The 121918-nt window shown below is 40.8% G+C and overlaps 3 protein-coding genes across 9 annotated transcripts; all 3 read left to right on the forward strand.

Annotated features, from left to right (window-relative positions):
• The first annotated feature begins 617 nt into the window (after positions 1 to 617).
• LOC114708897 (E3 SUMO-protein ligase RanBP2) lies at positions 618 to 38771 on the forward strand. 2 transcript variants are annotated; one of them, XM_028892453.2, is made up of 24 exons: positions 618 to 1053; positions 3416 to 3503; positions 5076 to 5285; positions 7202 to 7383; positions 7466 to 7641; positions 7799 to 7922; positions 9318 to 9479; positions 9698 to 9835; positions 9916 to 10062; positions 11306 to 11485; positions 11582 to 11665; positions 14186 to 14321; positions 16596 to 16690; positions 17506 to 22282; positions 22777 to 22854; positions 24532 to 24702; positions 25595 to 25687; positions 25976 to 26154; positions 29646 to 29847; positions 32310 to 32411; positions 33789 to 33934; positions 36094 to 36367; positions 36618 to 36952; positions 37321 to 38771. In XM_028892453.2, exons 1-24 carry the CDS (start codon positions 952 to 954, stop codon positions 37624 to 37626), a joined length of 8487 nt encoding a protein of 2828 aa, XP_028748286.1. In that variant the 5' UTR covers positions 618 to 951; the 3' UTR covers positions 37627 to 38771. The 2 variants fall into 2 exon arrangements, with proteins under 2 accessions (XP_028748286.1, XP_028748287.1); XM_028892454.2 differs by lacking the exon at positions 22777 to 22854 and having other exon boundaries at positions 622 to 1053.
• Positions 38772 to 40413: 1642 nt separating this feature from the next.
• Positions 40414 to 109243, forward strand: Ccdc138 (coiled-coil domain containing 138). Of its 6 annotated transcripts, none has more exons than XM_028892455.2 (16): positions 40415 to 40586; positions 41668 to 41712; positions 41867 to 41924; positions 49354 to 49474; positions 52785 to 52912; positions 56802 to 56983; positions 61354 to 61512; positions 63514 to 63633; positions 70828 to 70905; positions 71438 to 71545; positions 80011 to 80172; positions 83048 to 83164; positions 88938 to 89130; positions 100416 to 100592; positions 106621 to 106759; positions 108699 to 109243. In XM_028892455.2, the coding sequence occupies exons 1-16, from the start codon at positions 40494 to 40496 to the stop codon at positions 108862 to 108864; spliced, it is 2046 nt and encodes a 681-aa protein (XP_028748288.1). In that variant the 5' UTR covers positions 40415 to 40493; the 3' UTR covers positions 108865 to 109243. The 6 variants fall into 6 exon arrangements, with proteins under 6 accessions (XP_037055716.1, XP_037055717.1, XP_028748288.1 ...); XM_037199819.1 differs by lacking the exon at positions 40415 to 40586 and adding an exon at positions 40737 to 40893; XM_037199820.1 differs by lacking the exon at positions 40415 to 40586 and adding an exon at positions 40916 to 41158.
• On the forward strand, positions 76454 to 78535 carry LOC114708900 (protein AATF-like; the record flags this gene model as incomplete). The annotated part of the gene is given in 2 exon segments (XM_037200060.1): positions 76454 to 76745; positions 76748 to 78535. Coding segments are annotated over 2 exon segments (1695 nt in total), but the record flags the coding sequence as incomplete, so codon positions are not given.
• Positions 109244 to 121918: the final 12675 nt, after the last annotated feature.

Below are 121918 nucleotides of genomic sequence, written 5' to 3' on the forward strand. Positions count from 1 at the left end.
CCCTGTCTTGAAAAGCGCCCCCACCAAAAAAAAAAAAAACAACTTAACAAAAACAAAAATAAACTGAAAGTAAAGGGTTGTTGAAAAATAATTAATGAAAGCAGATAAGCTCATAACAATAACATTGTTTATGAAAAATAAGAGTTTTTTAAGCAACAGAGCTTGAGAAAATGAGGTATTGGTTTACATTTTTGTAATCTTAATTGAACACAACTAGATTCTCAACTATGTCATTCTGTATGTTTCGTATGTTGAAGTCTCTGAAAAAATTCATTTATGCATGTGTGAGAAAATGAGTATAAAGGGCAAAGCGTTTCTTGTTTCTTAATATTACTACAAAAATAGGTTTAAGCTTAGGGATACCCCAAGAGGTCTTGAGAATCCATAGAAATCCTCAGACATATTTGCCAGGAAATCTGTTGCTCTGATTTCTTTGATAAGCTGCTTTAGAGTAATCCTTTACACAATGGTAGGCTTCTAGAGATTAATCATTAGATTTCAAAATGTTAATTAGAATATAAAGTGAAAATAATTTATGAACTGGGTTTTGTCCTCATTTACTGTTAAATATTCATATTTTATCAGTGTTCATTTGAATTGTGTCTTTTGTGATCAATAGCTATTTTGGAGTAGGATATCATTTAAGATTGAAGTATTGTAACTGCTGGATGAAAATTCCCACTAGTGTTTGATCTGTGATTAACCTCTAGGCTGCTTCATCTATGAAGGGTAATAGGAGTGTGAATGTGGAGGGTGAAGTTTAAAATAAGCCTTAGTAATTTGTTTCGAATTCAGTTATAAAACTGATTAGTCATAGTGTAGTAAGTGTAGAGTACCTGTTTATGCTTTTAATCTTACAGTTTTGATAGTGCTCTTCTGTCTGTGAAATCTTCTGTTGGTGGAAATGATGAGCTGTCAGCTACTTTCCTAGAAACTAAAGGCCATTTCTACATGCATGTTGGCTCTCTGCTTCTGAAGATGGGTCAGCACAGCGACATCCAATGGCGAGCTCTCTCTGAGCTGGCTGCATTGTGCTATCTCATAGCATTTCAGGTAAGCCTTTCCAGTTTTTGGGGCACCTATCATTTCAGAAAGACTTTCTTGTGTTTCTCATAGAGGTATGACGCCACAGTTGATAATAAAAGTATGTGAGTAAACATTGTGTTAAAATTAAGATAAAAGTCAGTCTGATGAATAACTGTAACAAGGTAAACAGACTGTTTAGGCTGGTGAAGCTGGGGTGTTGATGCAGCCTATATTGGGCTTACTTATTTGGAGACCATTTTGAGGAGTTTGATCTATAAGCTTGGCCATATCCAGGAACATAGTATTAAAGATGAAGTTTTATTTATATTACTCTATTAATGATTTATTTTTTATTTCATGTGCACTGGTGTTTTGCTTACATGTATGTCTGTATGAGGGTGTCGAATCCCTTGGAACTCGAGTTACAGACAGTTGAGAGCTGTCATGTGGGTGCTGGAAATTGAATCCAGATCCTCAAGAAGAACAGCCAGTGCTCTGAACCACTGAATCATCTCTCCAGCCCCTAAAGATGAAATTTTAAATGTGGGTCAAGGTTGATTTAAAAAGTTACCATGGCCAGATATCCTCCTTCCCTCTTCTTCTCACTTCTCTTCTTCCCTCCTTCCCTTCCTCTTCGTTTCCACCTCCCTCTTCCTCATATCCACCCCTGCTCCTTGCTCCTATCTTCACTTTCTGTCCTCTTTCTCCCTCCTCCCCCTCTCCATCTCTGTTTCTTTTGACAGTCTTTTTTCTTTTATTGAAAATATTTTTCATGCAATATATTCTGATTACACTTCCCCTCCCTACTCTTCCCAGGTCCTCCCTATCTTCCTTCCCATCTTGATCCACACACTTTCTGTCTTTATTAGAAAGCAAACAGGCATCCAAGGAATAATAGTAAGATAAAACAAAAACATTGGAATATGATAAAACCAAGTGAAAAAGAGCCAAAGAAAAAGCATAAGAAACATGTATAAATGTGGAGACACACATTTGCACACTTAGGAATCCCCAGCTGGAAGCCATAATATATATATGCAAAGGACCTATAAGGTAGAAAAAGAAACAAAAAACTGCTCTGACTTACTATTACGAGATAAAGATCCTCCAAAGGTGCTCTGGGGTTTCTCTAGTGCCTACTGTCGGGCATGGGGCCTACCCTTAACAGCAGTTTGTTTTGCTCAGTGGTGGTAGCCTTTAATCCCAGCACTTAGGAGGTAGATCTGAGTTTGAGGACAGCCAGGGCTACACAGAGAAACCCTGTCTTGGAAAGGGGGAAAAGTAGTTTGTTTCTCCAGTGAGATTCCCTTGGAGGAAACTAATTTTTCATTTGCAAATAAGTGAGTCAATTGAAGATAGCTTCTGGCTCAGGAATGGGGTGTTTGCCCACTCTCGGATCTAGGATCCTATGTGGTGCAGACCCATGCAGGCCCGTGCATGTATCACAGTCTCTGAGTTAATATGTGCACCAATCCTGTTGTGTCTAGAAGGCCTTAATTCCTTTGTCACATCTGGCTCTTATATTCTTTTTGACTCCTCTTCCAAAGAGTTCCCTGAGTCCTGAGGGAAGAGATTTGATGGAGACATCTCTTTTGTTCCTAGGTCTTTGACTCACTGTATGTTGTCTGGCTGTGGGTCTCTGTGTTTGTTCCTATCTGCTGTAGGAGACGGCTTCTCTGTTAGTAGAGCCATGCAAGGAAAGATCTATGAGTATAGCAAAATGTTAGGAGTCATTTTATTGCACTATTTCTTTAGCAGAACAGTAGGATTTGTTTTTTTCCTAGGTCATTGGCCTATTTAATCTCAGGTTTTTGGCTACCCAAGCAGCATTGGGCATGGGTCCAACTCATGGAGTGGGATTAAGTCACATCAGGTATTGGCTGGTCACTCCCCCCAGCTTTGAGCCACTGCTGCACCAGTGCATCCTGCAGGCAGGCAGGTCACCACCGTAGATGGAAGGGTTTGCGGCTGCGATGGTGCTTACTGTTGTCCTTAGGTAGTGTGAAGAGTATCTTCCAGTACCGTGAATATCAGTCCATAGGGTGAAGGCTCTAGTTAGGCACCAGCTCGCCGTCTCCATGTTCAATGGGTTGTAGGTGTTTGACAAGATCTTGTATAGCCCTGATGTCCTTGGAAGTCCATGTGTAGCCCAGGCAGGCTTTGAACTCACAGCAGGTTCTTCAGCTGTATCTACTGTACACTAATAAAAATAATCTTTGTACTGTTTTTTTTTTAAAATAGATTATATGAATCTCTTGCTTGACAACTGTTTTCCAATTAAATTTAATCATTAAGTGGCCAATGTTTAAAAATAGTATGGAAATGAACATCTGACTGTTAGAAATATGACTGTCATTGAATTATATTATTTTTATTTTAAAATTATCAGATTCCAAGACCAAAGGTTAAATTAATAAAAGGAGAAGCTGGACAAAATCTATTGGAAATGATGGCCCATGATCGACTTAGCCAGTCAGGTAACAATAATATTTTAACTGATTATATCCTAAAATGGTCAAAACTTAAAAACATTTGTTATGTGTTTTATTCGTGTGTGTGTGTATGAGTTGTGTGTGTACTCACTCATAGTGCGCCCATACTGTAATCACTTGGGAGTTGATTCTTCTACCATGTGGGCTCTGGGGATTGAATTTAGGTCCTCAGGCTTGGTGGCAAGTGCCCTTAACTGAACAGCTGAGCCATCTTGCCATTCCAAGATCTGAACTTTTATTAGGCTTCTTAGGTTAAAGCCTTCCTAGTATCCAGAGGTAATCTTTCATAATTACTTGTTATTTTTGCCATATTAGATAAAGGTAGTAGGCATGACAGGGATTAGGAAAAAAAAAAACATTATATGGGGGAGTGGTGAGGACTGAACCTGGTAGGCAAGCACTCTACCACTGAGTTAAACCCAATCCCCATTGCATCCTTTAAATAAAAACCTACTTAACTTAGCTTCCCAGTGGAGATAACCCCTCTCTCTAGGTGCTAGAACATTCATCTTGAGTATGTAAACACAATGACCATTTAACACCACTGCTTGTAAACAACTGCTGTATAGGGATGGAGTCTTCAATTGCCTAAATGGAATTACTTAAACTGTGGGGTTTTTTTGTGAATATGTATTTCCCAAAGTATGTTTTTAAAGGTTCATCATTCATGGTGTAGTATATAATAGTACTTAATGCAAGCAGTGGCATGAAGCAAATCCTTTTTTTATTTAAATTAATTTATTTATTTTATGTGTATTAGTGTTTTATTTTCATGTTTGCCTATGTGTCAGAAGAGGGCATCAGATCCCATCCTGTGGTTGCTGGTAATTGAACTGAGGGCCCATGGAAGAGCAGCCAGTTCTCTCTCTCTCTTTTGTTTTCTTTTCTTTTCTTTCTTTTTTTTCTGTGAGACAGGGTTTCTCTGTGTAGAGCCTGTCCTGGAACTTGCTCTGTAGACCAGGCTGGCCTTGAACTCTCAGAGATCTGCCTGGCTCTGCCTCTCAAGTGCTGGGATTAAAGGCGTGTGCCACCACTGCTGGGCCTGGCAGCTAGTGCTCTTAACCACCGAGACATCTATCTTTCCAGCCCTTGAAACAAATCATTACTCCAAACTTATGGAATAAATAATTTCTATCAGTCGAGCCTGGAAATAGGTACTTCCTTAAAACTGCTTAAAAACAGCGAGACTCTGAAAAGCCAGTTTTACCCATCATTGAGTCAGATCAGAGTATTAGGGCACGGTCTTGCTGTTCTCTGAGGGGCACTTAAATCCTATACTTCTCTAAAACACTAATTCCTTCAGCATTTTTTATGCATTTTGTCTCCTCCCTTTTGTTTTACTTTATGTAGACACAGATACTGTGAAACCTGAGTTTTGTTTGTTTTCTATATAAAATACCATCTTTGTTGACCATCTGTGATTCAGGGGCTAGAAAATGAAGTTTGAGATAACCATGTTGTTTCCTTCCTGGGTGTTTCAATGCAATGATTAAGAGACAACGGGGTAAATAAAGTTGGTGTTTCATCATAAGATGATGGAAATATTTTGTTTTTCAGGGCACATGTTGCTAAATTTAAGTCGTGGCAAGCAAGACTTTTTAAAGGAGGTTGTGGAATCTTTCGCTAATAAAAGTGGCCAGTCTGCTCTCTGTGATGCTCTGTTTTCTAGCCCATCATCCAAGGATAGATCTTTCCTTGGTAATGATGATATTGGAAACCTTGATGGACAAGTACCAGACCCTGAAGACTTGGCTAGATATGATACTGGTAAGTTGTTGTCTTTTCCAAAGGAAATATTCTTCATTATAATTCATTTATACCAGGAAGGCACAGTCTCAATATTTTATTGAATTCTTCCCAGGTTTGTTTTGTCAGGAGATGAAAGTTAAAGAGTATGAGTGTAGATGACACATATCTTTTCTTTGAAATTGTTATTTATATTATATAATGTCTTGCTTCTTTTGTGAATTTTCTATCCTATAGTATGTATGTATCTATCCTTACATATGTATGTATTTTTATTTGGTACTTTGTATTATTCAGCTTCCAATTTGTTGACAGTTTTGATTTTTTTTTTTTTGGTACTATTAATACAATAATGTTGAGACCTTTTTATTTAAACAGGATCTTTTTGTTTTGTTTTGAGACACAGTCTCACTATGTAGTCTTGCTTGGTCTGGCCTGGCCTAGAATTAGCTATGTAGACAAAATGGCCTTGAACTCATAGAGATTCATCTGCCTCTGCCTCTCAAGTGCTGAGATTAAAGGTGTTCTCCACCACACCGGCCTCATTTCGCCAGGTTTTAATGAAAGTGGTATGCATGTAAGGTTCTGTTCCTGCATCTTCCCGATTGTTTTCTTCCTTGTATTTGCCATTGTCTTTCTACTTGGTGAGATTTGGCTTAATGTTGTAGGATTTTTTGTGATCTTTGTCCAGCTTCAGCGCAGTGACAGCCACCTTGCTGGAGTGAATGCGCATGTGAACAGTTGTACCATTAGCCTTTTGTCACTGTACCCAGTCACTGTAGATGACCTATTCCTGCTGGTCTTTTTAGTGTCCTTGTACAGCCTGAAGTACTTCATCTTTACAGATATGCAGTGACTATCCCAAAAGGGAAAAGTGTGAGAGAACTTCATTAATAGATAGTATATATTTTAAAATTAATTCCTAACTAAATTACTGAGTCAGAGAAGTACTTACTAGCTTTGTCTCTTGCAGATTGCCAAAATGCTAGCATTTCCAGAAAACTTGGATTTTCTTTACTTCCAGAAGCCCATATGATTTTCAATATTAAATTTCTTATAGAAGAAAAAAATGCTTTTTGCAATGCTCATGAGTTAATATAATGGTGTTCCATTGTTACTTAATGACTCCTTATTGGAAGGAAAATCTTATCAAAATTTTTATAAAGAAGACATTATTGTTCTGTCAGATTTGTTTTATTGTTTTTTTAAAATGATTGATTGATTGATCTTATTTTTTCAGATGGCCTGGAAAGAACTTTCTCATTTACACATTTTCTTATTAAAATTTATAAAGTGTATCTGGGCGTGGTGGCACATTCCTTTAATCCCAGCACTCAGGAGGCAGAGGCAGGTTTATTTCTTGAGTTCAAGGTCACAGAGCAAGTTCCAGGACAGCTGGGGATAAACCCAAACAAGCTGGACATTGGTGGCATACACTTTTAGGATCTCTGTGAGTTCAAGGCCAGCCTGGTCTACAAAGTGAGCTCCAGGACTGTTACCTTGCCTTGTTGAGGGGGGGAAGGGGGAGGGGGAGAAGAAGAAAGAAAAACCCAAACAAACCAAAACAAACAAAATTTATAAAGTGTGAATGTATTCAATAAAAATGTGAAATTTTTGCTATTCTATTTCTCGGTTTTGAAACAAAAGCAGTTTGTAATTAAATTTATTATTTATTTATTTATTTTTTGAGACAGAGTTTCTCTGTGTAGTTTTGGTGCCTGTCCTGGATCTGGTCTCACTCTGTAGACCAGACTGGCCTCGAATTCACAGAGATCCGCCTGGCTCTGCCTCCCAAGTTCTGGGATTAAAGGTGTGTGCCACCTCCGCCCCACCACCCCCCAATTAAATTTAATGTTACCTTAATTGTTTAAGTTTTGGTAAACTAAAGACCCAAAGAAAATGTACTGTAGATGGTCAGTGTTTCCCCTTTGTTTCAGGTGCCGTTCGAGCACATAATGGGAGTCTTCAGCACCTCACCTGGCTTGGCTTACAGTGGAATTCACTTCCTACCTTACCAGCAATTCGAAAATGGCTAAAACAGCTCTTTCATCATTTGCCTCAGGAAACCTCAAGGCTTGAAACAAATGCACCTGAATCAATATGTATTTTAGATCTTGAAGTAAGCAATGATTATAATTAATTAAATATTCTGAGTCCTTTTAATTTGTTTTTCTAACTCACTGTTTTTAAAAATAAAACAGGTATTCTTACTTGGAGTTATATATACCAGCCACTTACAGTTAAAGGAGAAGTGTAATTCTCATCACACTTCCTATCAACCACTGTGTTTGCCACTTCCTGTCTGCAGACAACTTTGTACAGAAAGACAGAAATCCTGGTGGGATGCAGTTTGTACTCTGATTCACAGAAAGGCAGTGTAAGTACAACAATAATCCTTTAACTTATGGCCTGTGTTTTACTAGAGATTTAATTAAATTCTCATGTGAAGTTTTCATTTGTCATGTGACAGTTAGCATGTATGTTAAGTGTTGTTGAACTGCATTTCTTAAAGTAGTTCTATTCAACTGTTTTAGACCTGGAACGTCAGCAAAATTGCGACTTCTAGTTCAGCATGAAATAAACACTCTGAGAGGCCAGGAAAAGCATGGCCTTCACCCTGCTCTACTTGTGCACTGGGCACAGTGTCTTCAGAAAACAGTGAGTTCATGGAAGAGTGGTTTTCTCTCCTTTCTTTTTCTCTCTTTCTCTTTCTCTCTCTGTCTCTCTCTTTCTCTGTCTCTCTTTCCTTTTTCTTTCTTTCAGAACATTGGCTTACCTTGGGAGGCAGAGGCAGGCAGATCTCTGTGAGTTCAAGGCCAGTCTGGTCTATGAAGTGAGTTCTAGGAGAAACACCATTTGGGGGGTGGGGGAGAGAACATTGCCTTAAACCAAAGTGTTTTTGCATAATAAAGTTAATGCATTTACACATAAGCAATTAGCAGTGTACTTCCTAGTACTTAGTATGTGCTATGTATTAGAATATATATAGATGTTTAGCTTTTTGAACAAGTGTTACTTCCAGGGGCAGATTTTGGTTATCTGAAAATGGCAGGTTTTGTTTTAGGGGGATTAACTATAGATGGAATGTGATAGAGGGTTTCATGTAGCCTTGAAATTAAAATAAGGCCAAGAAAGACCTTGAACTACTAATCTGATTACCTCTGCATCCCAAGTACCAAGATTACAGTTTTGTGTCAACATGCCCACTTTAAAAATGGCAGCTCGCAAAAATAAATTGGGCCAACTCATTAGTGGATGTGCCAGGCTTTTTCTTTTGGACCACCAACTAGCTCTCAAATCATGACAAGGAGACTTATTATTAGTTTTGAATGTTCTGCTTAGCTTAGGCTCATTTCTGGCTAGTTTTTTAAATTAACCTGTTTCTCTTTATCTACATTTTTGTCTTGGGGCCTTTTACCCTTTCTTTTTGGTTTTTCAAGACAGGGTTTCTCTGTGTAGTTTTGGTGCCTGTCCTGGATCTTGCTCTGTAGACCAGGCTGGCCTCGAACTCACAGAGATTCCGCCTGCCTCTGCCTCCCGAGTGCCACCACCGCCCGGCTTACCTTTTCTTGTATAACTTACTTTCACTACTTCTCGTGTGGCTGCCTGTCTTCTGGCCCTAGGTGTATCCCACATTCTCTCCTCCCTCTCATGTTCCTCTTGAGCCTAGACTTCTCCTATTTCTTCTCTCTGTCCACCAGCCTCATCTGTTCTTTCTCTGCCTAGCTATTGGCCATTCAGCTCTTTATCAGACCAATCAGGTGTCTTAGGCAGGCAAGGTGAAACAAATGCAACACATCTTTACATAGTTAAACAATTACAGCATAAAAAAAGGAACACATCTTTACATTGTTAACAAAGGCAGAAACAAGTGTAACATACCTTCACATAGTTAAAGTAATATTCTGCAGCATAATCAAATGCCTAGTTAAAATAATACTTCACAACAAGTAGAGGCAGTAACTTTTGATATTCCATTTAATTTTGATTTGAAATTTTTATTATTTCTCTAAGCTATTTATGAAGTTTCGGACTTTTCACTTTCTATTTTAGGGCAGCAGTCTTAATTCTTTTTATGATCAACGGGAATACATAGGCAGAAGTGTTCATTATTGGAGGAAAGTTTTACCATTGTTGAAGATGATCAGAAAGAAGAATAGTATTCCTGAACCTATCGATCCTCTGTTTAAACATTTCCATAGTGTGGATATTCAGGTAATAATGAACCCTAATGAGTTAATTGCATATGTAATTTATACACATATAGATAGCTACTTAAGCAAAATGCCTTGCTGTTTAGTGATGGTGTTGCTTTCTAAATGATGTAGTTGACAAAATTTATGACTAATGAAATGTTAATTTTGTTTAGATAAAATCTTTGGAAATCATTTGAGCTTGAAGCAGTTTAACTAACAGTCACTAAATGTATTTAGGCATCTGAAATTGGAGACTATGAAGAAGACGCACACATAACTTTTGCTATATTGGATGCTGTTAATGGAAATATAGAAGATGCCATGACTGCTTTTGAATCTATTAAAAACGTAGTTTCTTATTGGAATCTTGCATTGGTAAGTGATACAGGAATTGAATTGAGGTTTGTTTGTTTGATTGTTTGCTTGCTTTGAAAATCTAATTCTATTTTGTGTAGATTTTTCACAGGAAAGCTGAAGACATTGAAAATGATGCCCTGTCTCCTGAAGAACAAGAAGAATGCAAAAATTATCTGAGAAAGACTAGGGACTACCTGATAAAGATTTTAGATGACAGTGATTCAAATATTTCTGTGGTTCAGAAAGTAAGTTGTTGGTTGTTGTCTGTAGTTTAGTGGTATTGATTGATAACTGCCCGGGTTTTATAACCTTTTTTTTTTGGTTTTTCGAGACAGGGTTTTTCTGTTGTAGCTTTGGATTTTGCTTTGTAGACCAGGCTGGCCTCGGAACTCAAAGAGATCCGCCTGGCTCTGACTCCCCAGTGCTGGGATTAAAGGCATTCACCACTACCGCCTGACTTTTGATGACTCTTAAATCTTTCAGTATCCCTTATTAGATATATCAGGGCTTGTGTGTAGTGTGAATGTTTTGTTTACTTTCTCATCTTAGGTTTGGCATCTCTTAAAAATCACCACTAACAAAAACTTGTCAGTTGATGTACAAGCATGAGGGTCCAAAATTGGCTACCCAGCACTCAAGCAAATTCCAAGTGCTCATGACCACCCACCTATGATTCCCATTCTCAGGAGGTCATGATAGGCAATCCCTTGAGTAAGCTTTCTAGTTAGACTAGCTGAAGCTGCAGGTTCAATGAGAGACCATGCTTTGGTATACAAGGTTGGGAGTAATCAAAGAAAATATTTGATATCAATCTCTAGCTTCCACATGTGCATATGTGCACACATTCCTGCACATGTACATGTGAATATTAATAACACCCCCCCAAAAAAAAACCCCATAAAACTTAACTAAAAAATATAAAAAAAACAAAGCTTAGGTATCTAGATACATAGTGGTTTCTAATATAGACAGTAATTTTGTCATTTTAGCATGTAATCAAAATGAATATGATAACTAGTTCTTAATGAATTTTGGTGAAGTGAATCAGTATTTTTTGTTTGCTGTGAACTAGCTGTCAGCAGTTCACACTCATACTGATTTTATGTTTAGCTTTCCTTCTGAGTATTTTGTTTATTAACTTTATTGCTGCTCTTAGATTAGGGTTTATATTGTATGGTACATTTCAGCATCTATATTTCACTCTACTCAAAATATCTTAGAAGGATTGGTAACTTTGTCCAAATAGAAAAGCTTCCTAAGTACACTTTTATTACTGTGACTTACAGAGGTAATAGAAACCACTTTAGATTCTGCAATGCATTTGTATATATAACTTAAGATGTATTAAAATGCTTGTTAAAATGTCTGTGGTGTACATATGTAGTCTTCACAAATAAAGTGAGGAAAAAGTGAACTGTGTAATAAAATAGAATATTTGTTAAGGTCTTATTTGGAATATTTTTGCAAACTAAAGCCTTTCGTTTTTAGTTGCCTGTTCCCCTTGAGTCTGTAAAAGAGATGCTGAACTCAGTTATGCAGGAACTTGAAGACTACAGTGAAGGAGGTACTCTTTATAAAAATGGTTGCTTGCGAAGTGCAGATTCAGAGATAAAACATTCTACACCGTCTCCTACCAAATATTCTCTATCACCAAGTAAAAGTTACAAGGCAAGTAGGAAAGAAACAAATCATTGTATCATGATGTTCTTTTCTAAATGTTGTAAACACTCTGAACATTATTTTTGTGTATGTTTGTATGTTTAGTATTCTCCAAAAACCCCACCTCGATGGGCAGAAGATCAAAATTCTTTACTGAAGATGATTTGCCAGCAAGTAGAGGCCATTAAGGTAATCACTTAATTTGACTAAATAAAACTCCTATGTGGAGATTCTTTCTCTAATCATTTCCTTATTTCCCCCACCCCCCCGCCACTGACAGGGTTTCTCTGTGCATCCCTACTGTCCAGGAACTCTGTAGACCAGGCTGGTCTCGACTCAGAGATTTGCCTGCCTCTGCCTTACTGGGATTAAAGGCATGTGCCACTGTCCGGCCCATGCCCAGTTTTTTTTAACATTTTTTCTTCTTTTTTCTTTTTTCATTTCATTTACTTACCTTCTTACAGTTAATAAAAATGTGCCCTTGCTATACTCCATAGAAATCAGTTATATATTGTGTCTTACATATTTCTTGACTCTTAACCATATTTTCTAAATTATTCACACATCTATTTCCATATGAGATGTGCATCTTTGAAGATAAACCTTTTATCTAAAGCTTAGTATGATCCTATCATCTCCCACGATGGACTTGTACTACTGTGCACCATCTTACCTTTTTCTCTTGATTCATTTTTCAGTGTGGCTGTTGTTAAGTTTATTATTAAGAATTGAGAAAATGTCTGAACTTAATGGTTTTTCTGTCTAAATGCTTTAAATGAATGCTTAATTATAATGTAGCATTTAAGGCGACTTCATTTTAGAATTTTAAATACAGATTTTTTTTCTCCCCATACTTTTTGGTTAAAAACTAAATTATTTACTAAGGATATTTTGCTATGTGATGATTATTATAGTATGTATAATCAGCAGTGTTTGGCTTTGATAACTGGTTAAATACCAAAGTTTTGAATTTGTACCATTATTTTTGTGTTACATGAACCATGATAACACATTAGAGTTTTTTCAGTGTACAAGTTTTAGTCATTCACTATTATATTCTGTGGAAATCTAGTAGAGCACTAGTTGGTGAGCCTGGAAGACTGGGTACCACACAGAACTCTGACTCTAGTTAATGTTATTGAACAATTTGATTTCTTACCCTTTTTTTAGATATATAATTTATGTACATTGGTGTTTTGCCTGCATTTATGTCAGTGTGAGGGTGTTAGATACCCTGGAACTGGAGTTATAGACAGTTGTGAGCTGCCATGTAGGTGCTGGGATTGAACCTGGGACTTCTGGAAGAGCAGTCAGTAGTCTCAACCACTGAGCCATCTCTCCAGCCCCTGATTTTTTACTTTTGTCTGTTTTACGTTTTGTAACGCTTGAGAATTGTTGAAACATTCTCAAAGTTGTCATCACATCTCCTGGTTCTTTAAAAAAAAGTGTGTGTGTGTGTGTGTGTGTGTGTGTGTGTGTGTGTGTGTGTGTGTGTCGGTGTGTGTGTCGGTGTGTCCATATGGAGACCACAGAGGCAGACTTCTGTTGTCTTCTGTTGATTCCCCCGTGTGTATTCTCATTGAATGTGGAATTACCAGTTGCCGGTGAGCTCTGGGGAATCCCCTGTGTTCCCCCTCTAGTGCCAAAGTTCTGGTTCACACAAGCAGGCCCGACTTTTATGTGGGCACTGAAGTCTGAACTCAGATCTTCACGCTTGTGCATCAGGCACTTCACAGACTGAGTCATTGCCCCGGTTTCCTGAGTTCTTTTAATATCAACAGTTAGGATTATATTGTAGATCAAGTTCAGAAGTATGGGCCAGATACCATTTGTTTGCTGCAGGTTTTTTTTTTGTGTGTGTGTGGATGTGCAGCATCTAGACAGAGTCAAGTAGGAAGATGAGTGGGGACTATTTTTAAGTTGAAAACAGGTAAGGAAATATTTGAAACACTTGTATTTATTTGTTTATGTGTTCGAGACGTTGGCTATAGGGTAGGAAGGTCTCAACTTGTAGTTTTTCTGCTCGCTTTCCCTTGTGTTGGGATTATATTATATATGTGAACTACTACGTTTTTTTCTGATCTGATACCAGTTCTGTCTTTTCCTGCCTCTGTCTAGTCTATGTCTATTTGCAGTATGAGTCATATTGTTTACTAATGACATGGTCTGACTAAGAATGTATACATGATAAAGTTTGAGCATACAGTGATTTCAGTTGCTGTGAGTAATTTGTCATTGTCAACCTCCCATGTGGTTAGGTACTGAGAGGTGACCTTCAGTGCTGACTAGTCCAGATGATGAGAATAGAGAGAGTAGAGTGTGAAGACCTTAGAAGCTGAGTAGGTGGCTCGAAGGGCTTGAGGACAGTAATTATCAGAAAAGGAAGTTTATCTGTAGGTCTTAAGTTTTTTGAGTAGGAAAGTGTTTTGGCTGGACTAAATTTTATGAAGATTAATGTAAGTCAAGTATGGAATGAGATTTAGGAAATTAGTTCTTTGAGCTAGAGTTAAAGTGAATGATTAGAGTAGACAAATTTCAGCAAGTTAAGGAATCATGTTTTCAGTACCCAGATTCCACTGGAAAGTATATTCTAAAAGGTATCACCAAGTATTTAACTTTAAAATATTTGCTAAGTGTTCATCCACCTAGACTGTTTCTGGCATTATATAATTAAATGTTTAACCTTCCTTCCTTTTGTTTCTTAAATAGAAAGAAATGCAAGAGTTGAAGCTAAATAGCAACAACTCTGCGTCCCCTCACCGCTGGCCTGCAGAGCACTATGGACAAGACCCAGCTCCTGATGGCTACCAGGGCTCACAGACTTTTCACGGGGCTCCCCTAACAGGTAAGCTGGCAGCTGAACAACCCTCAGATCCCAGTAAAATATTACCCTGCTTTTTAAAATTTCCCCCTTTTGGGGGCTGGAGAGATGGCTCAGAGGTTAAGAGCACTGGCTGCTCTTCCAAAGGTTCTGAGTTCAATTCCCAGCAACCACATGGTGGCTCACTACCATCTGTAATGAGATCTGGTGCCCTCTTCTGGCCTGCAGGGATGTGTGCAGGCAGAACATTGTATACATAATAAGTAAATAAATAAATCTTTAAAAAAAAATTTCCCCCTTTTTTGTAGTACTGAGACTTAAACTTGGAGCCTGTACTTGCTAGATAGATGTTCTATCTCTGAGTTGTACCCCAACTCAGTCTGCCCCCAACATTTAAATATGTAGCTTGTGAATTTAACTTGTCTGTGGTTTTGTACATTCTAGTGTATCTCTGCTTCCATGTTTGCCAAGACTGTAATTAGTATACTGAAGTGTTTTTTGTTTTTTTTTTTTTTTTGGTTTTTCGAGACAGGGTTTCTCTGTGTAGCTTTGCGCCTTTCCTGGAGCTCACTTGGTAGCCCAGGCTGGCCTCGAACTCACAGAGATCCGCCTGGCTCTGCCTCCCGAGTGCTGGGATTAAAGGCGTGCGCCACCAACGCCCGGCCATTATACTGAAGTTTTATAAATCCAGTGAGAAACAAAACAAGTCTTACCTAACTCCATATATATTAAAGCTCAAGGAATGTTTTAAAATCCTTTATTTATATATATATATATATCTCATAGCTAAACTGTGAAATGTTTCATAAATTGAAACATGTTGACCAATGTAGTTATGTAGTAAGAGGTGCCTAGTAAATAAGAGCTTAAACCTCTTGAGAGTTATTTTGATGATGTTTAGAGAGACAGGAAGTTAATTTATTTTGATGGTGAGCCTAGCCTTTTATGGCCAAGTCATCTCTCTAGCCCTTTTTTGAAACATGATTATTCATAGGAAAGCCCATAATAAGTGTTCTCTTGCTATTTATTTATTTACTATTCCATCCACCCCCCCTCTCTATCTACCCATCATTCTATCTATCTATCTATCTATCTATCTATCTATCTATTGAATGAGCAATCTATTGATCAGTCGAGATAGGATTTTATTATAAAGCTCTGCATGGCTTGGAACTCACTGTGTAGACCAGACTGGCCTCAAACTCAAGAGATTGATTGACCTGCATTTTCCACCGAAGTGCGAAGAATATAGGCATGCATCCCCTACAGCTGGCTCCATAATAAGTTTTTGTTTAAGTTTTTCTTTTTTACATTTTAATCATATAATTTAACTCCTAAAATGTGGAGATGATACTTGTTTCCCATAATTACTATGAGCATTTGTGAATGTGCAGGTAGGTATGGGAATGTCATTTTTTTACTATGTAAGAAAACACTAATGAGCCAGTAGTGTTTATTGTGGGTTGGCTATGTACAAAAGTACATTTTGTATATAATTTGTCATAGTCCCAGGGTATAAATACCATTGGTAATCTCAGTTTTATAGATGAGGAAATGATTTTAGAAGGATTAGTTAGTTTATCCACTATTGCTTACTATACAGCTAGTTACTGTGATAGATCTGGTATTGTCATCCCTAACTTGGAAGCAACTTGCCAGTATTGTACAGTGCCCCCAGGTGCTCAGCAATAATAATAAAAATAGATCTTTTACCTGACAGATACCTCAAATGGTATTTCTATTCTGAAATCTGAAATTCTTTTAAACTTGAGGCCATCAGATACATTTTGGTTACTAAATCCTTTGTGACTGCTCTATTTCTAGTGTTGATCACTTCTGTGTGTTTCCATCCTGCTGGTCTTAGATGGACCATTTGCTTTCTTCTTGGTTTTCTTTTGAGAGAAGACCTCTCCCTCTGGAGCTTTGACTGAACCTCATGAGAATCCACCTGCCTCTCTGAGTGCAGGCACAAGTAGCGCTCTTGTTCCTCCGCTTGTGCCCTGCTGTAGGGTGCCCGCGGAGCCTTGTTCCTGTTGACAGGAGCAGTGTTCTTTTTACTTTTTGTGTCATTTGATAGGGCCTTTTTACTTTATTTTTAGTTTTTCATTTATTGATTGCTTTATGGGTTACTTTAATGTGTAGAAATGTAAAGATTGGAATAAAACTTTCTTTGATTCCTATTTTGTATTTATAATTCTTGTCTAGATAGTATTTTGAACTGTAGAATAGACTTTTAACATTGTTTTCTTTTTCTTTTCTTTCTTTTCTTTTTCTTTCTTTCTTTTTTTTTTTCTTTAGTTGCAACTACTGGCCCTTCAGTGTATTATAGTCAGTCACCAGCATATAATTCCCAGTATCTCCTCAGACCAGCAGCTAATGTTACTCCCACAAAGGTAACAAAGGAAAAACTTTACATTTATAACTATTTACATTTTAAATGTTTAGGTTTCTTTTAAGGAAATTGAAAGGAGTAATAGTTCAGTATTGGAAATTATGTGACCTTCACAATACAGGCATTTCTTAGTTATCTTGTTTTCGTGTTTTAACAGTAAATTGAAACATTTGGAACATTTTAAATATAGGAGGACTGATAGTTTTAGCCCTTGTATCCTTTTATTTTGGTAAGAATAGGGCTAATAGATTTCTGCTTCGCTAGCCTGGTGTATTGCCATCCCTTTGACTCAAACCAGATCTCACAACAGTAATGGAAAATGAAGACTTTAAGGACATAGAGCGGGGATGCATTTAGACCCTTCTTTTTCTGCTTATTGCGACTTGGGCAATTTTTTTTAACCTCTGTACCTCTTAGGCCATCTCATTTAAAATGAGACTAATATTACAGTTAATACAGTTTTTGAGGATCCTAAAATGAGTTAAAATGTTTAGAACAGTGCCCAGTTGATACATTAATAAATGCTCAGTGAATGTTAGTCATAATCATGACTGTTAATTAGCATCGTTTAGTGAATGAAGAAGGTATTTTTTTCTAGTCATTGTAAGTATAGATTTTCAAGGAGCTGTCTTATCAGTACATGCCAAGTAAACATGCAGGTGTCTTTGTAGCATCATTGGTGTCTCCTGATGTTCTGTGTACATTGGTTCTTTCTGCTGAAAAATACTCTAATTTAAGGTTTGTGAGAGTTGATTTGTATGTAGCTCTTTATAGTTTTATGGTTAATCTATAAGATATTTTGATTTTTTCTTTTAGGGGCCAGTTTATGGCATGAATAGGCTCCCACCCCAGCAGCATATTTATGCCTATTCACAACAGATGCACACACCACCAGTGCAAAGTTCATCTGCTTGTATGTTCTCCCAGGAGATGTATGGTCCTCCCCTGCGGTTTGAGTCTCCTGCAACAGGAATTCTGTCACCCAGGGGTGATGATTACTTTAATTACAATGTTCAACAGACAAGCACAAATCCACCTTTGCCAGAACCAGGGTATTTCACAAAGCCTCCACTTGTAGCTCATGCTTCAAGGTCAGCAGAATCAAAAGTTATGGAATTTGGAAAAACCAATTTTGTTCAGCCCATGCCGGGTGAAGTTATAAGGCCACCTTTGACAACACCAGCACATGCAACACAGCCAACTCCCTTTAAATTTAACTCAAATTTCAAATCAAATGATGGTGACTTTACATTTTCATCACCCCAGGTTGTGACACAGCCTCCTTCAGCACCTTACAGTAATAGTGAAAGTCTTTTGGGTCTTCTCACTTCAGATAAACCTTTGCAAGGAGATGGCTATAGTGGCCCAAAACCAATGTCTGGTCAGACTGTTGGGTCTCGGAATACATTCAATTTTGGAAGCAAAAATGTGTCTGGAATTACACTTACAGAAAACATGGGCCCAAACCAGCAGAAGAATTCTGGTTTTCGGCGAAGTGATGATATGTTTACTTTTCATGGTCCAGGAAAGTCTATATTTTCAACGCCTGCTTCAGAGTTGGCAAATAAGAGTCATGAAACAGATGGAGGAAGTGCTCATGGGGATGAGGATGATGATGGCCCTCACTTTGAGCCCGTGGTACCTCTTCCTGACAAGATAGAAGTAAAAACTGGTGAGGAAGATGAAGAAGAATTCTTTTGCAATCGTGCAAAGTTGTTCCGTTTTGACGGTGAATCCAAAGAATGGAAGGAACGTGGGATAGGCAATGTAAAGATACTCAGGCATAGAACATCTGGTAAAATTCGCCTTCTGATGAGACGAGAGCAGGTATTAAAGATCTGTGCAAATCATTACATTAGCCCAGATATGAAACTCACACCAAATGCCGGCTCAGATAGATCTTTTGTATGGCATGCCCTTGATTATGCAGATGAGTTGCCAAAACCAGAACAGCTTGCCATTAGATTCAAAACTTCAGAGGAAGCAACACTGTTTAAGTGTAAATTTGAAGAGGCCCAGAACATTTTAAAAGCCTCAGGAACAAATGTGTCTACTGCACCAAATCATACTCTCAGAATTGTAAAAGAACCCACAACTCTTGATAACAAGGATATTTGCAAATCGGATGGGGGAAACTTGAATTTTGAATTCCAAATTGTAAAGAAGGAAGGGTCTTGGTGGCATTGTAGCAGCTGCTCATTTAGGAATGCTGCAGCTGCTAAGAAATGTGTATCATGCCAAAATGTAAACCCAGCCAGCAGTAAAGAGCTCTTAGGACCACCATTCATTAGTGAAAATGGCTTTACTCCTAAAACTGGCCCAGAAAATGCTCAAGATGGATTTGCGTTGATGACTCCAAATAAGGAAGGTCATTGGGATTGCAGTGTTTGTTTAGTAAGAAATGAACCCACTGTATCTAGGTGCATTGCATGTCAGAACACAAAGTCTGCTAACAAAAATGGATCTTCTTTTGTTCAAACTTCTTTCAAATTTGGGCAGGGAAATCTTCCTAAGTCTGTTGACAGTGATTTCAGATCAGTTTTTTCTAAAAAAGAAGGCCAGTGGGATTGCGATATATGCCTGGTCCGAAATGAAGGAAGCTCTACAAAATGTGTTGCCTGTCAGAACCCAGGAAAACAGGCTCTGTCGTCTGTTTCATCACCTGCCTCTTTTAAGGCCAGTACTTCAGATACCAGTAAAACTCCAAAGGGTGGCTTTGAAGACATGTTTGCTAAGAAAGAAGGACAATGGGATTGTAGTTCATGCTCAGTGAGAAATGAAGCAAATGCTGTAAAATGTGTTGCTTGTCAGAATCCTGTTAAACCGAGTCCATCTAGCACCTCTTTCAAGTTTGGTACTTCAGAGATGAGTAAGGCTCCCAGGAGTGGATTTGAGGGTATGTTCGCCAAGAAGGAAGGACAGTGGGATTGCAGCCAGTGTTTAGTCCGAAATGAAGCAAGTGCTACTCAATGTATTGCTTGTCAGAATCCAAATAAACAAAATCAACCTACAACTGCTGCGCCAGCTTCTGCCTCTTCAGAGACAAGCAAATCTCCAAAGAGTGGATTTGAAGGATTGTTTGCCAAAAAGGAAGGACAGTGGGAGTGTAATGTTTGTTCTGTACAAAATGAGAGCTCTTCTCTAAAATGTGTGGCTTGTGTTGCCTCCAAGCCAACTCAGAAGTCTACTGTAGAAGCTCCTTCAACGTTCACAGTGGGCTCAAAATCACAGTTAAATGAATCTGCAGGAAGTCAAGTGGGAACAGAATTTAAAAGTAACTTTCCAGAAAAAAATTTTAAATTTGGCATTACAGAGCAGAAATTTAAATTTGGGCATGTGGATCAAGAAAAAACACCTTCCTTTGCCTTTCAGAGTTCTTCTAATACAGAATTTAAGTCAATCAAGGATGGATTTAGTTTTTCCATTCCTGTATCTGCTGATGGTTTTAAATTCGGCATTCAGGAGAGGGGCAGTCAAGAGAAGAAGAGTGAAAAGCCTGGTGAACATGATGCTGGTGTCCACGCACACGATGCTGGTGCTCAGAAGAATGGTAGTGGCGTGGTCTTTGGTCAGACAAGCAGCACTTTCACCTTTGCAGACCTTGCAAAGTCAAATTCAGGGGAAGGATTTCAGTTTGGCAAGAAAGACCCGAATTTCAAGGGATTTTCAGGTGCAGGAGAAAAATTATTCTCATCACAAAGTGGCAAAGTGGCTGAGAAAGCAAATACGTCTTCTGATCTTGAGAAAGATGATGATGCCTATAAGACTGAGGACAGTGATGACATCCATTTTGAGCCAGTGGTGCAGATGCCTGAAAAAGTAGAGCTTGTAACAGGAGAAGAAGATGAAAAAGTTTTGTATTCACAGAGGGTGAAGTTGTTTAGATTTGATGCTGAGATAAGTCAGTGGAAAGAAAGGGGCTTGGGGAACTTAAAAATTCTCAAGAACGAGGTCAATGGTAAACTCAGAATGCTGATGCGGAGAGAACAAGTACTCAAAGTCTGTGCCAATCATTGGATAACCACTACAATGAACCTAAAGCCGCTCTCAGGATCAGATAGAGCGTGGATGTGGCTAGCTAGTGACTTTTCAGATGGTGATGCCAAACTAGAACAGCTGGCTGCAAAGTTTAAAACACCAGAGCTAGCTGAAGAATTCAAGCAGAAATTTGAGGAGTGTCAGCGACTTCTCTTAGACATTCCACTTCAGACACCCCATAAACTTGTAGATACTGGCAGGGCTGCTAAGTTAATACAGAGAGCTGAGGAGATGAAGAGTGGACTGAAAGATTTCAAAACGTTTTTGACAAACGATCAAGTAAAGGTTACTGATGAAGAGAACACAAGTTCAGGTGCGGATGCTTCCAGTGCTTTAGACCCACCAGTGAAGCAGAATCCTGAAAACACGGGGCCTACCTTAGAATGGGATAACTATGACTTACGGGAGGATGCCTTGGATGACAGCGTCAGCAGCAGCTCAGTTCATGCCTCTCCATTGGCAAGCAGCCCTGTGCGGAAAAACCTCTTCCGCTTTGGTGAGTCAACTACAGGATTTAACTTCAGTTTTAAATCTGCTTTGAGTCCATCTAAGTCTCCTGCCAAATTGAACCAGAGTGGAACTTCAGTTGGCACTGATGAAGAATCTGATGTTACTCAAGAAGAAGAGAGAGATGGACAGTACTTTGAACCTGTTGTACCCTTACCTGATCTAGTTGAAGTATCCAGTGGTGAGGAAAATGAACAAGTTGTTTTCAGTCACAGAGCAAAACTTTATAGGTATGATAAAGATGTTGGTCAGTGGAAAGAAAGAGGCATTGGTGATATAAAGATTTTACAGAATTATGATAATAAGCAAGTTCGCATAGTGATGAGAAGGGACCAAGTATTAAAACTCTGTGCCAATCACAGAATAACTCCAGATATGACTTTGCAAAATATGAAAGGGACGGAAAGAGTGTGGGTATGGACTGCATGTGATTTTGCAGATGGAGAAAGAAAAATAGAACTTTTAGCTGTTCGTTTTAAACTACAGGATGTTGCAGATTCATTTAAGAAAATTTTTGATGAAGCAAAAACAGCTCAAGAAAAAGATTCTTTGATAACACCTCATGTTCCTCATCCGAGCACTCCTAGAGAGTCACCATGTGGTAAAATTGCTGTAGCTGTTTTAGAAGAAACCACAAAAGAAAGGACAGATTTAACTCAGGGAGAGGAGGTAATAGATGCCACTTCGGAACCTGGAGAAACATCTAGCACTTCTGAAACCCCACCAAAAGCAGTGGTTTCTCCTCCCAAGTTTGTCTTTGGCTCAGAGTCTGTTAAAAGCATCTTTAGTAGCGAAAAATCAAAGCCATTTGCATTTGGCAATAGTTCAGCCACTGGATCTTTGTTTGGATTTAGTTTTAATGCACCTTTGAAAAATAGCAATAGTGAAGTTACTTCAGTAGTTCAGAGTGGATCTGAAGGAAATGTGGAACCTGACAAGTGTGAGCCACAGACTGACATCAGACAATCTTCAGATGGCAAAGTCAGAAATGTTGCCTGTCCACAGGAGGAGTCTTCACCTAGTTACACATTTAAAGCACCAGAAAAGGGTAAGTACTCAGTCTTTAGAGTTAAGTGTGTGTCTTTGACTCTTTAGAAAACTAATGTTTCAGTCAAAGTTGTCTCAGAAACACTAGTTAGTGAACATTCAAAAGTATTGGAACAGACAAGTTTAACCCCTAAAGAAGTTTACTTGTTAAGTATTCAGACTTAACAGATTGTAAGACGTGTATCATAAAGCAGAGCCAAAGAACCTAGTATAGTAAGTACAAAGACTCATGCACTTGAGTCTTTTAAATGTTGATTCTTCAGTGTTTCGTTTTAAAATCACTTGAAACATGTGTTATTGAGATGTTACATGTATGTTATATGAGTTAGTATTGCCATCTCTTATTAAATTAGCAAAGAAAGACCTTGGGGATAAATGAATATGTAAGACAACCAGCTTGGTATAAATTGAGGGTTCTGGCTTCTTATATATTAAGAGTCATTCATTTTGTTTCATTAAGACGTTAAAAAAATGAAATATTCTTTATTTTCCTAGGGTTTAATTTTAGCCTTTTTAAATCTAATCCAATGGCCTTTTGGACCAGCCTCCCTCCCTCACAACCTGAGAGCAAAGGTATAGAGCTAGCAGTCTCGGTGTGAGGTGACTAGCAGCTGGTAGTCCTTAGCTGAGTAGTTGTGGCCGTCTGAGTTGAAGTACCTAACACTGCAGTGTGCATGCTAGAGAGTGCCATTTTACAGAGCATCCCTTTGAGTAGTGGTGTAATAAACAGCTTTTAATGTTAGTTTTAAAATGTACCTGGGTGCGCTCCGTGTGCTGTTGTCAGCTCTTTGCCTCATTTTCAACTCTGCTTAATGTCTGTCTGTCTGTCTATCTGCTTCACTGAACTTTATCCTTCTCAACTCTGCTAATGGAGCCCTGGTTTCCTAATCTTTGGCTTTAGCCACTACTGTCTGCCAGTGTCCAGATAGGAGGGCAGTAGACTATAGAAAACATGTCTCTTTAGGGGTAGAAACTGTGTTTGAAAGTAGACCTCACTTTTACAGCTTACATTCTAGAACTTGTGTTCCTTATGTAGTGCCCATCATTTCTAGATATGTGTTGCTTCTTGACTAGAACGTTTAGTATTTAGAATTTACAGAAGCCCCATTAAGAGCAAGTGAGGGAAATGTGTCCAGTAATGCATCTTGACCTTGCAGAAGGGTAGGTACCAGTTCTCTATAGTGATACCATCCAGTAGAAATAAAGTGTGATCTGTGTGTCTAAATTTGTCTGTGAGCAACATAGAAAATGAAACACTAAAAGAAATCGGTGGCATAAAAGAAAATCAGTTTTAATGATCTATTCAATTTACTATATATGTACAAAATATATATATAATAAACTTTTAATCAGGATTTAAAAAAAGTGAAGGTATTTTACATTCTTTTTTTATGACAAGGCATTAGAATCTAGTGTGCACGTCCATACTTCCAACACATCTTAGTTTAGTTTACCTTTCAAGTGTTAGGAAGTCACCTGTGGGTAGGCTCCCATATTGGACATGGTGGCTTTAGAGAATGTTTCCCTCTTATAGCCAGTACATGCATATTTCATGACTGCTTTAAGGCACTGGTTTATCAGTTCTTACAAGCTAGAGAATTTTAATATATCAGAATAGACTTCTTGTATAGGGTTCTTTTTTTTTTTTCCTCTCTAAATTTTTGTCCTTTCTCTTGGTGGGAGTGGATAGGGGTGTTTTTAGCCACAGAAATTGTCTTGATACATAAAATATGACTATAGATTGATTGCTTAATTTTATCTAGTTCCACACTTGGAAATATGAAAAAAAAAAAAATGGATACAGTGCTATCACCTGCCATCCTTTGCAGTTAAAAGTTCTTTGCTTTCTTTGTAGAAACTAATGAAGGTTAGCTCTGGGTCCACTAATTTTATGTTAGATAATCCTGAAGATAATAATTTTTTTCAGTTGTAAATGCATGGATACTTTTCTGAAGTACTGTTTAGTGTATGGAGTGTGATTATAGCAATACTTTTTATATTACAGAAATTAATAATTTCCAATGACTAGTAAAAGGATTTAAAAAAACTTTTCTATTTTTTAAGAGTCTTTAATAGAACACTAAACCAGGCTCCTAATTCTAATTCATGTTCATTATAGTACTTGGTTTGTTCCAAAGTATGTGTTCTTATTTTATCAATGTGCTGCTGTTTTAACCTATAGATAAGGTTCCTGTTCTCTGTTTGTAGTCTGGTTACCTTGTCTGATCAGCTGTTTTGACTTGTTTACAGCACAAGAGAAGAATAAACCTGAAGATCTCACTCCAGATACTGATGTTCTCATTGTGTATGAACTCACTCCCACTCCTGAGCAGAAAGCCCTTGCAGACAAACTGCTGCTTCCTCCAACTTTCTTTTGTTATAAGAATAGGCCAGATTATGTTAGTGAAGAAGAGGAGGATGGTAAGTCTTTTGTTAACTGAAAATTACTCCTGGTAATCTTAGTAATTGGGAGTATAGTTTAATTATTTAAAGTTTGACTTTTTGTTAGACATGGCAGTGCCTGTAACACTTGATAGGCTCAGGTAGGATGGCTGAGTTTGTATTCATGGAGAATTTCAGGCAAGTATAGGGTCGCACTTCCTTTCTAAAAAATAAACAAGGGCTGGAGAGGTGGCTCAGGGGTTAAGAGCACTGCCTACTCTTCCAGAGGCCCTGAGTTCAATTCCCAGCAACCACATGGTGGCTCACAACCATCTGTAATGAGATCTGGTGCCCTCTTCTGGCCTGCAGGAATACATGCAGGCAGAACACGGTATACATAATAAATAAATCTTAAAAAAAGAAAATCTAACTAGACTTTTAGAACATAGACTAATATCTTTAGAGGTAGGTGTTTACCCTGCATATATAAAATACTCAGTGGATGTAATAATCAGAAGAATGGCATTCATTAAAGAAGCCCTTTGAAAAGTTAGTTATTGTATGCCAGACAGATTTTTTGAGGAAATTGGAAATAATCATAATTTCAGAAGTATTCAAAGTCAAAGAGGGAGAAAGGTAACACCCTCAGAGTCCCAGTAAGGTCATTTGGGCAGTGGTAGAAAGTTGGTTGTCCGACCTGGTGACCGGGGACTGGAGCTGTGCTGAAGTAACAGAATGTTCAAAGGTGGGGGTGGGGGGGGGTGGAGCCCAGTGGAACCTAACCGGGAGCAGGTCAAGGTCTGTGATGGGCAGAACTGAGTACCTCGTGGAGATAGAGGGAAAGAAAGTGAAGATCATTTCTAGGTTTGTGGCTAGGAAACCCTTGTTCTACTAAAATTCTCTTATTCAATATAATGAATTACATTTGAAGATGAAGATTTTGAAATGGCTGTCAAGAAGCTTAATGGAAAACTCTATCTGGATGATTTGGAAAAATACAGACCATTGGAAGAAAATCTGGCAGGTATGTTTATACAATTTTGATGTCCTCTTTTAAAGGTACTTCTGAGTCTGATAAGATCTGTAATTGCCAGTTTTATCTATGTGTTAAATCAGTGTTCATTTAAAACATTTTAAAAAATAGCACTAGCTGAAAAACACTGATTAATTTTGGTGGCGGTGGGCTGGCTTCCTGAGCATTCATAGTCCTTGTTTTGGAGGTCTATAAATTGCATTGAAAACCTCAGACTGGCAGTCGTGGAATGGTTGGATTTCTGACTGTGTCTTTGCTTGTGTTATGTGCCTTTTTCAGATAATGACAAAGAGTGTGTCATTGTTTGGGAAAAGAAGCCAACAGTTGAAGAGAGAGCAAAAGCAGATACTTTAAAGCTCCCACCTACGTTCTTCTGTGGAGTCTGCAGCGACACAGATGAGGACAATGGAAATGGGGAGGACTTCCAGTCAGAGCTTCAAAAAGTGCATGAAGCGCAGGTCAGACTGGCTCCGTGTCTCCTTTCGGTTCTCTTGCCTCTGTGATGGAGTACATTTGAAAATCTTACTACCGAATGATAATAATTGGCCTTGGCAAGCAGCTGGGTTGGGTTACATAAACAGAGAGCACTCAGTCATTAGGGTATCAAACCCCAGATTAAACTATAACACTTAAAACACCACCAAGATTCTTTGTAGATATAAACCGATTAGTTTAAAATTTAACAGCTGGGCAGTGGCGGCGGCTCATGCCTTTAATCCCAGCACTCGGGAGGCAGAGGCAGGCGGATCTCTGTGAGTTTGAGGCCAGCCTGGGCTACAGAGTGAGTTCTAGGACAGGCTCTACACAGAGAAACCCTGTCCCGAAAAACCAAAAATAAATAAATAAATTTTAACGGTTAAATTATAGCTGATACAATTTTTCTCGTCTTTGATTGAAAATAATTTTTTTTTCCTCACATAATATATCCTGGTTACCATTTTCCCTCCTTCTGCCATCCCCCTAGTTCCTCCCCACTCACTTCCTATCTGGATCTACTCCTTTTCTGTCTCTCGTTAGAAAACAAACAGGCTTCTAAGGTATAGTAATACAATAAAATCTAATACGAGAAAACAAAAACTTAATACATCAGAATTGGACAAAAACAAAGAAAAGGAAAAGAGCTCAGGAGAAGGCACAAGCAGCAGAGACCCACTTGTTCAACTCAGGAATCCCATTAAAGCACCAAACTGGAAGCCGTAATAGAGATGCGAGAGAGCCTAGTGCAGACCCCTGCAGGCCCTGGGCATGCTGTCTCAGTCTCTGAGGTCATAAGTGGGTTGATCGTGTTCCTTTAGAAGGCCTTGTTTTCTTGGTGTCCTCCACTCCTCTGGCTCATAGGCTTTTTCTGCCTCCTTTTCTGCAGCATTCCCTGAGCCCTGAGAGAAGGAATTTTATAGACACCCTATTTAGGGCTGAGTGTTCCAGAGTCTCTGAGTAAGAGTTTTTAACCCTAAGTGAATAATGAATGGTGCGCCATCTTTCTGTCTGTCTTTGCTGAAGTGATACAGATCTTTTCATTCAGTTTGTGCATGGTTCTGACATTCCTATGAAAGACTTCATTTGGTTATGGTATAGAACAGTTTTGTATCATTTAGTTTCTATTTGTGTAAATTTTGTTGCTGCTTTTAAAATGAATGTTCACAGGTAATAAATACTGTTGGAGTAGTTTCGGTATTAACTTTAGCTTCCATATAAAAATTAGTATCAGGGCTGGATAGACAGAGTTCAGTCAAAGCACCCATCCACGCCAGTCAGCCTACACAACACTACCAGGGGGCTCAGTACCCTCTTCAGGCCTCTGTGGGTATCTGAACTCACTTGTGCATAATCTCTCACACACAGTGCAAGTAAAAATTAAAACTTAATACTGGACTGGGAGTGGTGATCCACACCTTTAATTCTAGGTAGAAGTAGGTGGAGCTCTGAATTCCAGGCCAGTCAGGGCAACATAATGAATCTCACCTTTAAAAAGAAAGTTAATGGTATATAGTAAATAGGTTGGGAAGTACTTTTCTGTGCAACTATTTTCTAAAAGAATTTTTTGTCTGATTGATGTTGTTTCCTTTTAAGTGTTTGATAGTTCTAACTAAAGGAACCATACTAGGACTGGGGTTTTCTTAAGACCTTGAAAATGAATAAATGGAAGGTTCTGTGTGGAATGTCTGGTTAGGTTATTTGTCTCTTTGTTACTGAATGAGTTCTGATTATGTCTTTGAAGGAATTCTCAAATTGAAATTTGTAGACTTGTAGACTAAACTTTGGCTTATGAATTTTGGTATTGGAGACAGGACCTCACATTGTAGTACAGACTGGCTTTGACCTTCCTGGCACCTTCTCATCTCATCTTTAGAGGGCTGGCAGTGCAGGTGTTGGCGAGCACCACCCAGCTCCATCGTCAGTCTCTTAATGCTGGAAGGTTCAATATTGAACTACCTTACCTTCTTTGCTGTTTCTTTATTGATCTAGTAGAGAGTGCATCAGTTTCATGAATTTGTCTTGTTTTCTGTTCTGTTCTGTTGCTCTCTTCCCATTCCTGCTCTTTATCTTTTCTGTGGCTCTTGACCTCCCCCCCCCCCAGTATAAATAGACTTTGGCTTCATTTCTCCCCCTTGCTGAATTCCAGTGATTTCTACTCTTTATTATTTCTTTCTTGCTTTGGGTTTACTTTCCTCTTTTTCTTTTTCTCTGATGTGGAAGCATGAGTACATATTTCAGAGAATGTTCATTGTTTATACAAATGATCTTGTCCCGTAAGCACTAGTTAGGTGTATTGTTGTTATTTCTATTCAGGTCAGAATACTTGCAATTAGTTTTGACCTATGCATTAGACAGTTGTATGCCATTTAAAAATGGTGACTTTGTACATAGCATTCTCTTAGTGATTCATAGCTTAATTCAATTATAGTCTATGAGTGTATATATATAGTTTATATAATTACATTTGCTCCATGTGCTTTTTTATGAATTATTACAAATATCTAATGATTAATATCTTACAGAATGATTTAATTGCTTTAAAAACCTTCATGTTCTGTCAGTCAGCCCCTTTCCTCTGTCATGCCCAAATGCTTGGCAAACATCGTCTTTTCATGCTTGTCTGGCTCTTGGTTGATAAACTACTACAGACCTGAGATGAGGGGGTTGGGTGGACAGAAAAGGGAGCAAGAGTAGGCCAGTGCTACAAAAGCAGGCCTTCCCTTAACTCCCGGTCAGAGTTGGATGACAGCTCCTTGGATTGTTGTGGTTCTTTGGTTAATTCCCAAAGTTGATGAAAGTTCATTTTGGTCATCTTTCTCTGTGTTTTCATGGAGAAAAATATTTGAGACAGTTCTTACCCTGCCATTCTAGGAGGGTAAATTGATCTTTCATCTTGATCACTTTTTTTATTTTGAAATCTTCCTGAAATCTGCTTTGTTTGATAAAGATACAGCCTTCTTTTTGTGTATGCGTGTGATATATTACCTTTTTTAACCTTTTATTTGTGTTTATTGTTATGCCTCCAATCCCTCCAACTTCCTAGCCTCCTCCTAAACCCTGAGCATCATCCTGTTAATGTCCTGTGTATGTTCCTTTTCCATGGACCCAAACCCAGGGCACTGCAGTTGCTCTGCAAACACTCTGCTAGCGACATAAATCCCCAACCCCTGGTGGGTTTTGTATTAAAAACAAAACAATCCTGATTGAAGAATCTTTTCACTAGTGCTCAGACCATTTGACAGTCATTTAACCAGTGAGGTGATTGGGTCAAAGTTTACTGATTACTTTTAGTTTCCCTGTCCCTTCCTAGTTTTCATGACTGTTAATTTTCCTCCTTTTCAGTGATTACTGGAAAGATTAAAAACACACACCAAACTTTATAGAAGTACTTACTAATTTTCTGTTTGTGTTTCTTTTGTGGGGAGGAGGGGATGGTTTAATGGTATAGCGTTTTATTCTTTCCTCTGTGCAGAAATCCCAGAGTGAGAAAGTAACTGGTGTAGTCGGTGGTGAGTCTGCAGGTGAGACTGGCGTGACAAGCTCTTTTGTCTGTAAGTCTGAAGAACCTGATTCTAACACCAAATCGGGGAGCTCATCCCCCGTTTCTGGGACTGTGGACAAGCCCGTAGATTTGTGTACTAGAAAAGAAACTGACACGGAATTCCCAAGCCAAGGTAAGAGTTGGTCATGTGCAATATATTTATATTGTGCAATATATAAGATACTGCCTGTATGTTTGAGGAAATAGACTTTTAAAGATAGGTTTGATTCTAAGAACTTAGCTGAAGATGTTTAAGGTATATATAGGGGCATAATGTATTTGTCACAGTAATCAAGTCATTGCCTTCTCAATAAATAAAACACTAAGTAATAACATTTTTATCATTTGGTTTATTTATTTCATTATTATTATTTGTTTTGAAAGACAGGGTCTCTGTATAGCCCTGGATGGTCTGGAACTCACTATGCAGACCAGAAATCCATTTGCCTTTACTTTCCAAGTGCTAGGATTAAAGGTGTGCACTGCCACACCCAGCCTATCATTTGATTTTAAGCTATTAGGGAATACAAAGCATTATGATTGACCTGTCTGCATAAAAGAGAATAATTTGCTTGCATGGTCATTTTCTTGGTGTTATATAATATTTTAAATTGACTTGTTGAGTTATATTAGTATTACTCATATTCACAGTGCTTTAGTTATGAATCATTATAGTAGGAACTTAATATTTTTATGATATTAAAATACGTACAAGCCTCAAAACTTACTAATTTGTCAATTACAGTAATTAACTATTTGTATTACTATGAGTCTCAGTTTTTCTAAGTTGGATGAAGTGTCTTTGTGAATTGTATTTCTTTTTTTTTCCCTGTTATTTTTTTGGTGATAGTGTGTGTGTACTTCTCCTCCTCCTCTTCTTCTTCTTTTATTATTTTCTTTTTTCTTTTCTTTTCTTTTTTGCTGAATGTCATTTATTGAAGGAGGGAAGAGGTCTTAAATACAGGCTTACAGCACAATGGGAGAACCCCAGAGGGCAGAAGTTCGCTACCAATGTTTTACAATCTTGCATCTAAGCTGTTAATGCCCATTATGCAGGATACACAGACAAGGAACTTCTCTTAAGCATTCAGGAGGGTGGAACCCAGCAGGGAATTAGCATAAGGAGGATATCAAGGTTAGCAAGCAAGGCAACAGTTACCCAAAAAGGGGGGTCAGGGACCTACATGTCCCCCTTGTACTAAAAAATGAGCTTCTGACTTAGGTTGCGTGGGACATCAGCAGGTCACCTTACCCAACATGGAGACAGACACCTGCCCAGGCCACACAGGTGCTCTGTCTTAGGTTGGTGAGTGCCCCCCAGGCATTACCCGTCTCTGAATACTCATTATCATACAGGCTCAATCATGTGTGGGCTGCAGAGTTAACTGCTGCCAAAGATCTCAAAGTGGTGCTGGGTTTGCAATCTGTGTGTTTGACACACAAAAGACCAACAGAAGTCCTAACCCACCCATAGCCAGTAGGCTAAAGGCAACTGAGCCATTCCCTTCCTTAACGAGCCTTATGGCAAATTGGAGTCCTTGTAAGCTGGTATCCCAAAAGCAAATGGATCTTGAGTTTATAAATTCGTAATTTTCAAAGCCAATCGAACTGTATGTGAATTGTATTTCTTTATATGTGGACCATATCTATACTACCTGTTTATGTTTGTTTGTTTTTTTTTTTTCCAGAAGTAGTCCCAACTTAGGTCACCAATAGTACATTTATGGGCACCTAAGAATCTTAATATACTGGGACAAAAAAGTAATTTCACAACCAAAACCTCTACATTTTCAGATAAAATTAAGTAGGCCAAAACAATTTCAGAGATCATGAAACTGCATTGGTGGAGTTCAGAGAAGGCCTCCAAACCTCAATGAGCAAATCTGTGGGCATATTTATAGTAAAAAAAAAAAAAACACAAAAACTTAGTACAAGTGCCTACTGCTCTTACAGAGAACTTGAGTTCAGTTCCCAGCACCCATGGTAGGCGTCTATACCTCCAGGCCAGCCGATTCAGTACCCTCACTCTGGCTTTTTCGGGAGCCTGCACTGATGAACATCTACCCCCCCACAGGCACACATAAACATGCAATTAACAATAATCAATCTTTAAACAATGTTTGGTACAGATTTCTTCGAAGACCTTGCCTTTGCTTGTTTGAGAATAGAAGAACTTGTCAAAGCAGAAACTATTTAGTCCCGTTACGTAGCTTAGTGTGGGCAGCTATGCAGTTCGGTGGTAGCTCAGTGTGGGCAGCTCTGCAGTGCAGTGGTTTTTGAGGGGAATTTGGTTTAGAATTCCTGTTGATTGTGAATAGAATCTGTAAGTTCAATGTTACTAAACAAGTTTAGAATTGAATGTATTTTGTAACTTAAAATGTAGTTTGTAAAAAAAAAAAAAACCAACCAAAAATTTGTCTTGGAATTTGAAGGCATTTTAGAAGAATAAATACTAAATTTTAAAAATGTAGTTTATAACATCCCTTCACTTGGAGTACAGAGAGTCCTTTTACTTTTGGGTCTTAGGTAAGGTTTTGATGTATATCTTAAAGTCTATCTTAACTTAAATAGGAAATGTTTTTTTCCTTTTTGCAGGGGAAAGTAAGACTGTTTTGTTTGGATTTGGAAGTGGTACAGGGCTGTCATTTGCAGATTTGGCTTCAAGCAATTCTGGGGACTTTGCTTTTGGTACTAAAGGTAAGATCAAGAGGAAAAATATTAATGATCATGTCAGCCAAGTGTAACTGAAAAAGGCAGTCCTTTTCATGGTGTGACTGAGGGTAGTGGCCCTGTCCTTGGTTTGCTTAGTGTTTCAGTAATTAGACTTACACAGTCGATTACTGATGATAATAGCTATAAAGATTTTCTATTAACTTAAGTCCATACTGTTAGCCCTTCCTTTCCTCATATACAGGTATGTTTTCCAGTTTTGGAATAACCCCAACTTAGCACTGAATCTTTAAATGTTTGTGTTCTTAAATTTGATTTGTTAATATTTCAGGATTTGTGAGTGTATTTTTTTAAGACAAGTTGGATCTCTGTATTAGGTTGTGCAAATTGTGCTAGAGTAAGTTACTAATTAGTATTCTTTTTCATTTATCAGTGGTGTTTATTTTTTTTAAGATTTATTTATTTGCTGGACTGGTGGTGCACTCCTTTAATCCCAGCACTTGGGAGGTAGAGGCAGGTGGATCTCTGTGAATTCAAGACCAGCCTGGTCTACAGAGCTAGTTCCAGGACAGCCAGGGCAGTCACACAGAGAAACCCTGCCTCAAAAAAAGAACCAAAAAAGATTTGTGTGTGTGTGTGTGTGTGTGTGTGTGTGTGTTTTGCTTGCATGTATGTATGTATGTATTTTCACCATATGCATGCAGTGCCTTTGGCGGGCAAATCCTCTAGAATCGGAGTTAAGTACATACAGATAGTTGTGAGCTGCCATGTGGGTGCTATTTGTTTCAAGTGTTATTAGCATTAGACTTCATTATATTTACTCATAAGAGCTTTCATATTGTGAATATAGCACCATTTAAATGATTGTATAAGATGTTTGGAGAAGAAAAGTTGTTGAAGAATACTAAAATAGTACAATTTAAAATTTAGTTCATGTATTTATATATTTTACAGGTCATGCTACTTATAGAAACGCTTTAAACTTCTAGAAATGATTGATAGGATTTTACATTAGAATTTATAGTTTTACTTATGCCGAGTAATTGTCTTTTGAAACAGGTTCTTATATTGTCCTTCGCTGGCTAAAACTCCTATGTGCTAGGCTGGCCTTGAACTTACAAAGACCCACCTGCCTCTGCTTCCTGAGTGCTGGGATTAAAGTGTGCACCACTATGCCTGGTTGTACTTTCTTAAATTAGTATTTTATCCTGTAAATCTGCTGCAATCAGTTGTGTTCCATAGTTGTTGAAATTGTCAGAATATTATTATCTTAAACATCTCAAATAGGTATGTTTAAGACATTGTTGAAAACTTGATGTGCCTATGAAATAATTGGAAAGTAATCTACAAAATGTAAAACAAAAATTAAAGTTCACAGTTTAAATAGCCTAATTTATTTATCAGATAAAAATTTCCAGTGGGCAAATACTGGAGCAGCTGTGTTCGGCACACAGTCAACAAGTAAAGGTGGTGAAGATGAGGACGGCAGCGATGAGGAAGTGGTTCACAGTGAAGATATTCATTTTGAACCCATAGTCTCCCTGCCAGAGGTGAGTGGAGCCTAAGTGTACACATTTGCCCTAAGTTGATTCTTCTTTTTGATACTGCTACCTACATTTCTTCCCAGAACAGTTAAACATGAGATTTTCAGAATTTTTAAAAATTACTATTTATTTTATGTGTATGCGCCTTTTGTGAGCATGCATGTCTGTGTGCCATGTGTGCCTATTGTCTGCAGAGGCCATATCCCCTTGAACTGGAGTTACATACAGATGGAGTTACAGATAGTTTGAACTTCCATATGGGTGCTGGGAATTGAACCCAGGTCCTCTGGAAGAGCAGCCAATGCTACTAACTGCTGAGTTACATCTCTAGCCCAGGTTTCTAGACTTTAAGTAGAAATTGTTTTGAATTTTTTCATGTGTAGTACTGGGGATTTAATCCATTGCTTGCTCATGTTAGCAAACACCACTCAAGTGTGCACTCAACTTTGCCCTGGAGTTTTTATGTAAATGATGCTTGGTGTAAGTTGTTTATGCACTTGTTAGAAATATTTTTGTTTTTTCTTTTTAGTTTTTTATTTTGTGTGTGTCTATATGTGTATATGTTTAGATAGTGGGGCGGGAGTGAGGAAGAAAGGAAGTAGGTGTGCACATCACAGTGAGTATGAGAGAATACAAGCAGGTATGTATATGCCACGGTGCTATGTGGAGGTCAGGATAGCTTTCCAGGGTTTGAACTCAGGTTGTCAGGATTTCAAGTATGTATACAGGTTGCAAGTACTAGCTGGCCATCCTGCTGAGCCATAAGCATTTTTATTATGCCATTAGGAGATCATGTTTATCTTCATAAAATAATTTTAGGGACAGAATAGAGAAGAGTGTGGTTTTAGGAAAATTATCATGTCCATTTTCAATCTCAGTAGTTACTATTACACTTTAAGAATCATCATTGCTGTGGCTGCAGAGATCTGCTTAGGGGTAGAGAGTGTGTACTGTTCTTGTTGGTTCCCAGCACCCATGCCATGCAGCTCACAGTTTTCAGTGGAGGCCAATGCCTTTGGCCTCTGTAGGCACCTGTATTCATGCACACATAACCCCACGCCCCCTCCCCACACAGAATTAAAAATAAATACATCTTTAAAGAAATAATAAAAGGATTGGAGAGATGGCTCAATGGTTAATTCCCAGTACCTACACAGTAGCTAACAATTGCCTATAACTCTGCTTCCAAGGGATCTGATACCCTCCTCTGGCTTCAGGGGCAATGGATACATGCAGTGCATAGATACACATGCAGGCAAAACAGCCATACACATAAAATAAAAATAAATGGTATAAAAACAGAAAGAACTGGCCTTTTCTTGAGACAGCATGTTGTTACATAGCACTAGCTGGCCTGTGTAGCCCAGGTTGGCCTCCAACTTGTAGTCATCTTCCTGCTTCTCAGCTCTGGAGTGCTAGGATTGCTGCACATGATGCAAAGAACCACATTTCCTCTGGTCTCATATAGCACAGGCTTGGCTTGAACTTCTAATCCTCTTGCTTCCATACCCACATGTTGGGATTATTGGTGTATACTGCCATGCTTGGTAAGAGCCAGCACTATTTTTTTTTTTGTTTGTTTTTTTGAGACAGGGTTTCTCTGTGTAGTTTTTGGTGCCTGTCTTGGGATCTCGTGCTTTGGATCAGTCTGGCCTTGAACTCACAGAGATCCGCCTGGCTTTGCCTCTCAAGTGCTGGGATTAAAGGCGTGTACCACTGCCGCCCTGCAAGAACCAGCACTTTTGAAACCTCTTCTGACCTTTAAAGGCATTTTATTTTCACAAAAAGTAAGGTATTATATAATAGAAAAATATTTAATGATAAATCACATCTTTACAAGCCGGGCGGTGGTGGCGCACGCCTTTAATCCCAGCACTCGGGAGGCAGAGCCAGGCGGATCTCTGTGAGTTCGAGGCCAGCCTGGGCTACCAAGTGAGTTCCAGGAAAGGCGCAAAGCTACACAGAGAAACCCTGTCTCGAAAAACCAAAAAAAAAAAAAAAAAAAAAAAAAAAAAATCACATCTTTACTGCTTAACCAAGTCAGATATATTACTAGTCTAGGGTGTTGTTAGTTACCATGATACTGTAAAACCTGTTGGCATTGGTTAATGGAATTTGTTATAAACAGCTGTTTATATAATAGCTGTTTTCATTTGTTTTCATAGGTAGAAGTGAAGTCTGGAGAAGAAGACGAAGAAATTCTGTTCAAAGAAAGAGCCAAACTTTATAGATGGGATAGAGATGTCAGTCAGTGGAAGGAGAGAGGTATTGGAGATATAAAGATTCTTTGGCATACAATGAAGAATTATTATCGGATCCTAATGAGAAGAGACCAAGTTTTTAAAGTGTGTGCAAACCATGTTATTACCAAAGCCATGGAGTTAAAACCTTTAAATGTTTCAAATAATGCTTTAGTGTGGACTGCTTCAGATTATGCTGGTGAGTTACTACCTTCAAATGTCTTTTAATTTCATTGACTGTGGTGATAATGTGTTCCCCAATATATTGTGCATCCTAATAAACTTATCTGGGGAGCATTCACCCCAATACCTGGCTCCAGGTTTGTTTTCATTAATAAGACCTTTTAAGATTGTGCTACAATTGACTTTTCTGAAATCTATAAAATATACATGCTTTGTGAGTTACTTTATATTAAGGTCTCTCTCCTTCTCCCCACCCCCCCCCATAGACGGAGAAGCAAAGGTAGAACAGCTGGCAGTGAGATTTAAAACAAAGGAAATGACTGAGTGTTTTAAGAAAAAATTTGAAGAATGTCAACAAAATATATTGAAACTCCAAAATGGACAAGTATCCCTTGCGGCAGAATTATCAAAGGAGACCAATCCTGTGGTGTTCTTTGATGTTTGTGCGGATGGTGAACCTCTAGGACGGATAGTCATGGAGTTATTTTCAGATATCGTTCCTCAAACTGCAGAGAACTTCAGAGCATTATGCACTGGAGAGAAGGGCTTTGGTTTCAAGAACTCTATTTTCCACCGAGTAGTTCCAGATTTTGTTTGCCAAGTAAGTATCACTATACATCCATCATAGTTACATCTGCTCAGACTAGACCACACCAACTCAGGAAGGCTTTCTTCTTGCCCCCATTCTCATCTTGGGAATTTTCAGCTTCCCACACCGTAGTTGGCATTGAACTTGACACTCGATTCCTTTTCAAACATTTAGACTGACAGGCTCCAGATTTCTAATGTTTGGTACATGCTAGAAACAGAATGAGGGAAAAACCTTTTCCCCTCAAAACATGTATTTCTTAGTTTTCAAAATGTATTTTTAAAGAAATAGGGCATTTGGAATTTACTGTCATGATTTCTGTGTATTTTAATGTTTTAGTCAGTATTAATGGAAAGATTTTTTTTTTTTTTTGTTTACAGGGGGGAGATATCACCAAACATGATGGAACAGGAGGACAGTCCATTTATGGAGATAAATTTGAAGATGAAAACTTTAATGTGAAACACACTGGTCCTGGCTTACTATCCATGGCCAATAGGGGCCGGGATACCAACAATTCTCAATTTTTTATAACACTGAAGAAAGCAGAACATTTGGACTTTAAGCATGTAGTGTTTGGATTTGTTAAGGATGGCATGGATACTGTGAGAAAGATTGAATCGTTTGGTTCTCCTAAAGGGTCTGTTAGCCGAAGAATTAGTATCACAGAATGTGGACAGCTATAAAATAATTTTCATAGTGAATTTAATCTATATAAACAGTTGAATTGATGCTTGTTACAGGCAATATGGTAATTATGTTCACCTTTTGAAAACAGACGTTTCCAATGTATAAATGTAAAATTGTAGCTTATAGCTGTTGTCACTTTTTAATGTGTGATAATTGATCTTGCATGGTATGAAATAAAAGTTTAAACACTGGTGTATTTCAGGTGTACTTGTGTTTATGTACTCCTGACATATCTGTATTAGAATGGCTAATACTAATTTTGTTAAAAGCAATAGAGCTTCCCAGACTATTGAAGGAATATGATATATGCAATCTTATTTTAATTCCTGTTAAGATATTTGGATTTCCTGCATGGTACTTACCATTGAATAAGGGGACCACAACTCAGATAATTTTATTTTAGAATTGAAATATATATATGGTAATCTTAACTATCCGTGTGCTCATTTATGTATAGACTCATTTCTGAATGGATAGAGCCACAGAAGATAGGAGTTAACCAAAGTGCTCTTCTGTCATTTTTATGCTCCTGTATAGTTAACAGTTAGCTTTGAAGTAGAATACTGTCTTTTCTTAAGATATGTAGTTCCCTTTGGAAGACATTAATTTTTACATTTTAAATAAGTTGATAATTTCCTTAGTTAGCTCCCCTCCCCCCATCCTCCCATCTTCCCTTCCTTTTTTCTTCCTTCTTTCCATTCGCTTTTCTGTTACCTGTCTCTACTACCTCAGAAACTTCAGCTTGGTCCTGATGATAGAATTGAATTTTTCTCTAGTTCTTGTGATAAAGTATGAATATTTTTAAAAGATCTATACCATGTTCTTTGGTTAAAGATTTGCTTTATATTAGATTGTTGCAGTACCTTTTTCTGGTGAATTTTGTAGCAGAAATAAAGTGATAATTGGTAACAGCCATGACATTTAAAACATTCATTCCTTGTGCATCTAAGTTGTCTGTTCGTTCTGTGACTAGATGGAAAATGAGATCTGTTAAAGGCCAACACTGATAAACCTGAAAATGTACTTGGACGTGGTTTGTGTCAAATAGGCAGACTGTTAAAGGAACAGCATGTTCTCACGGCCTACTCGGTACAGAACTATGGAATCTAGTTAGATATAAAAGTCTCTGTTTTCCAAGTGAGTCTGGAGTCCTTTCTATTTTCTTGTGTTCAACTATTAAAAGAGAGCAAGGAAGGTTATGGCTTGTGTAATGAATTATGGAATATCATCACTAAAAAATGCTCATTCCACAGCCAGGTATATGAAATAAACCTACCTCAAGTTGGCCTTGTAAAGAAAACCATGCACATTTAGTGACTTCTTTGGAAACCTGTGTAATATAAACTCATGTAAAAGTATTGAAACTTTTCAGCTGAGAAGTTGACAACATCATTTTAATCTAAGTAAAATGGAAATGTCTTCTTAAAAAGTCATCTCCTATAGCCCAGGATTACCTTGAGCTTGCTTTGTAGCTGAGGCTGGATTTGCAGCTCTTCTTGATCTCACTACCTCTACTGGGATTACAGGCATGTACTTAGAGTGCATGGTAGCAAATGCTTTTTAAGAGATACTTTACACTTACCTTGCTTTTTCAAACCATTAGGATTATTAAAGATCTTTCAAAAACTTGACAAAATGGTGTGTTAAACTAACTTTTCCAGGATTGGCATTAATAACGGAGATGTTTCCAACCTGTTGAGTTACAAAAGGTTTATGAGGCACTATTTTGGATGCTGGGAATGGAACCCAAGTCCTCTGGAAGATCAGTCAGTGCTCTCAGTGGCTGAGCTATCCAGTTCCAACAAAGAAGTTTAAAAGAAACTTCAGTTATTTTATAAGATATTTGATACATTTCAGAACAGTTTGATTTGTTATGTTACAAACCCACATTGATAGGTTTTTCTTTTCCAACTGGCTAGATTTGCTGTGCTCATTAAAATCTGCCTCCACACCCCCAGAATAAAACAATTTAGATGGTATTTTATAGCAAAAAGTATTCTTTAAGTAACTTTTTTTTAAACAGTAAGTTTGCTGTCTACTTGCTAAAGTATCAGCTTTGGAAAGTTAAAAGTAAGCTAGAGAATTTAGTGGTTGGTACCCACATGTGCACTTACTAGAATATCTCAGTGTAAAAGTACAAGCTTGTATCACAGTAAGGTGGAACACAGCGCTGTGTGCTGCTGTGGGGCTAGGGAAAGAGGTTTTTGTTTTAAACCAAACTACATGTTTACAGGGAGTTTTTTAGACTTCATGAGGTAGGTCTCCTTATGTAGCTGAGGCAGCTGTCCAACTGATAATGACCATGTAGCCCAGGTCGTCCTCCTGCCTCCACCTTCCATGACTATCCCAAATTTATTTTAGTGCCCTATTGTACCACCTATGGAAATAGGCAAAGGAATTGAAAGGTAATTTGCTGCCGTTTATGTGCCTAGCGTTCAGACATGTCCTGGTTTTTCCGTGATAGTGAACCACTTTTGATGATGAGACGTGTGTTTGGGCAAGTTCTATGCACAGTAAATGTAGCCTATGTTCCACATGGCCCCAGGCCCTGGGGAGCACGCTGGCCCTCACTCAGGTGTGCCGGGCGGGCCTGTGCTCGCAGGAGAAGGTGGAATGCCGCTTTTCCCTCCTCACATCACTCACTGCGGGGGTGTGGGGTGTGTGTGTGGGTGTCTGGGAGTCTTGGAACCATAGGACAAGACACTGAACGAGACAAAGAGGAACCGGGCTGCCGCGCGCCTTCACACCCCTCTTCCTATTGGCTCCCGGCGTCCCCGGGGGCGGGGCCGGGCGTCGTGACGTATGCCCTCCCTGACGCGGCCGGGAGCGCGGTTCCCCGGGCGACCGCGGTCAGCCACCCACCATGGATCGCAGGGTGGTCAAGCCACCCGGACAGGACATGGTCGTGGAGCGTCTCAAAAGCCGCTACGGCCTGGCGGGAAGCTGCCCTGTGGAGGTGAGGGGAGCGGAGTCCGCGGCGTGCTCCGCTGGGCGGCTGCGGGCGGGCGGGCGGGGGGCTCCGGCCTGCCTTCCTCTGGGCGGCTCGCCCGACCACGCCCTCCGTCGGGGAAACCGCCGGGACGGGCGGGGCGTGGCTTTGGTCCTGCTGGCGGGGACCCGAGTGCAGCAGGCGGAGAAGACAGTGTAGTTCTTTCCGGAAATCCTCTTGCTCCCAAGTCATTGCAAACTTAGAGAAAAGTGTGGCAGCGTGCATTCTTGTAGTCCTCTCTTGAATGCGCCACTCACCAGGGCCGTCTTGCCAGGTTTGCTGCGGGACCCCCTCTGAGGCAGTTTGCTAATGTCAGTCTGTGTGAGGCTGGCTAGATCGAACCTCCCATGGATGCTGGAAGAACTGAAGCGGGAAACCAATTGCAGCCCTGCAGTTTCCACGAGACTCGTTTTTTATTATCACACCTCCCTTGATAACAGAGTTAGGAGTTTACATTTAAGTTGAGAAACTACTTCACAGCCTAGCAAATTCAAGGCTTTATAAAGCACAACAGTGTTGTCTTCAGAAAAACATCTGAGGTATTTACCCTATTCTCCAGAAGTTGAGGAAGGTCGCAGGCCTTCCTGAGTTCCTTTCCACATTTGCTGGCTTTCCAAAATCCCTTCTTGAGAAATATCAGTATATCTGTGTTCCCACGCCCGTGTCACAAATTCATTCCATCCTCACGTAACCTTAATTCAGACGCAACACTTAACTCCTCTAGTTTGGTTTTCCTGTGAAGCACGTTCTGAAAAATTTAAAGCCTCATTGATATTCTCCAGGAAATTTAGTATTGCTACAATAATACAGGATAATGTATAGCTCATACAAGGATTTCACTAATTACCTCAATTATTGAAAGTGCTTCCTGGTGCAGATACCACCCCAGTCTGAACATTACACATGGTTGTGTCTTGCCTTTAATCTACATCAGATGCCCACACTTAGTTTCTTATATTAATGCTTTCACAAGGTCGAAAGACTGTTGTGTTTGAGTGTGTCTGATGGATACTGGTTTGATTTGATTCTGGTTTTGTATTTTTGGCAGGAATATGACATGAGTGGTGTGTGGGCCGCACTGATGAATCAACAGGTACATGATGTTTACTTGTCTAATTAGTGATGCTGATGTTGGTTAGGGCGTGGCCCCTAGGTTTTTCCATGCTTACCTTGTAATTGTAATCTGTGGAAAGATATTTTAAGGGACTATTTCTTAGTGTTTAAGTGTGTCTTTTTTATTCTCCTAGCGTGAGCTTTCAAATTTTGATCAGACTAAATATAAAAGAAGAATTCCAACCTCCCCAGGTAAGCCAATAGAATATTTTGTATATTTGAGTATTTTTAACAAGTTTAATCTGAGAGAGATTTTTGTAAATGTATAGACTGTAGGGTTAGTGTTACTTATTTTTTATTTAGAAAAATTTTTCAATTGGTAATCACCTAATAATAATTGAATTTAGGGATGAGTGTGTGAGAGGCCTCTAAAAATTAACTTGAATGAGGGTTTTTGGGGTGTGTGTGTGTATGTGTGTGTGTTTATAGTCTGTGCACCTTCCTTTATTTTCACTCCCGGGGTGCTGGGAGTCAGAACCAGACCCTTGGTCAGTGCTGAGAAGTGCTTGGCCACTAAGCTCTCTCCCCAGCTGATAGGTTTGCTTTTGACGATGTTAACAGTTGAGCAGACTCGATTGGGTGAAGAACACTAGTTGGTATCTTTACGCAGAAAGAGTCTCTAGGATAGAAACTAAAGGAAAAATTTATGAAGTGAATGTACTTGGAAAACATAATTATCCTGGGGGTTGTGATGTTTTTGATAAGTTGCAAACTTTTTTTTGCAGTAATAAGTATTAGCCATTAATCTATTAGTTTGTTAATGCTTCAGTGCTATACTTATTAATTAAGCATAATAATCATTAAACTTGGTAATTGCAGCACCAGTAGTGTCTTTAATTTCATCAATATGTGTGAGCTGGGTCTGAGGAGTAGCTGGTGGATTGGAGAGCTGTATTGATCTGATTTGTGATTTAGATAAGTCTGGAGGCTCAGATCTGATTTCCGAAGTATGTTACATAATGGTAGGGGACAAGTTGCTCTCTTGATAAAAGCATAAATTAATTTGGTAATAAGTTAAAAAAAAAAAAAAAACACTTGGTGAAATACCCTGTCTGCAAGGATTCTAATATAGCACTTTCAGAAAAGTTATGTCTAAAATTAAAGGAAGAATGGTTAATGTTTCTGGAATATCAAAATTAGTTTGAGATCATTAAAAAAAAAAAAAGATAAGCAGGTAAAGTTGATGGCTGAGTAGTCAAAAAGGACTAGCAACACATATCCTGGATCTTAAGAACATATTAGAAGAAAGGGATTATTTCCACTGCCGACAAAGCCAATCAAGAGAGGTTGAAAGGCTTTAGAGGTCAACAGACTTTTTAAAAAAGATTGGCTTGGACTAGAAATGAGAAGGTTATCTGGTAATAAAAGTGCAGTTTATAGTCACTAGCGGTGACCGTAAGCATCCCTTGAGACTATTTGTGTTTCTACTGAGTCTCAGTGCCTCAATGTGCAGTGAGGAAGAGTGCTTCTCATCTTGAGTTCATGTCAGAGTTTCAGGAGAATGCAAGGAGCACCAGCGACTTTCAACTTTTCAGAGTCTGGATAGCTTTAACCCTGTGGTCTACAATTGACAAATGTCATTTGGAAACTCTTTGTTTCTGTTGAGAAACTTTTTGCAGCAGAATTGTCACCTGCCGTCTACCTGTAATTCTTCTGCACTTTGTGATGTTTCTGTGTTGTGTGAAGAAAGCTGGAATGCCACACTCCCAGTATGCCTCTTTGATGTAAACGCTATAATTAAGAAGAAGCAGAGCAGGAAAGCTCCATGATGGGGGAGGAGATGGCTCAGTTGGCAAAGTGTTCGCTGCCGAAGATAAAGACCCAAATTTGGATCTCCAGCCCATGTACAAGTCAGATTTGGCAGTACGTTCCTGTAACCCTGTTGCTAGGAGTGTGGAGCCAGGTGGACCCCTGGGGCTTGCTGGCCAGTGCCTTGTCAGTTCTTTAAAAACCTACTCTTGGTTGGGCGATGGTAGTGCATGCACTTGGGAGGCAGAGGCAGGAGGATCCCTGAGTTTGAGGCCAGCCTGGTCTACAGAGTGAGTTCCAGGACAGCCAGTGCTTACACAGAGAGACCCTGTCTTGAGAAACCAAAACCATAAAACAAACAAACAAATAAATAATAAAAAACCTCTAATCTTTGTTGAAGATGCCGTGTACACCAGAGGTCTAAGCTATGATTTGAATAGCCTTTCGTTGAGACTTCTCCTGTGTGATTGTACTGTATGCTTTAATAAACTTGATTTGCTTTTCTCTTGTTAACTTGTCTGTGTTTCTCCCAGCTATACATTTATAAGGGTTGAAGAGAAATTGTGTTTGCTCCCTGATAAATATATTTCTTTAAATTTTTTAGATTAAAATTTTAGGGGAGAGTTGATTTAAACATGTACCCTTTATAAAATGAACAGTGGGGTCATACTACAGCCAGTGTTGCAGGAACCCCATCTTTCACCTTACCTTTATTTCTTGAGGACTCTGGCTCTTGGTGCTGGTTTGTAATGAGTCTAACTGTCCTGCCAGCCAGCTCCCAAATAATGACATGGACTTCTTATTAATTATGAAAGCTTGGCCTATAGCTTAAACTTGTTCCTAACTAGCTCTTATAACATAAATTAGCCTATATTTTTAATCTACATTCTACCATGTAGCTTTTACTTCTCTCCATTCTGTGTGTCCTACTTGTTCTGTGTCTGGCTGGCTTCTCTGCCTCTCCTCTTCCCAGAGTCTTCCTGCCTACCTATTGGCTATTTAACTCTATTAAACCAATCAGAGGCACCTTGGTAAAGACACATTGTCACAGTGTACAAAAAGGTTATTCCATAATACTGGTCCAGGGTATTCTTAGATCTCCCATCTGACCCTCAGCTGGGTGGGTATTCCCTGGGGACTCCACCTCTTGGTGTGGCCTCAGGGTCCCCTTAGATCTTTGCCACTGACCTTCTCAGCCTTCCCTTCTAGCTCGGCTCCATTCCTTTGTGCCACCCTCAATCTGTAGAAGCACTCTCTACTATACTAGCCTAGGATCCAGAGTGGACAACAACAACTAAAGAATGGAATACCCACCCAGCAAAGACAAGACTATGTATCTACACTAAGCAATACCTCAAACACCAAAACTCTAGATGCCTAGATCCCAGCACAAAAACACAAACATCAACAACCAAGACACTGTGCCTTCCTCAGAAGCCAGCATCTCTATCTAATGCACTAGGTCTTGAGGTACACTTTAGCTGAAGCATGAGAAAGACTTCAAAATAGCAATTTTTAAAATGCTCAAGAACCTTAAAGAGGATATGAATAAATGCCTCAAATGAAAATAGAAAGCACAATTGAATGAAAAAATGAAAACAGGCCAAGACATAAAAGTAGAAATAGAATCGCTAAAGAAAACCCAACTGAAATAAAAATGAAGTGAAAATTTTAAGAGATCAAAATCCTCAGAGGTAAGCCTTCTCAACAGATTAGAAGACACAGAAGAGAGAATTTCAGGTCTTGAAGACAAAGTAGAGGAAGTAGATAGCTCTCTGTCAAAGAAAATGTTAAATCAAAAAGAAAAAAAATCCAAGCACAAAACATCCAAGAAATCTGGGAGACTATGAAAAGACGAAACTTAAAATAATAGGCATAAAGAAGGAGAAGAAACACAGGTTAAAGACACAGGAAAAAAAAATTGTGTTTTTGTTTTTTGGCTTATTGAGACAGGGTTTCTCTGTGTGGCCTTGACCATCCTGTAACTCTGTAGACAGGGCTGGTCTTGATCTCTAGAGATCTGCTTGCCTTGGCTTCCTAAGTACTGGGATTAAAAGCATGTGTTACCACACTCCGATAACAGAAAATGTTTTAAATTACAGAACATTTTCCCAAGCTAAAGAAAGAGATGCTTATCAACCTGTAAGAAGCATCCAGAACACCAAATAGAACCAGAAAAGAAACTCTGCATGACATATGATAATCAAAGCACTTAATGTACAGAACCAAGGACATTAAAAGCTGCAAGGGAAAAAGACTAAATCACTTATAAAGGCAGGCCCATTAGAATAACACCTCAATGGAGACTCCGAAAGCCAGAAGGGCTTAAAATTCTAAGAGATCACAGATGCCAGCCCAGACTACTATACCCAGCAAAACTATCAGTGACAATTAATGGAGAAAGAAAAACATTCCACTTTCTAAATTTAAGTAATTTTTATCTGCCAATCCACTTGAAGGAAAACTTCAGTCTAAAGAGGTTAATTACTTCAGGGCAGACCCCATGCTCAGGAGTAGTTGGCAAACACGAAACAAGCTCAATGGTATTTTTGTGGACTTTGTGTTTCCATTTTGCTTTGGACATTTTTTGCCTTATTTATCTTTTGATTTTTGGGTTTTTCTGTTTTGGTTTTTTTGAGACTGGGTTTGTCTGTGTAGTCTTGGTGCCTTTCCTGGATCTCGCTCTGTAGACCAGGGTGGCCTCAAACTCACAGAGATCCACCTGGCTCTGCCTCCCGAGTGTTGGGATTAAAGGTGAGCACCACCACTGTGGGAGCCTGTTTGCAGGTTCCTCATGGCTTTACCCAGCAGGTCCACATAGAGGATGATCAGGACCACAGGCCTGAGTGCAGGGGTCTGAGATGGTCTGCACTTGGCTGTGCTGGGGGGAGGAGGTCTTTTGCTCCACCCCTTGGCATCTCTATAAATACCCTGGGGCAGAGACAGTCAGGGCCTGTTGGAAAAGGTTCCAGGCCCTCTTGAGGCTGTCCTTTATTTTCTGTCTGTTTATCTCTGCAATATAAATCCTTCTATCTAATATTTCCTGCTGCTCACACTCAAGAAAACTCTGGGGAGCTGTGGAGTTGGTGGGTAAATGCCCCCCACACAACTGCCTGGCTTTGATTTTTGGTTTTTTTTATTTTGTGTGTGTGTGTGTGTTTCTTGTGGGTTTTTTTTTTTTAACTTTGTTTTTATTTCTTGGCTTTTTTTTAAGGAAAAAAAACAAAGTTTAGTGGGTTGAGAGATGGGGAAGATCTGGGAGGAATTTCATACAATCAAAATATATTGTATGAAAAAGAATTTTTTTTAGTTAAAGAAATGAATGACGGGCTATAGAGATGGTTCAGTGGTTAAGAGTGCACACCAGATGCTAGAGAGTTTGTTCAATGCCCTGGCTGCTCCTTGCACGCACATGGCAGCTCCAGACCTTCTATAACTCCAGATCTAGGGGATCTGATACTCTTTTCTGGCCTCTGCCAGGCACTATGGTGCACATGCAGGCAAAACACTCATTCACATAAAATTGAGAAAACAAAAAGAGAATGCACACTGCTTTCCAAAGGACCTATGGTTTGTTCCCAGCACCCTTGTCAGGTTCACAACCACCTTTAACTTTAGCTCTAGGGGAAAGAGGACCTGATACCCTGTGCTGGCCTCTGTGGACACCCACACACATGTGGTATTCACACACACACACACACACACACACACACACACACACACATAAAATGAAAAGTAAAGATAAATCCATAGGCCGGGCAGTGGTGGCGCACGCCTTTAATCCCAGCACTTGGGAGGCAGAGCCAGGTGGATCTCTGTGAGCTTGAGGCCAGCCTGGGCTACAGAGCGAGATCCAGGAGAGGCACCAAAATTACACAGAGAAACCCTGTCTCAAAAAACAAAACAAAATAAAAAGATAAATCCATAGAAATGAATAACGGTAAGTCATATCTTTTAAAATTTCTGTTCAGATGTGGGGTTATGACTAGCACCGAGAATGGAAATTTGTATGACTTGCACTGTACCTCACTTGTCTCTAAGCTTCTGTACCCCAACTTCTGAAGGTCTTAACTCTTGATATTAAAACATCAAATATTTGAGTTTGTTTCTTTTTAAAGTTCATCAAATGGTTTACTAGGTTATTTTATGTTTTTCTAAGCTTTGTACATCTTGAAATTTTATCAGCCTAAAACATTGAAACGGGCGTGTTATGTAGCCTAGAGTCCTTGTTTACTTTGTGTTGCTGTGATAAAAACACCGTTACCAAAATCAACTTGGGGAGGCGTTGGTTTACTTCAGTTTACAGTCTGTCAGTGTCTAAGGAAGCCAGGACAGGAACTCAAGCAGGATCCTGGAGGCAAGAACTGAAGAAGAGACCTTGGAAGAATGCTGCTTCCTGGCTTGCTTCCTAGCTTCTGTTCATTTAGCTTCTTGTGTAGCCCAGGATTCCCTGCCTAGGGCTGGCACCATCCACGGATATATCAGTTAGCAATGAAGAAATGCCCAAGGTCTAATCTGATGAAGACAGTCCTCCAAGTGTTTCTCCCAGATAACTGTGCTGTGTCAAATTGAAGCAAACAGGGAGACCCAGGCTGTCCTCTAACTTCCTGTTAGTTTTCTTGTCCCAGTGATGTAATTATGGTATGCACCACAAGGCCTAGCTGTTTTGAATTTTTTTGAAATGTAAATAACGTATGGACGCTTCCTTTGGCAGATTATACCAGCTGAGTCAGTAATTGTGACTTGATTTGAATAAAATGACCCCTGTAGGCACATAGGGAGTGGCACTATTAGGTGGTGAGGCCTTATTGGAGTAAGTGTGGCCTTATTGGAGGAAATTTGTCACTAGGGGGTGGGCTTTGAGGTCTTAGAAGCTCAAGCCAGGCCTAGTGGCTCATTGTCTCTTCCTGGTGCCTATGGACCCAGATATAGTACTCTCAGTTCTCTCCCAAGCACCCTGTCTACCTGCACGCCATCATGTCCCGTCATGATGATAATAGACTAACTCTATGAAACTGTAAGCCAGCCGCAATTAAATGTTTTCCTTTATAAGAATGTCTTGGTGTCTCTTCACAGCCATAGAAACCCTGACTAACTAAGACAGTAATCTTTTTTTTTTTTTTTTTTTTTTTTTGGTTTTTCGAGACAGGGTTTCTCTGTGTAGCTTTGCGCCTTTCCTGGAACTCACTTGGTAGCCCAGGCTGGCCTCGAACTCACAGAGATCCGCCTGCCTCTGCCTCCCAAGTGCTGGGATTAAAGGCGTGTGCCACCACCGCCCGGCGACAGTAATCTTTTTTATCTGAAGTGAGTGTTTTCCTTTTCACTGGGTTTAGACATAGGCTTACAGTTGTTAAAAACAAATGCTTGAGGACCAAACAAGGAGGAAAGAAGGCTGTATTCTGATTTCCAGGTAACACCTGGTTCATGTCAGCTTTCTGGTCTGTAGGGTCCTAATGTGCAGTAGACTTATGTTAAAGGCAGCTATTCACACTTCACAGAGCCATCGCCTGGGTCAAATAAGAATGGAAAGCACTGTGTAATCAGTAAGGCACAATATCAATATGACATTCAGTGTGGATTCTCTAAACTCACGAGAGACAGATAAATCAGTCAGTGATTTTGGTGTCTTTTTTTTTTTTGGTTTTTCAAGACAGGGTTTCTCTGTGTAGCTTTGCGCCTTTCCTGGAACTCGCTTTGGAGACCAGGCTGGCCTCGAACTCGCAGAGATCCACCTGCCTCTGCCTCCTGAGTGCTGGGATTAGAGGCATGTGCCGCCGCCACCACCGCCCGGCGATTTTGGTGTCTTACTGTTAGGAGGCCAGAATGAAATCGTCAGTATCTGATGTCATTGTGTAATGTTTTTTATTGACAGACAATTTGGACACTTACTGCTCTGGAGATAAAGTTGTTTCTACATCAAGATGTTACTCTGATGAAAGGAAGCATCCCACAACACCTTTTTGCAGTTCCTTCAAACACTTAAATGTGAACTGGTAAGGCATTCAGAATAGATATTGTTACTGTCTTGTCTGGTCACAACTCGAGAAACAACAGTAGAAAAGAGGTGTGTGTGTGTGTGTGTGTGTGTGTGTGTCGCACATGCTTCCTTGAGAGGAAGTAAAAGCAGTCTTGATCCTGATGTGCTCACATGTATGTCAATGCACCACTTGTGTGCCTGACTCCCGAAGAGGCCAGGAGAGGGTATCTAACCCCCTGAAACTGGAGAACTGAGTCCAGCTCCTCTGGAAGAGCAGCCAGTTCTCTTAGCCACTAAGTCATCATTCTATCCCTATTTATTTTTTATTACGTTTATTTATTTATTTATTTATTTATTTATTTATTTATTTATTTATTATTTATTTATTGTCTGTAGATGGGGCATGGCGCGGGCATGTGCCAAGGCACGTGTCGAGGCCAGAGCACAATTTGTAGGTGTTAGTTCTCTCCTTCTACTGTTTGGGTCCTGGGTATCAAACTTGGCAGCAAGTGCCCTTGCCTGTTAAGCCATCCCACCTGCTCTAAGTTATTAAGTAGTAAAAAAATTTAAAATATTTATTCATTTTGTTTTATGTGTATGACTGTTTTGCCTGCATGTAAGTATGTGTACTGTAGGTATGTGTACTGCGTGCATGTCTGGTGCCCCAGGAGGTCAGAAGAGGTCATCAGATTTCCCGGAATTGGAATTATAGGTGTTGTAAGCCACCCTATATGGATCTGGGAACTGAACCCAGGTCCTCTGCAAGAGCAACAAATGCTCTTAACTGTTGCGCCATTTCTTCAGCCCCCCCCTTTAAAATTTTTTAAAAGATTTAGTTATTTTACTTTATGCATATGAATGTTTTGCATGCATGAGTGTTTGCGTACCATGTACATACTTGTTGGATTCCCTGGAACTGGGGTTATGGAACCATCTGGGTGCTGGGACTCAAACCCAAGTTTTCTGCAAGAGTAACAAGTGCTCTTAACTTCTAAGCTAGTGGTTCTCAACCTGTGTATCGTGACCATTGTGAGGAAGGGTCAAACAACCCTTTCCCTGGGGTCACCTAAGACCATCAGAAAACTCAGATTTACATTACGTTTCATAACAGTAGCAAAATTACAGTTATTAAATAGCAACGAAAATAATTTTGTGGTTGAGGGTCACAACAACATGAGGAACTGTATTAAAGTGTTACAGAATTAGGAAGGTTGAGAAACATTGAACTATATAGTTCTGTCCATGCAACACATTTGTGCATTGCCTGAGATGACCAGAAGGGGGCATCATATCCCCTGATACTGAAGTTACAAATGGTTCTTTTTTTTTTTTTTTTGGTTTTTTTTTTTTGGTTTTTCGAGACAGGGTTTCTCTGTAGCTTTGGTGCCTGTCCTGGATCTCACTCTGTAGCCCAGGCTGTCCTCAAACTCACAGAGATCCACCTGACTCTGCTTCCTGAGTGCTGGGATTAAAGGTGTGCGCCACCACCGCCTGGCTACAAATGGTTCTTAACAGCCATGTCAGTGCTGGGTATCGAACCTGAATCCTCTGGGAGAGCAATCAGTGCTCTTAACCACTGAGCCATCTTTCCAATTCCTATTTATATGTTTTTGTTTTTTGCTTTTGTGTGTGTGTGTGTGTGTGTGTGTGTGTGAGAGAGAGAGAGAGGGGGGGGGGGAGAGAGAGAGACTTACTGTGTAGCCCTGGCTATCCTGGAACTGGCTCTGTAGACTAGACTGGCCTCGCATTCACAGAGATCCTCTTGCCTCTGCTTCTTGAATGTTAGGATTATAGGTGTGTACCACCGTGCCCACCCCACTTTTTTTGGATTTATTTATTTTATTTTACGTGTATGTTTTCCCTGTATTTTAGATTTGTGCACCACACGTGTGCCTGGTCAGAGAGGGTGCTAGATTTCCTGGAACTGGTGTTATAGATGATTGTGAGCTACACCGTGTGGGTGCTGGAAACTGAACCTTGGTCCTCTGCAAGAGTAATAAGTGCTCTTAACAGCTGAGCCATCTCTCTAGCCCCAAACTATTTTATTTTTTAATCACCTCACCAAGTGTTAGCTTTCCCTATGTTTTTTCATGCATTCGTAGTTCTGGGTGTCACCCTTCCTAGCTTTCTCCTTTTGCCTCTGCTCCTACTCCCCACCTCAACCCCTCTGCCTTCCTCCACCACCACCGTCTTTATAAATCTGAGTATAATTCCAAAGTGCAATCTGAAGGTTTTAGACTCTGAAGATCTTTAGACCATTGGCCTTTTTTTTTTCCAGTCCTTAATCATAATCTAGTCTAGAAGTATGCTGACCTACCAGTAGATATAGGTCACAGATAGCTATTTAGTACTTGAAAAAGGGCTTGTCTGAGAATAGATATGCTGTAAATATAAAATACACCCAGGAGTGTCAAAGACATCGGATGGTCAAGATAATGTAAAACCCTTTTCTGTTAGTCTGTTTTTCATAAACAAAAGAAGAGGGTCTGTTTCGGCGCCTGGTTTCAGATTGCTGTTGCCGCATTTCTAGGCCTGTGGTGATGCAGAGCGTCGTGGTGGAGGGAGTGGTAGAGATGGGTGCACACTTGATGGCAGCTGGGGAGCAGAGACAGATGACAGATGCGTCTTCGAAAAGCGCGTCCTTCGCGACCCCAGCAGTTCATTTAGTATGATGGGATAGTTAGTGGGTGAGCCCGTTAATGAAATTAGCACACTTGTAAACCAGCCATTCAGGGATGTCAACAGTGGAGCCCTTAAGGGTACTTTATACACAACCATAACAACCTTCGTGTCTTACGTTCATTCTGGGGTGAAGTGACATTTTATATGTACTGTGATAATGAAAAATACGGTGAAAGTCTTGCCTCTTTTTAATGTCTTTAGTGTACTACCGGAAGAATGACCGAATGTGCCTGTAACTTATATTACGTTCCTTGTGAGCAGTGCTACCCTGAGGTGACCTCAGAACATGAGGTCCTGGTTCTGGCTTGTACAGGAACTGTTAACCATCCTAATCAAACTGTAGATAACAATGCCTGTTGTATCGGAATTACTGGGATTCAGAAGAGTTTGGCAGCCACAGACTGTTATACATCTTTTAAACTGTTTTAAATTACGTCTGTTTAATGTGCAGAAAAGGTTGGCAGACACTTGCAGTGGGCTTTCAAGATTTTCGCTTAGTTTGTACTTTTCATATGTGTATTTTTCGTATTTAAAATGATTTTTACATTGTCCTCATTTGTCGTGATATCGCCCTCTGAAAAGCAGCTCTTTTCTTGTCAGTTGTTATAGTGAACTTCTGGATTCTGATATATATATTGTTAAAGCCTAGATGATGAACTGGATTCTTTTCATAATTTAAAAAAATGGGAAACAGAAAAAGAATTAATTGAAGACGATGATAGAGATGGTGCCTCCAAAATAACAAAGCAGTCATTCAGAGAAATAGAAAAAGGTAAGAGAAATACTCATAAATAGGAATTTGTCATATAGAGTAAACCATGCTTACCTCATAGTAGTAACTGCTCCTCAGGAATCTGTATATTGCTGTGTTCTGAAGTTTTATAAACCTTAAGATACTTGCTGTGCTTAGTATTAAGGAGAAGAGAAAGAAACACCATTTTCTGGTTGTGTTCTTCCATTCTCAAAACTTATCCAAATAAGTTCATAATTAACTGAACTTTTATGCCATCTAAGTTCCTTTTCATGTTTCCTTTGTGGAAAGGGCTTCCGAGGATTTGAGCGGCGCTGATGCTTTGACAAAGTTCTGTAGATTGCTTCGGCTGGCTTCCCTGTCTGCCCGAGTGCATCCCATAGTTTCCTCAGGATTTCAAGGGCAGTGGACACGGGAGGTGGTACCTGTTGCCCTTGGGCTGCAGGGTTTGGAGCACACTGTTGCTCCGCTGAAGCACTGGGCACGTTCCGCCTACACTCCTTTGCCCCCTCATCCCCTTTGTTACGTTGGCCTCAGTGTTTGAAGATGATGTGACCTGATTCAGCCTGGACTTGTGTTTCCCATTCAGTGACCAATTTTTCTCCTGAAAATGCAAGAGAAATTTAGTTTTAAGAGTCGAATGTACTTGAAAGTTGACAAAAAAATCTAAGGAGTGCTGACTGTGCCTGTTGGAGACAGGAGGTCGCACTGTTGCCCTAACAAGTCAAGAACTTGTAGCCCATGTTCATAGCAGTATGACTATGTAAAGCAGCCAGAAGATGGAAGCATCCAGATGCCCATCAGCAAGTGAATAAAGTAGATGTGCTTCGTGAATAAAACAAACAGCTGGGCGGTGGTGGCGCACGCCTTTAATCCCAGCACTCGGGAGGCAGAGCCAGGCAGATCTCTGTGAGTTTGAATCCAGCCTGGGCTACCAAGTGAGCTCCAGGAAAGGCGCAAAGCTACGCAGAGAAACCCTGTCTCGAAAAACCAAAAATAAATAAATAAAACAAACAACAACAAAATATAAGGAGCACCCAGGCCAGGGATTGGTTAGTTTGATACCTAGATGGATTTTTCACTCATTTGCTTTTCTCAGTAATGAACCTTTTGTTTTGTTTAATTCATTTTATTGTTTTGTTTTTCAGTTATGTTCTCACCTTGTAGCTCAAGCTGGCCTTGAACTTGTGATGCCTTTGCCTCGGTCAATTGCTGGGATTATAGGTATTATGCCACCTGCCTGGAAAATTTTTTGTTGTTGTTGAGACAGGGTCTCTGTGTAGTCCGGCTGTGTAGACCAGGCTGGCCTCAAACTGCCAGTTCCTGCCTCTAGCTCCCAAGTGTAAATTAATATTTTTTATTTTGGCTGTTTCATGCTCTGTCCAAGATGGGGAGTGTAATGAAAGACTTTTAAAGTTTATCCCAAGGCCACTGAGTTCCATTTATAATGTGTGAGTTTTTCTTGACATGTATTCTTTATGGTACTGGGTTTCTTAGGAACTACATAATGGACTTAGAGTATATTCTCCCCGACACTCACCCCTCTGACTTCCTGTTAGTCCCTCTTGCGTCTAGGAGGTTAGGCTTCTACCTTCATGTCGTGTGTGTGTGTGTGTGTGTGTGTGTGTGTGTGTGTGTGTGTGTGTTTGTGTGTCTATTTTGTTTGCTTGTTTTGTGACAGGGCCTCTTTATGTACCCTGGCTGTCCCGAAACTTTTGTAGACCAGGCTCAGAGGTTTGCCTCTCTCTACCTCCCAAGTGTTGGGATTCAGATGCCTGCTACCATGCCCAGCTTACGTGTCTTATTTTTTTTTTAAGAACGTGTGTGTACATATGTAAACGTGTGTGCAGGTGCCATCAGAGGCCAGAGGAGTGTGTTAGATTTGGAGTTACAGGTTGTTGTGAGCAGGATACCACGTGGGTGCGGGGAGCCCACCTCTGGCCCTCTGAGAAAGCACCAAGAATTCTCAACTGTTGAGCTATCCTTCCAGCCCTGAGTTTATGCATCTATATAAAATCTATTATATGTAAACAGGAGTGAACATGCCATATTTGTCTTTGGGACTGACTCAATTTATCTAATATGGTAATATCCAGTTTAATCCATTTTTCTACAAATGACATAATTTAATTCTTTATAGCTGAATAAAATCCTGTGTGTATGTATGTATGAGTGTGTGTGTGTGTGTGTGTGTATGTATGCATGTGCGTGTGTGCACAAGTGTATGGTGTATCACATTTTCTTTAGTTATTCTTTTGTTGAAGGATAATTAGGTTGGTTCTGTCACTTGGGTCTTGTGAATAGTGCTGCAGCAAACATATATGCACAAGTATCTGTGTGGTACATTGACTTAGAGTCCTTCAACAGAAGTGATATGACTGTCATATGGTAGATATATTTTTAGTCTTTTGAGGTGCATAATCTGAAATTCTTACAGGCTGGATTAGCTTGCATTTTTTATAAGCAGTATATATAAGGTTTTTTTTTTTTAATTTATGTGTGTGAATGTTTTACCTGTATGTATGTATGTACGTATTGCACCATGTGTGTGCCTGGTGCCTGCAGAGGTCAGAAGAAGGCATTGGATTCCTTGGAACTGGAATTATGGATGGTTGTGGTTTATAATCATCTGAACCTGGGTCCTCTGCAAGAGCAACAAGTGCTTTTAGCTAAGCCATCTCTCCAGCCCCAAGGATTTATTTTTTTTCAAGAGAGCATTTTATACTCTATTAGCAGAAAGAATATTCTTGTATATACAATGTGGGTAGGGATAGAAAGCAAGTGAAACTTACTCAGACTGTTAAACTTTGTCATAATTAATAAAGTTGACTTGCACATAGATCCTAAAAGCTAGCAATTTTACACACACACACACACACACACACACACACACACACACATATATAAACAGAGAAATGACTGAACATGTGTGGCAGAGCCAGATGCATGACTGTGTAAAGACTGTATAACCAGATCACCTTAAACGCCTGTCTGGGAGAATGTTGATATATATCATATATATATATATATATATATATATATATATGATAAGGTAGTAAAGACTTGTAAGCCCATTCTGAAGTTAGTGTGGATAGATTTCAGAGAACATGTTAGTATTTACAGGAAGAAATTATAGAAATTGTGTTAACTACAGGCATATAAAGTCTAAAATAAACATAACAGGCACTTTTAGAGTTTAGAAGAAATTGAAAAATAAAGGCAGTGATTGGCACTTTAATTGAGTTGGTAGTTAATTTGGTTTTAGGGCACAGAGGGAAACACAATTAGGAATTTGTGAGGTAACATTCCATATCTTGGCCTGGGCTAGTTAATGCGCGAGTGTTTCCATCCACATTACAGTTAGGTTTGAAACAATTTCAGATTTACCAGGAATGTTGCACAAAGTACAAATAACTCATTTATACACTTTATCCAAATCTTATGTTATATTTTATCATTTTTGCCATACCATTCTGCTGTGGGATGTCTTTATGTATGCTGTGAATATGTTTTGCTCTGATTGGTTGATAAATAAAGCTGTATGGGCCTATGGCAAGGCAGCTAAGAGGCAGGCAGGAAATACAAGCAGAGAGACAGGAAGAAGTTGGGAGGGATGCAGGCCAGCCGCCCAAGGAGCAACATGTAATGGGATGCAGGTAAAGTCATGGAACATGTGGTGATACATAGATTAATAGTAATGGACTAATTTAAGATATAAGAACTAGCTACCAAGAGGCCTGCCATAGACTATACAATTTGTAAATAATATAAGCTTCTTTGTGTTTACTTGGGTCTGAGCAGCTGTGGGACCAGGCAGGACACAGGAAAACATCTGACTACACCATTTTTTTTTTTCCAGATTTTTAAACAATACTATGATTTTTATTTAAAGCAACTCTCTTAATTGCAGATGCCCTGCCGACCAACACAACCTCATCAAGACTTCAGACTGAACGTTGCAGTGATTTTGTTGACTTTCCTCTGAAACATGGCATTTCTCCAAAATCCAAAGTGTCAAAGAAGCAGAGTTTACTTCCACATCACATAAGTCAAATATATGACGAATTATTTCATATCCATTTGAAACTGCAGGTAAAAGCCAAATGCTGAATTGGGAATTCAGAAATGTTTGTGTTTTAAGAGTGTTTGCAAAATTTCAATATAAGAAATTTGATTGGAATTATACATACACAGGTCAAAGCAGGTCAGAAGGGGCAGATTTGATTTATAGGATTGTCAAATGGGAAATGTAGTGACTGAGATAAAAGTCAAAGCAGTGGTAGTTTACCAATAGGTGTGTCTTTAGATTTTAGATTGTCTTATGTTTATTTTCAGCCCATCCCATCCTTAAGATAGAAAACAAAAAGTGCTGATATAAAGTGTGTTACTTGAAGACATTATAAATTCATATTGTTAAAAGTACTTAAGTGTAAGAAGTCTTTTGTCAAAATTCAACTCTAAGCATAAGCATTTGTGTCGTCTATGGGGTTCATATCGAAAGGGCCTATGTGCGTGTTTATCAAGTGTCTCCAAGGAGATGGAAGCAGGACTTTATATAGTGCAGTTTGTTTGACTCCTCATTGGAAGCAATCATACATGACCGTGAAGTAGTTAAAGCATTTTATTTAGTTAAGTGATTTTAAGTAACTGTATCTCATTCTGTCACAATAATTGAAACTGTGATTACCATGGCATTTAAGAATAAGATTATGCCAGGCAGTAGTGGCACATGCCTTTTATCTCTGCCCTGGGGAGGCAGAGGCAGAGGCAGATGGATCTCTGTGAGTTCAAGTCCAACCTGGTCTACAGAGAGATTTCCAGGACAGCCAGGGCTACACAGAGAAACCCTGTCCAGTCTCGAAAAACCAAACACAAAAAGAAAGAAAAGGAGAAAGAATAAGATTATTATTAGCCTAAATCATCCAAAACGTTTTGGGAAAGACTGAGTCTGGCCCTTGACTGGAGGTAGAATTTAGAAAGGAGAGCAGTCAGAATGACATTCTGAGTACAAAGGCATTGGCAGGGTGTGGTGGCACATACCTTAGGCCCAGCCCTTGGGAACAGAGGCAGGTGGGTTTCTGTGAGTTCAAGACCAGCCTGGTCCACATAGTGAGTCTCAGACTAGTCAGGACTATGGAGTGGGACCCTGCCTCAGAAAGAAAGAGCAGAGGCAATGCTTCCAAGGAGGGACTGTTAGGTTATGAATGAAGCAGCCTCTGGAGTGAATAATAAAGTAGTAAATCTCATGCAGGCTGCCTCACAGGGGTTGAATCTAGAGAGTGAAATTTAAAAAATTATGTTTTAGTAGCAGGCATGGTGGCACAGACCTTTAATCCCAGCACGCAGGAGGCAGAGGCAGGTGAATCTCTGTGAGTCCGAGGCCGGCCTGGTCTACAAAGTGAGTTCCAGGACAGCTAGGGCTGTTACTCAAAAATCAAAAGCCTGTCTCAAAAACCAAAACCAAAACCAAAACCAAAATGGTATCTTGGGAAGTAGGGTAAAAGAAAAGCAATGATGTTATCAGCAAACAATATAAAGCCAGAAAAATGAAGTGAATGTGATTGATGTGGTTTCATTAACCTTCAGTTTTATCTGATCTTGAAATTTATACTGTACTGTTAGAATTGTCATTAGGCGTATAGATTTTTGTTACATTATGGGATTTCATTAATTCAACAAACATTGTAGTGCCTACTAATATGCATTCATATGTTCAATGCTGTATATCTATGCAAGTGCATAAAATATACAGGGCCCTGCTACATGGAGCTTATTAGAAGAAATAATGAGTACCTATGTTAGTATACACACACACACACACACACACACACACACACACACACACACACACACACTATCTCTTTGCTTAGCCCAGGCTGACCTTGAACTCACTATGTAGTTGAGGCCATCCTAGAATTCTCATCCTCCTGCCTAAGTTGGTGTGCTGGGGAGCAAGGGTACAAATTTGTACCACCAAGCCAGGCTAATTTTATAACTTTAAATGGAAGTATATCAGGGATATCTGATTAAGGGAGAATGGGAAGTCAGGTAAGGTTTCTCTGACATTTAAATTAAATCCTGAAGAATGAGTATTTAACACTAATTAGTGAGAGGAATTCATTCTAGATTGATCCATTTCTTGCACGAAACGCTCTTGACTCAAGAAAAATATAAACATCTGATGATTTTTTATAGCAGGACAGCTACACAAGCTGCTCTGTGCTTATGTGAATTGATTGGAGGGGAGTATAGATGTGGAATTCAGGAGCCTAGATAGTACTCTACTGTAGGTCACGGCATGAGAGAGACAGTGGTGACATGGAGCAGGCTGGTGGCGGAGGAACAGAGCTGGAGAGAGTAGATACTTAGTACAGAGGTGAATGGCTAAGTTTGGTGTGCAGATCTGGAGGAACATAGAGGAAGTGAGACCCTCACTCAGTTCTTCCTGTCTGGTCTGCGCAGCGGGAAGGAAAGTGGATTTCAGGAGAGAAAGATTTGGTTGAGTGGGTTTGGGTTGCTCCAGCAGTTAAACACATGAGCCAGACAGTCAAATTGATCTTGGGTAAGTGTCTAATTTGGGAGTCCTTTATGTACTCAGTTAGTACCCTGTCTCTATAACAAAGCACTTGAAACAATCAACTTAGGAAGCCAAATGAGTGTCCCACGTGGTGGTGTACGTCTGGAGCTCCAGTTGTTTGGAAAGCTGAGGAACGCTTGAACCCCTCCCTGAATTTGAGACCAGGCTGGGTACCATCGGGAGCTCTGATTTTAGTTTATAACAATCACAAGTGGCTTGCTTTGGTTTGTAGCTTTGGGGGTTCTGATGTATGACTGCTCTAGTTTGCTTTCTCCTGCTGTGATAAGACACTGTGCCAGAAACAACTTGGGGAGGGGGTTTCATCTGGCTCACCTGTCCAGATCATAGTCCTCTGAAGAGGAGTCAGGACAGAAACTCAAGACAGGAACTGAAGCAGAGGCAACAGAGCAATGCTATTTATTGGCTTGCTCTCCATGGCTTGCTCAGCCTACTTTTTGTTTGTTTGGTTGGTTTAGTTTTCCAAGACAGGGTTTCTCAGCGTAGCTCTGGCTGTCCTAGAATTTTTTTGTAGACCAGGCTGGCCTCGAACTCAGAGATCCGCCTGCTTCTGCCTCCCCATTGCTGGGATTAATGGTGTGTGTCACCACCTGGCTATTCACCCTGCTTTCTTATACAACCCAGGACGAATCGTCCAAGGGAGGCACTGCCCTTAGTGGGCTAGGTCCTCCCACTTTGACCATTAATCAAGAAAATGCCCCACAGACTTGCCTAAAGGTCAGTCTGATGGAGGGTTTTTTTGTTGTTGTTGTTGTTTTTTTCCCCTGAATTGAGTTTCTTTCTTCCTAGAGGACTCTTATAAACTAAGAGTCAAAACTGACAGAAAACTAACCAGCACAGTGACTCTTGGGTCTGAACTAGAAAACTGCATTTTAAATTCATAACTCATTAATTTTTAAATGTGTTATTATCTTTAATATACTCATGGAGTTGCATACCACCCCAACCAATTTTAGAATATTTCATCATCCCCAAAAGGCAACCACTAATCTACTTTCTGTCTCTTTAGATTTGTTCATCTGGGATAGTTTACACATGCTATCCTATATAGTATGTAGTAATTTGTTCCTGGATCCTTCCACTTAGTGTATTTTTAAAATTATTTCCTGTTGACTCATGTATCAGTCCCTGCTTTTTATTGCTAAATACTACTGTGTTATATACCATGGTTTTCTTCTTTATTCATTAATTGCTGGACATTTGGGTTGTGTCCTAGCTTCATGTCTGTAGCTGTGATAAATACTCGGGCAAAGATCAGCACAGGGGAGGGTGCTGCAACGGTTTAGTGGCTTGCAATCCCAGGCTGCAGTTCAAGACAGCAGGGCAGTCGAGGCAGCAGGAACTAAAAAGCAATTAGTGATATCATATCTACAGTCAAGAGCAGATAAATGTATGTTACTCGTCTAGCTTTTTATTATATAGCTCAAGACCCCCTGCCAAGGGAATGGTATCACCCACAATGGGCTGGGCAAGACAGTTCCCTATAGACATGTTTGCAGGCCAACCTGAACTAGGTAATTCCAAATTAAGACAGTCTGCCCAGGTAATTCTAGGTTGTGTCAAGTCAACAGTTAAAACTAACTAGTTATAGGTTGTTTACATTTTAGGCTATCGTGATGATGTTGCTGTGATCATTTGTGTTTAAGTTTTGTATGAACATATGCTTTCATTTCTGTTGGAATGCTGCAGTCAGATGGTAACTATGTTTAACATATTTTGAGGAACTACCAGATTGTGTTCCAGAGTGACCACATTATTTTACATTGGCAAAATCCATTTGATTAAAACAGTATCAGGGTATTAAGGTGTAAATTGCAGAATTTGTGAAGTAATTAAGAAAACCCACTTAAATTGTGTATTTTGGTAGTGTGAAACTGCATCCCAGCAGAAATTTGCTGAAGAACTTCAGAAGCGGGAACAATTTTTAGCAGAACGAGAACAACTGCTCTTCAGACATGAAACTGCCTTGAGCAAAATTAAAGGTGTTGAAGAAGAAGTTCAGACAAGATTTCAAATTTTAAAGGAGGTGATTATACAGCATTGGATCAGAGAGTAATTCTTTTTCTTTGCTTCATTAATGATTACATTCTTGCCATATTTGCTTATTTCACCTCTTTTCCTGCTTTTTGCACCCACTTATGCACACCTTATTTCCTTCTTTTTTATTGAAAATATTTTTCATATAGTATATGCTGATCATAGTTTACCTCCCTCATCTCCTCCCAGATCCTCCCTACCTCCCCACCCATCCAACTCCATGTCTTTTTTTCTCTCTCTCTCTGTTTAGGAAACAAACAGGCAAATAAAAATAAATAGAAAAAGAAAACAGAAAACAAAGAAAAAGCATGAGAAAAACAAATACAGGAAGAGACATGCACAAACACACATAACCCGTAAAAACACAAACCCAGAAACCATACTATATAAGCAAAAGACCCGTTAGGTAAAAAATGCCCAAACAAAGCATTGTGAGACAAAAACAATCTCTAAAAACACCATCGAGTTCATTTTGTGCTGGTCATCCCCTGCTTCTTGTGGGGCCTGCCCTTAAGTGTGGTTTGTATATCCAGTGAGACCCCATAGGAGAAAACCAACTTTCCCATTGTGGTTGGTTGACAGTTGAAGATAGCTTCTGAGTTAAGGACTAGAGCTCAGGTCCACTTACGCGCTAGGATCCCATCTGGTTTGGACCTATGCAGGCCCTGTACATGCTACCACAGACTCGTAAGTTCATATGTTCATCAGTTTTGTGTCTGGAAGGCACCATTTCTTTGGTGTCTTCCATCCCACTGACTCTTAAAATCTTTCTGCCTCCTCATCCACATAGGGCCCTGAGCCCTGAGGGGAGAGATTTGATAAAGACATCCTATTTAGGACTGAGTGTTCCAAGGTCTCTCACTCTCAGCACTTTGTCCAGTTGTGGCTCTCATTAGTTCCCATCTCCTGCAGGACCAAGCTTCTCTGATGATGGCTGAGCAAGACACTGATCTATGAGTATAGCAGAATGTCATTATGAGTCATTTTATTGCTACATTCTTTTAACAGAACAATAGTATTTAGTTTTTCTCTAAGTCCATAGCCTGTCTAGTCCTGGGTTCTTGGCCACCTTAGCAGTGTTAGGCATAAAGTCCATCTTTTTTTTTTAATTAATTAAAATTTTTCATTTATTTTACATCCTGATCAAAGTTTCCCCTCCCCCCTCTCCTCCTGTTCCCTCTCCACTGCCTCCCCTCTATGTCCCCTCTCCCCACCCACTCCTCCTCTATCTCCATTCAGAAAGGGGCAGGCTTCCCATGGGCATTAACAAAGCATGACACATCAAGTTGAGGCAGGGGCAAGCTCCTCCCCCTGCATCAAGGCTAAGAGGCATCCCACCTTAGGGAGTAGGTTCCCAAAAGCCAGATTAAGTGCCAGGGAGAGGTCCCGATCCCACTGCTAGGAGCTACATAAATAGAGCAAGCTATATAACTGTCACACACATCCAGAAGGCCTAGGTTGGTCCCATGTAGGCTCCCTAGCTGTTGGTCCAGAGTCTGTGAGCTCCCATGAGCTCAAATCAGTTATATCTGTGGAGGTCTTTTTTGTTTTTTTTTTCTTTTAATTTTTTGTGAAGATTTGTGTTAGGATTTTGATGAGGCTTGCAGATTGCATTTAATCTGTAGGTTGCTTTTGGTAGGATGGCCATTTTCATAATATTAAACCTACTGATCTATGAGCATGGGAGATGTTTCCATCCTTTGATATCTTCTTCAGTGTCTTAAAATATTTATTATACAAGCCTTTTACTCTCTTGATTAGACTTACTCATACACACGCACGCACGCACGCACGCACGCACGCGCGCGCGTACCTATGCTTAAACACATTGATTAGAGTTTTCATGATGGAAGAATTTCTGTTTTTTAGTTAGTTTATGTTTAATAGCATTTGATTTATTTTTTAAATGATTTTTGTGAGGATTTAACTCAGGGCCTTGGGTGTGTTGGGCCCTAAGCTGTTACTTAGATCAAATTTCTCCCTCTTTTAGCAACACAGCACAGAAGTCGAACACTTAACGGAAGCGCTTAAGGAAAAGAGCAAAGAGAGCAAGAGAATGAGGTCCTCATTTGATGCTCTGAGAGAGCTGAATGATAGCCTAAAAAAACAGGTAAGACCTACTTCATATATATTAGATGCTAAGATTTAAGACTTGTATTTAGGAAATCTAAGTAAGCCTTAAAACATTTCAGCTAGAATTTTATTAAATTTGTTAGCTTTATTATAAGATTCTTGTAAACATAAATAAAATATTTATATTCTTGCTTCTTTTTCGTCTATTTTGACAAATAGCTGATATATTTGGCAATTAAAAAATTAAAATAGCTTTACTAGATTAACAGCAAGCCCAGGGACTGGAGAGATGGCTCAGTGGTTATGAGCCCTGACTGTTCTTCTAGAGGACTGGGTTTAGCTCCTAGCATCTACATGTGTAGTGAGAGGCTTTTCTATGTCCTGCCCCGTCCTGCAGCAGGCTTCCAAATAATCACTCAGGGGCATATATTAATTACAAATGCTTGGCCATTAGCTCAGGCTTATTACTAACTAGCTCTGCACTTAAAATTAACCCTTCTTTTTTTTAAGATTTATTTATTTTATGTATGAGTGCTCTATTGACTTTATGCCAGAAGAAGGCTTCAGATCCCACCATAGATGGGTGTGAGCCACCATGTGGGTGGTGGGAATTGAACCCAGGTCCTCTGGAAGAGCAGCCAGTGCTCTTAGCCACTGAACTATCTCTCCAGCCCCAAAATTAACCCATAATTCTTCTCTATATTTAGCCACGTGGCCAGGTACCTTTTCTCAGTGCTGCATTCTCATCTTGCTTCCTCTGCATCTGGCTGGTGACCCCTGACTCCGCCCTTCCTCTTCCCCAAATTCTCTTAGTCTGGTCACCCTGCTTATACTTCCTGCTGGGCTACTGCCCAATCAATGTTTTATTAAACCAGTTCAAGTGACAAATCTTTACAGTGTACAAGAGCATTATCCCACAGCACACATGGAGGCTCACAACTGTCTGTAACTCTAGTTTTAGGGATCTGATGCCCTCTTTGGCCTCCATAGGTACTGCTTGCTTTTGGTGCATAGACATGTATACAGGCAAAGCACCCATTGTCTTAGGGGTTTCTATTGCTGTGAGGAGACACCAGGACCACGGCAACTCTTAGAAAGGAAAACATTTCATTGGGGCTGGCTTACAATGCAGAGTTTTAGTACATTATCATCATGGCAGGAAGCATGGTGGCATAAAGCAGACATGGTGCTGGAGAGGAATTTTAGAGTTCTACATCTGGATACATAGGCAGCAAGAAGAGACAATGAGCCAGTAGGTCTGCTTTGAGCTTCTGAGATCTCAAAGCCCACCCCCTAGTGACACACTTCCTCCAGCAAGGCCACACCTACTCCAGCAAGGCCACACCTCCCAATAGTGCCACTCCCTCTGGGCTTATGGTGGCCATTTGCTTTCAAACCACCACATTCTACTCCCTGGCCCCCAGAGGCTTGTAGCCAGATCATAAGGCAAAATGCATTTAGTCCAACTTTAAAAGTCTCCATAGACTATAACAGTCTCAAACCTATAAAAGTCCAAATTCTCTTCTGAGATCATACATTTTTATTTGTTTGTTTATTAATTAATTTAGTTATTTATTGGTTTTTCAAAGCAGGGTTTCTCTGTGTAATTTTGGTTCCTGTCCTGGATCTTGCTCAGTAGACCAGGCTAGCCTCGAACTCACAGAGATCTGCATGGCTCTGCCTCCTGAGTGCTGGGATTAAAGGTGTGTGCCACTTCCGCCCACCCCAGGATTTTCTTGAATCTATTTATCTCTGTGAACACAGGAGTTAGCTCCATTCCAGTTCTTAGTGCCTCTTTTCTCCTTGAATTGTACATTTTGTATTTTTCCTTGCTCAGCTTGCTCCTTTTCATTATGGATATTCATAAGAGTGAACACAACAGAGTCAATACTAGGCTGTTTTGAAATCTCCCCTGCCAATGTAATTAATCCAGAACTCTTCAGTTTAACTTCAGGCATGCTTTTCAGACAAGGGCAAAAAGCAGCCACATTTTTAGCCAAAATATCACAAGAATGGTCTCTAGGCCACATACAAATATTCTTCTCTGAAACTTCTTGAGCCAGGCCCCCACAGTTCATATCACCCTCAACACCTCTGACTTTCATGCTTCCACTAGTATGGCCCATTAAAGCATTCAACTGCTTTCCTAATCTAAAATCCCAAAGTCCACATTCCTCCAAACTAAAGCATGGTCAGGTCTGTCACAGCAATACCCCAGTCCCAGGTACCAACTTCTGTCTTAGTTAGGGTTTTATTGCTGTGAAGAGACACCATGACTATGGCAACTCTTATAAAGGAATACAGTTAATTGGGGCTGGCTTACGGTTCAGAGGTTTAGTCCATTATTATCATGGTGGGAAGCATGGTGTCACACAGGCAGGCATGGTGCTGGAGAGGTAGCTGAGAGTCCTACATCTGGATCTGCAGGCAGCAGAAAGAAACTGAGCCAGTAGATGCGGCTTGAGCATCTGGGACCTCAAAGCCCACCCCCTAGTGACACACTTCCTCCAATAAGGCCACACTCACTCCAGCAAGGCCACACCTCCTCATAGTGCCACTTCCTATTGGCCTATGGGGGCCATTGTCTTTCAAACCATCACACCTGGGTACTTATTTTTTTCTTTTTTTACCAAGAAAAAACTTGGCAATTTGAGAACAGATCAACTTTTAGACATTGATTTAGGCTTAAATACTTACTATAACTGTATACTACTACTAATTTAAACCAAGTATTTACTAAATGTTGGGCACTGTGCTAGACGTAAGCCTTTTTGCTCATACTCTTTCTTGTGTATAAAAGTGGTCCTATATTGTACAATAACACATATATGAGTTGTAATTATTGTCGATACATAATCCTAAAATTGCTTAGGAGAAACATTTTTGTGAGTTATACCTTCTTTTTTTCTTCCTTCTGTTAATTTTTTCCCTAAAAAGAGAAAATGAGGGCATATGGGTGAAGACAGAAAAGGCTGATTATGTATATTGGCTTAGTTAGGGTTTCTATTGCTGTGATTAAACACCAAGACCAAAAGCAACTTGGGAACGAAAGCATTTATTTTATCTTACAGTACTAGTTTTATGCTGTAGTCTAGCATAATGGGAAGTCAGGGCAGGAACTGGAGGCAGAAGCTGAAGCAGAGGTCGTGGAGGAGTGCTGCTTACCAGCTTGGTCTCCATGTCCTGCTCAGCCTGTTTTCTTAGACTGTCCAGGACCATCTCCCAAGGGTGGCACTGCCCCCAGCAAACTGGGTCCTCCTCACATGTCAATCACTAATCAAGAAAATGCCCCACAACTTACCTGCAGGCCAATCTATAGAGGCATTTTCTCAGTAAGGATTCCCATTTCCCAGGTAAGTCTTGACTTGTATCAAGTTGACAAAACCAACCAGCACATGTATATTGATTGGGAAGAAGTAGATGGAAAGAGACTGAGATAAACCTAGGAATGTGCTGGGCATGGTGGTGCCCATGAGTCCCAGCACGCTAAGGACAAAATGAAACAGAACTTAGTCACTTTAAAGCAGAGGGCTGAGAAACTGTCTGGATTTCTTTCTTTCATTCATTCATTCATTCATTCATTCATTCATTCATTCACTTAGTTTTGAGACAGGGTTTCATTGTATCTCTGGCTGGCCTAGAACTTGCTGTGTAGGCCAGGATGGCCTCAAACTCTTGAAGACCCACCTGTCTTTGCTTCCTGAGTGCTGGGATTAAAAAAAAAAATGATGCCTTTAAATTTAATATGCTCAATAAAGCAGAAAAAAGGAGATTGAGAACTTCCTTAAAGTGTGGACCACAGGGCAGGTGACGTGGCTCTGTTGAAGGTGCTTGCTTCCAAGCCCAAAGACCTGAGCTTGATCCTAAGACCCACATGTGGAATGAGAACCAGCTCCTACAAGTTGCCCTCTGACCTCCACATCTGTGCTCCCTACTATACAGCAAATAAGTAAAAGTAATTTTTAAAAATATGGACTATAAAAAGGAATTAAATTGAAATTCTAAAACTTTAAAGAACAATTGTAGTTAAGAACTTCTGCCTAAAAAGTGAATATGAATGTTGAGAGTGCTTGCCAAGTTTTCTCAAGGTCCTAGATTTCATTATTAGGGAATTGGGAGGGAAATTAAAAACAAAAAAGAATAGTTATAAGAACAGATGAGAAGCAGCAGAAGGTATGGTTAGTGAGTTGGAGCACAGTTTATTAAGAAGTTTCCAAATTGAAGCATTGGATGAAGAAAGAATGAACAATTCAGAAAAGACTCATGTAGGATTTAGCTTGCTTTCTAGTGCGGTGATCACACTTGACCACAAGTAGCCTGAGGAGGAAAGGTTTATTTCATCTTACAACTCTCAGATCACACTCTATCACTGATAAACATCAGGCCCGAAAGTCAAGCTGGACCAGGGGCCAGGAACAAGGGGAGACATAGGTGCTGGCTGTGGGAGAGCGAGAGAGGTGTCCTTAAGTGCCTTAACAATAGCCATATACACAGTTTTGGTGGCTTTTGAAATTCAATCGATCTTAGAGCTCCTACGAAACTTTCTTTTTTAGTAAAAGAGACCATAGGTGTTTCCTGAGGAGCACTGGATGGAATTGCAGGCTGATAAGATAAAAATAGTCTCAAGAACTACAAGGAAGTTATGGCATACTTTAAAAAAAGATTTATTTGTTTTAATTTTATGTGCATGGGTGTTTTTCATGTTCATGTATGTCTGTGCACTCTGTGCATGCAATACCCAAGAAGACCAGAAGATGGCGTTGGATACTCTGGAACTGGTGTTACAGACGGTTGTTAGCTGCCCTGTTGGGAACTGAGCTCAGGTCCTCTGTAAGAACAAGTACTCTTGAACACTGAGCCATCTCTGCAGCCCCAAATTATAAGCACAGTCATAATCTTGAGAGGTTCTCAGAAAGTTCAGTTTATGGTAGGAAAAGAGTGTTAGTCAAAGGTTATCAATGCTTTGGCCTTACGGATGGTTCACTGCTACTTTAATTTATATAGCTCTATAAAATGAATATCGTTTCTGTGCCAGCAATCTGCACAGCAAATGTTAGCTGTATCAACAGTTTTGACTCTGAGCTAGCGAGAGCTTCAACCAGACTCTAAATTAGGGTTTCCTCTCTGTTATTGTCACCCTTACTTTTGTCTGTCCTTTCTGCCTCAGTTTTCCTGTCAGACTTTATTCCCTTAATCTTAAGGGCTACTGATGGCCAAAGGTTCATTTTCTGGAACTTCTGCACTGCTGGATAGGGATATAGACCCCGCTATCCTGTGATGGTAGCGCTCTACCTGCCTGATCTAAGGGAGCAAAGGAAGCCTGAGGATCTTCAAAATGAATGGAATAGTAATCTAGAAAAGAGGACGTGTCCTGTGATGACAACCCTTATAAACAGGAGGCCTGCAGCAGAGTGTTAGGAATAATTTAAGAATTACTAATAGGTTTTCTGTAGCCCGAGAATAGGTTTCTCTGCCAACGCAGTAAGCTAGATCAAGCCGAATTGAAAAAGTAAAAGAACAGGTTTATTTGAGCAAAGCAATTCCTGGGTTAGTTCTCCAGTCCCAGAGATTGAGGCAGGAGAAGTCACGTGCCCAAACTAGAGCATGAGCTTATATACCCTGTAGGCGAGGGGTGGTGACGTGTCAGAGTATGGTCAAAGACTGAACACTTTAGGTGGGGACTTGGGCTGCGGGCAACTTCAGGGGAGGAGCTGCTGCAGCTGCCAGGAATGAGGAACTGGGCTTTTGGCATCTCTTCTCTGTTGGAGAGTCTCTGAGAGTTTTGGAGAGAGACGGAGAGATGGGGCTTCTCAGACCATGCAGGAGAGCTGGAGGTTCCAGTCGAACTATTACTACCAAAAAATAGTGGAGCTTTTTTGTACTGTGAGGTGCTTGGAAACCCTATGTTATAAAGCATTAAAGCTTCTGGGAATGTAGCTCAGTGGTAGAGCACCTGTCCAGAATCACAGACACCCCCCCAAAAGGGGCTGGGGGACTGGGGATGTAGCTCAGTGGTAGAGCACCTGTCCAGAATCACAGACACCCCCCCAAAAGGGGCTGGGGAGATGGCTCAGTGGGTAAGAGCAGGTACTGCTCTTCCAGAGGACTCAGGTTCAATTCCCAACACCCACATGGCAGCTCACAACTCTCTGTAACTCCAGTTCCAGGGGACCCAACACCCTCACACAGATATACATGCAGACAAAATACCAGTGCACATAAAATAAAAATAAATTAATTTAGAAAAAAGCAAACTGGGGAGGAAAGGTTTTTCTTGGCTTGTGTTTCCACATCACTGTTCACCACTGAAGGAAGTCAGGACAGGAACTCAAACAGTTAGGAACCTGGAGGCAGGAGCTGATGCAGAGGCCATGGAGGGGTACTGCTTACTGGCTTGTTCCCCATGTTTTGCTCAGCCTGCTTTCTTATAGAACCCAGGTCCACCAGTCCAGGGTCAGCATCACCTACAATAGGCTGGGTTTTCCCCCATCCATCATCACTAATTAAGAAAATGCCCTACAGACTTGCCTGTAGCCCAATCTTGTAGAGATATTTTCTCAGTTGAGACTTCCTCCTCTCAGATGACTTTAGTTTGTGTCACATTGACATAAAACCGGCCAGTGCAAGGTCCATAAAAATTATACTTCCAAAACATTTCCCATTAGGCTTTTCAGATCTTAGGCATTATCTTTGTTACTTTTCCTGTTGCTGTGGTAAAATACCTAACACAGACAGCCAAAAGGAGGAAGATGTGTTTTGGCTCACAGTTCAAGGATACAGTCCATCAGGGTAGGAAAGTCTTGTGGCAGGAGCTTGAGGAGGCGGCTGATGACCTTGCATCTGTAATCAAGAAGCAGCGAGCAATGAGTGCCTGTGCTCAGCTAGCATCTGCTTTTAATGTAGTCTAGGACCCAAGCTCTCAGAATAGTAGGTCTTCCCACCCCAGTTAACCCAATCAAGAGACTCCATCGGAGGCATGCCGGAAGGCTCGTGTGGATGATTACAGATTGTTGATAGTCAATACTAGCCATCATAGGAGTTTTGCAAATTTTTCATAAAATGTAAAATTTCCTAGATACTGTTAATGTTTTAGAATGAAATGGGGATTTTTGGCTGTTTTGTTATACTGCTCAGTTAAGTGTCTGGTAAGATTAGATAGTATATTGAAAAATCCTTCATATCAAAATAGTTTAAAATGTCTGTTGAAATATGTAGTTTTCCCCTTCCTTAGCTAAATGAAGTAAGTGAAGAAAACAGGAAGATGGAGATTCAGGCCAAAAGAGTTCAAGCTCGTTTAGATAACCTACAGGTAAGTTGTCTGCTTTTCTTCCATGAGTTTTTGTTTTTATAATTTTTTTAGGGCATATGTGTGTGTGTGAGTGACTGTATGCCATGAATGTGCAGTTGTACAAAGAGGCCAGAAGAGGGTATTGGAGTTCCTGGATCTGGAATTGCAGGCAGCTGTGAACTTCCCAACTGATGTCTGTTTTCCAAGAGCAGTACCTTCTCTTAGCTGCTGAGACACCTCTCTAGTGCCTGTCATAATTTGTAAATTAGTTATTTTATGCATTTGAGTATTTTGTCTGCGTGTATGTCTGTGCACCGTATGCATGCCCAGTGCCCAGGGAAGTCAGAAGAGGGCATTGTATCCAGTGGAACTAGAGTTAAGAGATGGTTGTGAGCCACCATGTGTTTGCTGGGAATTGAACCCTAGTCCTCTGGAAGAGGAGCCAGTGCTCTTAACCGCGGAGCCATCTCTCCAGCCCTGTCTTGAACTTTTAAATGATTTGCTTGCTTTTTATAAGATTGTTCCTTAATTCCTGACTGTGTGTCATTGGCAGAGGAAGTATGAGTTCTTGACAGTGCAGAAGCTGAAAGGAGATTGCCATGCTGCTCCTGAAATGAAAAATTTAAAACCAGAAAAAGTACCAGTTTCAAAACCTTTCAAGGTATGATATGATTAAAATTCCTCTAATGGAGAGCCAAGAAATTTTCTTTTATCCTTTAATCATTTTTCTATTTTAAGCAAAATATATTTTTTGAAAGAATTCATCTTAATTATTTTACAGGGAAGTATATGGAATATTTTAATATATGCATGTATATTTGTCATATATATATATATATATATATATATATATATATATATATATGGCAAAAACAAAGTATTTCAGGGCTGTTTTAGTTACAGTGACATTGACTAGTAACAGGGCTCTTTAGGGTTACCTGTTGTTAATGAAGTTATTTTCCTATCAAAATCACACCCATCTATCCATCTATGTAGCTTTTTTTTTAAATCAACTTACTTGATTTGCTCAACAGATTTATTTTAGTTCACTGTTTTAGTTTGTGGCCTGTTAGGGTAATTTTTTGTTTTGTTTTGTTTTGTTTTTTTCTTGTCAGCTTGACACAAGTTAGAATCACCTAGAAAAAGAGACTCTTAATAGGCGGATTTTCCTTACCAGATTACCCGTAGGCCAGTCTGTGGCATTTTCTTAATTGCTGATTGATTTGGGAGGGTCTACTCTACTGTGAGGTGACACCCTTAGGCAGGTGGTCCTGGATGGTATAAGGAAGCAGGCTGAAGAAGCCATGGGGAGCAAGCTAGTGAACAGCACTTCTCTGTGGTTTCTGCTTCAGTTCCTGTGTCTAGGTTCCTGCCTGGAGTCCCTTTCTTGGCTTCCTTTTATGATGAACTGTGGTCAGGTTGTGGAAGTCAAATAAATCCTCCCCTCCACAGGTCGCTTTGGTCTTAGTGTCCATCACAGCAGTAAAAGGCAAACTAGGGCAGGGCCTGTGGCAAGGCAGCACTTCATGACAGAAGGACACGTAGAGAAGCAGGCCTGCCAGAAACAGAGTTGGAGGAAGGCATGGAACAAAGTATGTCCTTCAAGGGCATGCTTCCAGTGACATTCCTCCAGCTGAGCCCCACTTCCGAGTGTCCACCTTCTTCTAATAATGTCATCATGTTATGAGTTCATCAATGAAGAACTCATTGGTTATTTATCATTGATGAAGTCATCATTAATTCATCATTGAATCAGAACTCTCACGATCTAGTTACTTTTGCTTCTCAAAGCCGTGCGTTTCAACATTGCATTTTGGGGCAACATTTGCTATTCAGATCATAATACTATTCCTGAATGGGCTTTGTGAATCCATAATTTTTTTTTTAACTTGAAGTATAAATCACATATAACAAACAACATACTAGATCTTTCTCATGTAAAGTTTGATTAGTTTTGGTAAATGCTTTTCCTCATGCCATGTACACATACAACACTCAAATTTTCCTCTCTGCCCTTTCCTATTCATTCTTGCCCATCAGAAGCGGTTGTTGACATGGGTTCTGTCATCCATGTTTGGCCTATTGTATAGCTTTAGCCAGTAGAATTGCATAGTGTGTACTCACTTGGTTAAGGATTTTCTTTTCTCAGCATCATGTTGGTTGTATCAGTTGTGTGGTCAGTAGTATTCCGTTGTATGTATTTTTCACAGTTCACTCATCCATTCTGTGGATAGACACTTTTTGTACCTTAGGAATAAAAGTGCTCCAGATATTTACATACAAGGATTTTGTAGATATGTTTGCATTCTTCACTATATACTAGAACCTGGATTTCTGAGCTATAAGGTAGATGTGTATTTTTAAGAAAATGTCTATTTTCCAAAATGATTGTACCATTTTATAATTCTAGCAATGTATGAAAGTTCTGTTTATGTAACAAACTTGCCAGCATTTGGCAATTTTAATCCTTTTTAGTTTGACCTTTCTAATGTATGTATAATTGTATCTTACTGTAGACTTTAATCTTTTTGATATATTTTGTAGTTCTCTATGTAAATTAGAAAAAGGTGGAGATTCCATACCCAGGTACCCACTTGGAGAGATAGTTTGGCTGGCTGTTCTTTCAGAGGACTTGGGTTCAATTCCCAGCACACATATAGTGGCTCACAACTCTCTAACTCCAGTTCCAGGGAATCCAATACCTTCTTCTGGCCTCTGCAGACAGTGGACACACATGGTTTGCAGATATGCATGCAGGCAAAACACTCATATACATAAAATATAAATAAGTAAATATTCAAAAAATTTGTAGCCAGAAACCAGGATTATTGAAGTTTCATCTAAAGTTAGTTAGTTTCTACTTGAAGAAAAAATGAGGTTTAAAATTATTCTTGTAGCAGCTGGAGAGATGGCTCAGAGGTTAAGAGCACTGATTGCTCTTTAGAGGACCTGAGGTCAATTTCCAGCAAACACATCTGTAATGAGATCTGATGCTCTCTTCTGGTGTGCAGACATACATGCAGGCAGAACACTGTATTCATAATAGATAAATGAATAAATCTTTAAAAATTGTAGGCCAGTGAGATGGCTCAGTAGGCAAATATTCTTGCCAACCAAGGTTGACATTCTGAGTGATTCCTAGAACCCACTGTAGGAGAAAACTGACTTCTCATAGTTGTTCTCTGACCTCTACATAAGCACACCCTCACTCATACATGTATGCATCATATATGCAATAAATAAGTAAATATATTAAAATTATTCTTGTTTCAAAAAATGTGGCAGCTGTTCACCACTTTTTTCAATTGCCTGATTTTGCCCTTAAGACTCTGCTTACTGTTGTATATTTATTAAGTCACACTTGTATCTCTGTTTTTGTCTCCTCCCTTTGAGGCAGGAGCTCTCCCTATGTAGTCCCGTTTTGGCTGAAATTTACATGAGACCTCCTGCCTCCACCTGGTGAATGTTGGTATTGCAGGGATGAACCACTGCACCTGGCTTGTTTTTGTATATTTTACTTTATTTATTTTGCAGTAGGGTCACAGGTAGCCTAGGCTGACTTCAAACTCATTCTGTAGCTGAGAATGACCTTAAACTTCTGATTCTCCTGCCTCTACCTCCTGAATTCTGGGATGATAGACATGGGCTATCACACCTGTCTTCTGTGATTTAGACAAAAGGCAAATTTCCAGCTGAGCTATGTCCCTAGCACTGGCTTTGCACATTTAAAACAGAATAATTACACCTAGCATGCCTCATAATTTAACAATTAATTATTGTGAGGAATAGTGAATAAATTAACCAAAACTATGTTTTGAAGGTATCATCGTCAAGCAAAATACAGAGACAGGGACTGGAGAGATGGCTCAAAGGGAAAGTGTCTGCAGGGTATTCACACAAGCATGAAAACCAGGGTTCTAATCCCCAAAGCCCTTGTAAAGGCATAAAAGGCTGCATCAGTTTAGCTGATGGCCTCTAATTCCCCACTGAGAAGAGACAGGGTTCCCCAGAGCAAACTGTCTAAGGAGACTCTGGGTTTGATGAGAGACCCTAACATAATGAATATTGTATAAGTGTGGGGCATTTACCCACCACCCCCACAGTTCCCCAGAGTTTTCTTGAGTGTGAGCAGCAGGAAATATTAGATAGAAGGATTTATTGCGGACAATATTGCGGAGATAAACAGATAGAAAATAAAGGATAGCCTCAAGAGGGCCTGGAACCTATTCCAACGGGCCCAGACTGTCTCTGCCCCAGGGTTTTTATAGAGACGCCAAGGGATGGAGCAAAAGACCTCCTCCCCCAGCACAGCCAAGTGCAGACCATCTCAGACACCTGCACTCAGGCCCGTGGTCCTAATCATCCTCTATGTGGACCTGCTGGGTAAAGCCACGAGGAACCCGAGAACGGGCTCCCACATGTAAGAGCCATCTAGAATGATTCATGATATCAACCTCAGACCTCATAGGCATATACTCCCATACCATGTGAAATCATGCATACACACATATTCATATCACACAGATGAAAATTGGGCAAACAAAAATAGACAGGAACTTTTATTTGGCAATAGTAAGATTGTACTCCAAGACACATGCACAGGTCAGCCTTTGGCATAACTGGAGATTAAAGCAAAGTTTGGGAATTTTATTCTGAGAAAGACAGCTACCAGTTATTCTGAAACAAGGTTCATTGAACTTGGGAGAGCTGCAAGCTCTGGTCATCACATAGAGATGTTTCTCTGTAATACTAAGACTCATCATTGACAGTTGTTAAGTAAAAATAGTCAAAGATAGGGCAGACCATTTTGTTAGACTGACTCAGAAATAGTTTTTGGGGTAGGATCTATTTGTGTTCATGGGTTGTGGTGGGAAGGGTTCTGGTTTTTTGCTGTTTTGTTTTTTATTTATATTTTTATTGTTTGTTTTTGTTTTTCGGGACAGGGTTTCTCTGTGTAGCCCTGGCCATCCTTGAACTCGCCCTGTAGACCAGGCTGGCCTCAGATTCAGAGATCCACCTGCCTCTGCCTCCTGAGTGCTGGGGTCAAAGGCGTGCGCCACCACTGCCTGGCTTGTTTTTATTTTTTGAGGTAGGATCTCATGTAGCCTAGATAGACCTTAAACTTGCTCAGATAAATAGATAGATAGATAGATAGATAGATAGATAGATAGATAGATGGATGGATGGATATTCACATTTATATATTATATGAAGGGATGTATTAGAGAGGTGTATAGGCTGTGATCCCAGTAGTCCAACAGTGGCTGTCTCCGGATGGGAAGGCTGATAGGCTGATAGTTGTTCTGTCTAGGAGGCAGCAGTCCTGATCTTGTGCTGGAGTCCTAGAGAGCTGCTGGTCTTCGGTCTACATTGGAATCTATCAGAAGGAGGCTTTTATACCAGCGGAGGAATGCCTCAGCAGCAGGACACATGAACTAGCCAAGAGAGTGAGAGCAAGCAGGCAAAAAGCAAAGCTTCGGCCCCCCCCGAAGGGCTCCGCTGGTGGTGCGGAGTAGCGTCCGGCGGGGGTTCCCGGGCCGCACGTTCACGAGCGCAGCGCCGACTGTGACCCGGTGGCCATGGCGGGCCGCAGCCCTTGGCTCTGCAGCTGGAACAGTTGTTGAATCCGAGACCGCGTGAGGCGGATCCTGAGGCCGACCCGGAGGAGGCCACTAGAGCCAGAGTGATTGACAGGTTTGATGAAGGGGAAGAGGAGGAAGGTGATCTGGCAGTCAGTAGCATTAGAAAATTGGCATCATCTTCCCTCTTGGACACAGACAAAAGATATTCTGGCAAGACCACTTCTAGGAAAGCTTGGAAAGAAGACCATTGGGAGCAGACTCTGCCAGGTTCATCTGACAAATATCTGATGAAGAAGGATCTGGAGATGGGGATTCAGAGGGTCTGGGCCTAGAGGAATCTGAAGAGGAGGAAGAGGAGGAGGAGGAGGAACTAAGTGTTACTGAGGAAGAGGATGCTGACAATGATTTGGAGAACAGTCTTGCTCAGAAGAAGGGCAGAAGGCGTTCTGCAGAAAAGCCAGGCTTTAGTTTCCAGAGCATTAGTGATTTTGAGAAATTTACAGAAGGAATGGATGACCTTGGGAGCAGTGAGGCGGAGGAAGAGGAAGAGAGTGGCATGGAAGAAGATGTTGAGGAAGACTTAGACGGCGAGAGGGAAGAAGACAGGAACAGCGAGGATGGCGGTGTGGTGATGACCTTCTCCAATGTCACAGTTTCTGAGGAAGTGGAGAAAGGAAGAGCTGTGAAGAATCAGATAGCATTGTGGGACCAGCTCTTGGAAGGAAGGATCAAACTACAGAAAGCTCTGTTGACTACCAATCAGTTGCCTCAACCAGATACTTTTCCAGTCTTCAAGGACAAAGGAGGCCCAGAATTTGCCAGTGCTCTAAAAAATAGTCACAAAGCACTTAAAGCATTGTTAAGGTCATTGGTGGATCTTCAGGAAGAGCTGCTTTTCCAGTACCCGGACACTAGATATCTAGTAAATGGGATGAAACCCAAAACAGAGAGTGAAGAGATTTCTAGTGAAGATGATGAACTTGTAAAAGAGAAGAAGAAGCAAAGAAAGGCCCCACCAAAGAGGAAGCTAGAGATGGAGAACTATCCCAGCTTCATGGCAAAGCGCTTTGCTGACTTTACAGTCTACAGGAACCGTACACTGCAGAAGTGGCATGATAAAACCAAGCTTGCTTCTGGAAAACTGGGCAAGGGTTTCGGTGCCTTTGAACGCTCGATATTGACTCAGATTGATCACATTCTGATGGACAAAGAAAGATTGCTTCAAAGGACACAGACCAAGCGCTCTGTCTACCGAGTTCTTGGCAAACCTGAGCCAGTACCTGAGCCTGTAACAGAGAGTTTGCCAGGAGAACCGGAGATCCTTCCTCAAGTTCCTGCCAATGCTCACCTGAAGGACTTGGATGAAGAAATATTTGATGATGATGACTTTTACCACCAGCTCCTTCGAGAACTCATAGAGCGGAAGACCAGCTCCTTGGATCCAAATGATCAGGTGGCCATGGGAAGGCAGTGGCTTGCAATCCAGAAACTACGAAGCAAGATCCGAAAGAAGGTAGATAGAAAAGCCAGCAAAGGAAGGAAACTTCGGTTTCATGTCCTTAGCAAACTCCTGAGTTTCATGGCACCTATTGACCACACTGCAATGAATGATGATGCCAGGACTGAGTTGTATCGATCTCTTTTCGGCCAGCTCAACCCTCCTGACATAGACCATGGAGACTGACTTCACCGTCCTCACCCCAGACTCCGACCGCCACACCAGGCCACCTGGCTGCTTCAAGGAAGACTTCACAGCACAGCACAGCACCGCACTGGGGATCCTAGGGTGGCACTCCTCTGGGAGCAGGCACCTTATACACGGCAGAGCTCAGCCTGAGTCCTTTGACCATCACAGACACTGTCAGGGCTGGAGCCATGGCTCAGGGGTTAAGAGCACTTACTGCTCTTGCAGAGGACCCAAGTTCAGTTCCCGGAACCTACGTCCCGTGTCTCACAGCAGCCTCTAATTCCAGTTCAGGGGATGGGGACTCAGGGCCATCTTGTGGCCTCTAATCCCCAGCACTCAGATGTGTACACACCCCACACAGACATACAATTAAAATAAAGTCAATCTTTTTAAAGAAAAAAAAAAAAAAAAAAAAAAAAAAAGCAAAGCTTCCTCGTCCCATGTGCTTTTATTCTGGCTGTCACCAGGTGTGGCCCAGACTTACAGTGGATCTTACACCTTCAAATGGTCCACTCAAGAAAAGCCCTCCCAGGTGTGCCCAGCTTGGGTTTGAATGTATGTTTATTTTTTATGGGACCAAGCACAGGTCACACACATGCTAGGCAAGTGTACTCATGAGTTATATCCCAGACCTTTGTCTTACTGTTTTTTTCCCCCCTGTTTTGGTAGGCTCCCAGAGAATAAGGTTTCCAGGGAAAAAATTGTGCATCATGTTTATATCAGGTTATTATTATGAAGAAAGTAAGTATTGTAGGATGAAAATACAAAAATCCTACAATAGAAATTATTTAGTTTAGGGAATTGTTAAGTCTATATTGTTACTTTTTTTTTTTAAGATAGGCTGGTTCATGGTGTTGAGTTAAAGCCATCTTTTACATTTTTGTGTTATCAAACTTAATTTTTTTTTTTTTTTTTTTTCGAGACAGGGTTTCTCTGTGTAGCTTTGCGCCTTTCCTGGAACTCACTTGGTAGCCCAGGCTGGCCTCGAACTCACAGAGATCCGCCTGCCTCTGCCTTCCGAGTGCTAGGATTAAAGGCGTGCGCCACCACCGCCCGGCTCAAACTTAAATAATTTTAGTGACAATTATTTAAAGAAATTTTTCAGCCGGGCATGGTGGTGCACACCTTTAATCCCAGCACTGGGGAGGCAGAGGCAGGTGGATCTCTGTGAGTTCAAGGCCAGTGGGATCTACAGAGTGAGATCCAGGACAAGGCCACACAGAGAAACCCTGTCTCAAAGCAACAAGAAAAAAACAAAAAAAAAATTTTTTTTTGGTTTGGAGATAGTCTCACTGTGTGTGTGTAACCCAGTTTTTCCTCAAACTCATTATCTTTTTTTAAAAAAAGATTTATTTATATATTATACATACAGTGTTCAGTCTGCATGTTTTCTTGCAGGCCAGAAGAGGGCACCAGATCTCATTACAGGTGATTGTGAGCCACCATGTGGTTGCTGGGAATTGAACTCAGTACTTCTGGAAGAGCAGTCAGTGCTCTTAACCACTGAGCCATCTCTCTAGCCCCAAACTCGTTTATCTTCTTGCTTATTTTCTTTAGTGCTGAGATGGGTTAATAGTCTAGGGCTACTATAATATAGCCACTGAAAATTTTTTATTATAGCAATAAAGTATAATTTTATTTTCCTTATTATGATGAATTTACTTGTCTTATCTAAGCAAGCATTTAATGTTCTTAATACGATAGGCAATATTTGATTTGGAATTTATTTTAAGTAAACACCTAAACACTTGTCTAAAAATAATTTAAGTAAATAATTTAAGTAAATTATTCTATAATATTCTTGTTTTTATGGGGTTTTCAACTGAAGTCATGTTTGATTTAATGTTTGATCAATAGACAGCACTCAATGGACAATTATATGAACTGTTAATTGTTTTCATGAACTGGATCTCAGACCACCATCTTAACAAAGTGGAGCCTGAAGAACCTAGTGTGAATGGTGAAAAACCATCCCTCAAACCTTCCCCGAGAAGTGACATTCAAGAGAAGTGTGTGAAGGTTGGTTTTCAAGATTTGCTTCTTTTTGTTTTATGTATGTAAGTGTTTTGTTCGTATGCATGTAAGTGTCCCGTCCCCGTCCCCCCCCCCTCGTGTGCCTGGGGTCTGGAGGCCAGAAGAGGGTGTTGGATGCCCTGGACTGGACTTACAGAAGGTTGTGAGCCAGTGATGGTGCTTCGAACCTAACCTGCGTCCTTTGTAAAGGCGGTAGGTGCTTTACACCCCTGAGTCGTTTCTCCAGCCCCCAAGGTTTTGTTCTGTTTTTAATTTGAAATTCATGAAGAGATTAAGTAAGGAAAAGCTTTTGGCATTTTTATTTATTTTTAGTTTAGTTTAGTTTTTAAAGATTACCTCTATTTATTTAATTGGGGGAGGGGGGACACACCACTACACATGTGTGAAAGTCAGAGAACAACTTTCTCCCTCAATCAGTTCTCTCCTCCCACTGTGTGGATCCCAGGGGTGGAGCTCAGGGTCTCAGGCTTAGCGGCAGGCTCCTTTACCCACAAGCCATCTCACTGGCTCTGGCATCTTTATTTTTTAAATTAGATTCATATATTTTATTTTATGTGAGAATATTTTATCTGCCTGTATGTATGTGTACCACATGCATATATGTGTGCTACCTACAGAAGTCAGAAGAGTGTTTTGGATCCTCTAGAATAGTGGTTCTCAACCTCTGGGTGGAGACCCCTTTATGTGTATGTGTGTGTGTGTGTGTGTGTGTGTGTGTGTGTGTGTGTGTATGTAGGGAGGTGGGTGGATGGGACAAATGACCCTTTCACAGGGGTTGCCTAAGATCATTGGAAAACAGACAATTACGTTATAATTCATAACAGAGGTAAAATTACAGGTATGTAGCAGCAACAAAATAATGTTATGGTTGGGGGTCAGCATGAGGAACTGTATTAAAAGGGTCGCAGCATTAGAAAGGCTGAGGCCCACTGCTCTAGAACTAGAGCTACATAGAGATGGCTGTGAACCACTACATGATGCTGGGAACTGAACCCCAGTCCTCTGCAAGAACAAGTCATGCTCTTAACCACTGAGCCATCTCTCCAACCCGAACTTCTGACATGTTTGTAAGTGAACATGTTGGAAGTATTTTTGTTTGGTGAGGCAGGTTCTCAGTGTGTAACTTAGGCTGTCCTTGAATTCACTCTGTAGTTGAGGATGGTGTTAAATTTAGGATTCTCCTGTCACTGCCTCCCTGTTTCTGAGATTATAAATATGTGCTTCTATATCTGACTTAGAAGCATTTTTTGCTAGAAAATTGTCTAAACCAGCACTTTTTAACATTCATTTCAGACCTCAATATTAATTCATACTAAATTTGAAAGGTTTGTTTTATGTGTATGCATGCTTTTCCTACATATATGTATGTGTGCTGAATGCATGCAGTGCCCAAAGAGCTAGAAGACTGTTGTAGCCACCGTGGGGTTCTGGGAACTAAACCCTTGTCCTCTGCAAGGGCAGAAAGGACTCTTAACCACTGAGCCATCTCTCCAGCTCCTGTATGTACATTTAATTTTTCTTTATTTTGAATATTATTAGGTATTAAACCCAGGGCCTAAGCAGTACTGCAATGCATTTGTAGTTTTCTTAATATGATGGGAGTTAGTTTTTTTAAAGTAGAGACATGACCTTAATCAAATGCTTAGAAGTGCCAAAATGGTCATCTATTCAGTGATGTGAATTGTTCTTCCTACATACAATCATAGATTTGAAACCTATTGGTATAATTCTTTTTTTTTATTGGATTTGGGGATTAAGGATAAAATCTCTGCTTTGTGGGGTTTTTAATCATCAAAGGGAAATATTTCCTAATGTCAATATCAGTGCTCAAGATTTGTAACTAGTATGAAAGGTCTTTTGAGATTGACAGTATAAAAACTTTGAGGAAATGACAGGTTTTGTTTGTTATTTTCATGATTATTAAGTAGTTCAGGATTTTGAGTAAATTATATTCATCTTTTTTTTTTTTTAATCTTTAACTACAAAGATCCTTCAAAATGTCTTTTGTGCTAGGTAGAATAATGGCTGCAGAAATGCTCCCATTCTGCCCTTTGGAACCTATAACCATGACAAAAAGGAATGAAAATTGCCAATCAGCTGCCCTTGAAACAGGGAGGAAAATTCCCAAGGTTTCCAGGCTGTCCAGCATACTGAATCTTTAAGCTGGAAAGGAAGATTTAGGCTGAATACTCAGTGTATCATTGCTGGAGTTGAAGGTGGACCAACCGTGGAAATGAACAGTGGGAAGGAGACAGTTCCAGAGGCTGGATACTGCCTTCAGCTCAGTCAGCATAGATCTCAGTGCCAGAACTGCAGAGAACTGAGCTCAGCTTGCAACTTGACTGAGTAAGGGGTGACTCTTCCCCTTAACCTCCAGAAACATGTACAGGGTGGTAGGCATCTTAATCTTGACCAGCTGAGACCTACCTCAGACTAAGTGTTGTTTAAGCATACTTTGTGATACTTTATTATAGCTATATAATAGGACTTATTTTATTTAGAATTTTTTGTTTGTTTTTTCAAGACAGGGTTTCTCTGTGTAGTTTTGGTGCCTGTCCTGAATCTCTCTCTGTAGACCAGGCTGGCCTTGAACTCACAGATATTTGCCTGGCTCTTCCTTCCGAGTGCTGGGATTAAAGGTGTGCACCACCACTGCCCAGCTTAACCTCATATTTTTAAAGATGTCAGTTCCCTGTCCCAAATTAATCTGCATATTCAGTGCATTATCCACATTTCAACTGGCTTCTTTGTAGAAATGGGTAGACCAATCCTAAAAGTCGTTTAGTTCATTTTTAGAAAACTATGGCAGTTAATTTCGGATATCTAAATATGCGGTGCTTTTGTGTCCCATCTCCTTCAGCTTCTGCCTCTGATGACAGACCAGCTCCAGTGGATGCCTTTTGTGAACGCCAAACTGCACGAGCCATTTGTAAAGTTTATTTATTGGTCTATAAGGCAGCTGGATGCTGGAACACAGGTACTGACTCATCAGAACCTATCTAGTAGACTCTGCTTAGGATCAGTTCTCTGGGTTATGTTCACAGAAAAATAAATAGTACACCATGTGTGTGATCTGTCCTCTTTTGTTTGAGAGCAGTCTTCTCTATAAAATACCATCCGTCCTAAGGTTTTGATAGGGATTGTATTCAGCTTGTATACAAATTTCCTGTGATGAGTCTTTCAGCATAGGAATATAACCGTCTTTTCACTCACAGCTGTGTTCTTGTATCATTGTTGCATAATTTTTGCATAAAATTCATGTGTGGACTCTTAATTATGTTTTTTAACTATTTGAGTTTTTGAGTGGTTTTTATCTGTTAAATTTTGTTGTCCATATGTTTATGGTGATAACATGTGTCTTAGTTAGAGTTTCTATTCCTGTGAAGAGACTCCATGACCACGGCAACTCTTATAAAGGAAAACATTTTATTGAAGAGGTGGCTTACAGTTATAAGGTTCAGTCCATTACCATCATGGTGGGGAGCATGGTGGCATACAGGCAGACATGGTGTTGGAGAAGTAGCTGAAAGTCTTACATCTTGCAGGCAACAGGAAGTTGACTAAGACACTGACCAGTATCCTGAGCATAGGAAACCTCAAAACCCACCCCCACAATGACACACTTCCTCCAACAAGGTCATACCCACTCCAACAAAGCCATACCTCCTAATAGTACCACCCCCTTGAGATTGTGGGGGCCAATTACATTCAAACTACCCCAGCATATAGACATATAATTGATTAACAAGGAATATTGGTCTTTGGTTTTTGTGTTTTGAACTTTGTCTGGTTTTATATCTATTTGATTTATAAAAATTGAAATCATCTCATCCTTTATTAATTCTAAGAGGCTATTAGGTGGTATAGTTGGGGTTTCTATTTCTGAGAAGAGACATCATGACCACAGCAACTCTTAGAAAGGAAAACATTTATTTAGGGCTCGCTTACAGTTTAGAGGTTTTGTCCATTATCATCATGGTGAGAAGCATGGTAGCATAAAGGTAGACATGGTGCTGGAGAGTCAGCTGAGAGTTTTACATCTTGATCTACAGGCAGCAGCAGGAGACTGTGTGCCACACTGAGGGTAGCTTGAACATAGAAGACCTCAAAGTCCGCCTGCACTGTGACACACTTCTCTAATTAGGCCACACCTCCTAATAGTGCCACTCCCTGAGCCAAGGATTCAAACATAAGTCTATGGAGGCCATTCCTATTCAAACCACCAGAGGTGAATAGAATGAATTCTTTAAATATTTGATAGTGTGATGCGCAATTCTAATTAGTCTTAATAATAAAACCCCAGAGTCAGATATCGGGGTAAAACCTGAAAGATCAGAGAAGTAAAGGAGCAGCCATAGTCATCTCTTACCTCTCCAACTCCTCAGAATGGAAAGGGGCGAGCTCCTGTCTCCGCCCCACCATATCACTTCCTGTCTCCTGTCTGTACAGACCTCCAGACCTCTATGGTTAACTAGTGGCTAGTTCCACCCTCTGATCTTCATGCTTTATTTGTCAGAACACAAAATATCACAACAGATAGTGTTCAGGAGAGAACTAGAGATTTTATTCTTTTTTTATTTTCTTCTTTTTATATGAATGTTTGCTTGCATGTATGTAGTAGATGTACCATGTGTGTGCAGTGTCCACAGAGGCAAAGAAGATCATTGGGTAGCCTGGAGCTGGAATTACAAAGGGTTGTGAGTTGCTGTGTGGGTGCTGGGAACTGAACCCAGGTCCTCTGCAAGACCAGTAAGTGCTCTTAACCACTAAGCCATCTCTCTAGCCCTGAGATATATTTGAGGGAAAATTTCAAATTATGAATTCAGTTTTTCTTAAAATTTTTATTATGTTTTCTCTCTGTCTCTCTGTCTCTGTCTGTCTGTCTGTCTCTCTCTCTCTCTGTATTTGTGTATTCATGTGTCCTTGTGTCATGTAGAGGTCAGAGGACAGCTTTGAGGACAACTTCTACCATGTGGGTCCTAAAGATTAAACTCTGGTCAACAAGTTTGGCAGCAGGGGCCTTTCCTTGCTGAACATCTCACAGCTCTGGATCAGATTTTTCTTAGAGTGACCAGGTTGTTCTGATTTTTCTAACTTCAGGTAGTTTTTGAGGAAGTGAAGCGCTCTGTCTCGTTGACAGATCCAGACTCCAGTACTTGGAATGTAGCCATGAAATGAAAGCAGACACAGTGTGTTTGGCTACCCGAAATCATCAAGGTGACTGTGGGTACAGTGGCCTTCTCTCTCATGTGCCTCAGTGTCCAGAATGGTGGCTCTGCTACACACCATTGTGGAGAAGTTGTGGGCTTTTCTGTCTTTACTTTGGGTGTTTTTCCTAAACTTTTTTTTTAATGATCTTTCAAAGAATAATTCTTGTGTTTTACTGGCTTTCTCCTTTTTTGTTTCCAATTTAAGTGATTTCTTCTCCTCTCTTTATTTTCTTCTACTAGTTTTAAGTTTATTTTGCACTCTTGTTTCTGGGGGACTGAAATGAAAATTTACTCATTTAAGACTGTTTGTCCTGCCGGGCGTTGGTGGCGCACGCCTTTAATCCCAGCACTCGGGAGGCAGAGCCAGGTGGATCTCTGTGAGTTCGAGGCCAGCCTGGGCTACCAAGTGAGCTCCAGGAAAGGCGCAAAGCTACACAGAGAAACCCTGTCTCGAAAAAACCAAAAAAAAAAAAAAAAAAAAACTGTTTGTCCTTTTCTGTATGTGGTAGTGTTTGATTGATTGACAGTCTTACTAGTCCTACGTGTAGCCTAGTCTGGCCTTAACTGACAGGTCTGTGCCTCAGCCGCTTGCGTGCTCGGATTACAGTGCACGCCAGCACGCCAGCGCTCTTGCTCTCTCTCTCTCTCTCTCTCTCTCTCTCTCTCTCTCTCTCTCTCCCTCTGTGTGTGTGTGTGTGTGTGTGTGTGTGTGTGTGTATATGGGTATAGAGGACAGATAGGCATAAGGAATCTTCCGCAGTCACTCTACCTTGTTTATTTATTTTTAATATTTACTTCTATTGTATATGTATGTATGCACCAAGTATGTGTGTGGGCTTGAGTGCCACAGCGTGTGTGTGGAGGTCAGAGGGCAGTTTTGTGGAGTTGGTTCTCTCCTTCTAGCTTTCTGAAAATTCCAGGGTCAGGTCACAAGACTTGTAGAACAAATGCCCCTCTGAGCAGTCAGGGTCTGCCACTGAACTGGAGCTCACTGATTGGTTAAAATGGCTGTCTAATGGTACCCAAGGATCTGCCTATGTCTGACACCCCATGAGTCCCTCATCTGGGGTTACAGATGGCAGTGCTGGAGATTCATCTGAGGTCCTTATGCCCGTACAGCAGGCTCTTCGCCACCTGAGGCATCATCTCCCTTATCCCTTATCTCCCATATTTTGATGTGTCACATTTTCATTTACATTTTAAATATTTGTTTTATTTTTATTTCTGTGCATGGATGTGTGTGTCTGTGTGGGGGTTTGTACTAGACAAGGGTGTCAGAGCCCCTGGGCCTGGAGCTAGAAGCAGCTGTGAGCTTCCTGGCTGAGGTGCTGGGATCTGAACTGCAGTCCTCTGCGAGAGCAGCAAACCCTCATAGGTGCTGTGCCGGCTCTCCGGTCCCTTGTTCACAGTTCCTGACCGGTTTTTAATTCCAGCAGAACTTTCTTCACTGTGTGTGTTATTTAGAAGTTTGTTTTCGTTCTTCCTGTTTTTGGTTTGCTGATGTGGCTGTATTGTTGTTCTGTTGTTGAGTAGAGAGCTTTATAAATGTTAACTGGTGGTATTTATAAGTTCTGTATCCTCACTGATACTTTGTCTAGTTCTGCTATCAATAGTTGAGGGTAGTGTGTTCAAGTTATGTTATAGCTTGTACATTTGTGTTTGTCTTGCATCATCTGTTTTTGTCTCACATTAGATAATTAACCTAAAAATTTTTTTTTAGAAATATGATTTATTTATTCTTATTTTATGTGCATTGGTGTTTTGCTTGCATTAATGTCTGTGTGAGGGGGTCAGATCTTGGAGTTACAGACAGTTGTGTGCTGCCATGTGGGTGCTGGGAATTGAACCCAGGTCCTCTGGAAGAGCAGCCAATGCTCTTAACTGCTGAGCCATCTCTCCAGCCCCATAACCTAAAAATTTTTATGTGTGTGAGTATACATATGCCCCACTTGCATGCAGTGCCCCTGGAGATCAGAAGAGGGCCTCTGACTCCCTGGAGTTGGAGTTAGAGACGGTTGTGAGCTTCCGTGTGGCGTCGGAAACCCAACCTGGGTCCTGTACAAGAGCAGGCCAAGCCACCTCTCCAGCCTGTTTTATATTTGACAACTTGGTTGGTTGGTGGATATACATTTAGGATTATTGCGCCTTCTTGGTATAGTGACCCTGTTTTATTATGTAATTTCCTTTTTCTTTAAAAATTTTTTGTTTTGTTTTTTGAGACGGTGTTTCTCTGTGTGACAACTCAGCTGTCCTGGAACTGGCTTTGTAGACCAGGCTGCCCTCAAAATCACAGAGATCTGCCTGCCTCTGTCTCCTGAGTGCTGGGATCAACAGTATGCACCACCACTACTCAGCTTTAAATTTTTTTTTAATGATACAAGTTTTAATTATTTTAGGCTTAAAAATAGAAACAGTCTACATGCTATTAAAATATATACTTTTCCTTGGAAATACTAAAATTTTATTTACAGTACATTTAAATCAGATTGCATTGTCCATGCCACTCACTGCCCGATCATTTGATATCCCAAATCTCAGAATGTCTGTTTCTAGTTTTGAGTGTACAAATGTGTTCTCCACATTGCAGTATTAATGCTGAGCTTAGAATCAGTTTACAAATCCTCATGAAGATGTGGAAAGTCATTACGAAAATCAGTGACAAGGGCTGGAAGAATTAAGTCACAACACAGAAACTTTTAAGTTATTTCTAAGTCTAGCTTAAGCATTCTCATGTTCATCAGTTTGGAATGATTTCCTTTCGTTTGAGTCATAACAAGTCTGTAGAAGATCACCAGATCCCATGTTATTCTAGAGATACCTTATTCTGTACCATTATTTCTGTTTTGTCCATTTTCTTACTGAAATTTATCCCGTGAGAATTTTCTATGATTCTGACCCAGTATTTTCTTCTTTTGAAATTGTTAAGTTTTCAGCCACTGCGGGTATTTATAGTGAGACTGAGCTGAAAACAGAAGTTAGTCATTTGATAAGCAAACACTTCTTCATCCTTGCCCAGGGGCAGTCTTGGCAAGGTCTGGTCTGAGGCTGGAGTGGAACCTTAGTTCCTGGGAACCTGGCTTTTCCTCCTTGAAGAGACTGGAGTTATCCGTCCCCAGGCCACTGTGTGCTCAGTCTGTGCTGCACTTGAGATACCCTGTGTCCCTTTGTGCAACATTGCTCGGTTAGCTTCCTGCTGGCTTCACCCCATTGGATGGTAGTGAAGTCAGCTTCCTGCTGACACCATCTTTTCATCAGGGCCTCTGAGAAAACCTTGGGTTGACCTGGCACCCAACAGAGAAAAGCGGTGAACTCAAGAGTTCAACTCTCTTCATTTGATATTTCTCTATGCCAGATTCAGCCTAATCTTAGTTTCTTAGGAAAACATTTCAGAAAAAGAAGTCCATACTTGGTTTTTAAAAGTTATTTATACAGCTTTAATTCTAATTATGCATATTTCCAATTCTCTTTTTCATAAATATTTGCTTTATGTATAAATTTGAGTAAGTATTTCAAGTAGATGATTGCATATATTTTTAACAGCATTCAACTATGACCTCAACACTGAGGAGATTGGGTGAAGACATATTTAAAGGAGTGGCAATTAAAGGAATTCAGGATAATTCTTCAGAGCATTCTGTAGAGAACAAACCAAAGACAGCAGTATTCTTCAAGAGCTCCAGTTTGTCGCTGAGATTTTTATCAACCTTGATTGTCCTTAAAACAGTCACTCAAGGTAAGCTTCCAGAGTGTTCACTGAGTAATTTTTTGTCAAACGTTTATAAGAGAATATTATATAATAAAACATTTCTTTTATAGTCAAGTATTTTCAACCTTTGAAGAATGAGGTTTTGAGTTACTTTTTAATAGTGGCACATTTTGAAAATAATTACTCGTAATTGCTGAATTTAAGAAAACAAACTCTTAAGACTTGCTTTCTTTCAGAGCCTTTGTTGATTTGTTGTTGTTTTTGAGACAGAGTCTCTCTGTGTAGCCCTGGCTGTCCTGGAACTCACTGTGTAGACCAGGCTGGCCTCGACCTCACAGAGATCCTCCTGTCTCTGCTTCCTGAGTGCTGGGACTAAAGGCGTGCGCCCTCATGCCCCGCTTTTGTTGATTTTCATAGATGAAGTTTTATGTGCCCTTCTTCCTGTGCATTTGTCGTATAAGTTAAAATTGTGTTGTTTCCACTAGAACAGGGCAGGAAGGAACAGCCTGCAGGAGCAGATTTGGCCGCCCTCTGATTTGTAAATAAAACTTCTCCCATAACCATATCATTTGTTATGGATCCTGGCCCCAGAGCCTGTACAGAGCTCCTGACGTGTACATAAGAGCAGCCCTTCACAGCCTGTGAACTTACTGAGGGAGACTTATCACGAGTCTTCCACACCCAGTGCTTGGTGTACAAGAGTAAATAAGGGAGTGAATCATCAGAAGCAGGGCACAACCAGAGTGAAACATAGTTAATACATATTTTAATGTAGCTATAACTAGCTATCTCTTTCTGGATTGTTTAAAAAGAGAATTTTCATAAAAGGGAGTAATGCCATAAATATCGCATCTTTCTATCTCTTCCCTATCTACTGACTTATCCCGTTGGGTGTGACAGTAGTCTTGATTACTTCCTCTGCCGTGTTTTCTGCTCAGTCATACCTGGTAGCTTGAAACCAGATTCCTAGTTCTAATTTATTATTTGGTTGCTTTATGGTTATGATTCTCAAATTCATAATAGTAGATTTGGTAAAAACTTTGAAAGATCTCTCTTGAAAAGGCATTGTTAGCCCAAAATAAAAATTCACCACAGACTCATCTTTGAAACTTTCTGTGCACACACACACACACACACACACACACACACACACACACACACACACACACTGTTTTAGCAGGCAGTGTATAACCTCACATTAAAAACATGTATATTCAGCTGAGTGGTGGTGGCACACGCCTTTAATCCCAGCACTTGGGAGGCAGAGCCAATCGGATCTCCATGAGTTCAAGTCCAGCCTGGTCTACAGAGTGAGATCCAGAACAGGCACCAAAACTGCACAAAGAAACCCTGTCTCGAAAAAAAACAAAAAACAAAAAACAAAAAACAAAAAAACAAAACAAAAAACCAAACCGTGTATATTCACCAGAGGTAAGTAAAGTCAAAATCAGGAATTCAAAGCCACTCTATTAATCAAGGAGAATATTCAAAGTCATATATAGCATGATCTAATGCAGTAGCTCACTCTTCCTGTGACCCTTTAATATAGTTCTTCATGTTGTGGTGACCCCCAGCCATAAAATTATTTCATTGCTACTTCATTTTTATACTTTTGCTATGGTTAAAAAAAATCATAATATAAATATCTGATATGCAGGATATCTGATATGTGACCCCTTGAAAGGGGTTGTAACCCACAGGTTGAGAACCATTAGTCTAATGAATATGTATTTTTTATAAAAATTTATTTTTATTTATTTATGGATGGTACACATGTGACATGTCTCACACGTGGAGGTCAGACGACAGTTAGTGGGAATTAGTTTTCTCCTTCTGCTGTATGGGTTCTGCAGGTCACAGTTGGGCCATCAAATTTGGTGGCAAGCCCCTTTACCGTCATGCCAGCCCATAATGTTCATTCTTGTTAAACTCTGAAAAAGGCAAAAATGCAAAAAGGTCTGTTTATTTTATATGAAGAAGTAAAACTGACTAAGATGGTGTCTGTCACACTTCTTGTTCAGTACACGGAACAGTACCCACTTCTGACTTCTGTGGGCACTGTAGTTACGTGCACATAGCCACACACATTCCCACTTACATTCATGTACTTCAACAGAAATAAGGGGCTAGAGCAGAGCAACAGTTCTCAACCTGTGGGTCGTGACCCTTTTGTGGGTCACAAATATCCTGCATACTACTGGGCTGGAGTGGTGGCTCAGTGGTTAAGAACTCAGAGGACCCAGGTTTGATGCCCAGCACCTGCATGGTGGCTCACTCTTTCGCTCTAGTCCCAGGAGATTCAATTTTCTTTTTTGGCTTCCTCAGGCCATGTACTGTGATACAGACATACATGCGAGCAAAATACCCATTCACACAAAATAATAAAGTAATTTAAAGAGAAAAATAAGTCTTTCAAAAAAGTAAAGTGGGTTTGAGTAACACTATCAGCCAACTTGATTTGTTTATAGAAATTGACCTAACAGCAGAAGAAAAAAACACTAAGTACTATTGGTTAGGACATTGCATGGGCCATAAAGCAAACTTAATAAATTTTAAAAGATTGCAAGTTGTAGAAAAAGTATGTGCTCTACCCCAGTTGATACTCAGAAAGCCTTCAAGTATTTGGAAACTAAAGTGATCTATATAACCCACAGATCACAGTAGATGAAAAACAAAAACAAAATCAGAACATTCCAAACTTTGTGGGTAGGGCCAAAAGTAACATTCAAAGGCACCAAATGCCTTTGAAACAAAGAGGAAGGCAGTGAAGCAAACAAAAAAGTAATTTGTAAGGATATAATCAGCAGAAGTCTGTGAAATATGAAAAGTAATAGAGAAAAATCAGTGAAGACCAGAACTCTGTCATAGAGAAGACTAATAAAGTGGTGCGTCTCCAGCAGAGCTGAAGAGAAGACAGAAAAGGAAAGAAATCCCTGACAGCAGAGGGTGACCAGGAGTGACTTAGCAGGGTCCAAGAGAGAGCCAGGAGTGTGCTGGGTGAGATAAAGCCAGCACACAGCACTTCTGAGGAAATGCCATATTATTTCAAAGATGTAAAATGCCGAATCCCTTAACCTGAAAGTCCCCATGTCTGCATAGAAGTTGAATTTGTAGTTGCAAAGTTCCCCTTAAGGAAAATTACAGCCACAGATGGTTTTACTTGGGAGTTATACCAAGTATTCAATGGAAACTTTCTAGAATAAAAAAATGAAGTGTTTATAAACATGTGAGAGACAAAAGATGTAAAATGATGTAGATTGTACACTAAAACTGTGGAGAGAAGTCGAAGGTCAAATATGTAGACACACTAGGCAGCCATACTTTGTTTATGGGTCAGGAAGTTTGGTGTTTTTGTTGTTGTTTGACACAGGGTTTCTCTGTGTAGCCCTGGCTGACCTGGAACTCTCTCTGTACACCAGGCTGGACTTGAATTTACAGAGGTCCACTTCCTTTGCCTCCTGAGTGTTGGAATTAAAGGCATGCCCAGGAAGTTTAGTATTAAGGTGTTAGTTCTTTCCAAATTGGTTGCTGTAGCTTCCTAGCAATCAAAATGATCTTAGAAACTGAGAAGCAGACTTCAAAGTTCATACAGAAACCCAAAGGATTTAGAGTCCTTAACATAAATTTGTTTTATTCTACCTGACTTCAAAAGAGTATGGTATTGGTGTAAAGCCATACATCAGTTGTCAGAATGGATAATCTGAAACAGACCTCCACACACTATGGACAGCTCATTTTCAGCAAGTTGTCCAGATAGTTCAATATGGACAGATATAGTCCTTTCTGAAAATGATGCAAGAGTGATAGTACATCGTATATGGATGGATGGAGGGACCTTCTACCTCCACATACAAACAAAACAAAAAAATAAACTCAAAAATAGAACGCAAACCAAAATGGAAAAGCTAGAACTATAAAACTTCAAGAAGAAAACATATGAGATTATGTTACTAAACTTGGACTTAGTATGAAAGTTTCTTTTCTTTTTCTTTTTGGATACAGGGTGTCTATAACCCAGAGTAGCTTCAGATTTTCTATGTAGCTTAGGCTAGCCTTGAATTTGCTATGTAATTCGGGGTAATCTTATGATTGTGGCAAGCCTTCTGACTCTGCCTGCCGAGTACTGGGATTATAGGTGTGTGTCAACACACCAAGAAAAATTATCTTAAACAAGCCATAATTGTCTTGATTTAGGAAAAGATAATTTGACTTTGTCAAAATTAAAAATTTTGGAGGCTGCAGAGATGGCCCAGCCATTAAGAGCACTTGGCTGCTCTTGCAGAGGACCTGGGTTTGGTTCCCAGCATGCACATCGGGTGGCTCACAGCTGTAACTCCAGTTCCAAGGAGATCTGCAACTTTCTTCTGGCCTCCACAGATACTGCATGCACTTGGTACACCTACAGACAAGTGGGCACACACCTACCCATACAAAGTAAATACATTTGAAAAATTCAAAATTTTATCTTTTTCACTGTGTGTGTGTGTGTGTTCATATGTGTGTATGTGGAGGCCAGAGGTCAATATTGAACATCTCCCTCGGTCACTTTCCACCTTAGTTTTTGAGATGGACTCTCCAGTTGAACTGGTAACTGGTAACCACTAAGTGCTATGTGTTTTCTTAAGGAATGCCACTCTGATTAGGGGGAGAGATGATCCCCTTGTAGTTTTAATTTGAGCTTCTCTAATGGCTAGTAAAATTGAACATTTTTCATGTTTTTGGCCACGTGTGTTTCTTTCTTTTCTTTTCTTTCTTTCTTTTTTTTTTTTTTTTTTTTTTTTGAGAACTAACTGTTCCTTTCATTAGCCCATTTATTGATCGGGGTTTTGATTCCTTGTTATTTCGTTTTTGAGTTCTTTGTAGTTCTTACCCTCTGTAAAGTGTGTAGTTGAAGATTTTTCCCATTCAGTAGGTATCTTTGCGGTGTTACTATGCAGACACCTTTGATGCAATGAAATCCCATTTCTCAATTGTTGGCATTATTTCCTGAGCAGTTGGAGTCCTTTTCAGAAAGTTGTTGCCCCATGCCTACATCTTGAAGTGTTTGCTCTGCCTTTTCCTCTTTTCCTCTCACAGTTTGAGTTTCAGGTCTTGCAATAAGGTCTTTCATCCATTTGGAGTTGATTTTTGTTACAGAATGAGAGAAAAAGATTTGATTTCATTCTATATATGAGTGTGGAAGAAATGTGCCAGTTTTTGAGGCATATTTGTTGAAGAGGCTGTCATTTCTCTAGTATATATTTGCCATCTTTGCCAACATTGGAGTAGCTGTAGCTACATATTTGAGTCATTATTGATTTTTAATGCTATTAGTTATGAATAAAAGGAATGTCCTACTCTCTAGGAGGCATATAATTAACTGCCTAATTTATGTCTTTTACTACGGCCTCTGTTCTTAAACACAGCCATATGTTTTTATTTTTTTCTTGAATTTATAAAATTCTTTAAAACTTTCATACATGTATAAAATAATATCCTCCCCTCATTCCCTTCCTCCCCCCTCTTCTAACACATCTCCTTCCCTTTCAACTTCATGTTCTCTTTTAAAAGCATTTATAAGCTCCCATTCATGCTGTCAAGGACAGATCCATACAGTGTGGCTTTTGACTTCCCACTGTAAAGAAAGGAAAGTGCACGCAATGTCCTACAGATGAAGGGAGAGGGTGCCCTCAAATTCCTTGCCACAGGAACCCAATTTAGGTGGCACCAACCTTGATTTCCAGATTTTCCACAAAAGGAAAAGTGATGGTGTCTAGGTCATAGATCTAAGGAGGACCTGGGGGAAGCTGTTGCTTGCAGCTTGGCTGTCGTTGTCTGCTGATGTCTTCATCGTCTTCTCAGGAGCACTGGCCAGCTGACATGATGCCACCAGAGCCACCCCAGTTGCTGGCCGCTGCACTCCTGGGACTTGGACTAGCCAGATCCAAGCAGCCTTTAGGGAGCCTCGTCTTTTGGTGGTGACTGACCACCAGCCCCTCATAGAGGCATCTTACGCCAACCTGCCTGCCATGTTCTGTGTAGCACGGACTCTGCTCTGCACTCTGTGGATATTGTTGCCCCACAACAACAAAAGGGAGCTCACTCAATGTGTCTGATGTGGTGGACCTGGCCTGGGAAGTTCTGTGCGTGCACCATCTCCTGTGAGCACCCATGGAGGTCATGCCCAACCTCTACTTCTGCAGAGACCCCGAGGAGATGGAGAAGGAAGAACAAGCCACTGCTGAAAAGTCTGTGCTGTGGAGGAATTTGGGGGTGAATGGACTGTGCCAGCTCCTAAGTTCACTGCTGCTCAGCCAGAGATGTCAGGCTGGCCTGGAGGTGTGCAGGTACCCTCTGTGCCTGTCCAGCAGATCTCTACTGAAGCAGGAGTGCCCAGCTGTCCACTGAGGACTGGTCTGCAGCTCACACTGTACAGGCCCCTGAATGGCCATGAGCTGTTCTGCAGACATGTGAACAAAGAGAGAGAGGTGGAAGAAAATAAAGTGTCTAAAAGCTGAGACACACACACACACACACACACACACACACACACACACACACACACACACACACACACACACACACATACATATCCACTGAGGCATGGCGACCTACCTCAAAGAAAAGTGACTCTTCCTTCCCCAGCAGTTATCAGCTGTCAGTAGCTCCTTATCCTCCCCGATACACCCACATAATGTACTTTCATCAAATCTATCCCCTATTCCCTCATTTCCAAATTTCCCCTATACTTCTCCACTCCTCCCTCCCAACGTCACGAATTCTTTTTTTAAACTCACCCAGTCCACGTACTGCTGCCTGTGTGTGCATGGGTGTAGCGCCATCTACTGGAACATGAGTAGTCTCTGGGGCCACATCTCTCGTTCAGTGGCCAATAGTTCCTCACACAGATGTGGGATTATGTAACCCGCCCTCGCTCATCCATGCTGGGATTTGTTTATCTTTTACTCACAGATTTATTCTATTTAACTTCCAGGTCCATACATATAGACCAAATCTGTTATTTTTAAAATACTCTATTTAGCTTTTTGAAGTTTTTAGCTAGTTATCACCTAATCACACTACCAGTGGGATGTTTCACTCATTTCCTATTTTTGTCACTGTGAATATTAACATATACTTATGCCTTAGCACTTTTAAAATGTGCGATAAACTCACCAACATGACACCAATATATGAAAGGATAAGTCATTCTAATTTCAGCAGACATTGCTGTCTTCCTCAAAAAAGTGAAGCTATTATATCCTTCCAGCTCTTTCTGTATGTGTGTGTGTGTGTGTGTGTGTGTGTGTGTGTGTGTGTGTGTATTTTTGTATGTGTGTATGTCTGGGGGGGTTGTGTCTTTGTGTGTGTGTGTGTGTGTGTGTTCACTGCCATTTTTTGAACCATCCATTCCGATATTTGGTGTTAATGATTTTTAAAAAATATTTCCCAGTCTTATTTAATGAAAATATGACTTCATATAATGTTTTTGTTTTGTTTTATTTTTGAGATGGGGTCTCATTATGTAGCCTTAGGTAGACTGGAACTTGCTCTATAGTAGACCAGGCTAGCCTGGAACTCACAGACATTTTCTTGCCTCTGCTTGCGGAGTGCTGGGACTTAACAGTGTGTGGCATTACTCCCAGCTTAACCTTTTCTTGTGTGTGTGATTTGCTGTTTCTCTTTTTCAGATTTTCTGTTGTTATCCTTGATCTATTTTATGCTAGATGATTTCTCTTTATCTTACTGTTTTAAAATGACATCAATCCTTTATCTTTTATGATTTTTAAAAAGATTTGCTTTTATTGGAAGTATGAATGCTGTGCTTGCATGCACATATGTGTACCAGGTACATGCCTAGTGCCTATGGAGGTCAGAAGAGGGCATTGGAGGCCCTGGAACTGGAGTTAGAGCTGGTTGTGAGCCCTTGACGTGGGTGCTGGAAACTGAATTCGGGTTCTCTGCAAGAGCAATAAGTGCTATAAACCAATAAGCCAGCTCTAGCTCTAGCTAGTTTTTATATGATTGGTAACTGAAATGTTTGAAAAGCATTTTCTGGGAAGTTAAATTAGTCTTGTTTTTAGAGACTCTTCAGTATTAAAGAAGTTAAAATGATACAATTTGATTTAATCTCTAAAAGGTCAAGGCCAGTCTGGGGACTCGCTCAGTGGTTCAGAGTGCTTGCTCCTCTAGCAGAGGACCAGAGTTTGGCTCCCAGCACCGATGTTGAGCAGCTAGGAGCACCTGTAACTCGAGTTCCAGAAGATCCCAAACCCTTTCTGGTCTCTGCAGGCACCCACACTTGTGCATAGTCCCCCCACTCCCCACATATACATGTGTAATTACAAATAAAATAAATGTTTCTTAAAAAGATAAAACCACTTAAAAAATAACCAAATGCTGTTTTTCTGCCTATGGAAACTGTTAAGGGATAACTCTTTCCCTCCATTTTAAAAAATTGAAAACAGTTTTTTTCATATACTATATTTCATATACTATACACACACACGAAAGACCCATAAAAACAGAAAATAGGAAACTGTAATATACAAGCAAAAGACCAGTGAGTGAGAGAGAGAGAGAGAGGGAGGGAGGGAGGGAGAGAGAGAGAGAGAGAGAGAGAGAGAGAGAGAGAGAGAGAGAGAGAACCTTTTAAGCTTGTAAATTAAAAATTTTTTAAAAAGTACCACGAAGCTGGATGCAGTGATGGACAAGTGTAATTAGCACTCAGGAAGCCATGGCAAGAGAACTAAGGCAGAGTTAAGGCTAGCTTGATCTGCACAGTGATGTTTCAGACCACCAGGAAAGCTGTACAGTAAGACCCTTTCTCAACAAACAACCCTGTAGCTGTCAGTCTACTTAGTCATGTTAGCTGTTGCAAGTACTTTCAAATTCAGCAGGGGGCACTGTTGGAAAACTTGTTCCCGTGACGAGGTCGGGATTTGTCTATTCTGTCTGTATTGTTGCTTTTTAAAAAGTTTGGGCCAGGGAGATGACTTGGTGGCTTAAAGTGTCTGCTGGGCAAGCATAAGGACCTGAGTTTATATTTCTAACATCTGTATGAAAGCCTAGCATGGCAGTGCTCATCCCTAACCCCACACCGAGGGCTGGAGACAGCTCACTGGCCAGTCTCTAGCCAATATGTTGAGATTCGAGTTCGGTGAGAGACCCACGCTCAAAACAGGTTAAGAAAAAGAAGCCAGAGGCCCTGGATTTGAGAGCAAGGTCGTACATAGGAGGGGTGGAGGGAGCAACGAGAAAGGGAAAATGATGGAATTATATTTAAAAATAAGGAAGGAAAGACACCTAACTAACGTCAGCGTCTGTCCTCCACACCCACATCAACAGGCAAACACGCTCACAAATGAAGTTGAGAGCCAGACACATCTGAACAGAACCTAGCAATTTTGTTCAATATGTATTTGTTTGCAGAGAGTTGTTTTTGTTGTTTGTTTTTAAGTAAAGTGGTATTAGTATTCTTTGAACTAAACTCTTCTATAAATAAAAATAATTTACCATAAGTGGATACAGATTAGAATGTCTTAAAGTTCTTTCATACATATTTTTAAAGATTTATTATTATTATTAATATTATTATTATTAGGTTTTTTTGAAACAGGATTTCTTTGTATAGTCCTGGCTGCCCTGAAACTCACTCTGTAGACCAGGTTGGCCTTGAACTCAGAGATCCACCTGCTTCTACCTCCCGAGTGCTGGGATTAAAGGTGTGTGCCACCACCGCCCGGCTACTTTCATTATTTTTATTTTGTGTATATGTCTATGTGAGGGTGTATGCATATGAGAGCCAGAGGTGTCGGATCCCGTGGCACTGGAGTTGTGGGGGGTTGTGAGCCACCCAACATGGGAGCTGGGAACTGAATTCTTCCCAAGAGCAAACAGTCATGCCACTGTTACCCAGTGGGCACAGCTTGCCCAGCAGGTTGGTATTGTAGCTTGTAAGTTTCACAGCTGCATAAGACTGTTATACTGACATCTTCCCTCCAGCAGCCTGAGTGATACCGTCCAGTACTGAGAAAGGAAGCAAGAAGCAGCCTAGGGCCAGCTTGAGTTCTCCATGTTCTGCAAGGAAAATGTGCGATGTCCTCAGCCATGGGGCTTTATCATATAGTTCTGAGCAATGACATTAGCCTGTACTGGTGATCTCCATCCCCTTCCCTCCCCCAGCCAACAGTTCACAGGGAGGTGTCTCACACCTGGCACCACTAGGAATTCCATTTACTAACTTACGACTTTGGGGCCAAGACACCCTTTTTATTTAAAGACAGGGTCTGGCTATTTAGCCCCGGCTGGCCTGGAACTCACAATGATTCTACCTGCCTCTGTGTGCTTTATGGAAAGGCTTATGCCACCACATTGGGCCCAAGACACTCTGTTAAGTCTTCTCCTTTAAATAGAAATATTAATTTTTTAAACAAAGTAACTCAGTGTTCGGTGAACAGCATGTTTTTTTTTCTTGGAATCATATACTAAAGGAACATTTTGGAAAATGAACTTTACATATTTAAAAGCAGTGTGAAACTATTGTAAATGTTGTAATGGGGATATCTGCTGAATTAATCTCTGATATTTGATTTGCATTGATTCTAATTAAATTAGTGCTTCTCTTGATTGAGTGGCTCACCTGCAGTCACATGCAGAATATTTTAAAGGGGGGTTTAAGGAATCTGATCTCAAAGTGCCTTACTAGCTCTGGTCTTGGTAAAATCTTGCTGTTGCTCATAATAATGGGTGGGTTACAGAATGTAGTGGATCAGAGCATAGCCCAGTCTTTTTGAAGTTGTCTTTGAATGGTGTGATATTTGCTCTTTTGTGGGAGACAGAAATCCTTCTTTAAAATGCACTGAGCAATTTTATGTATAGTTACAGTTTTAAATGGGGAGGCATTTAGAAGTCAACAATGAGACATACGGTCTTAGAAGCTATTTAAAGATATAAATATGGTGCTGTTCAAGTTTGTGGAAACATGTAGTAATTACAACCAAATATGGAAATACATACTACTGTGCTATTTAATATTAATCATCAATTTTATTTCTTGGTATAAAAAACAAAATGGGGCTGATCATTTTAGTACTAAAATATGAACACACTAAATGAATTTACCCCATTATAATTGGACTGCCTTTTCTCTCTCCTTCCCCATTGAGTTCTAATAAACCAGTGAGGGGGATGAATCTAAATTTAGTTTGTGATCTCTTGTCATTTAAATTTTTTTTACAGTTTTATTTTATTAAAGCGGTGGTTCTTTTTGTTTAATCTTATGTTTCTGATTTAATAACTGATGCAGAGATGGTTATTTGTGTTGTTTTCAGCTGACTACCTAGCTCAAGCATTTGATTCTCTTTGTTTGGACTTGAAGACAGATGAAGGAAAAGCCTTATTTTTGGAGTACCAAGCTGTTCCAGTAATACTAAGACACCTGAGGATTTCCAGCAAAGGGCTCTTATCCAATGTCATTGATAGTCTGCTTCAGATGACAGTAGAATCACGTACGTTTTTATGTTTTATGTATGTAAAGAAATGTTGCTTTCATTCCCTCCTAATCCCTTGTTAACTCCATATACCAGCCACTATTTCAGCTTTTAAATGGTGGCTATTTTGAAAAGTTATTAGTTAGGTCAGCACACAGAACGAGAGGTTTCGTTGTGGCATCTTGATATCAATGTCATATTTTGTTGTTGTATGCTCCTCTGCTCCCCACGGCCCCCTCTGCCTCTTCCTCCAGCTGGTTCCTGTGTTCCTCCAGTTAGTCCTCGTTTGTACCCTCCTATCACATGTCTGCTGTTGTCTTTCCCATTTCCCACATCCCTTAAGAGCTCTTCCTCCCCTCTTAGATCCCTTCTCTAGTTAAGTATCCTGCAAATAAGACATGTGGATATAGCTACATACATATGTATATAATCTAAAATTTAAGTTCCTTGTATGAGAAATAATGTGATATTTGTCTCTGAGTCTGGCTTATTTCACATAATTCCATTTGCATCTATTTTCTGAAAATGTCAGGATTTTTTGTTTTTCTTTATGTAAAATTCCTGTGTGTGTGTGTGTGTGTGTGTGCATGTGTGTGCGCGTGCGCGCGCGCACATATGTACCATATTTTCTTTTTTTCCTTTTTAAACAAATAGGCTTTAGGCTGGTATTTTCTTTTTCTTTTTAATTAATTTATTTGTTTTACATCCTGATCACAGTTTCCCCTCCTTCCTCTCCACAAAGTCCCTCCCCCGACTGCCCTCTGCTCCCACCCCCCAATCCACTCCTCAGATTCTGTTTAGGAAAGGGCAGGTGTCCCATGAGCATCAACAGAACATGGCATATCAAGATGCAGTAAGACTAAGCACCTTCCCATGTATTAAGCCTGGGCACAGAGACCAGGGTGAGGAAAGGGTCCCAAAAGCCAGTAAAAGAGTCAGAGACAGCCCATGCTGCCAGTCCCACAGGAGGACCAAGCTACACAACTGTCACATGTATACAGAGGGTCTAGGGCAGTCCCATGCAGGCTCCCTGGTTGTCGGTTCAGGCTCTGTGAGCCCCTGTGAGCCTAGGTTAGTTGATTCTGTGAGTTTTCTTGTCTCCGTTGGCTCCTACAATCCTTTCTCTCCCACTTCTGCAGGATTCCCCAAGCCCCGCCTAATGTTTGGCTGTGCTGTTTCCACCAGTTGCAGGGTGAAGCCTCTCTGATGACAGTTGGACTAGGCACCTATGTGTGTAGCAGGATATCGTTAGGCGTCATCACACTGACATTTTATTTCCTCCAGTCCTGTTTGGTTCTATCCTAGGTCTCTGGGACATCCAGCCTGTGGACCGCATTTTCTTTATTAACTCATTTGTTGATGGACATCAAGGGCTGCTTCCATTTCCTGGCCATGGTGAATAGTACAGCTCTAAACACGGAGGCACAAACATCTGTGGTGTGTTGACTTAGTACTGTAGATGGGTGATAGGGTGGTTCTATTTTCAGGTTTTGGGGGGATTTCCATACTGACTTCCACAGTGGCTGCACAAGTTTCTCAGGGTTTTCAAATTCCTGGCATGTTGCTCTTTGAGATCCAGGGACAATAAATCAGTATCTCAGGAATTCTCAGAAATTTCCAAATTATGATGACTTTACACATCCTACTTCACTCTGTTAATTGGATAGCTAAAATTCATATTTAAAGAATAAAATACACACGGGCTGGAGAGATGGCTCGGAGGTTAAGAGCATTGACTACTCTTCCAGAGGTCCTGAGTTCAATTCCCAGCACCCACATGGTGGCTCACAGCCATCTATAATGATATCTGGTACCCTCTTCTGGCATGCAAGGATACATGGAGGCAGAATGTTGTATACATAATAAATAAATAAATAAATATTTAAAAAAAGAATAAAATACACAAGTGAAGCAATATTTACAAAGAACTGCATCCTACAGGAATATTCAGACAATAAAAATTATAATTTAAAACTCATATCTCACAGTCAAGTGACAGCCTCCCATGGAATCACAAAATGGTCACTGCCCACTGAAGGATATATTTTATACTGAGAATGTGTTATGCTTCGAGAGAACATTCAATGGACTTACTTGCATATAATAAATATGTGAACTCATTAGTGAGCATTTTCTTTTCTTTTTTTAAATATTTATTTATTTATTATGTATATAGCATGTATGACTGCAGGCCAGAAGAGGGCACCAGATCTCATTACAGATGGTTGTGAGCCACCATGTGGTTGCTGGGAATTGAACTCAGGACCTCTGGAAGAGCAGCCAGTGCTCTTAACCTCTGAGCCATCTCTCCAGCCCAGAGCATTTTCTTTATTATTCTTGTTCCCCTTTCTAAATGTTATACCCACATGTATATTTGTTTTTATGTACATACGGATGGGCTGACATCCACAATATAGGGAGAACATGTGTTTGTTTTATTGACTGATTTTTCTTCCCGAATTTGGATGAACTTGATTAATATTATGTGTTATAAATCCATCCATTTTCCTGAAAATTTTGTGATTTTGTTTTTCTTTAGAGCTGAAATATATATATATATATATATATATATATATATATATATATATGCCAGGTTTTTATTATAGTCCATTCACTTCTTGAAGGACACCTAAGTTGTCTCCACTTCCTTGCTGCATTGAGTAGAGCAGCAGTGAACATGGAGTGCAGATACCTCTACCATAGGATAAAGAGTTCTCTGTGCAAATGCCCAAGAATACAATAGCTGTAGCATAGGATAGGGCTGTTTCCAGTTTTCTGAGGAGCCACCAGGCTGATTTCCATCAGGGTTGTATTAACTTGCACTCCTGCCAGTGATGAATAAGAGTTTTTCTTTCTCCTCATCCTCTCTAATATTTGTTGTCAGATTTCGTGAGGACAGCCACTCTGACTGGGATGGGATATTATCTCAAAGCATTTACCTGATGACTAGGAATGGTGAACATTTTTTTAATGGTTACTGGCCATTCGTGTGTGTGTGTGTGTGTGTGTGTGTGTGTGTGTGTGTGTGTGTAACTTGCTGTAATTCATTACCCCATTTGTTGATTTGCAGTTTTATTTCCTAGGTATCTAATTTCTACAGTTCTTTGTAAATTCTGGTTATTCGCCCCTTGTCTGAAGTGTACGTGGGAAAGATTTTCTCCCATTCCGTGGGCTGTCTGTGAGCTCTGCTGACAGTTTCCTCCGATAAGCAGAGACTTTACTGTCATGTAGTCCCATCTGTTGATGTTTGCAGCTAGCTTTTGTGCTATTGAAGTTCTGTCCAGAAAGTTCTTGCCCACCTCAGCGTCTTGAAGAATATTCCCTCTGTTTTTAATCTAGACGTTTCAGCTTTTATTTTTCTTATTTTTACTAGTTTTTTGAGAATTTGTACAATGTGTTTTGTGCTTTGATCATCTTCCCTGCCTTCACCCAGCTCGTCTCAGATCTACCCTGTCTTTCCTGTCCACCCCACTTTGTTTTCTTTTTCTCCCGTCAAGTCCAATTGGTGCTGCCCAACTGTTCTTGAACGTGTGGTCTTCCCCTGGAACGTGCTTGACTTACCAGAGCTTACATTCCCAGAGGAAACGGACTCTCGGCAGCTAACGGTTGCTAATAGCTCCATGGCTAGGGGTAGGATTCTCTACCCAACCCCCCTCCATGCTGGGCTTTGGTCTGGGTTGGGCTTGTACAGGGCTGTGTATGCTGTCACAAATGTTGTGAGTTCATATGTGCAACTGCTTCCCTGCTGTGTCCAGAGGATACCATTTCCTTGGAGTCATCCACTGCCTCTGGCACTTACGCTGTTTCCTTCTCCTCTGCCTCAGTGATCCATCCCCGAGCCTTGGGAGCAGGGGTGCAGTATACGGGTTCTATTTAGGGCTGAGCGTTCTGCAGCCTCTTACTTTCTATGCCTTGGCCAGTTGTGGGTCTCTGGGTTAACCATAGTCTAGTACAAATAAAAGCTTATGATAAATTCTTAGCAATCAGTTGAACACTATGTCTATTTAGCAGAATAATAGTAGTAGGGTCTTCCCTAGATCCTGTGTCCTGTTTAGCCATAGGTTCTTAGCCTGATAGTGATGACAGGTGTGACTTTCATTTTGTGGAATGGAACTTAAATCCCATTAGAAAGTGGTTGGTAAAGAAATACTTACAGAAGTAAGGATGGCCCAATAACCAGAAAGCCTGTCCCAGCACAGGTGATGGGGACACAACAGTTGCATCTGTGGAGCTCAATACACAACTTGCAAGCAGCTCCGTGAGGGGCGGTGTTAGGGAGGTGGCTCGTGAGCCCTTCGCCTCCTGCAGAGGGGGTGTTTCCATGTAGAGAAAGTAGTCCTCCATTGCTCCCAGAGAGCCTTTCCTTTTTCTACCAGCCCGTTTCTGCTTCCCTGGCTTTACTTGTGCTTTTAGATTTGGTTGCTTCAGTAGTTTACTTTAATCAATACAGTCTCAAGATAGTAACATCCAAGCCTTCCAAGTTGTGTTTATAGATTTAAAAAGCACGAGAATGCAAAGCTATCATGGTTTTATATCTTTTATGGGAAATGACTTACTTGCATTTAGAAAAAAAAGCCATTTGCAGAGGCTTTTTACTAAAGAGTGAATTGTTTTAGAGGCCACAATTTGACATTGTATGATTTTTTTCCCCCTCAATCTTTCCTAACTAGCCAGTAACTTACACTCTAAAAGAATTTTCATGTATTATCCTATAATAAACACAATCAATGAAATATGGCTTCTTACCTTTGTATGCATCTCCATTGGATGGTTCTTAGAGGCACAGTTACTAGGTAAAGGATATGTGCATTTAAGGCTTTTGGTAACAAATTTGGGAAATTTTTATTATTTCATTCTTAATGAGATTGAACATAGTATGTTCTCGTATAATTGGGGTTAGTTGTGTTTATTAGTAAAAATACTAGGTACACCTTTCCTAGTTGATTTATAAGAACTCCTAGTAATGGTGTCAGTCTTAAGGCAAATATATGCAAAGTCATCTTTCCTTTCCTCTTCTACGCTGGTAATTTCTCTTTTGATTACTTTAATTTTTTCAATTTCACTTTTAATTTTTCAAATAAAAATCACTTTATGTGAACACTTCAATTTAAAAAAAAATTCACTTTATTTTTGGAATTATAATTACATCATGCCTCCTTCCCTTTACCTCCTTCCCAACCCTCCCATGTACCCTTCCTTGTTCCCTTTCAAATTCAATGCCTGTTTTTCATTAAATATGTATGTAAATAAACACACACACAAATATACACCTAAATACATGAATTTGACCTATTCAGTCTGTTTAATGTTACATGTACACATATGTTTTCAGGGCTGACCATTTGATATTGAATAACCAGTTGATGGGGGCTCTTCCCTGGAAAAGACAATTTCTCCCACACTCAGCATTCTTAGTTGCCTGTGGTTCTTTGTGTACGGTTGAAGCTCATGGCCTCGCCCCCTTCCACGTGAGCATGTATGTTGTTGTCCTTGTTCAGCTCATGTTGAAGCAGTCATGTTGGTGAGACTTCAGTTTCTGACATCCTGGGACACACAGTCTCACAGCAAACTCCTTGATCCTCTGTTCTTACAATCTTTCTGACTGCTTTTCCACGATGATCCCTTAAAATTTTTATCCTTAAGTTTTCAATCTATTATGAACCTGCCATTCTTTAGCTTTTATGCGCAAAGTGTTCTTTCTTATCTAGTACTCAGAGTTGTTACTGGGGTTTTAAAGAAAACTAATGTACTGCTTCAGTGGAACTTCTTAGTTGCAGTCACTTAGACTGGGCTTCCAGTTAGAAGCTTTTTGAAGAAACACTTTCCTCTCTTCTTTCAAACGTACTTTGTGTTAGATAATAACCTGCCACCCAGCAAGAGCCAGTGGATATTTTCACTTTTCAGATGACGATTTTGCCCCAAAGTTTAAGGATGAAAGATTGAGAGGCCAAGTTGGTATTGCTACATGACTCACCTAGTTCTGGTTTTGCTTTTTTAATTTCCTTTGATACTTCTTAACAGTAAAGCGTGGCGCCTTGTTTTGCAGCGTCCTTGCAGCCTTTCCTGGAAGCCTGCAGCAACTCCTTGTTTTTCCGGACTTGTTCTGTGCTGCTCCGGACCCCTAAACTTGACCTTCACATCCTAGAAAAGCTCAGTATTATCCTACAGAAACTCTCAAAAATCAAGTAAGGATGTCTTTTTGTCTCGCTGTTCATTGATGATTGTATTATGATTGCTGTTAGGGCTGCTTTTCAATCTCCATGTCAAATCAGTTCGACTTGATTGTTATGTTGCTCTAATTTATTATTCCAGGCTGTAGATATAGAAATTTAAGAATCCTGAGTATTGATGATTATCAGAGACGACATATTGGGGCTGGGCAGATACTCGGCAGGGAAGAGCCGTTACTGCATAAGTGTGAGGACCTGAGTTAAATCCCCAGGAATCACATAAAAAGCTGACGGTGGCTGTGTGCGCCTGTGAGCCCGGCAATGTGGAGGATGGAGGCCGGAGGATCACTTGGACTTGGGGCCACCAGCATAACTCCAGGTTCAGTAAGAGACCCTGTTTCAAAGGAAGAAATCAGAGAATGATAGATAGGATGCCAGACATCCTCCAGACCTTCCTGCACATGCCCACATGCCCATTCCATACAAGACAGACAGACAGACAGACAGACAGACAGACAGACAGACACACACACACACACACACACACACACACACACACTTTAAAAACCACACAGATTTTATAATAGACTATTAATCTTTGAATGTATAGTTGTTTCTTAATTGTTCCAGTTCATCTAAGAAAACTAAATACCAGAGATAGCATGCAAAAGTTTTTTTTTTTTTTTTTTTTTTTTGTTTTTTTTTTTTTTTTGTTTTTCGAGACAGGGTTTCTCTGTGTAGCTTTGCGCCTTTCCTGGAACTCACTTGGTAGCCCAGGCTGGCCTCGAACTCACAGAGATCTGCCTGCCTCTGCCTCCCGAGTGCTGGGATTAAAGGTGTGCGCCACCACCGCCCAGCCGCAAAAGTTTTATTTGAGATATCTAGAGGGGACTGAATTTTTTATATATTGGGGGTTAGCTTTGGTTTTTATGGTACTGGGAACCTAGGGATAACTGCATGACAGGCAAATGCTCTTCCACTAAGAACAAGTTTATTCATCAAGTGATAATATCTGACCAAATCACTGCACACTGATACATTATATATGAAGGTGGAAAAAAAAGTGATAATAAAGGAGCATTTTTAAAAATTCCTTATTAATGCACTGAAGCATGCATTTGGCAAGACAAGCAAAAGAATGTGTGCGTGTCTACATGTGGAAGCCCGAGGTTGATGTTAGGTATCTTCCTCTTCTTCCTTCCTCCCTTCCTTTCTTTCTTTTTTTTTTTTTTTTAGACAGGGGCTCTCACTGTACCTGGAGCTTACTGATTGGCTAGGCTGCATGGCCAGTGAGCTTTAGGAAACCACCTGTCTTCTACCTCCTTTAATAATGGGTTATTTGATCATTTCTCTTGAGGCAGATATACCCAGAGAAGAAAATAAAATAGGTGAACTCCTATTTTACATTTAAGATAGGATTATGATTGGAATGAAATTGCTGAATGCCTTCTCCTCCTCTTCCTCTTCTCTTGTTTTGTCTTTTTGAGATAGGCTCTCTCTATGTAGCCCTAGCTATCCTAGTACTTGATGTGTAGACCAGGCTGTCCTGGAACTCAGATCTACCTGCCTCTGTCTCAGAGTGCAGGGATTAAAGGTGCACGCCACCACACCCAGCTTAAATGTCTATTAAAGAGAAAGTGGTTGAAAAGTAGTATATTGTCAGTTAGGTCCTTAAGAAAACTGGTTCTGGCTAACTGGGAAGGGGAGGTCCTTGTTCCTAGTAGTTACTCTCTATTAGTGAATAGGGTTCAGTTTTCAGGATATAAACTATTTCTTCTTTGCCTATATTGTTTTTCTGCTTTGGGCTTAGATCATAAAACCTACTTTTCTTGCATCTAAATCCTGTGGTCAGCCATTTTCTCCATTGTGTTTAAAAACAAGTACCATTTCCTCACATTTGCATAAGTTCTCTCAAGTTTATAAATAACTAAATAATAACACTATTCTTTTACAGGAGTAATAAGAAGCTCTTTGAAGTTTTTACCATTCACCTGATGCTTCAGGAAATACAAAGGACAACACACCCAGAGCACGCCTTTCTCTGCATTAACCTAAATTCAACTCTGTTCAATCTGGGTTTGACAAAATGTAACTCCCTGGTCTCCAGTACAAGCCATTAGAAAATGTGTGTGTGTGTGTGTGTGTGTGTGTGTGTGTGTGTGGTCTGTGTATGTATATATCTGTTCCTTATCTGTAAAAGTGTGAAAATCACCAAAGTAAGATTCTACAGAGTAAAGTTATCAGCAGTATCATTTATCATGAAAGATAGCCAGAAAAAATTTCAGCTATGTAAATGAGAGCATAGAAGGTATGGATGTTTTAGAATGTTTCAGTTTAAGGTAATAGTAATGTACAAGGTGGCATTTCCAGAACTTAAGGCATTGGGGTTACTTTTTATAAAAATATTTTAGGAGAAATCTTTCTTGAAATTATGTGATTATTTGGAATATAATTTGTTCTTATGTGGAAATAAACTATGCTATTATTTTTGCCCCTTAATATAGTAGAATCACTTCTTTTGGTAGCAAAATGCTTTTTTCTTTTTTCTTTTCTTTTCTTTTTTTTTTATCAAGCTGACCTCAGACTTACAGACAGACTCCTGCCTCTGCCATCCAAGTGCTGGAATTAAAGGCATGTACCACCATACCCAGTCAAGTGCTTATCTTTTAATGGTCTTATTTGTTTTATTCCATTTTGCTTACTTGCTCTTGTGGTTGTTAGTGGGTGCGTACAACCCCGGCCCTAGTGTATATATGGTATAGAGAGAATTTCTGTTATGAAATTGGGTGCATATTGTTAAGGATCCTAATGTCCTCCCGATGTTGTTCTCTTAAGCAGCACAGCGTGATCGTCTTTATCTTTTATCACTGGTTTTGGTTTGAAGTCTGTTTTGTCAGATATTAGAACACTGGCACCTGCCTATGTCCCAGTTCCATTTATTTGCAACATCTCTTGGTGTCTGTCCTTCTTTGCTTTCTGTTGCTGTGATGGAACTCTGACCAAAAGCAACTTGGGAAGAAAGGCCTTTCTTTGTCTCACATGTCAAACCTGAGGACAGCCAGTTCAAGGTATGCCAGCGTTACCCAGTAACAGGAACTGAGGGATGCCGGGAGAACCTGGCAGCCAGCTCTGCCTTGACTTGATGTTAAGTAGGCACCTCAGCTGTTTGTCTCAGGTTCGAAACTTAACAGTATATAATTAATTTTTGTCATCAAGACCCTTTCATCTTCTCCCTCCTGTTAAAACCCTTCTACCCAGCCATCCCCTCTCTTGCTTTCGTGTCTTTTTTCTGTGTGTACCATTTAATTTCATTGGAATGTCTTGTGTGAGTGTGGGTAGGAGGTCATTGTGGACCATAGGCAAGGCGTCCGTGGCTACACTTCTGAAGAAAATGACATCCCCTACCTCCAGCAACCATTAACTGCCAGTATCATCCCAGGGAGAGGTGGGGCCTCATGGGTCCCTCTTCCATCCGTGAGGAAATGGTAGGCTTAGTCATAGAGAGGTGTTACTCAGATAAGCACAGTGACAGAGTTCATGAGTGCGGCATCCATGTCGCAGCCAGAGGACGTCTTTGTGCTGCCCACCCCCTCATCCTCTGGCTCGTGGTGCCTTTCCTCCCCCTCTTCGGTACTGTTCCCAGAGTTTCCCCAGGGGTGGAGATGTCCCTTAGGGCGGAGCACTCCTCACTCTTCTTGATGCTATGGCCAGTTGTGTGTTTCTGCATTCACTGTCTGTCTCCTGTTGCAATAGGCATCTCTGACAAAGGCTGAGTGTAGCGTTCATTTTAAATGGCAGACTGGGAATTAAGAACAATTATATTTTATAAACTGTGTCTCTTTAAACACTAGTTTCAAAAATCATTTTGATAATTTGAACCCTTAAAATTAAGTAATGGCTATTTATACAAATATCTGAATCAGTGGTGCTGGAAAGATGGCTCCATAGTTAAGAACACTGGCAGCTGCCAGAAGATTCGGTTCCCAGCAACCGCATGTGACTCACAGCGGTCTGTAACTCCAGTTCCAGGGCACCTGATGCCCTCTTCTGCCCTGTGCGGGTACGAGGCATGCATGTGGCACACAGACATCCATGCAGGCAAAACACCCATACACATAATCTTTTTAAAAACTCAGAATAATTTCCAAGTAAGTTGAAGCCCATGGCTGCAACTTTTTCCTATCTTAAAAATTGAAACATTAACAGAAACCTGCTGTTTCTGAATCCAAAGCCTACTTAGAGATTTGTTTTTCTTACATAATTCTAGTCAATCTGGTCAGTTCCAGTAGAAATGTAAACATCAAAGGAATTAACTCATTTAGGACTTAAAAAGCAATACTTTGTGTCTTAAGGTCTACAGTTGTTTACACAAAAGTCTAAAAGCACGTCTTGATAAATCCATAGTAGCTGGTTGAGATGAGGTCAAACCAGAAAAATGTCTGTGGCTGTTGTTACTGTTCATTCTATAAGATAAATATAGGATCACATGCAGGATGGGCCATTGTGCTTTGAGTATCGTGTGGTATTTGACTTCGAATCTCTTTCAGACATCAGCACAACCCCAGAGCTATATCCTTGTACTTTCCCAGACATAAGTGTAAGCAGCTGGGGCAGGAGACTGAGCGAGTATGGACCCTGGCGTCAAGGAGCAGGGATTGCAGACTGAGTTGCTGTAGACCTGTCAGGCTCCCTTGCTGCAGATGCACAGCCTTTGCAGAGCCAGTGGTCATGGTAAAGAAGGGATGCAGGCTGTCTGGTGCCAGTCTGCGTGGCTCTGCGAGAATCTTACGTAGGACCCCTGTAGACCCACAGGCACGCTTTTCCCGTGGGAGCCTGACCTGAACTTCTCTACTACATTTGGCAAACCTCAAAGGACATTCAGACCTTTAACTTTCCGGTGTGTCCACAGGTCCCAGCCCTGTCAGGTTATCCCTGTAAGAGCTGAGTTTGAGGAAGGAAACAGAGAAGGAAAACCCACACTGACCTCACCAGCAAGAGCAGACCTTATTTAGCCTGTGAGGGGCATCCCAAGACCCAGGAGCACTGTGACAAGAATGGAAGAGAACACACGGCGCGTGGTTTGAGTGGGGTTTTTATAGCTAAAGGTAAGTTAGGGACAGAATAGGGAAATAAGCTGTTCTTGTTTTTTCTAGATAAGCTTTTTTTTTTTTTTTTTTTAATTTGAAACTACAGGAGATGGGATAGGTCTTGCTGTCTTTTTCTGCAACAACTGGGATTGGGGTCAGCTGCTTTTCTTTTGCAACCACCTCTGGGAACTGTACAAATAGTCAACTTCCTGGAACTTTGAGGCACTTTCGAGCCTTGGTTTTAAGAAGAGGTGGGAATTTCCCTTTTTCCAGATCATTCGTGTGTGTGTGTGTGTGTGTGTGTGTGTGTGTGTGTGTGTGTGTGTGTGTGTGTGTTTTGTTGGTTTTTTACTCTTTTTCTCTTTGGGGGCCTGCCACCCAGCTCCCAAATAAATCACATACTGAGGCTTATTCTTAATTATAACTGCCTGGCCTTAGCTTGGCTTGTTTCTTGCCAGCTTTCCTTAACTTAAATTATCTCATCTACCTTTAGCCTCTGGGCTTTTCCCGTTCGCTTACTTCTGTAAATCTTACTCTTACTCCATTGCTGGTTGTGTAGCTGGGTGACTGACCCCAGATGTCCTCCTTCTCTGGCTACTTCTTCTCTTTCCTCCTTCCAGATTCCTTCTTCTATATATTCTCTCTGCCTGCCAGCCCCACCTATCCTTTCTCCTGCCTTGCTATTGGCCAGTTCTTTATTAGACCATCAGGTGTTTTAGACAGGCACACTAACATAGCTTCACAGAGTTAAACAAATGCAACATAAACAAAAGTAACACACCTTAAAATAATATTCTACAGCATATGTATATATTCATGTGTATATATGTATATATATATGGATGTGTATATTTGTGTGTATGTACATATGTGTACACACAGATAGATGATAGATAGATAGATAGATAGATAGATAGATAGATAGATAGATAGATAGATAGATAAACATAGGGGCACCATTTCTTTGGATGTAACTACTTCCTGCTGACAGGGAGAATTGTCATTTTGGGATTCTTGGGTCTAGAGCAACTCTGAGAGGAGCACTGACTTATCTTATCTAGTGTGGTAGACTGGGTGATAGCAAAAGGAGTCCAGGAGGAATCCCTCTACAAAGTTTAAAAGACAAGGTGAAAATGTCAGAAGGGTGTGAGTAAGGGGAGGGGCCTGGATGGGAGGGAAGAGAGAGCCCATCTGGAGGGGAAACTTGCTGTTGAGATTCTGTGCCTGATTGGGCCCGGTACTGATCTAGTTCTGATTTGTTGGTGTAGAAGCAGTATTGTTCCTCTAGGAGATTGCAGATCCCTCTGTTGACTGCAGGCAACTGCAGTCAGCTCTCTGCAGTTTTGGAGCCACTCAGTGGCCAAAGAATCAGGTAGATCCTGAAGGGTGTCAGGTTGATCAGACATTTCCTTAAGGCTTTCTCAGAGCTGGAGAGGCGGGTTAATTGGTGGAAAGATATCGAGGCCTCCCGGTTCCAAGCCTGAGGAGGATGCCTAGAGTAGTTAGTAAGGGGCTGACCTCATAGCTGTTTTTGCTTTTATTGGGAATAAAGGCAAGCAGGGGGAGTGGGGTATCTGGAGGGATGAGAGGAATGGTCCCTGTCCAGTTACTAGGCAGGAAGATGTTTGACCAGCAGATCTAGAACAGCCCTGTGCTGTGGATAAGGTTGAAGCAGGTTACTGGGTGCGGTTTACCTTTGCGGTTGTGCCATAAGGAAAATGAGTGCCCTGGGGGTAAGACGGTGAAAGGTTGAAACCTGACCTGGAGAGATTGGCTAATTGCGGGGTTTTCCTGAATTAGGTGGAAGGTAATGGTGTCAAAGAAAAACCAGTAAGGTGTGGGGGTGTTTAGGAGCCAGCAACTGGGAATGGAATCAGATAGGAATGAGGATGATTAGGTTTTTGGAAAAGACTTAACTAGCCCTGGGAAATCAGGTCTCTTCTCTTGCCCTCAGTGATATTGGGAACCTTGGGGAGATGCAAACAGATTGGAGGTTGGAAGGCCAGTAAGCAGACATTTCTAAAGAGCCTTGTGTTCTAGATGAGTCTTCAGGGCTCCTTTTGGGGGAACTATGATGAGAGTGAGGTTACCTTGCCACGGCGGGAGGTCACTGACAGGGAGGGATGAAGGGAACTGAGGCCTATGGACACAATAGGAGACCTGATAAGTTAGGGTTACCTGGGCTTAGAAAAGTCCTTAAAGTAGGTACTGTGGGAGGACTTTTATGCTGGAGAGAGTTGATTGATCATGATTCGTTTTCTTGAGTCCTCTAGACCAGTCTAGAAATCTCCCTGTATGTTTCTGAATTCAGAACCAATCCACAGGACACCCTTTCGGTTGTTTAGTATTGTATGTGAGGGGTGCAGTACAGAAAACCACCGAAATGGCCTGTGGAAATACAGTTATAGAGGGGTGGGGCCACTTGAGTTTAGACATACAGATTCATGTGGGGCGTCCTTGGAGTTTTGCTGACTTTGAGTGGCCCTTTCCATTTTTGTTATAGGGTATTTGATGTATGTGGAGCATTGAGATTTACCCATTGTCCAGCCTCAAGATGGAAGTGTAGGTTAGGTAGGGGGTATTGGTGTTTTTTTGTTTTTTTTTTTTTTGAGACAGGGTTTCTCTGTGTAGCTTTGCGCCTTTCCTGGAACTCACTTGGTAGCCCAGGCTGGCCTCGAACTCACAAAGATCCGCCTGCCTCTGCCTCCCGAGTGCTGGGATTAAAGGCGTGCGCCACCACCGCCCGGCGTTATTGGTGTTTTTGGTCTACCCAAATCCAGAGGATTTGTTGGAGGTGTTGGAGGAGAGGAAAGTGGGGTTTGGGTGGGGTTAGGTGTTGAAAGGAAGGAACTGGCATTCCTAGGGTTATACGGGGTCTGCCATATAAAAGTTGGAAGGTGTTGAGGGTTAAGGTGGGAGGGAAGGGACCTTCAGAAGGACCAGTGCAAGGAGTCTGACCCAGTCTGAGTACAAGTCTCTGGATGGCTTGACGAGCGTCTCTTACTCATGTGTTCTACTTTGCCAGAGGATTGGAGATGGCATGGGATTTGTAGGCCATTTTTGATGTTAAAGGATGTGGTTAGAAATTGTGAGATTTAAGAGGTAAATTTAGGGTCGCTCTGATTGGAGAGAAGAAGGAAGGCCCAATCTTGGTATCATATCAGTGATGAGGACTTGGGCAACTGTGGTTTTCTGTGATGGGCTCTGACTGTTGCAAAGAAAAGCTTCCTTGATGGAGGTGAAGACTACAGTTGTCTGTGGACCTAAGGACAAATGTTTATAGATTGTTGTTAGGGATTGTGCTGGTCCAATAAATGATTGGTTGTCGATTCTTCAGTAACCATGGTTTCAACTAGCACTGAGCAGTTAGCTAGATTTGCAGTACCGTGCACAGTCTTTCTCTTGTTGACTGGACCTTAAGTCGAATTAGAGAGTTGGTTACTGCCAAGGTATGCATGCCACTACTGCATCCTTAGGGTTCTTGTGCCGTGCTGGTTGTTGATGTAGTTCATAGACATCAGAGCTGGGTAGAACTGTGGGTTGCCTCCCTCTTCTGGAAGCTTGCGTGGTACCTGCTGGTGTCATGAAAGCTAGTCCTTAGGGATGGGGCTTTCAGGTCAGGGGTCTCTTCAGCAATCAGGACTTACCTTCTACCTCTTGGGGGTAATCAAGAGCAACAGCAAGAGGCTGTATGTTTTGGTAGTCTCTTGGACAGTCCTGGCCAACAACTCAAAAGAGGGCTTTTTTTTTTTTTTTGGTTTTTCGAAACAGGGTTTCTCTGTGTAGCTTTGCGCCTTTCCTGGGACTCACTTGGTAGCCCAGGCTGGCATCGAACTCACAGAGATCCGCCTGCCTCTGCCTCTCCCGAGTGCTGGGATTAAAGGCATGCGCCACCACCGCCCAGCCAAAAGAGGGCTTTTTATGCCGGTATTTTTTTTTTAAGGTGGTCTTTGATTCTTAGAGGAAGTGTCATTAGCCCAGATGAGAAAAGTTCATCAAAACAATATATGTGCATTTATACACAAAGTTATGTATATAATAGGTTGAAGTTTTTGGGTTTTTTGTTTGTTTAGTAAAAAGTTATTAGCATGATTCATTGGCTTTTTCAGACATCCTTAGTGTTATTCTACCTCCCTCTTTCTTCTGTATTTACCTCTTTCAACCTTCTCCGAAGAGCCCCCTTCTGCATTTCCCCTAGCAGATCACTAGATCCTGCTAGTCCCCCTTTACCTTCCTCTCACCCTCTTCTGTGTTTACCTCCCTTCCTTTCCCTAAGGACCCCTCCCCCTTTTCTCATTTCCCTGATCAGATCACTGGTACCCTACTATTCCTCTCTATTGCTCCCCAGCCGCCCCCATCCTGGCAATGGTTCCATTTCACTTTCCCGGTTTCTGTAGTTACTACAGGCTGGGTACTCACATCTCAAGATTTGGAGCTAGGAGCCTACAATGAGAGAGAACATGTAATGTCTGATGTTTGTCTTCTGGTCTGCATTGCCTCACTCATTATGACCTTTTCTGGTTTCATCCATTTCCCTACAAAACTCATGTTAATCGTTTTTCTTTACAGCCAAATAGTATTCCCTAGTTTATATGTACCACATTTTCATTATCCATTTATGGGTGGTAGGACATTTAGGTTGTTTCTATTTCCTAGCTATTGTGAATAAGCAGCAGTGAACATGGCTGAGCAGGTGTCTGTGCAGTAGGATGTCAAGTCCTTGGGCAAATGTCAGGGAGTGCCATAGCTGGGATTATATCGTAGATTTATTTTCGCTTTCTGCAAATTCTCCACACTGATTTCTCCAGCGGCTGCAGGGAACAGAGGGGCTGCTGCCCATTGTGTAGGCCTGAATGGGCCAGGGATAGTTTCCTCCTTGAAGCATCCCTCAAGGTCAGAAATGACACTGGAGCGAAGTTCCTGAGAGCATCTCAGGTGTCCCTGAGGGAACGATCCAGAAGAAGGAAAGACCCCACCTCAGGTCTGAAGTGAAGTCCCGGGGTGCCACTGGGAGATCAGCAGGGGCTCTCACCCACTTCTCTGTTCAGCAAGGAGAATGGCCAATGTTGGGAGGAAACATCAAGGATGGATCTTGCCTGCTGGAGTTTGGGTTGAGGTGTAAAAAAAAGGGTGAGTTTACCACTCATGCCAATAAAGAGTTGAGGTAAACCCTTGCTCCTCTCAGGGGGAAGGAGGCAGCTGGAGACTGGGGCTCCAGATGGGGTGAGGTCCCTGGGTGTTATGTCTGCTGCTGTGTAGCTTTAGTAAACTTAGAGGGCAGAGTGGCTTTCAAAGATGCAGAGGAGAGAGAAGATACAGGAGACAGAGGAGCCCGGCAAAGAAGGGGCCAGATGGGACTGTACCCTTCCAGAAAGCCCTTCCTGGGTTTCAGCACCAAAACTGTAAGAACTGAGCTTACAGAGGGAAACAAAGGATGACAATTCAGACCATCCTCAACAGTAAGAGGAAACTTTATTTAACCTGAGAGGGGCATCTCAAGCCCAGTGACAACCAGGGGCAGCATGATTTGAATGTGTGTGTGTGTGTGTGTGTGTGTGTGTGTGTGTGTGTGTGTGTGTGTGTGTAGGGGGGTTGTAGCTAATGTTAAGGAGTGGGTGGCAGAGTCCTATTGGAGGCAGAATGAGGTAAGTAAGCTATTATAAGAAACTGCAGGGGGAGGAGGAGGTTTGCTGTGTATTTCTATAAACACTGGGTGTCTGGGGTGGGGGTCAGCTGCTTTTCCTTTGCAGCCTTTGGGAACTGTACAAGTAGCTGACTTCCTGGAACTTGGGTCCCCGTTGGCTTTAAGAGAAAGGGAATTTTTGTGTAATCCTTCCATCTTCAGAGTTCAGCAACTGGTACTCCAGTGTTCATGATTCCCCTAGAGCCTATTCCTCTCCTAATAAACAGGTCTTGATAAACCCCAGCTGTGGTGGATTGAATGGGAAATGTCCCCCACAGGTTCATGTATTTGAACACTTGGTCCCCAGTTGTTGGCACTATTTAGGAATTTTCTGGAACCTTTGGGAGGTATAGCCTTGCTGGAGGATGTATATTGTAGGGGCAGGCTTTGAAGGTTTACAGCTTTGCCCCACTTCCTGCTCTTTCTCTGCTTCCTGTATGTGGGTAAGAATGTGATCTCTCGGCTTCCTGCTCCTTTTGCCTGTTGCCAAGCCTTGTCCATCTCCATCATTGTGGACTCTTCCTCTGTAACTGTAGGCCAAATAAACTCTCCCTTCTCCAAGTTCCCTGTTGTATCCCAACAACAAAAAGTAGCCAAACGCCCACCTTGAGTAGTCAACTCTTTGGGCTGGGAGCCAGCCTGGCTTCACCTATAAATAGTGTGAACTCAGAATGCTCCTTAAACCAAGTCCTGGTGGCGCATGCCTTTAATCCCAGAGCTCAGTAGTCAGAGGCAGGTGGATCTCTGAGTTCGAGACCAGCCTGGTCTACAGAGCGAGCTCCAGGACAAGCACCAAAACTACACAGAGAAACCCTGTCTCAAAAAACAAAAACAAAAACAAAAAACCCACAAAAAACACAAACAAAAAACAAAAAACCAAGAATAAAAACAAACAAAACAAAATAACAACAACAACAACAAAACACAACTCTCCATGGTTTTTGAACCCCACTTGTCTTGCCTCTGAAGCAGAAGCTAGGGCACCCGGTTACCCTGATTGCTGGTGTTGAGAACAAGGGACACCGAGGCACTTCAGAATGCATAAATGACCATCCTGATAGAAGACAGCAAGTCCATGAGGTGAAGTGCTGGCATGATGCACAAGCTGAGGCGAAACAGAGACCAGAGGAGTGGTTCTCAACCTGTGTGTCATGACCCCTCATAGTTGGGGGTCACCACAGTGTGAGGAGCTGTATTAAAGGGTCGCAGCATTAGGAAGACTTGAGAACAAACCAGGAGATCTTTGGCTTTGCTCTTGCGTGTTTCTTAGTGGTAGCCATGACAGATTGCATGCAGGACCTTGTGAGAAAACCCCACCTGAAAAACCTGAGAAAGTCACGGCTGGATCCATGGTGGGTGAAGGTCTGAGTTGAAGAGCCAAGTGAGCATAATAGGGCTACCAGAGCAGGACCTTTTCAGCAAGTATGTGTCCTGTCAGATAGAACCTACTGGTGGCTGCCACTGGCATCTCTAAGCCAAGACCAGCCATCATCCTCTTGTTTCCTTCCCGAGACCAGGCAGCTGTGGGTCTGCACATGCCACCCCAGAAGTGGCAGTTGCTCCAACCAGGCATCCAGCTGCCTCCTGCTCTGTATCACTGCTGCTGCAGTTTTCCCGCCCATCAGAAGAACACATACTCCCTTCTGAGATGCTGAGCATATGCTGATCATAGTATTATTAGTATAGACTTCTACAGGGAACAGAGGCTGGGAGATGCTAGGGGACCACATCGCTCATAGAGTTTACTGATGAGTGTTTCCCTCCCAGAGAAAGTGGAAGGGAGCCTTTCTCTCAGTTTGGGCCACGGAGATGCACCTGTGTAGGAACAAAGAACACACCAAGGGCGAGTTTATTGTTTTGGAGTCAAGCTAACAAATATAGATTATCATTTAAAAGTCTCTCTGAAAAGTGTTCCATTTGGCTTTGACTCTCACACAAGCATTACATATGACAAGAAAAGACCCAAAACACTGGAGTATGTCAAGTAGTTTTCTCTATTTGGATGTGTTCTGTCTGCCAACTTAATAATTAAAGCCAACTTCTGCCTTCAGGAAGTCCAAACAGCGGTCTAGGGCATTTGTATATACAACTATCTTGCTTTCCTGTAGGAAGGGCTCTCGTAGAGAACACAGCCAGCATTACCATCTGCCCATGCTCACCCCGCACCCAGCAGAGTCCCAAGATCATTCAGGAAGCATTTTATTTGCACTCAGTGGGCAGCGACAGAGTGCACTCTGGTGCTAAATAATGCACTTGCGACTTGCAGAAGAATTCTTGGGTTGCAGCTGCAGTGATCAGCCATCCTCAGCCCATTAGGACGAGTTGTACATTGCAGGTGGCAGTGTGTAAAGATGGGGGTGGGGTCTGGTCCCTTCTAGTCATGGCCCTATGATTTCTGATACTGGGAAAATAAACTCTTGAGCCCTGCCAGTGAGCTGGGCCTGCCGTGAAGGACCATTCTAGGAATGGAGGAACATTCCCCCAAGTCCGTACCTTCCAGCCTGAATACTGGAGCAAATTCAAGATCAAATGACCTGGATCTGCAGAGATAGCTCAATAGTACAGTGGTATCAGGGGTATAACCAGGTAAGAATCTGCCTGAAGTTCCATTAGTCATTCTCTCCGAGGCAAGCTACTCCCTGTGGAGTATTGGTCCACCTCTCTCTGAGTCTCACCACCCACCTTCATACCCACCTCACATGGCCTGGGGGTTCTTTTCTTTTTTTCCTTCCAAGACAGGGTTTCTGTGTAGTCCTCACTGTCCTGGAACTCACTATGCACACAAGGCTGGACTTGTCTCTGATATTTTGGGGCTCGTATCTGAAACTTTCTGTGACTTGAATCTCTGAAGAGGCCAGTTCCACCTGTCTGTGATTGCCTCTGTCTCTCTGGGAGGCATCTTCCTAGTCATCCTTCAGGAGCCTGCACCACATTTGGCATGCCACGTTTCAGGATCCCTGAGTTTGTCTGGGCAGTGGCTGGAGTATATGTATGGCCATGTCTGGCTGTTATCTCCAGGGCCTGCACTGAGAATCCAAGCTCTGTCCCTATACTACATACTTCTCTGTATCCACCCCCTGTTAGAGTCTCTGTGGCACAGACTGTCTCTCTGCCTATCGAGGTGACAGGCTGTCCTCAGCCTGAAAGGGATTGGAGCATCATGGTACATTGGACACTGGCCTTCTTGCTTCATCATGGAGGAAATCCTTGTTCATTTCTCTTGTCTTTAGCTCTTTCTTTATCCGAATATGGTCTACTGCTTTTTACATTCTACTCCTGTCCTTCGTACAGTAGTACAGAAGCAGGTATCAATCCGCTGTATTACCCAGAAGTGATGAATGCTAATGATCATCTTTCAGTTAGTTATTTACTGTAAAGTAAGGTCCTCTATGCTCCGTTTGTCATGGAAATGTAATGGAGTATATATAACTATTAGCTAGTCCTATTAGTTTGGATGACTTGGCCTAAGTAAATAATTTCAAACAAGGAATGCATATTAAGTGTCTATTATGTTTATAGCAATGTAATTTATAGCTATAAAAATTCTCAAGAACCTACTATATATCTAAAGCTTAATAATCCACACAGCATATTATGTGAACATTAGCTTAACAAAATGACAATTGGCTGGATACATGGAGACGGCTAGATGAAACCGTGTCAAATGAATATAAGCAAACATACAATGCTGTACACTTACTTGGAATCCAATAGTTGCTTAAAAGGCTGAGTAGAAACTTCTCGGTAAAACATCCAGATTAGTAAGCTGCTTCACACAAAAGGTACCAGGCACAGGGGCTGAACATCATCAGTTAGTGGCCTGGCAGCCATTTTGGGGGCTGGCTTCCTCCCTAGGGGAGGTCGGGAGCAAAACTACAAATCTGGTCCCTGTCTCTGAGTCTGGGAGCTTGCATTCACCTGGGGTGGGGGCCGGGGACACTTAGCAGAAGTTAAGTGTAATTTGGCTCTGCTGCAGATCCGTGCAATCTCTAAGGTGTGTGCTCTGACAAAGAGTCAGAGCGGAGAGCAGTGTGGACAGAGGCTTCGGGTAAACTGGGGAGCTTCCGAGAACACAACACACGTTTCCTGCAGGTAGCTGGGTAGTGAGGTCTGACACTGTGTACCAGGTCCAAGTCAACACAGCTGCAGTGCTCAAGACCAGACCCTACAGCCATACCTGCAACTACAGTTCCTTGGGGGTCAGAACAGGACCACGATCCATTATATTGATAATTTGCCCCTCCCCAAATACAGAGCAATAATAATGGGGTTGGGGTCATCCAAGTAAGACCCTAGTAACGTTGAGGCTATGAGATGTTAAGGTAGCAGGTGGGAGTGGAGCCGACACCTGCCTCCTTCATCCCTGGGCCTGTGTGCTCCCTCCAGGTATCATCAGACTTCGTA

The sequence above is a fragment of the Peromyscus leucopus genome, chromosome 16_21 (genome assembly GCF_004664715.2).
Source record: "Peromyscus leucopus breed LL Stock chromosome 16_21, UCI_PerLeu_2.1, whole genome shotgun sequence".
NCBI classification, from domain to species: domain Eukaryota; kingdom Metazoa; phylum Chordata; class Mammalia; order Rodentia; family Cricetidae; genus Peromyscus; species Peromyscus leucopus.

Coding starts and splice junctions, on each gene's coding strand:
- Ccdc138 (XM_028892455.2), top strand. CDS start 40,494: ATGGATCGCAGGGTGGTCAAGCCACCCGGACAGGACATGGTCGTGGAG. Junction 52,913..56,801: donor ATTCAGAGAAATAGAAAAAG/GTAAGAGAAATA, acceptor TCTTAATTGCAG/ATGCCCTGCCGACCAACACA. Junction 89,131..100,415: donor CCTTAAAACAGTCACTCAAG/GTAAGCTTCCAG, acceptor TGTTGTTTTCAG/CTGACTACCTAGCTCAAGCA.
- LOC114708897 (XM_028892453.2), top strand. CDS start 952: ATGCATGTTGGCTCTCTGCTTCTGAAGATGGGTCAGCACAGCGACATC. Junction 9,836..9,915: donor CTTATTGGAATCTTGCATTG/GTAAGTGATACA, acceptor TATTTTGTGTAG/ATTTTTCACAGGAAAGCTGA. Junction 14,322..16,595: donor TCACGGGGCTCCCCTAACAG/GTAAGCTGGCAG, acceptor TTTTTTCTTTAG/TTGCAACTACTGGCCCTTCA.